The sequence below is a fragment of the Barbus barbus genome (assembly GCF_936440315.1).
Source record: "Barbus barbus genome assembly, chromosome: 1".
Classification (NCBI taxonomy): Eukaryota; Metazoa; Chordata; class Actinopteri; order Cypriniformes; family Cyprinidae; genus Barbus; species Barbus barbus.
The window spans coordinates 18,018,066-18,162,244 of record NC_136729.1 but is presented as its reverse complement, the minus strand read 5'-3'; the positions used below and the strand labels follow the sequence as shown (position 1 = coordinate 18,162,244).

Sequence of the window (144,179 nt, the reverse complement as noted above, 5' to 3'; positions counted from 1 at the left end):
GAAAAGACGTAATCTACAGACTCAACATGGATCACATAAACACGGACAAGCAGAGTGATAAAAGCTATTCATGGAATGTAAATATGTATGTAAATTAGGGCTGTCAACGTTAACGCATGCGATTCATCTAAAAATCTTAACGCGTTAATATTTTTTTTACTTAAATTAATTGTTTGATAAGGTTTGTCCCCAACTTCTTGCCTTCATCGCAGCGCGGAAGGTATCTATCATTCATTGGTCATCTATAATTGCCTGCGTCCCAATGTGCACACTATCCTAAATTCTATGTGATATTAGTAATTTTCAATAATATTTAGGGCAGATAGGGGGGATAGTATGCACATTGGGACACAGGAATTGTGTGATTATGAGGAGCTGGGCTAGACAAAAGTGAAGCGAACGAGGAGAGAGAGAGCGAGTGTGTCCGAGAGAGAGAGAGAGAGAGAGAGTGCGCAAGAGATATGTATACTCATATATGATAAGCGTACCAGTGTTGCCAGGGTCGCGGTTTTCCTGCACAATTGGGCTATTTTGAAAATACAGTCGCGGGAAAAATTACAGAGCCGTGGGTTGGCTACTTTTATAATGTACTGCGGCCGCACAATGTGTACACATGTGATCGCAAAAGGAAGTTATTACAAACACTCAATGGTGGTTTAAAGTGAGTTCTGAGTAAAAGTGTACTATTAATCTCATAAATTGTTTTATGTAGCATGATGCTAATGTTAGCTCTAATGCACCTGCAGAACAGGTCCAATTCGTCTTCATAATGCATTTTGTCATATTACTTCATGTAAGGCCGCAAGAAAATGTTCTGTTGTATTTATTTAGAAATACTTTTGATAATAGTTGGGTAAATGTATACTGGGATTGAAGCGATCGTGGCTTTGTAAACGTTTTATTGCCAGTATAAGACTGATAATGGCTGAAAAAAACAAAACAAGAATAATAAGGATTATATCTCATACCTAGCAAAGGTGTGAAAGGTTCTGTTTCCTTAAACTAGTTTGTCATGCATTTCTTTATTTCAACACATTTACAAGTAAATCCTAGTATTTTAAATTTGCGATTAATCATGATTAATCACAGTCCGTGACTGTGATTAACGCGATTAAAAATTTCAATTGATTCAATTCTCGTGTCTCTCAGTGAGCATCCCAACCCGATCTCTTCCTCAGTCACAGTAGGCTGTTCTAAATTATTGATCCGTGTTCTTTTGTCCCACATAATTTAGAAGCTATTTTGCATTTAAAGACAGATGAAGGAGTCGGCGGTTTGCTCTGAATAATTAATCACGGCCTCTGTTGAACAGTCCAGAGTTCTGGATCTCTCCTCAGAGAGCATTTTTCTTTCCTGAAAAAGCTGCTGTAATGGAACAAAAACTGGTGTGTGATGATACCAGACATTTTTTAAAATGGAAACTTGGTTCCATCCACTTAACATTCTGCAGTCAAAACATCCAGTTCCCCCTTGACATGAGGGTGGTGATGTGTTGATCCCAATTGGAGGCTGTCTTTGGAAGTGATACATGATTGATGCCACAGTTAAGCTCTGTGAGTTAGCTGAGACAGACACGACTACCCATACGTTCAAATATTCCTCTTTTATTTTTATATTCTTTCTCCTTCTCTCTCTTACACAAGCAGTCCATTTCTTTCCCACATACATCATCTGTCTTAGCTTCTCACATTTTTTCATCTTCTTCAACTCTCTGATGACCATTTGTAGTTTTATTACCTTAACACATCACTGTCAAATTAGCTTGGCACACACATCCCTAGTCCTACAAAAGGGAATTTCACTCTTTTCCAATAAACTCAGGCTATAAGCCAAGATTCCCCACACTTCTAACACAAAAGTGATTTTCTTTCTAGTTAGAAATACTCTATTTGTCTTGAGGGAATACTACAAAGTAAACCATTAGGGGTGGATAAAGTGGAACAGGAAGAGATTTGGCCATCAACCGAAGCTAATCAGCTGTTCCCAGATGAACCTGCGAGGATCTGCCAATATAAAACTGTTCTTCAAGTGAATTACAATACTGATCAACAGTTTGGGGTCTTCAGTGTTACATAATCCACTAAAAACATTCTAATATAGTGATTTGGTGCTCAAAAATCTTTCTTATTATTATAAATGTTGAAAACGGTTATGCTGCTTAATATTTTCGTAAAAACCATGATGTATTTTTCGCCGCTGTCTTTGATCAACAGAACGTCTTTGATGTCGTCTTTGATGTCGTCTTTGATCATCAGAAAGTTCAAAAGAACAGTTATAAATTTTTTTTCAATGTCAAAGTCTTTACTGTCGCTTTTGACCAATTTAACTCACCCTTGCTGAATAAAAAAAAATCTTACTGACCCCAAACTTTTGAATGGTAATGCACGAAAAATACATGATTTATTAAGCAATTTGTGCTAATGGTGTGAGAAACAAAAAGCGGCTGCATAAGCCATTTAATTGATTTGTATTCACACCTGGAAAATAAAATCCTATTTCGTCAGAAACTCTATTTCCACACTCATTCATTCTCAGCATGTGTACCATATGCTGCATAATGTATAAGATGATTCAGGGATGTCATGATCATAATAACACAGCTTCCTCTTTCAGTGATTGATCTTTATCAACCAAATAAATACTCCCAGCTAGGCAGGTGTGACATATTCCCCATTCCATCATTAGCTTTATGATCGGTCATCTGTAGCTTGGATTAGATGCCAGACAGGCTTTAAATTTCCCTGGCCATGAGCCCCATCTACATCCTTCACATCGATAATGAATTAACTTATGTGAACTGCAATGAGACCATTTCTAAATTTAGCTACTATACAGTCTCCTCACGTACGGGACGCCATCAGGCTGTCACTGTAGGGTTGCCCCTCTATCAAAATACTCATACACCTGTACAAATACACACACAGCCACATACAGCCACACTCTCTCTTGGTCGATGTTGCAATTACATGTCAACAGGAAAAAATTGCTCCAACAAAGGCAGTGGCAGTTGCCGAAGCTCAGGGGAGGAGAGGTTAATTACTCCACAAATGGCTAAAGCAAATGACTAAAGACTACATCAAGCACCTAGGCAGCCCTAAGAGAATAGAAAGAGTGGCCATCTGTATAAAAGCAATCATACGTACAGGTGTTGGTCTATCCTATTTAGGGGGGCTGCTGTCACCCGTCTTTAATCTTAGACCCTTTAATATCTTAAAAACCTGCAGTTTGTGTGGTCTCTTTTCATGTGTACTAAATGCAGCGGCTACAGTAAGCCATCTGAGGTCAATTCACTCTGAATCCTCTTTTTACCAGTCATACAAATGTTAATGTTCATTACATAAAGTATTATCTTTAGAAATATGTTGCTGCGCCACACAGCTGTTATAAATCTCTCTCATATGAACATTCTCCGTTTCAATGAAATCACAAAATGAAATGCAACCAAATACACCGTTACTGATACATTGCTTCCTTACAATTTATGAATTGGAATTTCAATTGAATTGAAGTTAAACTGGAAAATTAGAATTCGAATTGGAATGAAAGAAAGTTAAATTTACTGAAATTCAACACAGCTAATGCATTCTCTGTTCTTTAGACTGTAGAGAATTCTTTTGCTTCAAAACAAAAAAAATAAATAAATAATTGTGACTTTTTATCTCACAATTCTGACTTTTTCTTGCAATTCTGCATTTATCTTTCACAATTCTGACTTTTCCTCTCATAATTCTGAGAATTAAACTACATATAATTCTGAGAATTGTAAGAAAAGTCAAACTTGTGAGATTTTTTATATTTTTTTATTCCTTGGTGCAAACAATTTAACACAATTCTCTTAATGTTTCTCACTAGTTATATCTCACAATTCCAAGTTTCTATCTATCTATCTATCTATCTATCTATCTATCTATCTATCTATCTATCTATCTATCTATCTATCTATCTATCTATCTATCTATCTATCTATCTATCTATCTATCTAGACATCTATCTAGATATTTTTTTAAACTTTCACGGCTTTGGCAGGCCAACATTTTAAGCTTGTCTTAAAAACATTGCTTTTCTAGTTAAAAAATATATTCATACAATTTTTTTTCAGTTTTAAAGGGTTCACCCAAAAATGAAAATTCTGTCATTAATTACTCCCCCTCATGTCGTTCCAAACACGTAAGACCTTCGTTCATCTTCGGAACACAAATTAAGATAATTTTGATGAAATCCGAGAGCTCTCTGACTCTGTATAGACAGCAATGCAACTGAAATGTTCCTATATCCAGAAACATAGCAACAAAACAGTCCATGTGACATCAATGGCTCAACTTAAATTTGACATAGCTACAAGAATACTTTTTTGTGCGCAAAGAAAACAAAACCAAAAAAATTATTCAACCATTCTTCTCCTCGAGTTACCGTCTTCAACTATTTTTGAGAGTACCCCAGAACATAATCAACGCATGCATCAATAGCATGCATGCTATTATTGTTTTCTTTGCGAACAAAAAGTATACAAAAAGTAGCTTCGCAAAATTGAAGTTGAGCCACTGATGTCACATGGACTGTTTTTTGCTTTGTTTCTGGGTCTGGGAACATTTTAGTTGCATTGCTGTCTATGCAGGGTCAGAGAGCTCTCAGATTTCATCAAATATATCTTAATTTGTGTTCCGAAGATGAATGAAGGTCTTAAGGGTTTGGAACGACATGAGGGTGAGTAATTAATGACAGGTGAACTATCCCTTTAATTGTACTTCCTTATATTCAAATTCAAACAGCAAATCTGCATTCAAAATTAGAAACTGAAAAGACACTCAATTAAATTCTGAATGGAAAATCCTGCCTGGTACAGTGTTTGAGCTGGCGTGTGAATGTCTATATCTCTGGTGTAAGATAAAAAGTAATTTTGAGTCATAAATGTGATTTAAAACGTCTGTGTCACAGCTCTCATAAAACACTATATTACAGTGCATTAGTGGCACATTAGCATGACGTTGGATTTCCGAAACCGGCGGAATTGCTGCCAGAGAGACCTACCCTTCCCCCACACGGCTCTCTTTTGTGAGTGCACATGAGATGACCAGGGCCAGGCAAGCGGCTTTCAGCTCACCACAGATTCACGGGGATATCATGGTTTTTAGGGCTTGAATCAAGCGGCTTACCCGTTTAATTTGTGAGATTACTCTAATTTCTCACTAAAATAAACCACTCAGCTCCGACATATGGAATATTTTAAAGTTTTCTCCATGTGAAACCCCACTCAGATCGCATTAAACAATTGTGTTATGCTCTGGGTCACATGTACGACACTTTTACTGGCAGCTCATCTGTTAATGGTGTAGGATCTCGCACATCCACACACACATGCAAATACAGCATGTTCACAAACATATACACGCTGGCATATGCTTCTGGTGCTTAATAGCACCACTCCTCCACATCTCTGACGTCAGAGAGTTTTGCACATACTCACGTGACTCACACTTTTGCTTTGCACATCACATGATCAAAGAGGTAATCTGATATTATCTGGCAGTGGGGAATATGAATGGGGACAAGCCACCTACTGCGCTGCTGTCTGTCAGCCTGCGCTTCGGGGCTAAAGCATGTAAAAGAAAATCTGTCCAATGCATTTTTTCTCTGCTGCCTAATGAAATTTAAACAGCCTAATGTGATGCTCTGGGTCCTTGGGACTGTTAGTCTTGATGTCTGTAAACCCCACAGAATCATGATAATGTCTCTTCTAGTACAGGAAGATAAAGACGACAGCGAATGCACAAAAATCGACACCTAAATACATTTTACGTTATTTAGTACCACAATGCAGGGTTACAAATGAACTCTACTTCACTGAAGTGTTTATTGTTGTCTTGGATCAATAAGAAGGTCTTAAGGTAAACAGACTAATCGTTACTGATTGCTATGAACACAGTGATGGTCTAATGCTGAATAAAAGCTGTTAACTATTCATGGGTTTTGATGAAACACAGGCCTGATGGACTAGCACGAGATAGAGTCAGTGAGCTGTGGCCCGTTAATACTAGCGAGGTCAGTACGTTTATGTCCAGAAGCCATTTTCCCCACTGCTCCATTTAATATGGACATGCAGCCGTAAATTATAGAATGATGCAGTACTATGTTATGCTTTGAGTAAAAAATAGCTTGTTTTGATACAAGTGAACATCTCAAATTAAATAAAAAATTAGACTCTTGTCTGGAGGGAAGAAGAAGAAAGAATTTCCATCTACATCTATATTTAACAGCACCTTGGGACACGGAAACAGTGAGTACGCTGACAATGCAGTCACGATCAAACAGTTATTTTCAGGTTAAAATGGATTATTTTAAGATTACTTTAAAGAAACAGCTCACCCAAAAATAAATGTATTGTCATTATTTACTCACCCCAGTGTTGTTCCAAATAGAATGACTTTGTATTTTCCACACACAAAAGGAGAAATATATATATAAAACTGTCACTGAACTGAGGCTTTCAAACTTTAAAAAGGATGTAAAAGCATCATAAAAGAATTATAAAACGCACTACATTCAAAGTTTTCTGTCCAAGTCACATGACAGCTTTGTGTGAGGAATATTATTCACTGAATTCTAAACTGAAATTCATTTCTCTCTTTAGGATGTTCAGCAGCATTGTCTGGTACATAAAAAAAATCTTGTTTTTAAATTTCTTAACTTAAATTTCAGTCTGTATGTCACCCAAAGCTTATGAATGACGTCAGAATACTTAAAACATAGTGCACAAGTAATTTGGACCAATTATTTAATACTCTTATGATGCCTTTGCATACTTCAAAGGGGAAAACGGATGCAAAATTCACTTTTACATGGTGTTTGCATATAAATGTGTCTTAGTGTGTGAACACAACCACTCTACAATGATACAAATCCATTCACTAAATTTTTTTAAATTCCCCCCAAAAATAAACAGTCTCAATTATAGAGCCGTTTTGATTTTCTGAGTGGGATGACCCATGATCACTGATAGACTGCTCATGTTAGCATATTTCCACCCTCAGCTAGTTGTGCGCTATCCACCATTTTCTCTGCGCTCATTCAAGCAGCTGTAGCGACACAATGTCTCGTAAGCAATGCAGGTGTTTTGTAGTTAAATGTAAAAGTGAACATAAGAGTCTTCATTCTTTCCTGACATCAGAGCAACTGAGGACGCAGTAGATTAGTTTTGTTTTTGATGGTAATGCACCACCAAATACACAAAAAACAGAAGAGAGGGCTGGGGTGAGCAGCAGCTTATTAGCATTTAAAGAGACATGCACCGAAAACGGCTCGCTGTTATTGACAAGGTAAAAAGGTGTTGTTTAACATGACCATTGAGGAATTTTAACCAAGGTATGTTATAGACATTTCATGAAGACCCTAAAGAATCATCCGATGTAAAGTTTAAAGGTCTCAGTTCCAATCTTTGTAACTGCCTTTTAGATTTGGAATGACATAGGAGTGAGTAAATGATTGCAAAATGTTCATTTTTGGATGAAGTGCTACTTTAAGTGTCACTTTGCCACAATTTAAAAGAAATGCAGCGTTATGTCAAGACAGATTTGACACTGGTGACATTGGCATGCAGCAAAGGATGCATTTGATCTGCATCACAGTATCAGGATAACATAAACACAATAGAGAATAAAAAAACCACAGCTGTGATAGAGACATTTATATAGAGGTAACTGTAACTCATTTCTTCCCAATACAGTCAAGCTAAGCTGATAACTCTCTCAGCACATGCTCAAGAAGTGTTCTCACGCTGCCTGTGAAAAACAAGTGACTGAATGACATCATCTCTGCATGCACTGTATCGACTCACATTGCAGTCCAGTAGATCTATACTGTCCAGGCTCTTGCTTCTGTGGATGCGGCCCTTGATCCTGCGCAGTGACGGTTTGCCCTGACTTGCAGCCACAGCAGGTGGCGTCGCAGCAGAGGCAGCAGAGGCAGTGGGGGCATCTGAATCAGGTGGCACCCTGCAGTGGAGAGACATTAGCATATAATCATACGGCATGCTGGGATCCTTAATGTCCAGTCAGACCAGATGCTACCTTCATTTACACACTTTTATCCAAAGCTTCTGTTCAAGGTACTGTTCAAAAGTTTAGGGTATGCTGTTTTTAAATATTTTGAATTCAGTAAGGATGCATTCAAAACTGACAGTAAAGAAATGTATAATGTTACAAAAGATTTCTATTTAATATAAATGCTGTTCTTTTAAACGTTCAAATTATTTAAATAAAAAAAATCCGGCCAAAAATGTATCACAATTTCCACCAAAAACTTAAGCAGCACAACATTTCAACATTTCAGCCGTTTCTTTAAATCAGCATATTAGAATGATCAAGAGACACTGAAGTAATGGCTGCTGAAAATTCAGCTTAGTCATCACATGAATACATTACATAATAAACCACTAAAAATAGAAAACTCTACTTTTAAACTGCATTAATATTGCTCAATATTACTGTTTTTACTGTATTTATGATTACATAAATGCAGCCTTAATGTCAAATATTTTAGCAGAATGTATGTTTTATCGGTTCATACATCCTCAGGGAATCTAACCCAGGACAAATTTTTGAGCTACTGCAAGGAACACATACCTATATTAATTACAAGTTAAATGGTATAAAGTTAGTTTAATGCAAGCATTATTATATTCATAAGATTTCACAGGGTAAATTAGGGACATCTTCTGCAATTTACTTGATGGAGCAAGAAAAACACACATCAGAGTTTAGGTGTTGTCACTCATCCCTGATTACCCTAATCCAACTAAAATCCAAGCTTATCATAAAAGGGTCTTATGTAACTCTACACTCACCACTAGGATAGACTGACTGTTTTTTGTTAAGATTAGACTTTGTATAATGTGCCTGCATCAAAGATTCAAGAAACGTTTCTCTCACTTACACCCATATGGATCTCTCTTCTCTCAGAGGAGGTGTCTGCTAGCGTGACTTAGTGCAAGGAGCAATTAAACCCTCGGGATATATTGGCCATGATAGCTTTAATGCCCTCATAAAAATCGCTGTCTCCATAATTAGAAGTGCTTTCTAAGGCAAGCATCACTGTTACCATTGCTCACATTTACGGTAAGAGATTTAAACAACCCCTAACCCTAAGTAATTCATTTTGTTGCGTGAAAGTATCCAGCATGGTTTGTACTCAGGAGATGAACGATACCCCAAATCATGCACGAGGAGGAGTGGTAGAGACTGAGAGTACTAATTCTCTCTCCCACCTTTTCGCTGTTTGGGCCAAAATCCATAGGGCTATTGTAAGCAGGTGATCCCTATGGAAAAGCCAGAGAGATATTTGTTTTAGTCCTGTCACTGGGTGATTTATGTAACCCCAGTGGCCTTTAGGAATGAGTATCACCTTCCAGTTTGATTTTCCTGCTGCCGTCTCTTGTCAAACTGAAGAGACAAGAGAGTCTGAAGTGCACACCCACAGTGAGAACAGCAGAATCCCATTATGAAATCCTTAAAACCAAATAAGCTCCGAGTAAATCACTGAAGATCCATCTTGTACAGGAGTCTATAGGTACCTTGCAGTAAATTCAAATAAATAATTAAACAAAAAAATCAGATTTATGGGCAGCAGATTGACCAGATTTCCACTATTTGATGACACACTGAGTAAATATTTTTTTTAAAAATATAAAAAAATAAAAACCACAAAAAATTGGATAAATGAGCATTTGATTTACTTGCTTTTCAGATGATACATACATGAAAAAACGAAATAAGTAAAATAAAAATAACTCTTGGTCCTGTCAGAATCTTTTTAACACACATGACATATCACAGCAGTACAATATTACGTACTATATTGCGCCACCATTTAAAAAAAAAAAATCACCTCCCCCTAAACAGCATGTAAAAATAATATAAAATGCATCAGTGACTGAAGATGTGGGTCAGAACTTCTATTCCTGTTTAAGAGGGCATTTTTCTCTACAGAAAAAAGCTAAACCCAAGACTAAACCTGACCAAATAGGCCACTCCAATTGTGAATTTTCCGGGTTCATCTTCTCCATAGCCAGTTTCTGTTCCCAAAGGGCAGACAGGCTGAGTGACAGTGGCCCTTCTGTCCACTTCCTCTCATTTTTACATGGTGGTCAGGCTGATACACGTGCTCTTTCGCTCCCTGGCAGAACACACTCAACAATCCATTCCCCAAACCGGAGAGCAGTCTGGCCAAAGTGAGAGCCTTGGATCCCATTTGCTGCTGTGAATCCCTCTGATTGGCAGGCAGAGCACCAGAGCTGGGCTTCTCTCCTGTGACCTCCACACTGCCCACGATCTCTAGAGGATTTGCACTAAACCCAAGAGCACCGCATTCAATCTGGACCGGCTTCTGTTGCCACCAAGCTCATTCTCTCCCTTTTCTCATCTCTCTCTCTCTCACACACACACTGTAATGCACTGTCTGTTATTCTGGGGACTCATTCACACACTGTACTAAGCAGAAGCTTAAACCCTCTGCAGTACAAGAGTGGAAGAATTTAACTAAACTCAAAATGTATTCACATAACACAAGCATTTAGAAAACCAATCTAACAATTACCTCAAATATTTGTTATATTATATTTGTCAAATATTTGTCAAATGTTAAATCATTTATTTTAGACATATAAAAGCTAATCGTTTAATTTTGGAAATATGTTGTTTAAATAATACTTACTATTTTTCCACACATTATAAATTGGTCTGCAAAGGGGCTTCTTAATACTTGAGGGTCCCTGGCATAACAAATTTGAAATGCCCTGGCTTTCTAAAAACTCAGAATAACATGGAAAAGAAACCTTTCATCGCTTGTTGCTTGATCATGTCTGGTTAAGACAAAGTGTAAAGTAAAATAAGGCCAGAGAGCAGTTCCCCAAACAGGAGCAGAGATGGGTACAAAAAAGGGCACAGTAAAATGCTGACCATTTATCACACTCTTTGAGGCTCTAGCATTATTGTGCAGAGTGAAAAATGTCTAAGCTGCAGCTAATTTTAGGCCAGGAAAATATTACATGCTGAAGCGTCCTTTACTTGGCCCTTAAGAGTAATGCACTAAAATATTAAGCAGTCTGCCCTGTTTATCCACCCCTCTCAACTTCACAACAAACAAGAGCATTTCCTTCAACAGGAAAAACACTCCTCTAAGAGGTGATCTTCATGAATGTTACATGAAGTCTTGCCTAGAAATAGCAATTCTTCCAGCTCAGTGTGAGTGTTTTAAGAGGTCACTGGCACTGGGAGATCCTGCAAGCACTGATTACTGTACCACACACTTACACATTTAACAAGTCATTTAATTGAAGTGTTAATTTGATCAATTATTATTATTCCATATAAAATAATATAATAAATATGAATTTATAAAATTAACCTTTCAATTAAATAATTTGTTATTTAATAAATTGATATTACTTATAAAAATATATTATTAAATACTATATTAATGCATTTAATGTATAATGCATATTTAATATACTACTTTTGTACTATATTTATACTATACTATATACTTTGTATTATATATATTTAATATCATATATAAAAGTAAATAATCTTTTCTGTTTTAAATACGTAATAATATATGAATTTATATATAAGCTTCTAAACAGACAGTGGTGTTTTGTTACTGAATGAATCCATGTTTTGAAAAAAAAAAAGTACACCAATGATTCAGTGACCAATTCATATAGACAGTCACTTGATTTGCTTCTGAATGAATCAACCATTTGAACAAATCAGTTGAATGAATGACTGAAAGTCATTTCTTTGAAGTCCCCTCATGCTTCAAACGCTCCACCATCATCCCCATCCCAAAGAAACCCAAAATTACTGGACTTAATGACTACAGACCTGTGGCTCTAACGTCTGTGGCCATGAAATCATTTGAAAGACTGGTTTTGGCTTATCTGAAGGACATCACTGGCCCCTTACTGGACCCCCTGCAGTTTGCCTACAGAGCAAACAGGTCTGTGGATGATGCTGTCAACATGGGACTGCACTTCATCCTGCAGCATCTGGACAGACCAGGGACTAATGTGAGGATCCTGTTTGTGGCTTTTAACACCATCATCACGGACACCCTTCAGAATAAACTGTCTCAGCTCTCCGTCCCCACCTCCGTCTGTCAGTGGATCACCAGCTTCCTGACAGACAGACAGCAGTTAGTAAAGCTTGGTAAATCCACATCCAGCACTCGTACCATCAGCACTGGAGCTCCTCAGGGCTGCGTTCTCTCCCCACTGCTCTTCTCCCTCTATACCAACGACTGCACATCTAAAGACCCCTCTGTCAAGCTCCTGAAGTTTGCAGATGACACCACACTGATCGGCCTCATCCAGGACGGTGACGAGTCTGCTTACAGACAGGAGGTTAAGGAGTGTCTGGTGCAGTCTTAACAACCTGGAGCTTAACACGCTCAAAACTGTGGAGATGATCGTGGACTTCTGGAGAAACCCCCCCCAGCACTCCCCCCACTCACCATCATGAACAGCACTGTGACTGAAGTGGAGTCATTCAGATTCCTGGGCACCACCATCTCCCAGGACCTGAAGTGGGACAATCACATTGACTCTATTGTGAAAAAACCCCAGCAGAGGTTGTACTTCCTTCACCAGCTGAGGAAGTTCAACATGCCACAGGAGCTGCTGAAACAATTCTACTCTGCCATCATTGAATCCATCCTCTGCACTTCAATAACTGTCTGGTTCAGCTCAGCTACCAAATCTGACCTCACAAGACTACGGAGGGTGGTCCGGACTGCTGAGCGTATCATTGGTACAACCCTCCACACTTTCCAAGAACTGTACTTATCCAGAGTGAGCAAAAGGGCTGGTAAATCACTCTGGACCCCTCACATCCAGCACACTCCCTCTTTGAACTGTTACCGTCTGGTCAACGCTACAGAGCACTGAGCACCAGAACGACCAGACACAGGAACAGTTTCTTCCCTCAGTCAATACATCTCATGAACACTTGACAATAAAATGCGGAACACACAACTATATTATTTATTCACCACACTTGCTTACTTTATCTAATTTTTTTCATTTCAAATTTACACATATCAGACTTGTACACCATAATTGTCTATATTATATATATTTAAATAAAAGGAAAAGAAAACCATTCAGTCTTTCTGCAATGAACACAAAGTGCTTATATGATGAGGTGAAACTAAATCTGACTTCCTCATCATCAATAGCAATATACTGATCACATTTTTTGTCATTTGTGTATGTTAAAATAGCCCACTGCTGTTGACTGCTGCTGTTGTCCCGAGTTCGAATCCCGGCTCACAGACCTTTCCTGATAATATCCCCATCGCTCTCTCTCCCACTTGACTTCCTGTTCTCCTACTGTCTAATCTAAATAAAGGCATAAAATGCCAAAAATAAATCTTAAAAAAACAAAACAAAACAAAATAGCCCACTGCCAAGGATGTGTGATCACTCAGGCCATGCTCGGCATGCTCTAACAGAGGTGATGTGCTTGTGTGAGGGTTCAGCGTAAACAGATAGCCCAGCAAGGCCATGCCGTATGACATTGCATGGTCGGAGAAGCAGAGACCTTGTGCCGATGTAGATCCATTACTCAGTTCAGTGATTGTGACACTACCTTGTTATGATACATTCATTCAATAGGATGCCAAGGTGAGGGCAAGGAGCTTTGATGTATTCATATCAGTGATGTACACAGCACCTGATATGAGCAAAAATAAGACAGTGCTCGGGTGTGTGCTGTTTGCAAGCTGGGATAGTTTTAAGGCTAAACTGCATGACTAAGAGAAGAAAGTGTCCTGAGGATACTACCAGTCATCAAATCTTTCTCAGATGAAAGCGGACAAGTGAGACTCACTCTGAGGGATGTGCTTTGATCAAGACCAGTTTCAGGTCCAAACTGCATTATGTACAAAGAGCACTGATAAAAATGTTTCTCTAAATCCAATATGCAAATTATCATTAAATTACAGAGCCCCCATCACTTTTCAAGTCTCCATGGGGGTCTGGTTTAAAGACCCCTGTTACTGACTGATTTTTTATGCAATGACCCTGCATTCAAGCTCAGTAACAAGGTGTTTCCAAACAGTCTCATGTGACTTTATGCTCTATACCCATTCCTGGCACGAAGAGCTGGATGCTTTCTGCAGAGCAATCAAGTGCAACTTACCAAAGACATCAAGGGTCAAACTAAATCTGCAAATGCATCCAAATTCTTAAAACTCGACACCTCAGTCTTTGGTGAATCTCCTTTAATGACTTCAGGAAAAGAAACTCAAGTGGAGGAATCATCTGGGAACTTACGTACAGAGTTCATGATGTAAACACAGAGACAGAGATACAGACACAGACACAACACAAGGCTTTAGTCTAAGTAGCCCTTCTTTAATGATTCCTCCTCTTCACCCGTCTTTCAGAGGTTTATCTGGAACACTGATCCCTGAATACCATTAACACTGCACAGGCTCCTGCAACATGGACAAACAGGACATGATGTCTTTCACCCTTCTTTGTCTATCCCTCTGCTTTCCTAAGATGAATACCACCAAAGAGTTTAGAAAGTCACAAGACTACAAAGCAAGGAACATTACGGCAAGTATAAAACTTTAAGCATGAGAAAATCTGTGTGTTTGTGTTGGTGGTCACATTGATGGGATAACTGTAAATATTCTTAGCAGTGGACCTTTGACATGAGATGACCAGGAGCAGAACAAGAAGCGACATGCTGATTAGGTTGATTAGGGCCAGACAGCTTCGACAGATGGAGAGGGAGATTAGGGATATAGACGTGTATCAAACATGACAGTACAACGGTCACAGGCCCATGCTTAGTGTCTCCCACCGTTCACCCGTCCTGACTGCAAGAGCAGTACACAAACACGACCTGGCACACGCACCTAGAGCAAAACACAGGTCTAGCCACAAATTCGTATTAAACAAAGAAGGCAAAATCCTAGGGACAAACACCTCTGATATGGAGAAAATGTTTTAAATGTACCCAGATTTTAAAAACTTTGTGATACTGAAGACTGGAGTACTGACTACTGAAAATTCAGCTTTGCCATCACAAGAACAAATTAGTTTATGTATTTTAAATTAGAAAACAATATTACCATTTACTGTATTTTTAATCAAATAAGAGCCGCCTTAATGAACATAAGAGACTTGCATACATGCTGGACGCAGTATTTTAGTCTGATTTCACAAGATTCAGGTAAAATGAAAAGATATATTATTACTTTAGTCTGACTGAAATCAAATTTCAAAGTTCATTTAAATGTACTTAGTTTCTGTGGAACATCTTGCATGATAGAGTCCTGTAGAAGAGTGTTATAGAAACAGGACACTTTCTGCTGTAATGACTAAGCATTGCGTCACACCCTCAGGTTGCAGATTCAGCTTGGTGACCAACTGCATGTTGTTTTTATCCTGCAGGTCAATATGGTGAGTACTACGAGTCAGCCCGACTTGTCCAGGCCAGCCCACAAGGAGCAAAAACTCTGAGGATTTATATTATCATCCCTCCCTGTGGGCAGGTTTTTTAAAGGAGTCATGACTAAGAAGTTAAGGTACAGGTTTAAAAGTCATAAAGTGGGACACTTTTAGAGGACAGCGTTGTGCTGTAGAGTTTAACAGATTAAAATCCTGACTATAATCAAATGGCTAATAGAGAGAAAAATTGTGTTGCATTAGTTCACCCAAAAATAAATATAGACCTCGGTCAGGTTAAATGCTATATTGAATTTAATGCGGATGAAAATAAGGATGTAAAGGATTTACAGTCTTCACAATATCACACACTTCATAAAGGTCCTAGATAATATCATTTTTACAACTCTCAACTTTCATCAGCTGAACATTTGGCAGACTGTTAAACAACAGCACAATCCATTGAACGTACTGTACTTCTATTCCTCACAGCTTCGTTTTCATTCCTGTCCAAAAGTAAATAATATGGCGCTATGTGTCTATTGTAATATGTCTATTGAATATATTTCAGCAAATTTTCATTTTTTGGTGATATTCCTTTTACAAAATGATCATAACAACTGGGCACTTTATGTTTAACTTCATTTAATGTTTTTGTAAACAAAGATTGTATTAATCACTCTCTTCATCCAATTTCCCATCTCCACATTTCCCGCTCTTTTTTCCTGCTTTACCCAAGATTAATCCCAAATGTGATTACAGTGGCCACTAAACCAATTTACCGCCAACTTTAACCCTCCTTAAAAGACGTTCCACACGAGGAGGCTGTGGGGTGGCAGAGGAGCAAGAGCCATAACGCAGGGATGAGGCAGTGATGAGTCAGTAAACCCAGGTTAATCTGTCCCCCACAGTGCCATAAAGCTTCTGAAAGGAGATTATAATCTCACGGCAGAGTGGAAAACGTGTTTGTCAAAAACAAACAGAGAAACAGCTATTTATTACCCTGACCACACATCTCTGAGACAATGACAATGTTGAGGACATGGACAGCAATCAGTGTCAATCAGTGCTGAGATTTCCTCTCTGGTGCCTACTGGAGTAACTGAAGCTCAGTGTTGTCAGTTTTTACATTCTGAATCTCTTTTTAAGTGTTTGCGCACTTTAAAAGTTGTATTTCAGTCTGACATAATCAATAAAATGTACTCTACTGTCCGTCTTAGGTTTTTGTGATATCAGACTAGACCTCACATAATGTGATTGTAGCTCGCCTTCATCCAGCATGCACACTGTAAAAAAGTTATTTTTCGAAGTTTCTTGCCATTTCTTTGTAATTATTAGTGAAATATACTAGCTATTTCTGAGTGGAAATTATTTCACCAAATTTTCAGTGTATGTGTGAATCGGACTACAATATTTCACCACATTGCGTACTTGTTTCAAAAGACAAGTGACACATGACATATCACTTACTTAATTATACTGTTTGACTGAGTGTCCAAGAGGAAAAGATGTACTTTTGTAACACTGGATAGTATAGAGCTACATTGATTGTTTAATATAAAAGGGGCTCAGGTTCAAACGCTGACATTTTGTTACTTGGACAGTAAAATCTTGCTTTTGAGCTTCAAGTGACTTGAGGACCGGTAGATGATGGCTGAATCAAACTTAGAATGGCAGATTGGTGGTTTCTTGTTTTGGGTTTTCTTTTTGTACCTACAATAATCATGTATTTATTAAAGACAAAAATATCTTTTCTGGAAGTTGCAATTAAATTCCACTCTGCTCAACACTCAGTCTGGGGGTGAAATGCTTTTGGGTGAGTTCATGCATCATTAAGCAGGTGGAAGAACAATGGCTTGCAGGAGGCAACAGACAGACATCTGGGAGGGTGCAATTATACAACAGTCGCCTCCAACTGTCAACACATTTGGTTGCCGCGCTCACGGTATGAACAGGAACCAGCAGAGAGCCAAGAACTGCAGGATAGCTGGTTGGATGGATGCCTCCATCACGACAATAATGTAACGTAATTCTGATGAAAAACCCCCCTTATCAATGCACGTGACTGCTGTGCTTATGGGGAGGTGGTGGTGCCAACACACACCACACCCTTGTGAATCTTTTGAGATTGAGACCACAAGTGACAAGATAAAAGGTTTCTATATTATTTGGACAACAAGTGCTTAAAATGTATATATTACATACAAATCAATTTATTAATTTGACATTTTTTAATCTCTGGAACACTATAATAAAACTGTTTAAATACAGTAAGGGCAAGTAAGCTTTAAGTAAGCTTTTTATAACTAGGCTATTATCTTCTTCTCCAGATTCACCTCACTTCCTCAAACATTCATCAATGGAATTCATTTACACATTGCATTCCATAACAAATTAAATTTAAGCACCATTAAAATACTAAATGATAATGTGGCTTTGCATAATTCTGAGGACCAGATGTGAGCAATGACAACCCACTGGTTTGGGTGTCAGCAGGTGTTCGGATAGAACAGAAATGTTCTGATTGATCTTTGAAAATAATAAAAGCAAGTACAATTTAAAATAAGTAAAAGAAAATACAGAACTAGAGAGGTCTGTATTATTAACTACACGCTAACCAGCTTCAACCTCCACTCAACGAGCATACACAAATATCATTAAGATAACGAACACATGCCGCTGTAAAATCAGAGGATGTGGATAATTTTGTTCTTTCATTTGGAAGCAAATGCACTGAGAGGTAACTGTTAAATGGATTTGAGTGGCTGCACCCATGTGATTAATAAGCTGTCTGAGTGCATTCAGTGTGGAGGCACTGGAGAATGAAAATGAAAAAATAACCAAGTCAAATGCAAATATAAAATATGATAACAAAAAATATTAAATAAAATTTTGGAATGGTTTATTATCGCTAACTCAACTATTCAGGCTCAACAACATTATTTCTTGGTCCATATGATAGCTTTCATCAAACCAGGGAAGGACCAATTCAGTCTATCACTAGTGGATGAAGAGAGAGAATTATCATATCAAACATATCAAAGAGACAAAATTAAAAACATTCAAACAAAAACAAAAAATCAGACATTAGAGATGAAAAAAGGTGGGTTCAAAAGAAGAGCAAAAATTCAAACAAAAGTAAACATAACAGCTTTAATTGTGCTGTCCAAGATTAAAATGCAACAGTTTCTCCATCTATTCCTCTATCTGTCTCTTTTTTCTTCCCTTTTTGTGTTTGACAAAACCTCGGCGTACGTCACACTTCACTCTCCTCCCATTCCACACTCACTCGCACACTTCTCAAACTGTTCAGCTTCTACTCACCACAGCTGTCTCTTCGGAGGGATGCAGTCGTCTTTGTTGGAGGCTGTCACTCCCATGGCCATCTGCATCACTGTTATGTATTTCTGGTACTTCATATTGTCCACCACTACCACCACGAAACCAACATAGGTGATCTTGTGCGCGTCTATTCCCTGGCATCCGCCTGCGCCTGGTCCGCCTCGGTCACTTTCAGAGCGCCATTTCCAGTGCTGTGGGACTGACAAGGAAAACACTCCTCAAGAAGCACGACAAAAGGTACCATGCCGCTAGGACCCATGTCTGTTGTGACTCTGTAATCTCATTAGTGCTCTGAATAGCCAGCTAATCCTTTCAGTGTTGGTCAGGAGCGGCACATTGTTTCTGTGCGCTCCTCGCGAAGCACTTTCTGTTCTGAAAACAATCAGAGAGAAACTCTGACAGAAGCCAGCGGCAAGTGACAGCGGCTGAGCGTTTGTGTGTGAGGTAGGAGAGAGGAAAAGTGTGCATGTATATACACGCAAAAAAGAGAGACTAGGGAGAGGGAGGGAGAAAGAGAGAGAGAGAGAGAGAGAGAGAGACGCACATGCTCGGGAAGAGCAAGAGTGGGGGTGAGAAGCAAAGAGCGAGAGAGACAGACAGCGAGAGAGCATCTCTCAGATGGCACGGAAATAGATTTTAGAGTATCTAAACAATGTAAGATGTTTTAGAACTCGGTTCATCCAGCTCACAAAAACATCTCAATGCAAATCACATCAAAATTGAGCATTCTGTGATTTGAGCTCTGTGATTAGTGTTTACTAATGGCAGAGGGGGATGGGAGACATGCAGGAATAGGAGCGAGGGAGATGTGAAGAAGGGGAGAGAAGGCACAATGAATTTTTTAATCCCGAACACATGCACATTACCATCAGTGAATGAACTGGATACACAGATTAAGTATTGCAACCAAACGCATAGGGATGCAACAGTGCTATTTTAATCCATGTAAAGCATCATTCCATCCCAAGCAACAAACCTAAACAAGAGCCATTACAATGACTACCTGCTGACCTTCTTTTGGTCTCAATCTGCTTAAGTAACCCTCATCTGATACCACAGAGGTATAAAGGGCAGCCGTTGTTAGCCTGACCATTGGCTGCCTTAACCAAGTTAAAGCACTGGCTTAATTAGAAAGGGCACTTTGCCATTAGACAAAAGAACGTTATTAGTCATATGCTTTCAGGTAACCGGACATACAATAGGATCAATTGTAAGTGCCTTTGATTTCATAATTAAGCAATGTTTTTGTCATTCAACAGACACTTTTCAGGGGAAGTCGTGGCCTAATGGTTAGAGAGTTGGACTCGGTTGCGGGTTCGAGTTTCGGGCCGGCAGGGATTGTAGGTGGGGGGAGTGAATGTCCAGCGCTCTCTCCACCCTCAATACCACGACTGAGATGCCCTTGAGCAAGGCACCTAACCCCCAAATGCTCTCCGGGTGCCGCAGCATAAATGGCTGCCCACTGCTCCGGGTGTGTGTTCACGGTGTGTGTTCACTGCTGTGTGTGTGCACGTTGGATGGGTTAAATGCAGAGCACGAATTCCGAGTATGGGTCACCATACTTGGCAGTATGTCACTTCACTTCACTTTTTACTTGTACCTGCATTTGAGTGCTTTGTGTTGGATAGCAATCTCAGTAACCGTTATTCCTTCCTGGGTCCTCTCCACATGGGCCTGAAGGACGCCCAGATCCTTAACCTTTAGGCCTCTGAAGCACTAAATGAGATGGGGGACTGGGAGAGGGGGCTCTACACTTAAAAAGGCATGTGATTAAGAAATGGAAAGTGAATTGAGTGATTAGTGAGTCCACTGTAATTGTGTAGAAAGAGATTAATTGATTATTATAATGGACTTCTTTGGTGTGCGGAACAGCTATTTGTTGTGGTGTCAAACAATAAAGGGAATTTTGTGACTCACAAAGTCAGTAATTGATCTTCTATGTGTTATAATCTTGCAGGAAATACCTAACCACAAGCTATACGGAGTAAAAATGAAATGTGACCAGGCAGTGCTTTGAGAGCACACCAGTGCTTCGGTCCCACAAGAGAGCCCATTAACCTTTTTGGGTTAAGCATGACTAAGAGAGATGCACTTCAGTGAGGTCAAACACCAGGACACACACAGAAATATCACTGAGATTAGGTGGAGCCTGAGAGTATCACTATATGATGTGATTTTTTTTGCAGTACGTTTTATATTCAAGAAAATAAGCGCACTAATAACTTTGTCTCAACTCTCAACACATTTATTTTCTAATAGAGCTGAAAGTAATACGAGCACTCTACCCCCAGCAATTATGTGCATCTAAGCTATTGAGCTGAGCCTCACTAATGAATCATATCAAGCCATACTAAATATAGCAACTACAATACCATATGAGTCATAATGAAAGAGGTTTTAAGTACATCGGATAGATATTTTAAAGGAAAGAAGTTATTTAACAGGAATTATCTCTCTCTAATTTATAAGGAATAGTAATTTAAAACGGTATTTAAAATTTAAATAAATTCAAATTCAAATTTTATTTGTCACATACATATACATACATAGTACGACATGTAGTGAAATGTATTGTACGACTGTCCAACAAAATTAAGAAAAACCTCAAGTTTACAAAAATACAAAAAAAAAAAGTACAGTAAACATATATACAGAAATAAACTAGCAATAAAATAAAATAACAAATAGATATGAAGAATAAAAATAGAATATGATTCTATATAGATTCTATAAAAAGTAAAGTGTATGTCAGTGATAAAGTGTCCGTGTGCTGTGCAGTGCAGTAAAGTGTATAAGTGAGTAAAAGGAATACTAAAGACAAAGACAAATGGTATGTAAGTCCCACTCATTTATCCTTACGTAACCTTCTACAAATTAGTACAGATTGTAATTGAAAAATGTGCAAAGTGGAAGTGTGGGGTGATGTGCTTAGAGTGGAGAGTGGTTAAGACTCCGAATGGCCTGCGGGAAGAAGCTCCTCCTCATTCTCTCTGTGTTCGCCTTCATGGAGCGGAAGCGTCTCCCTGAACACAGCAGAGAAAAGAGTCCATTGTTGGGATGGCTGAGGTCCTTCACTATCTTCCTGGCCCTGGTCAGGCACCGCTTGCTGTAGATCTCCTGCAGGTCAGGGAGCTCGGTGTGGATGGTACGTTCCGCTGAACGCACCACCCTCTGGAGGGCTCGTCTGTCCTGCATAGTGCAGTTCCCGAACCAGGAAGTGATGCTGCCCGTCAGGACGCTCTCGATGGTGCAGGTGTAAAAAGTCTTAAGCACCCGAGAGGGAAGTCTAAAGTCCTTTAAGCGTCTCAGATGGTACAGACGCTGCCTGGCCTTCTTCACCAGGGTGCTGGTATGACAGGACCAAGTCAAGTCCTGCGTGATGTGAACACCCAGGTATCTGAAGCTGTCCACTCTCTCCACTGGAGTCCCGTTGATCGTGATCGGCTGGTATGACCGCTCCTGCTTCGTACTGAAGTCCACTATCAGCTCCTTAGTTTTGCTGATGTTCAGGTGTAGACTATTCACCTGGCACCAACTCTCCAGGTTCTTAATCTCCTGTATGTAGGCCGTCTCGTCGTTGTCTGAGATCAGGCCCAACACAACAGTGTCATCAGCAAACTTGATGATGGTGGTGGAGTTGGAAGTGGCCACACAGTCATAAGTGTACAGTGAGTACAGCAGGGGGCTCAGAACACAACCTTGAGGGGCACCAGTACTTAGGGTGATGGAGGATGAGGTGTGTTTACCCATCCGTACGGCTTGCTGTCTGTCCTTCAGGAAGCTGGAGATCCATTGGCACAAGTATGTGCTGAGACCAAGGACCTCCAACTTGGAGGTGAGTGTGGAGGGAATTATGGTGTTAAACGCTGAACTGTAGTCCACAAACAGCGTTTTTACATAATTCCCTTTTCTGCAGTCCAGGTGACTTGTTGTGGTGTGGAGGAGGTGTGAGATTGCATCCTCCGTGGAGCGGTTATGCCTGTATGCAAACTGTAGTGGATCCAGTGTGTCTGGTAGTGATGCAATGATGAAGTCTCTGACCAGTCTCTCAAAGCACTTCATCACCACTGATGTGAGGGCTACAGGGCGATAGTCGTTTAGGCAGGTGGGCTGCGGTTTCTTGGGGACAGGAACAATGGTGGACTGCTTAAAGCATGAGGGGACTATGGACTGTTCCAGGGAGAGGTTGAAGATCTCGGTGAACACCGGTGCTAGCTGGTCAGCGCAGGCCTTCAGAACCCGACCTGTGATGCCATCTGGTCCTGCTGCCTTCCTGATGTTCACTCTCCTGAATGCCCTCCTCACATCATGCTCCGTGATGGTGAACACGTTGTCCTCACCGGCTTCCTCAGCGTGCATGCAGTTAGCACTGCTAGCGCTGCTAGCGTGATTAGCTGCAGCCTCGAAGCGAGCATAAAAAGTGTTCAGCTCGTCAGCCAGAGAAGCGTCCGCATTCCCCGATCTGGAGGGTGGTGTTTTATAGTCCGTGATGGTTCTAAGTCCCTGCCACAGGCTCCTAGAGCCGCCATGTTGGAATTGCGACTCTAGTTTCCTCCCGTAGCGCTGCTTCGCCTCCTTCACCAATCTGCGCACGCTGTAAGATGCAGCCTTGTAGTCATCCATGTTCCCGGTGATGAGCCCTGTGTTGTAGGCAGCGGAGCGGGATCTCAGGGCGTCGCGGATGGTTTTATCCACCCACGGCTTCTGGTTGGGAAACGTCCTGATGATGGTTTTCTGCACCGTATCATCCATTAGTTTCTCTATAAATCCCACAACCGCTTCCGTAAACAAGCTGACGTCATCAGAGCTGCGCCGGAACATGTCCCAGTCTGCGTCATCTAGCGCGTCCTGCAGAGCGGCCACCGATTGGTCCGTCCAGCGTTGGACCTCCCTCTGCACCGGGGCTTCCTGTTTCAGCCTCTGTTTGTAAACAGGCATGAGGAAGATGGCGGCGTGGTCCGATTTTCCAAACGGTGGTTGTGACTGTGCCTTGTAGCTGTTCTTTTATGGGGTGTAACAGTGATCTAATGTCCTTTCGCCCCTGGTGGGGCAGCTGATGTGCTGATGGAAGTTCGGCAGTGCACGCTTGAGGTTGGCACTGTTGAAATCTCCCAAAACAATGAATGCGGCATCCCGGTGCTGTGTCTGGTGAAGGTGTAGTGTTTCATGTAAATCCCATATCGCAGTGTCCGTGTCCGCTTGAGGTGGAATATAAACGGCACTGACGATGACCGAGCTAAATTCCAGAGGGAGATAAAAAGGGCGACATTTGATGGTCAGAAGTTCAAGATTCGGTGTGCAGGAGCGTGAGAGGGGAACAATGCTCGCGCTGTCGCACCAGTGTTTGTTCACCATCAGACATACTCCACCTCCCCTAGTCTTCCCCGAGTCCAGCGTTCTGTCCATGCGGTAAACCGAGAAGAACTCAGCCGGCTGGATGGCGTGGTCTGGTACCGCTGGGTTCAGCCATGTCTCGGTGAAGCAGAGAAGGTTGCAGTCCCGAATGTCCCTCTGGAACCTGACTCTTGCCCTGAGGTCATCGAGTTTGTTATCCAGCGACTGGTCATTGGCGAGCAGGACACTTGGTAGGGGAGCGCGGTGTGCGCGTGCCCTCAGCCTGTTCCTGACGCCGGCTCGTTTCCCTCGAGGACGCCAGTACGGGTCGCGTCCTTTGTTCCTCCTCAGGATCTCGCTTGGCCAGGATGGGTCCGGGTTCAAAAACGGCGAAAGGTTAGTGCATTGTGCACCAATAGAAATAAGAGTGGCCCTGTCGTATGTAAGAATGGCCATCTTACAAAAAGAAACCGGTGTTTATAGTTAACAATACGAAAAAATAACAAAAGAAGACAAGGTTTGGTCGGAGCAGTCGTGACGGCAGCCGATCTCACCGGCGCCATCTTAGTCCCTTAAATACCGATATAATTTATTATATCGATGTAATTTAAAGCGATATAAGTATCGCTTTTGATTTTTCCTATTTCCTACAACTTGTTTCACTTCTGTTTCAGTTTATATAATCATTTCTTACTGTGTAAGTAAGTTGTTGTTGTTGTTTTAAAACATGTGTGCTTGGCTCAGTGTTGATGTCTGTATAGGTTGTTTATTCAGTTTTAGTTTTATTTAATTTTAGTTATTTTAGTACTTCATACTATCTCGCGCGTGCAGTTGCCGTGCTGTATTAAGGCTTTAATTAGGATTAAACGGTATATTAAAAGCTAACAGAAGCAGTAACACTTACAAATAACAGCGTATCTAAAAGTATGAACCAACAAAAAACAAAAAAAAATATACCATTAAGAGCCGTGCTTGCACAGGTTCCGCGCGATCCTCTTCACTAATATTCTCTGCGTCTCAACCAGGTGCAAATTGATAAGCAATATAGACGACGCCATTGTTTACAATACAACCGGAGCACATGCCGCTGAGCTTTAGACGCGCACTAGAGGCGGTTTAGCCAATCACAACACACTGGACCAGCTAACCAATCTGAGCCCATCACATATTTCTGAGGGAGGGGCTTCATAAAACCAGGAAATAATCGAGGCGTTTATCAGAGAAGGGACAGAGCGGTGTAGAATATGGGTAAATTATGTGAAAAATAATGTTTAAAAAAAAAACGAAGCATGAACACATGTTTGACTGCACCCCATAAACACAATCAAGCCTAGAAAAAAAACAGTCAACCACCCCTTTAAAAAATTTCCTGGTTCTTTCAAGCTTTATAATAGAAGTGAATGGCTGTCGAAATTCAGCAGTCCAAAAGAAGTCCAATAAAGTGCATCCATCCATCATAAGTAAGTGCTCCATATGGCTCCCGGGGGTTTATAAAGGCCTCTTGAACCAAATCGATGCATTTTTGTAAGAAAAATATCCATATTTAAAACTTTATAAACTGTAACCTCTAGCTTCCGCAGACTGTTGAGAAAGTGGCATTCCAGCGGAATGCCACTTTCATCCTCAAGACCTTACGCTACGCGTAAAGGTCGTTGCGCACTGAGTCTGAAATTTTTGCATGCGTTTTTCCATTTTTTGCATATTCCCCATCCTTTCCTATCAAAATGCATGCTACAGATGCGAAAACACAGAAAATCGAACCTGATCCAAATTCTTTTTGACGGACGAAAGTTTCGGAGGCAGTGTGCAAATGTGATTGACACAACGTGAGGTCGTATTTATTTTTTAACATGCGAAAATTTCGGACTCTGTGTGCAGTGACCTTAATATACCTCCGATTGTATTCGTCTGAAAGAAGAAAGTCATATACACCTAGATGGCTTGAGGATGAGTAAATCATGGGGTAATTTTCATTATTGGGTGAATTATCCCTTTAAATAAAAATGAGAAATGTTGCCATGGCAAATGAAATAATTTATATAAAATGTTCAGTTCAAAATATCACACATACTATAATAATAATAATAATAATAATAATAACAATATAGAGAGAGGTATATAATAATTTAATATTTTACAATAAAAAAGGATATAAAAGGATAGTGGGAAGTCAGAGGATAACTGCACAGAATATTTTATAAAATTAAATTTCTTTGATGATGTGACAGCAGAAACAAAACAAAAACAAGTGCATTAAAGGCATGTAGGAATCACATGACCCAAAAGCAAGTTTCTCTTGTTAGAATGTCCATCCTGGTCAGAGAGCATGAAGGTCATATAGAAAGTGGTGTGTCAGCAACTCGCATGCCCTGAGGTCTCTAATAAAAGAAAGAAAATAGACTTTTCTATCTCTTTTATTCCGTCAATACTTGTTTCTCGACAGGTCCTTGAGTCACTTCAAATCAAGGCTTTAAAAATGAAGAACTGGATCTTAGCTGTCTTACTCATGAGCTATGCAGATGAGTAAAACAGTATGCATTTAAACAAACACTATTCATATTTATGCATCTAAATGCACACAGAAAGAAATTCAGATGAGTGTTCAAAGTTGTAGGACACATTTCATTTACTAAACTTAGAAACGAAGTACTGAAAATGCATGTTATGCTCATCATCATCAGTTCAGTCTGTCTAATCCGTTCTAATTACAATGATAAACACTGCATAATTCATGTTGCACTGGCCTTTTTGCAATACATAATTTATATATGTTTAATAAATTTGAACACAGAGCTGACACTTGTGTCCCAGCCAATTATCATTCTTGCTAAAAGTGTGCGGGAGTCTCTAAAGAACTACTTATACTTTATAATGTCATTTAATAAAAGGTCAAACAATCTAAGTGACATCGTCTCATCCAGCATACCACATTTTTGGTGTTTCCTATCTCATTTACTCATCACATTAAATGTGTTTTAATGTGTTTCAGGACGGTCTCTCACCAGCAAGCAGGAGTCTGGGCAGAAGAGGTGGTTGGTACACTCACACTTGCACAACAGCAGACAGCCACAGCAGGTTTTCCTATTAAAACCTCACACCTTTCAGTCACAGGTGACGATGAGGTGCTTAACTGAGGAGACGGTGACTAGCATGCTGAGCAGAGGACACACATTGATTAAAACTGGCATTTAAAAACTACTTGTCGTATTTGTCCCTGCTTTGAGGAGCACCGGATGGGTTTAAGATGGAGATTTCCCCCGGGGACACGGCGCACGTGAACGTGCTGATTATCCTCGGCCATGAGTTACACCCTCAACTGGCCCGCGGACACAATTAATCACATGACCCACCGCGGCGAGATTAATTCTGAAGCCTTGGACTACAGCCCCTTCCATTCAATCACGAATGGAAATCTAACAGACAGCCAATAATACGAGCTCACACAGAGACTAATGAGAAGATGAATGCTGCTACATAGGGAGAGAAAATCAAACAAACAAATAAACAAACAGATGCCCTTATTAGGCTGATTCGGGTGAAGTCAGGCAATAGAGACAGACTGTGCCGTCCACCAGCTGCAAGTTGTCACACCAGTAACTGCAGTAAAGGACCACTGTAACTCAATCCACTCATAATCCGCATGACAAAATGACGCCCGGTCATCACCATGACCCGCTCCCTTGGGGCATGAAAACTGTAGACTGAGACATTTAATACTAACATGCATGAGCATAATACATGCATATACAAAAAAAAAAATCTATACTTAAGCATGGGAATCTTTCCACAAAGAAATCTTAATTAAAAAATCTTAATTTATGCCATTTTGTCAGCTGGCACATTTCAAATATGAAATATGCACAAAGTAATCTAAAATGCATGTAAACGAGCTTCCATTGGAATACACCACGTCCTGTTCTTCTTCCTCCTTTCGCTTCGGTTAATCTCTGACGCTACAGTTTCCCACGCATGAGCCCATACCTCCAGAGGCAACAGGAAGTTTTCGGATTACGGAGAGGTTAGATGAGGTCGAGACCCTCTAGTTCCTGTCATAGCCCTTCTAGTCAACTCTAAAAGCAGGTTGAGGGGGTCAACGGATCACTGCTGGTCACTGCTGTTAGAGCAGGAAGTGGCCACACACTGAGACTGATTACTGCAAAGCAATATTAGAAAACGTTTACTAAAATTGAAATTCATATTCGCAGTGCTGTCTGCTCATATACATCACATCACATACCGAGGGTGTGGTTTGGCACAAGGGAAAACAAAAACCAGTTCCTGTTGTTACCTATTCATTTCAGAGCGGAAAATAATAATAATAAAAAAACATACAGATTTGGATATTTTTAGAAACAAACAAAAGAGCCAAGAAACAATTATGCAGAAAAGTTTTTTTCCCCCAACTTCAAATAAATGAGAAAAAACTATTTCAGTATTTTTCTCTTGTCAAACATTTGTATGTTTACAACCGATTTTCATGTTCTTATGAAGTCTCTTATGCTCACCGAGGCTTCATTTATTTGTTTAAAAATACAATAAAAACTGTATATTGTGAAAAGTTATTAAAATTTAAATGGTTTTCTGTTTTAATATATTTTATTTAAGATGTAATTTATTCCTTTGTCAAAGCTGAATTTTTCAACAGCCATCTTCAGTGTCACATGATCCTTCCAAAATCATTTTAATTTGTTGATTTGTTCCTTAAGAAACAGTTCATCAATGTTTTAAAAACATTCACTAATGCTTTTAACATTAATGTTAAAAAATAGTTGTGTTGCTTGTTTTTGTAAAAGCCATGATACATTTATTTTTCAGGAACTGTGATAAAGAGAAGTTCAAAAGAATTCAATAATTACCTTGTCAATTTTGAACAATTGAATGCATCCTTATTAAATTGAAGTATCAATTTCTTTAACAAAATTATACTGAACAGTAGTGTGTAGTGTGTGTATTTTATATACAGTATATATATATATATATATATATATATATATATATATAAATAAAATGTATAATGTATAACATATGTACTTAATAATAATCTAACAGCAGTTGACTACAGTAGAATGTGAAGGTCAGATTCTAAATATCACTTGAAATATAATTTGTTTTTACTTGCAATATTGACATTCCTGTCCAGTCCTGTTTTTCAGAATTCCAGGAAGTGCTTTCTAAGACCTATTTTTTCCTGGGCCCCTCTGGACACTTTGGTATAATTCAAACACTGGCCTCATGTATGCAGGAGGGACTCACTGTCACCCAGGGCTAAAAGAAGTAAACAGGGGTCGAGGTCTTGGGCTAAGAGCTCAGTACAAGTCGAGCCACGAGGCAGGACTGGAGAAGTGATTTATGACAGTTGTTCAGAGGGCAGGGAAAAAGGCAGAGGACAGCCAAAGCAGGTGAGGGGGAAGTGCCAGACAGGAAGGGCAGAGTGCTGTGGCATTTCATAGCGGGCAGAGACAGAAGGGCAGTGAGGCATGAGGCCGCAGCAGTCCCACTCTGCCTCTGTCACCTGCCTCCTACATCTCTCACTCACTTGCTCTTTCATCATCTCTCCTGTCGCCTCTTCTCTTTAGTCATTAGTGCCCCACACTGAGAAAAGTGCTGACGGCTCCTGGAGTCTTACAGGTCTAGAAGAATCTCAAACATCTCAGCAACTGAACTTTCTGTACCAGATTGAGCTCTAGCCCACACCCTAACTAAATTAAACAGCCACTAGTAACTGGACAGATGGACAGACACAGGGAAGGTGAACAATAAAAATCTGAAATTGTTCTTAAAATATAATACAATAAAAAAAACACACATTTTGTGATTAAACTATTATGTAACATCATATCTTTTATATAAATTATATTTTTTATAATATTTAAGTTTTTTTTTTTATTAATCAGTGTGACTTTTCTGAGAATAAAGTCGTAAAATGAACTTGTTAAGATATTACAGTACATGTATACACTAAAGAAAGAAGTGTGCACTAACACATTCTTCAGCGTATACAGGTCGGAATAGTGCCTTCGCCTTAAGGGGGTGTCAGAATCTGACAGTGTTTCCATGGTGATGGGGCTAATGGATTTTCAGCTCTTCTGGTGGAAATTCTCTTTGGAAAGCTAATTTTCCTTATTCAAAATGAGTAGATGAGATACAGAAATCGACATAAATATAGGACAATGCGCTGTGATTATGTCAGTTGCAAATTTTTAGTCTACTGTGTGTGTGGTGCGTACGTGCGTACATATGAGTCCATTAGAATTCAAGCATGTGCACACTTAGTCAATTTCAATCATTGAATAAATGATGGTCTGAGAACTAAATGGAGAGATGGTTCTACTAATGTGCTATTGAAAAAAGACTTTCCAGGGTCCTGTTGTTGCCATGGCATCAGGACACTATAGCTGAAGGCAAAAAATAACAAAATCAAGTATTTAAATAATACATAATCTTAACAGTTTTACATGAGATAAAAAAAGCATCATATACAGGTACATCTAAAAAAATTTGAATATCATGAAAAAGGTTAATATTTTTTGTCACTCATTTCAGAAAGTGAAACCCATATATTATATAGATTCATTACACATAGAGTGAAATATTTCAATATATTATATTATATATAATATATATACAAATATTTCTTGAAATTTTGATGATTATGGCTTACAGATAATGAAAACCCAAAATTCAGTGTCTCGGAAAATTAGAATATTACATAAGATCAATAAAAAAAGGATATTTTAAACAGAAATGTCAGGCTTCTGAAAAGTATGTTGATTTCTATGCACTCAATACTTGGTTGGGCCTCCTTTTGCATGAATGAATGAATGAATGAATGAATGATGCATTTATATAGCGCATTTATTGTGTATTGCCGTACACCCAAAGCGCTTTACAATCATGTGGGGGTCTCTCCTCAACCACCACCAGTGTGCAGCATCCACTTGGATGATGCGACGGCAGCCACAGGACAACGGCGCCAGTGCGCTCACCACACACCAGCTACAGGTGGAGAGGAGAGAGTGATAGAGCCAATCAAGTGGATGGGGATTATAGGGAGGCCATGATTGATAAGGGCCAGTGGAGGGAATTTGGCCAGGACACCGGGGTTACACCCCTACTCTTTACGAGAAGTGTCATGGGATTTTTAGTGACCACAGAGAGTCAGGACCTCGGTTTAACGTCTCATCTGAAAGACGGTGCTTTTTACAGTATAGTGTCCCCGTCACTATACCGGGGTGTTAGGACCCACACAGACCACAGGGTGAGCACCCCCTGCTGGCCTCACTAACACCTCTTCCAACAGCAACCTAGTTTTCCCAGGAGGTCTCACATCCAGGTACTGACCAGGCTCAACCCTGCTTAGCTTCAGTGGGCAACCTGTCTTGGGCTGCAGGGTGATATGGCTGTGGCATGAATTACTGCATCAATGCGGCCTGGCATGGAGGCAATCAGCCTGTGGCACTGCTCAGGTGTATTGGAAGCCCAGGTTGCTTTGATAGCGGCCTTCAGGTCATCTGCATTGTTGGGTCTGGTGTCTCTCATCTTCCTCTCAGGTCAGGCGAGTTTGTTGGCCAATCAAGCACAGTAACACCATGGTCATTGAACCAGCTTTTGGTACCTTTGACAGTGTGGGCAGGTGCCAAGTCCTGCTGCAAAATGAAATTAGCATCTCCATAAAGCTTGTCAGCAGAAGGAACAAGAGATACCTGGAATTTCTACTGTAGGGATGGTCATTTATTGAAGCTCAAATGTAAATATTCTAATATTTTGAGAAACTGATTTTTGACTTTCATGAGCTGTAAGCTCTAATCATCAAAATTAAAACAAAAAAAACTTTTGAAATGTTTTACTTTACATGTAATGAATCTTAAAATATATGAAAGTTTCACTTTTTGAAATAAGTTACAAGAAAAAATGAACTTTTTCATGATATTATAATTTTTTGAGATGTACCTGTAAGTATCTCTCTCTAACACATTTTTATTTTGCCAAATTTTACTTAAAGGAATAGTTTACCCAAAAATGTATGACTTTCTTTCTTTGGTGGAACACAATAGAAGCTATTCTGAAGAATATTGGTAACCAAACAGTTTTGGTGACCATAGTCTTTCTCAAAATATCTATGTAAATGATGACAAAGTTTTCATTTTTGGATGAACTATTTCTTTTACAGCATCAGACTAACCAACCTGAACTTAGTTGCAGGGATGAACTCACTATCATATACTTTCACTATCCTCATGAGGTGACAGTACAAGTTGTAAATCTTAGAGTAAAACTAAGGATTTACAAGGGGAAAACATCATTTTGAGGTAAATAATCTTTCACACAATTTCATTTATGATGAATTTTGTTAAATGACAGAACTGCGATTATCAACCGATTCTCACACAAGCTTTTAATTTAAAGTAAATTGAATTATTACAATAAATGAATGCACAAAATTGCAAACTTTTTAAATATAAAAAAATAAATAAACTTTTGAGTTGAAAAAACAGCACACTTTGTACTTGATATTAATTGAAACAGCTGAAGGATAGAGACAGGTTTCTAAATTATATTAATATGTAACAGATATTTGAGAACATTATGTCAAAGTTAGATATGATGTCAAAAAATAAATATATAAATTTAGACTTATTGGTTAGAGTTGTGCCAGTACTGTCTAGGACAACTTTATAAATGTTAGAGAGGGAGATAGAGAGAGAGAAGTAAGAGCACAGGTACAGTTTTCCACTCTTATATTTTGGCAAACACGTTTGTTTAAAATCTAGCTCACTTTTCATACACATCAGACAGCTTCCTTTTTCCATTATGCAAGGCCAAGCTATTTAAATTTATGTAATTAAATTTACGTTCTTCAGGAGCTTCCTTTGTTTGAAACCTGATGCTGAGCAATGCCCCTTGTGTGTGCGCTTTTCACTGTGATTAATTTAGCATCCTCTCTTTGTTTATTTTAGCTGTTTACAGCATCAGGCCTGGTTCTGAATGAATGCCAATGCCAGGAGCGGGAAGGAGGGGGTATATTTCTGCTGCACCAGCCACTTCTGTATTGGCTCATCAAGGTCAGCCAATAAGCTGAGAGCCAGAGCCTGTGGAGGAAGAAACCTGAACCAGCACAGCATCACAGCACGGCCCACACAAATCATGGCAAGCCAGCTTGGTCCAAAACTACAGGAGATAGGAGACAGTGTCCTGTTTCAGAACTAAATTCCCAACTTTTTGACTCATTTTGAAGCAGGGTCTTTCTGACTGATGTTTAACTTCTTTACAGCGTTGTTTTAAATAGACTACTTTTGAAATATCATCTCCATCTTAAGCTAAACTTAAAGGATAAGTCCACCTCCAGAATAAAGATTTCCTGATTTACTCACCTCCATGTCATCCAATGTCAAAGAAATAAAGTTTTTTGACGAAAACATTCCAAGCTTTTTCTTCATATAGTGGATTTCAATGGTGGCCAATGATTTGAAGGTCCAAAATGCAGTTTCAGTGCAGCTTCAAAGGGCTCTACAAGATCTCAGCCGAGGAATAAGGGCCTAATCTAGTGAAACGATCGGTCATTTTCTTTTAAAAAAAATTATAATATTTTTACACTTTTTAACACTAAATGCTCGGCTAGCATTAGTTCTCTGATGCACATGCACGTCTTTATTAGATGATATTGGAAAGATCACACGTGACGTAGGCGGAAGTTCCGACCCATTGTTTACAAAGCGAACATGCAAAAAAAGTCAAATGCCCTTTCTAAAAAAGGTAAAACAACGATGTCAGATGATTTCAAAGTTGGAGGAGAAAATGACTGATTGTTTCGTTATGTAAGACCCTTATTCCTCGGCTGGGATAGAGCCCTTTGAAGCAGCATTGAAACTATAATTTGGAACTTCAACCCACTGGCCACCATTGAAGTCCACTATATGGAGAAAAGTCCTGGAATGTTTTCCTCAAAAACCTATTTCTTTACGATTGAAGAAAGAAAGAAATGAACATCTTGGATGACATACAGGTGAGTAAATTATCAGGAAATGTTTATTCTGGAAGTGGACTTATCCTTTAAAGTCATGATGAAAAGGAAGTAGCGACAGATATTTTCTTTAGTGTTGTGACGTACATCCAAGTGTAACAGATTATTGAAAATAAATGAAGGGCGGGGACATGGTTCTACACTGTAAAAAAAAAAAAAGTTGAGCCAACTTAAAATTTTAAGGCAACCAGCTTCAGCAGATTTTTGAGTTCTCTCAACTTATTTGACTTGAAACTTAAAACAACAAGTTGAGAAAACTAAAAAATCTGCTGAAGCTGGTTGCCTTAAAATTTAAAGTTGGCTCAGCTTTTCTTTTTTTTTTTACAGTGTATGCAGAGGTTGTTGATTGGATTTTGAGATGTGGGCGTGGCACTCAAACATCAGGGCCTGCAGCGGTGAGGCTTAAAGTATTACTTCGCTTTCAGAATAAAAATTTCCTAATAATTTACTAACCCCCCATGTCATATACAGTTGTGGTCAGAATTATTGGAACCCTTGGTAAATATGATCAAAGAAGACTGTGAAAATTAACCTGCTTTGTTAATCCTTTTGATCTTTTATTTAAAAAATTCACAAAAAGCTAACCTTTCATTGGATAATAAGAATTTAAAATGGGGGGAAATATCATTATGAAATAAATGTTTTTCTCAAACACACGTTGGACACAATTATTGGCACCCCTAGAAATTCTTAAGAGTAAAATATCTCTGAAGTATACTCCCATTCATATTCACAATTTTGAGCACTCCAGGGTGATTATGAACATGAAATTATCCAGCCATGGCTTCCTGTTTCACAGAAATATAAATAGGAGGGAAAACAAAGCCCAAATTCCCTTAATCATCCATCACAATGAGAAAAAACAAAGAATATATTTCTGATGTGCAGCAAAAGATAATTGAGCTTCACAAATTAGTGAAGTGGCTTTAAGAAAAGAGCTAGAGCAGTGAAAATTCCCATTTCCACCATCAGGGCAATAATTAAGAATTTCCAATCAACAGAAAATGTAATGAAACTGCCTGGAAGAGGACGTGTGTCTATATCGTCCTAATGCACGGTGAGAAGGAGAGTTTGAGTGGCTAAAGACTCTTCAAGGATCACAGCTGGAGAATTGCAGAAAATAGTTGAGTCTCGGGGTCAGAAAACCTTAAAAAAAAATTGTCAAACAGCCCCTACATCACCACATGTTGTTTGGGAGGATTTCAAGAAAAATTCTCCTAGCTCATCCAAAAACAAACTCCAGCATATTCAGTTATCAGACAGGACTGGCACTTCAAATGGGACTGGCTTCTATGGTCAGATGAAACTAAAAAATTTGCTTTTTAGCAGCAAACACTCAAGATGGGTTTGGTGAACACAGGGATAAAAAGTACCCCATGCGTACAATGAAATATACTGCTGTATTTGTGATGTTGTGGTCCTATATTTCTGCTGGAGGTCCTGGACATCTTGTTTAGACACATGGCATCATGGATTCTATCAAATACCAACAGATAAAAAAATCAATAAGTGACTGATTCTATTAGAAATCTTATAATGGGCCATGTTTGGATCTTCCAACCGTACAATAATCCAAACACAAACCTCAAAAACAACACAAAAATGCGTCACTGAGCACAAAACCAAGCTTCTGCTGGCCATTCCAGTCCTCTGACCTGAACCCTGTAGAAAATGAGTGAGGTGAACTGAAGAGAAGAAGCACCAACATGGAGCTTTGAATCTAAAGGATCTGGAGTGATTCTGGATGAAGGAATGGTCTCTGATCTCTTGTCAGGTGTTCTCTAACCTCATCAGGGATTATAGGAGAAGATTTAGAGCTGTTAAACTGACAAATGGAGGTTTCAAAAAGTATTGAATAAAAAGGTGCCAATAATTGTGTCCAACGTGTGTTTGAGAAAAACATTTATTTCATAATGATATTTCCCCCATTTTAAATTCTTATTATCCAATGAAAGGTTAGCTTTTTGTGAATTTTTTTAAATAAAAGATCAAAAGGATTAACAAAGCAGGTTAATTTTCACAGCCTTCTTTGATCATATTTACCAAGGGTTCCAATAATTCTGACCACAACTGTAAGATGTTCATGTCTTTCTTTCTTCAGTCACAAAGAAATTAAGGTTTTTGAGGAAAACATTCCAGGATTTTTCTCCATATAGTGGACTTCAATGGTGGCCAGTGGGTTGAAGTTCAAAATTGCAGTTTCAATGCAGCTTCAAAGGGCTGGCTCTATCCCTACAATTCAGATCAGTGGAACCACTGGATGACTTGCTTTTTAGTCCGCCATTTTTGAATGCACTTTCTGAGCTCTCCTATGGCAATGCATTTAGTTAAACAATCCACAATATCTTACATTACTCAATAATTTCATAACATCTCTGTGGTCTTTTCTGAAATGGCCCATTAAAGTATGCACTCTCTAATGTTTGCCTATGTGGTTGGATCGATAAGGCTGATTAAAGCCCAAGCCACATCAATGCACATATGAGACCTATCAATAATCTCACTTCAACCAGTCAGGCAGAACTCCTACAGAAAGGAAAGCACTCTGAAATTTCAAGCTTAAGGGAGCTGGAATGAAATGATACGGGGCCCTAATCCATCACAGCCTACTCTTGATTTGACCTAGCCAGAACGTTATCAAATTACACTTTTTTTTAAGTGATAGAACTAAATCCCAGGCTGAAACAAAAGACTAAAAAAAGAAGAGCACAAAGGCATTTGAAGTATATTCAACTAAATATATGGTAATATTAAGGATGCACAATAAATAATAGCAAGGATGTCACTAGCAGGGAGAAAGGTGGTGACAATTCTGGGGACCCCATCTGTGTGTGGGGTGCATGGACCAGATTATTTCAACCAAGGGGGAAGAAACACAATTTCTCCCAGGTCCAACAGCAACAACCTGCACAGGGACCCCCGTACATGCTAGCTATGGTCCTGCATAACAGTACTATATCAGTTATCAGTCGATGTTAGACTTTTATTGGTACTGATAAACTAGATGATATTGGATATGTAATTGTAAAAATAGAGGAATTGAACATCTAAAGTTTATATTTAAAAACACTAATAATTAAAACAAATAAACTTCTAAATATAACCATTCTTCATATTATACAGTATAACGTTGTGGCGTCTGAACAAATGCCTTTAAAATTAGCCAACAATTTTAGTTTTTAGTGTTTATTTTAAAACAGTAAAAGTTTAATATTGTCAGTTATCTGCATCAGCCAGATTTTCAACATCGGAGCATGTTTAGGTATTTAGTTTATTCATTAGAGTGCCATAGCATCGAACTAAAAAAAAAGTTTGGAATGATAAATCAATTTCTCCCAAGAAGTCATTACATAAGATGTTCAACTGACTTCACATGTAAAGTGAAACTTTAAAGATTTAAGATGGATGAAACAAGCTGGATCCTTGAAAAACTCTCTAGCAGCAAGGTTTGAGGGGACAGACCAATATATATATACAGTTGGGCAAAAAAGTATTTAGTCAGCCACCAATTGTGCAAGTTCTCCCACTTAAAAAGATGAGAGAGGCCTGTAATTTTCATCATAGGTACACTTCAACTATGAGAGACAGAATGGGGGGAAATAATCCAGGAAATCACATTGTAGGATTTTTAATTAATTAATTGGTAAATTCCTCTGTAAAATAAGTATTTGGTCACCTACAAACAAGCAAGATTTCTGGCTCTCACAGACCTGTAACTTCTTTAAGAGGCTCCTCTGTCCTCCACTCGTTACCTGTATTAATGGCACCTGTTTGAACTCGTTATCAGTATAAAAGACACCTGTCCACAACCTCAAACAGTCACACTCCAAACTCCACTATGGCCAAGACCAAAGAGCTGTCGAAGGACACCAGAAACAAAATTGTAAACCTGCACCAGGCTGGGAAGACTGAATCTGCAATAGGCAAGCAGCTTGGTGTGAAGAAATCAACTGTGGGAGCAATTATTAGAAAATGGAAGACATACAAGACCACTGATAATCTCCCTCGATCTTGGGCTCCACGCAAGATCTCACCCCGTGGGGTCAAAATGATCACAAGAACGGTGAGCAAAAATCCCAGAACCACACGGAGGGACCTAGTGAATGACCTGCAGAGAGCTGGGACCAAAGTAACAAAGGCTACCATCAGTAACACACTATGCCGCCAGGGACTCAAATCCTGCAGTGCCAGACGTGTCCCCCTGCTTAAAGCCCGGCTCACACTGTGCGATTTTGGCCACGATTTGGTCGTCTGAGACAAATTTTGAAGATCCTAAAATATTCTTATAATCCTAGGCTAAAATTGGTTGTCTAGATCGCTGGTTTGACATGTTCACCGACAGCCGATTAATGGCCGTTGCGATCAATTTTTTCCTCCGATTAAATTCTGGCAGTGTCAGAAGATTTCAGACACTTTCCTCAAGTTTCCTGCAGTGTGACATCTCCTACGACGACCGTCAAACCAAGAACCAATAGGAGCACTGAACTTGATGACGCAATTAGCGCGACAACTTCAAACTTCAACTTCGTTATTTGTAAAAACAATATATGTACAAAGTAAAGTTTACTTAAAGTTTATTTATTAAGGGGCAGGATGTTTAAACTCGAATAACAAAATTACCTCAAGTTCGCTCTGTAGAACTGGAAGTCCATAAAGTCCTCTTTTGCCCAGCCATGACTTGCTCCACACACGTCGTCTTTTTCGTTTTTTTTAATTTATTTATTTATTTTTTTAACATCAAGGCATGTAATTAATAAAACTAACGCTACACGTTGCTGTTGTTTGCTAGCTACCATTATAGCGAGAGAACGCGGGTCACGTATTGATGACGTAAAACTCCGGACAAGTCTTCTTGAGTACGTCCGTTTTTATCGCGTCTTGACTGTCGTACAGTCTGATATTAAGACAACTGAGATCCTACAGTCTGACATGGGGGTCATGTTCGTACAGTGTGACAAGCAGCAATCGCAAAAGACTATTAAAAATCGCACAGTGTGAGCCCGGCTTAAGCCAGTACATGTCCGGGCCCGTCTGAAGTTTGCTAGAGAGCATTTGGATGATCCAGAAGAGGATTGGGAGAATGTCATATGGTCAGATGAAACCAAAATATAACTTTTTGGTAAAAACTCAACTCGTCGTGTTTGGAGGAGAAAGAATGCTGAGTTGCATCCAAAGAACACCATACCTACTGTGAAGCATGGGGGTGGAAACATCATGCTTTAGGGCTGTTTTTCTGCAAAGGGACCAGGACGACTGATCCGTGTAAAGGAAAGAATGAATGGGGCCATGTATCGTGAGATTTTGAGTGAAAACCTCCTTCCATCAGCAAGGGCATTGAAGATGAAACGTGGCTGGGTCTTTCAGCATGACAATGATCCCAAACACACCGCCCGGGCAACGAAGGAGTGGCTTCAAGGTCCTGGAGTGGCCTAGCCAGTCTCCAGATCTCAACCCCATAGAAAATCTTTGGAGGGAGTTGAAAGTCCGTGTTTCCCAGCGACAGACCCAAAACATCTCTGCTCTAGAGGAGATCTGCATGCAGGAATGGGCCAAAATACCAGCAACAGTGTGTGAAAACCTTGTGAAGACTTACAGAAAACGTTTGGCCTCTGTCATTGACAACAAAGGGTATATAACAAAGTATTGAGATGAACTTTTTGTTATTGACCAAATACTTATTTTCCAACATAATTTGCAAATAAATTCTTTAAAAATCCTACACTGTGATTTCCTGGATTCTTTCCCCCCATTCTGTCTCTCATAGTTGAAGTGTACCTATGATGAAAATTACAGGCCTCTCTCATCTTTTTAAGTGGGAGAACTTGCACAATTGGTGGCTGACTAAATACTTTTTTTCCCAACTGTATATATATTTGTCACCCACCTCTCTCTTTTGTACTTACTCACTTAAGTTTAATATAAAATCTGGCAGCAGCACTGGCCCAAGTGAGCTCACACAGCAAATATACAGCAACAGACTTCCTGGCAGTCTATTCAAGGACATCCCATTAACAAATGTAAGGGGCTGACTGACAAGTTGTTGATCCAATCGCAAATGTCCCCAGGAGTCTCTGGCGGTTTTCCTCGCGGTCACTGAGTCACTTGCACATTTCACAAACATGGCCTCTCAGCCAGCATCAGTCAGGAACTATTTAGTGGCGCTCTGAAAAACTCTCATTGGTTTGTCCCCTAACGGCCAGGAGAGGAAAGGCTAACCTAATGCAGGCTGACAGTCCTCTTCTCACCATCCATACTTTTTCCTCCTTTTTCTTTCTTTCTTTCTTAGTCTAAGGTGCTTTACACTAGAGCTTTTGAAGTGGTTTGTAGTCAGTTTTGATGACAGGGTTTAGTTTGTTCAGTTACTGTGAAAGCTTTCTCTTTGCACCAGTGACTTACTGTGGTTCAGACACAAATACTACAATGGCTGCATCTTAATTTGCATTATACAGAATTAGGATTAGTGTCTCTCAAATCATAATGCATTGAAAATTATACTCAAAAGGTGCCTAGATACTACATTATTTCTAGTGAATTTTCAAAGTGTGCATCTGTGCATGCTGTATGGACTAATATCACAGCTGTTAATCTTAATTGTTTATAAATTTATGAATTTAAAAGAATTATGAATTTCAAGTTAAAGGGATAGTTCACCCAAAAATGAAAATTCTGTCATCATTTACTCACCCTCAAGTAGCTCCAAACCTGTATGAATGTCTTCATACAAACGAAGATATTTTGAAGAATGTTTGTAACCAGGCTGTTTTGGGGCACCATTGACTTCCATAGTAGGAAAAAAAAACTATGGAAGTCAATGGTGCCCCAGAACTGCTTTATTTCCCACATTCTTCCTTTGTGTTCAGCAGAACAAAGACATTCATACAGGTTTGGAGCTACTTGAGGGTGAGTAAATGATGACAGAATTTTCATTTTTGGGTGAACTATCCCTTTAACTTGAAATTCATAATTCTTTTAAATTCATAAGTTTATAACTCTTACGATTAATACGTTTTTAAATCTACTACAACTTCAGCTGTGATATTAGTCCATACAGCATGCACAGATGCACACTTTGAAAATTCACCAGAAATAATGTAGTATCTAGGCACCTTTTGAATATAATTTTCAATGCATTATGATTTGAGAGACACTAATCCTAATTCTGCATAATGCAAATTAAGATGCAGCCATTGTAGTATTTGTGTCTGAACCACAGTAAGTCACTGGTGCAATCAGTAAGTCACTGGTGATCCTTTAATGAGATCAACTTTAGTGCTTACCTACAAACGCAAACAGTACACAAGGTTCTTTGCTATCAAGATGCCATTATATGATGCTGTATTTCTCGATACTGGTGAAGCAACACCATAATCAAAAATATGTACTGTCCTATCATGAGCAAAGTACATTATTTAGAGGTGTGGGAATTGGGATGCAGCCAATGTGAAAACAAACCAGGGGGCAGAAGTAAGAGGGGTGGAATCAAACTCAAAGCCAAACAACTGAATGAAATGTGGAAATTGCCAAATTGTGTAAATCAAATGTACCGAGTAAAAGAATCAAGTGCTTTCAATGTAGCTTGTCACTAAGTTCCAAAAAACTCAGTGTCTCATATGTCGATGTTCCTTGGCCTTGTCAATATAAAAGTCCAGTTTCTGTTACGTACCGGCCAGGAAAGATTATCGGCCAATACTGATCATTAACAAAAATAAATACAATACAAAACAATATAATAAGCCTGTATATAATCACATATTGGTATCTTTCTACAGCTACTGTCAATTTGTCAGGAAAATATCCTAAAAATGTGTCTCTAAACTAACGCAGAAGTCAACAGTCAACCTGGACAGATTATCATAATGAGAGATTCTTTTCTATGCAATGTTTTGTACAACGAATTTAGGGCAGGTAAATTAATTATGCAAGTATCACAAAGACTAAATTATGCACCTTCTTGTACTCCTGGATCTAAAGTATGCTCTAAACCCAAACACTGGGAACAAACATGTGTCTATGTAAACAGAGATACTGAATAAATGGAGAACTCAGTCTGAGAAAAGTCTTTAGACTGCCAAGTTAGAACTGGAGTCTTAAACTGTAAAACTGTTGAAGGGATGATGTGAGATCAAAGCACTGGAACACAGAGCACCATATACAGTAAGAACCAGATTAAAGGAACAACATGAATTTAGCAGAAGAGCGTTTGGTGTATGTTTGGACAAGACTGCAGCTGTTTAGTGAGGCCAAAATAAAACAGACCCTACACTTGAGCACGAACTGAGAGAAAGCAGATAGTGATAAACAATCTGACAGAGCATTAGTTGCCTGGAAGACGAGGATTTGGATAATGGCAAAATAGTCTAATATTGTAAATGTAATATCATACATGGCCTTTATTCTTTTCAGATTTATTCAGTCAGTGTTCGAGAGCAATAGCAAAAGTTTTTTTTTTTTTTACATCGGAGCATAAAATATCTTTTTGCTAATAGCTCTGTTTTGTTAATGCAGGTTGCAGCTATCAGATTTGCTCAATACACAAACGTACCTGATTTGAAAAGGTATAATGCTTTGTGATCGCAAAATTGCAGTTACCTCATTTGCTTGATGGCTGAAGACGTAATGGCCAAACGGTCCCTCTCACTCACCAAACCAGCTGGCCAGAGGTCCTCCCACCATCTGCACCAGACCTGACAAGGGCTCTCAGATCCTCAGGTGCAATAACTACTGTAGCAAGTAACAGGACATGTTGCTGCAAATTGTACCCGGCAGCTACCCGTTTACATTTCGGTTTTCCTCCTAAATGGTCAGAATACAACACACAACATTTTATGCTGTGGAAATTACAGTAAAATTCATAAAAATAGTAAAACCAATGCGCTCTTGTTCAAAGGTATTTTCACAAAGTGTGATTCTGAATTATTATTTTTTTACTGTAAGAGTATTTCACAATTTTACTGTATTTTTCTATCTTTTTTTATTAAATAAATGCAGTGTTGTTCAGCATTAGAGACTTAAACTATTTAAAAAGAAATCTGTCACATTATTCTTATTTACAGAAAATTGGTCTTTAACTATTGTTGATTTAAATGCCTCAGATTTTAAGCACAGATATGTTATTTAGATGACAAAACTTCTTTTTAAATACACTGGCACAACATCTGTGAACTGGTAGTAAAATGATCATATCAGCTGCTTGCTTTTCACTGACCTAGTGTTCACCAAATGCTACGAACTGAGAATGTTTTAGAATTACACTCATCTTCACACTCTAATTAAGGCTTTTAAAAGAACCTTTATTTCAGTACTTCTACTGAGAGAGTTGGATACAAGCAAAATTACACTGAAAGAGAGGGCAGGTGATGACACTTCAAAAGAGAAGCTGAGGGGGGAAAAAAACAAGAACAATCCTGCAATTGCCTTAATCCAGAGACACCTGCCATGAAAAGGAGCCCTTTGAAGTCATTAGCCGAGCCGGACAAGACATTGCATTTACATTTGAACCAAAGAGGCTGATTGGCTGTCAGTCTACTCATATAAAGAGCCACTGAACACGCTAAACAAAACAGAACAATAATGTCAACTTTAAAACACAAAACAAACAATAAAATCCACACTTGGGGGTGGTTGTGCCATTTGCAAATTGACACCAAGCTCTGGCCACGAACTAACAAAGTGCAATGTGACAGGCCGTGTGATGAAAGCAACATGGCAAAGTTAAATCTGAAGCTGCTCACAGCTGCTTTAAAAAAGCATGGTAGTGGATCACAGCACTGAACAGTCACAGTGCAGCAGGGTCTGGTGCTTCAGAACTAAACTGGCCTAATTAGAGCTCACAGGACATCCGCATACTAATCCCCCACACTCCCCATCATCCTCTCGGCTTTCATCTGTCCATGTGGACGGCTCCGCCAATCCAATAAGCATGTGTGGGCTATATTATGAACAGTAATGTAATGCACAGTAGTAACACGTAATGTGATCATACACAATTTGGCAGGCATTAGAGGAAATTTAATTAATGCACTACTGTATGGCTATAAGTTTGTAATAAATAAATATTGCATTGCAATATTCATTTATTTATTTACTTAAAATGGAAATTATTAATTATTATTGTCTAATATTGGTTATTAGACAATATTGTTTTCATTTATTATATAAATGTTTATATATATATATATATATATATATTTTTTTTTTTTTTTTTTTTTTTTTTTTTTCCAGAATTTATTTAATTCATCATAATACACACATAATCTAATCATATCTCCAGCAGGTGCAGGACCAATACAGAAAACATTCAATTAAACAAGTAAAAACCTGCACACTGTTTAAATATACCCTTTATTTTCTATATAAAACACAAATAGCAATGTTGCTTTTTGGTTGAACGGTGTATTGGAGTTTTTTGTTTGTTTTTTTGTTCAGTGTATCATAATCAGCCATTATTAGATATTTATCAGCCAATATTGGATATTAAAATGTGTCTGCCAATTTTTTAAGGAATGATTCACCAAAAAATGAAAATGTACTCACCCTCAGGACATCCAAGATGCAGATGAGTTCAAATATTTCGAGGAATTTAGCATTTTATCACTTTCTCTGCAATGGATCGTCTGCAGTGAATGGGTGCCGTCAGAATGAGAGTCCAAACAGCTGATAAAAATAATAATCCACAAGTAATCTATACAACTCTAGTCCATCAATTAATGTACTTTGAAGCTGCGTGTTTGTAATAAATTCATCTTTAATACATGTTAATCATCCAGCAAGTACGAGTCCTCTACCCATAGTTTTCCTTTCTGTTAGTACATTTTCAGCAAACTATTCCTTTAAAATACAGATAGATAATTCTATCTATTTACATTTAAATAGATAATGTTTTAAGACCACTATTTCTATCTCTCTTCCTTGTAAGCATGCATGCAACAATATTTCAATGTAATTTTCTAACAAAACAGTACAGATTTATTATATCAGTTCTTTATCAATTAACAACCATAACATGAAAATACTTATTGTCTTATAGTGTTGGCCAGAATTTCACCCCTAGTTGATGCCAAGAAAGCCATTTTAATGCTAGATATCCCAAACAAAAACGTATGTATTAATTCTGACAAATTCTGTTTTACTTTTACTTTTTGAACCTATTGTAAGTAGCATGATGTGCAGTATAGCACATTATAATGATGACTTGCATTAGCAAAACAACAAATCAGAAGAATGAGATGAGATCACTACATTCATAACAACATTTGTTATTCCCGAATCTTCAACTATTCATCTCTCCATATAAACAGAACGAGGAGAAACATAGCTGCCATATCCTGCAAGCTGAATTCTGTTTAAATTCAGCGCATCTGTAAATCTCTCTGTCTGTCCCGTTGTATATGCTTGTAATGTTTTATGCATAGCCTCAGCAAAATGTTCTTTGTACCTCCTGCAAAAGTTTGTTTCCTGTTCCAAACCCCATAGCTTCTCCAAAGCTAAAAATTAAAGTGTACCAGGGTTATGAAGTTATGTTTTAGTAGATGTGATTCTTTTTTTATCATCCTCACTCTAATTTTAGATTTTGCTGTCAGGTTTATGTCAGTCAATGAAAAGAAAAGAAAGTAGTTCTGCTTTAAAGTCTTTGTCTTCTCTGATGGGTGTACTTCAGTTTACCCCAAGAATAGCCAAGAATAGATTTGCAAATCTAAGTAATGGCTTTCTAGATTATGCCTTATTAAGTTAAAAGCTGCTACATTAAACTATAATGTTATGCCACTATAATAAAAAGTACATGCTAAGTATGAAGAAAAATTATACTGTCTGCACTTTCTGGCAGAAAAAAATGCAAAAGACGATGATGCTGATGGCCTGTCTCTTAAAATAATGCAGAATGTGGAAATATTATCACAAAAAACATGAACACTGAACCATAAAATGCAGATATAATTGGGATAGTTTGTCCTTTGCCAGATTTAATCTAACACATTCACAAAATATGCAGAGTATTTGTAATTGCTGTCACTATAGTGAGGCAAATCAGTTTTAAATCTTATGCCATCTTCAGCTGCTCACTGATTATAAGCCTTTTACATTTGTTTATGATGCTTTTTTAGATAATGAATGAAAACACAGATTTTTATAGTTTGAGAGATTTAAATAGCATCTTAGTATCATTGTATAGCAATCTATAGATGTGTTCTCCTAATTTGGAGGCCTTCTTCATAAACTGTAAGCCGTTCTATTCACCCCGAGAGTTTTCCTCCTTCATTCTCGTGAATGTGTACGTGCCTCCGGACGCGTGCGTGAGCGCCGCAATGCAACAGCTGGCTGAACAAATATCTGAAACAGAGCAAAGGTACCCGGACTCTTTTTTAATCATTCTTGGAGATTTTAATAAAGCAAATCTCTCCCGCGAACTGCCAAAATACAGACAGCACGTTACATGTCCCACCAGAGACAGTAATATATTGGATCATTGTTGCACAATAATTAAAGATGCATATCACTCTGTCCCACGGGCAGCTCTGGGGCTCTCTGATCACTGTTTGGTTCATCTCATACCGACCTATAGGCAAAAACTCAAATCTTCTAAGCCTGTATTAAGAACTGTTAAGAGATGGACTAATGAAGCAGAGCAAGATTTAAAAGCTTGTTTTGACCTCACTGATTGGAGTGTTTTTGAAGCCGCTGCCACCGATCTGGATGAACTCACAGAGACTGTAACATCATATATCAGTTTCTGTGAGGATATATGCATCCCCACCAGGACATTCTTATCATTCAATAATGATAAACCGTGGTTTACTGGAAACTCAAACAGCTTCGTCAGGCCAAAGAGGACGCTTACAGAAGTGGGGATAAAATCTTGTATAACCAGGCCAGGAACAGACTAACAAAGGAGATCAGAGTGGCTAAAAAGAACTACTCTGAGAAGTTGAAAAAAGAACTTTCAGCCAACGATCCGGCGTCGGTATGGACTGGTCTGAGGAACATCACCATGTACAAGACACCACCCCCACAGTCTGTGGAGAATCAACAACTGGCTGACGATCTCAATGTGTTTTACTGCAGATTTGAAAAGGCCAGACTGACACCCAGCACCCGCTCTGATCTGCACTTCACACATTCACCTTCCCCCCCTGCAACCCCCCTTACTCCCTCCCCCACATTCTACCTGCGTTTAAAGTCTGTGTAGAGGATGTGAACCGGGTCTTCAGAAAACAGAAATCTAGGAAAGCTTCAGGACCAGACGGTATTTCACCTGCCTGTCTAAAAGTCTGTGCTGACCAATTGGCCCTCATCTTTACACAAATCTTCAACAGATCTCTGGAGCTGTGTGAAGTTCCCTGCTGCTTCAAACGCTCCACCATCATTCCCGTCCCCAAAAAGCCCAAAATCACTGGACTTAATGACTACAGACCTGTCGCACTCACGTCTGTGGTCATGAAGTCACTTGAGAGACTGGTCCTGGCCTACCTGAAGGACATCACTAGACCCTTGCTGGATCCTCTTCAGTTTGCCTATAGAGCAAACAGGTCTGTGGATGACGCTGTCAATATGGGACTGCATTACATCCTGCAACACCTCAACAAACCTGGGAATTATGCAAGGATCTTATTTGTGGACTTCAGCTCGGCCTTCAATACCATCATACCTGACCTTCTCTCAGACAAACTGAGACAGCTCTCTGTGCCCTCCTCCATCTGTCAGTGGATCACCAGCTTCCTGGCAGACAGGCAGCAGCTAGTGAGGCTGGGCAAACTCACATCCAGGACTCTCACCATCAGCACTGGCGCCCCTCAGGGTTGCGTTCTCTCCCCACTGCTCTTCTCCCTCTACACGAATGACTGCACATCAAAGGACCCCTCTGTCAAGCTCCTGAAGTTTGCGGACGACACTACAGTCATAGGCCTCATCAAGGACGGTGACGAGTCTGCTTACAGACAGGAAGTTGAGCAGCTGGCTGTCTGGTGCAGTCTTAACAACCTGGAGCTGAACACGCTCAAAACTGTGGAGATGATAGTGGACTTCAGGAGAAACCCCCCTGCTCTCCCCCCACTCACCATCATGAACAGCACTGTGACTTCAGTAGAGTCATTCAGATTCCTGGGAACCACCATCTCCCAGGACCTGAAGTGGGACAATCACATTGACTCTATTGCGAAAAAGGCCCAGCAGAGGCTGTATTTCCTCCGCCAGCTAAGGAAGTTCAACCTGCCTCAGGAGCTGCTGAAACAGTTCTACTCTGCAATCATCGAGTCTGTCCTATGTTCTTCTATAACTGTTTGGTTTGGTTCAGCTACCAAAACAGACATCAGAAGACTACAACGGACAGTTAGGACTGCTGAGAGAATTATCGGTGCCCCTCTGCCCAGCCTCCAAGAACTTTACACCTCCAGAGTGAGGAAAAGGGCTAAGAAAGTCACTCTGGACCCCTCACACCCAGCTCACTCTCTCTTTGTACTGTTGCCCTCTGGCCGGCGCTACAGATCACTGAGCACCAGAACAGCCAGACACAAGAACAGTTTTTCCCCCCCAAGTCGTATCCCACCTTAACAACACATAACAAACCCCGGTACTGTACATTTGTAAATAACTCATCAAACCTTCATCTGTACATAGGACACATGCACATTCACAGTTCTGTCTATGGTCATGTCTCTTTTCTGTATATTTTTATTTTTATTATTATTGTTATTCTTAATTATTGTATATTCTCTTCATTAGTGTTCTTTATCACCTTAATTATATGTTGTCTGCACTATGTTTGTACTTTCTGTACTGGAAGCTCATAACACCAAGACAAATTCCTTGTGTGTGCAAACACACTTGGCAATAAAGCTCTTTCTGATTCTGATTCTGATCAGGATTAAATACTATTAATATTATATGTAATTTGATCCTTAGATAAAATACTGCATACATAAGTTTAGGATCAGTAATATAGGAACAAATTAATAGTTCTATTCAGCAAGAATGCATTAAATTGACAGTAGAGACTTCAACATAGAGTTGTTACAAAATATATACGTTTCAAACAAATGTTGTTGTTTTAAACTTTGAAAGAATGACTTTATTCAACAATTTCTTCTCTACTGTGTCAGTCACGAGAGTGGCGAAACGCATTTATGTGTACATTTAAAACGATTTTATTTGTGGTGAACCTATTGTAAGCTTTGTGACAGAAGGATCTCAACTCAGCAGGAATCCACAATTACACAGAAGATCATTTACAACAATTTCCAACTACTGTGTACAGTTGTCTTTTTCTAATGGTCTTCTGGAAACATAAAACACAAGACTACATGACAATTTAGCTTTAGTGTGCCAACAGTAGCCAACTCCAAATGACTGATCTGTGCACCGCAAACTTCATGTTGATATAAGCATATAATGACACACACTTCCACAACCTCTTCAACAAAAGCAAGATTAGCATAACTGTAATCCTAATGTTGTGTTTTTGAAAACATGACACAAAAACCAATAAAACCACTTTCTGAAAAAGTTTGTTTTCAATGAAAGTGATGGTGATTAATGCAGTCTTGAGGTGAAGTTTCATTTTTGTACTGCTTTTGATTTATGTTGCAACATCACCACATTTTTACAAATATAGTCTTCACAAGGTCAGATACCATCTTTCTCTCTGAGCTGTGGATACAAAAGGAGATAAAGAGGCCACTTTGGCTTTGTAGCCTATACTTTAGCCATGTCATAAAGTGACAGTGTGAAAAAACTAGCTGTCAAGATAACAGAATAAATGTTTAACTTTAGTAAAATCACGTGTGCCAACATAAACTGTCAGCCACTGTCAATGACAGACACATGGGAAATAAGCCCAAAGAACCTCAGCTTACCTAAATCATACCTGACATGTACGTGAATTAAGTACTAAACCGCACAGCCAAACACGATGAATAACAAACGCAACTTCATCAACAGTTGTACCTATTAGGCTGAATCAGCTCCTTCCATCAGCGGCCTGACTACAGACTCCTGTCTCTAAACTCACGCCGTTCTGGCATCATCTAGTGGGCAGAGGCATGTATTACACTATTTTATTCTTCATTTGTGACACACAAAAGCAAAAATAATGAAGAAGACTTTTTTCTATTTGTCGGATTTCAATATGACGTCTCAAAACTCTAAGGAACAATTTATCCCTGATGAAAAAAAACAGCATATGTTAAGTATAAGTATGTATAAGTATGCAACATTTCACTTCAAATGCTCCAATAATCTGCTCACTCGGATGGAGTAGTTTCTCGGTTCGCGAGTTGTTTACTCAACTGAATCGGAGCGAATCGTTCAGACCGGTTTGTGAGTAGGTTTAACAGATTCAGTGAAAAGATTCGACTCCGAATAACGATTCATTTAAGAATCGGACCTTGCTCGTTCAGGCCTGAGGCGATGTGTGAGCTATGTAGAATATACCTGTATAGAGTTATGCTTGTTTGTTATAGCGTCAAAACGTTATCATTTTTCCGTGTTCATTTTCCTAACTTTTCTCCGTTACTATCCATGTGTTTGTTTCCGGAATTCTTTTATGATTTATGTCTTGAATAACAGTGAGAACTGTTAAGTTATGAACAGCTCAAAAAAATAAAATAAAAATAAGTAGCTAACGCTGTCAACGTTTGGTGTGTCCTCGCCTTTGCTGAAGAAGGATAATTGCAGCATCGAGGCATTCAAATAGTTTCTGTACAAACTGAAGTGTCAAACACCTTAGTATAAGCATGTTTAAAGGCAAAACGGCATGGTTCTCCGACAGTGTTGGAAAGGGGGTAACCATCTTCTGGGGTGAGATGATGACTATTTGGCTATATGCTACTAATACAACTCACGTAAAGTGATAAAGACACTGTTAATTAATATTTGGGAATATGTCATCTTATTTCTGTTTATATATTATATTGCTGATTTATATTTATAGTTTCAGAAGGGGGAGCTCTTTCTTCCTGGAAAACTTTTGCCACAAAGGTTCACCTAATTTCTTTTTATGTTTTAGGATGTATGAAAGTGAGGCTTATGTAAAAAACAGGGCAACGGTTTTCCACAGCAACTTCCTGTCAGCATGTAAACCCCGCCAGAGTTTAACATCTGTGCCTATTGGCCACTATGTTCTGCCCCCCGACTCTGTCCAGAATGGTGAACCATAAACATGTCATTATTTTTAGTGACATGTTCCAATGTAAAGAATCAGTAGTTTTTACATTTAATAATAGTGAATGCCTAATTACTGTTCCAATTCTTCTCTTTAGAAATGAGAGCGCTAATCAGAAAGTTCATTTGGGAAACCGATGAACAGGTAGGAGAACACGTCGTCTCTTAATCCAGTGTCCATTATTCCTCTCTGTCGTTTGTTAGCTTCTCAATCTATTAAAGGTGATGTGTGAAGATCAGATATATGCTGAAGTGTCTGATGAGACTGAACATCAACCAGTGAGAGAGAAGAACAGGTATGCATTAACTCATTTTTTTAAATTATGTCTTAATTCTTTATAGTTATTGGCAGAATGCATACATTTATTGTAGCGAATTTTCATTTTTAAACACATTAATCTTTAATATTGCTCTGTTTACTATACAAATGAGGTCTAAATATTATTTTCATTACCACAGCACTTTATCTTCATAAAAGCATGGTTTAATCTCATGTTATCTTCATGTTCATGTTATCTATTAGCCAGGACAATTACGAGACTGTTGCATCACCGAACAAAGTGTGTTCTTGTAGTGAGATGTGGAGATATCCTGTAAACAACATGATCTCTGGTATTTGATTAAGCAACAAAACTGATACCATAGTACTTTGACCCATAATTCATATGTTCTCAAATTTAGAATCCGTGTATTGTTCTTTCTCTTTTGCAGGATATGTTCATATTGACCAAATGAAGAAGTATTCAGGGGAACTTTATGATTTTCATCCCTCCCTCCATGGCCATAACGTGTCAAGATCTAATGACGTGACACCTCATCATTGTCACAAAGAAATGTAATATGCTTCACGTAAGAAGTGGATTGTCTTAGTTTATACGTTTCTTTGACAAACATATTTATTTTCAGTTCCTCATATGAATCTTCCTCAGCATATCAGACTTTTCCCAGCAATATAAAATCCAGTCCCTGTATGTGATCAAAGGTGATATGTCAGGTAGTAATATCATTAAAGTGACATACTTCAAAACAAAACTGTGTCCCTCTTTATTTTCTGTTGATGGTTAATTACCTTCCAATGAGGTGGTCTGTCCATTAAAGGATTTTCTCTGAGGTCAAGTTTTATAAGTATGCTGAAACCGGGGATCAAGTAATCTTCCAGTGATCTGATGCTGTTAAATTTAACAGACAGGATCTGCAGATTTGCCATATCTGGAAATAGGTATGATAACAAAAATAACAGAACACAAAACATCACACATGAGCACCAACGGGAAACAACAGGGATTTATACCTAATAACCATTAGAATATTTAAAGACAGTGAAAGAGTAACTATTAGTCCTATAAAGAGCAAAGTGACAGATCAAAGGTACAGCGAGCTGTCGCCAGTTGTTCTTTTGAAACGGTTTTCACATATATTCATGCCATAAATAGTCATTTAATTCATTGGAAAGTTTCTAACCTGTCAGTGCTGTAGGGATGTGTGTAAAACAGTTCTTGTCCAGGTTCATGAAAACCAGTGACTCTAAGTGATTAACATCTTCTGGGACGTCTTGAAGTTTATTATCAGCCAGGTTTAGCCATTGCAAATTGCTGAGGCCCCCAAATTGTGATGGCAGGTGTGTAATTTTGTTATTATGGAGCCCAAGTTTCTCTAACCTTCCAAGTTTACCAATAGATGATGGTATAGAGACAAGACCGCATCCTACAGCCCAGAGCTCTCTCAGTTGACTCAGGTCACCTATTGCTTCTGGGAGAACAGGTAATGGGTTGTGGTTTACACCCAGGTAAGTCAGGTGTTTCAGTGATCCAATGTTGCAGGGAAGCATAGTAAGCTGGTTTCTATCCAGTATCAGTTCTTCAAGCTTTTCCAGATGCAGAATCTTACAGGGAATGCAAAACACTGTTTTAGACATGATTTCTGCTTACAGTAAATAATAATGTTAGACATTATTATATATGATGTGTGCAAAAAAATCATTCAATTTGTGTTTTTTGAGTATCAACTTTGTAAAACACAGTATGTTTGAGGACATGGCTTACCTCGTCTGGTGGTAAAATGAGCTGATTGTTGTTCAGAAAGAGTTTTTTCAACGTAACAAGTCTCGAAACACCAGGTGGCAAAACAACTAGACCCCGATGACTCATGTTCAGACTTTCCTGCTGTTTGTTAAGACATTCCAGTACCATATCATCCCCGTTCATTTTATTTCATTGAATAAAACACGATATATCAGAAATACAGGTGGTATTGAATGGAGAAACTAGACTCGTCATCGTCACCATGGTTACATACAACTTCCGGCATGGTGAGATATTCATAGGTCTTTAGCGCAAGAAAATTCGAAAGGTTAGAAGCGAAGATATTTTACTGTAATTTTTGTTTGTTTATTCTTTAAGGACAATGTTAAACTGCAGAAAGTAGTTTTTTTCTAGCCAGCCCCTATTGCAGTTATATAGCATGCACAGAGCGCAGTGTTGATGTTCTTGAGTAACCTACTGGAGAACAGGAAGAAGTGGGATGGCCGTGAGGGACATCAGTGCATATGTGAGCCAAAGCGGGCATGATCCTGAGTACATAGGTTTGCTGGAGTTTGGTCTGTACGTGTAAAAGTGAATAAAATGGATAAAGACAACCTCACCGTGGTCCTGCACTCTAAAGGAGATCTTAGATTGGTATGACATTTTATGTATTTTGGGTGAAGATTTTGCAACCCTTGAACTCTCACTTGCGATTTATAATAGCAGTTTTTCTGCATTTCAACAGGAACAGCGTCCCATTCCAGAACCAGGACCAAATGGTATAGATTTGTTTCTAAGTAATATTTCCAAACGCATGGCAATGATGATTAATAGTTTAATATTCATATTTATTCATTATTTTTTTGAAGAGGTGTTACTTCAGATGCACTCTGTGGGCATCTGTGGATCAGACGTGCACTATTGGCAGAACGGCCGCATTGGGGACTTTGTGGTGAAACAGCCCATGGTTTTGGGACATGAAGCCTCTGGTCGTGTGGTGAAAGTGGGCTCTGCTGTGACACACCTCAAAGAAGGTTAGTTCTCTCTGGATTTGGCTTAGTTTTTAATACTATGTCAGTTAAATTCAGGTTAAGTCAGTTTTTCTTTCATTTTTTGTATTCAACAGGGGACAGAGTTGCCATTGAGCCTGGAGTTCCACGAGAAATAGATGAGTTCTTTAAATCTGGACACTACAATCTGTCTCCCAGCATATTCTTCTGTGCCACTCCTCCAGATGATGGAAACCTCTGCAGATACTACAAACACAGTGCAAACTTCTGCTACAAGTCAGATCACTATTACTGGATGATATATATAATGAGAGCGAGTCCATAGCACTTTAATATTTTTGCATAATAATCATGTATATGGCTGTGTGTTTGCAGGCTTCCCGATAATGTGACCTATGAGGAGGGAGCCTTGATCGAACCCCTGTCAGTGGGCATTCATGCCTGCAGGAGGGCAGGAGTCACTCTTGGAAGCTCAGTGTTTGTCTGCGGTGCAGGTCAGTTTTTCTAATGATTGATATTTATGCAACTGTTACACATTAATTACCCAATCAGTGTAATGACCTCTGACTTCTTGGCCAGTGCCACTTTACTATAGCATGTCAGGACTCCTCAAGAGTTGTTGCTTATTCAGCTAATATCACATATGTATAACATGACTTTTGGGATGTGTGACTGGTTATAGCAAAAAAATAGACAATGTATATGTGTTTGTTTTTATTAACATAGGACCAATTGGACTGGTGTCTTTGTTGGCGGCCAAAGCCATGGGTGCTTCACCAGTAATAATGAGCGGTAATGTATATATGTATAAAAGAGAATTTTATATGTATAAACTTCATATATAAAGTCTGTCTTTTTAATCTTTATTTGTAGATTTGTCTTCTGATCGGCTTGCCAAGGCTAAAGAGATCGGGGCAGACTTCCTGCTTCATGTGAAGAAAGAGGATGAACCAAAGAACATGGCCAAAAAAGTGGAGGGAATGCTGGGTTGCATGCCTCAAATCAGCATCGAATGCACTGGAGTGCAGAGCAGCATTCAAACAGCCATCTATGTAAGTTTAAGACAAAAATAAAGTCATACTGCTAGCTTTATTTTGTGCTGATGATGGTGGTTTTGTCTAGGCTACTCGTTCTGGAGGAGTGGTGGTGCTGGTTGGGCTTGGTACCGAGATGACCACCATACCTCTTCTCAATGCAGCACTCAGAGAAGTTGACATCAGAGGTGTATTCCGCTACTGTAATACGTAAGTAGGATCACTTGGGCTTGGGATTTACATATGACTGCTTCAGGAGTTTGAATATAATGTAGATAAAAAAAGATTTATTGTAGTATGTAGATTCCAAATTAAGATTTTTTTTTTCCTTTGCACACTTTTATTCATGTTCCCGTTTTTTTTTTTTTTTTTTCAGCTGGCCGGTGGCCATTTCTATGTTGGCATCTAAGAAGCTGAATGTCAAACCACTGGTCACCCACCGTTTCTCACTGGAGCAGGCTGTGGAGGCCTTTGAAACCTCCCGCCAGGGACTAGGGGTTAAAGTCATGTTAAAATGTGACAAGAATGACCAAAACCCATGAGATCAACTCTTAGACCCACACCCGATTACTGCCTAGATACAGTGGCTTGAATAAATTTGTTTGATCCAGCTAATTTTGCAAGTAACCTCAGGTACAACAGTCGTAGGAATTAAATGATACTTCTTCACAGTGGATCTAATTATTTGTAATTCCAGTTGCATTATAATTTAATGAATATGTAGCATTTTACATTAGTAAAGTGTTTAGAAACAATCTTTTGTTATTATATAATCATGAAGAGTATTAAAATGCAATTTTTTGGAACATTGTCAGAGTGCAGTTTTTAATATAATGCTATAATAATAGCTGGTCATTTTTACAATTTACATACCTTAAACTTGTTTACAAACAATGAAGCTATACAATAGAAGTTTTGCTTATATTTTTAATCATTTTCATTATGTATATTTTTCCTGTATTTGCTAACTATGTAAATTGAACCAAAATAAGTAGAACTCGGAAGCAGTTGTATCCATTATATCCTTTTACCAGCTCAGACTGGTATGATTTTTCATGAATTTTAGCTGAAGAGTTGAACTCTTGATTGCAGTTGCAGTTTATAATTGCAGTCTTTTCTTTCATTTTAATAGGAACAGCGTTCCATTCCGGAACCAGGACCAAATTGTATAGATTGGTCACTATATATTTCTGAATACAGTGTAATGCTGAGCATTTAAACATTCGTGTTAATTTATTAATATTTGCTGGATCTTTATTAAAGAGGTGTTACTTCAGATGTATTCTGTGGGCATCTGTGGATCAGACGTGCACTATTGGCAGAACGGCCGCATTGGGGACTTGGTTTTGGGACATGAAGCCTCTGGTCATGTGGTGAAAGTGGGCTCTGCTGTGACACACCTCAAAGGTTAGTTCTCTCTGTTGCATAAACAATTATGCTGAGAATAACCGTACAAAATGTACTTTTTTTGCTTTCTTTTTTGTATTCAACAGGGGACAGATCTTGCCGTTGAGCCTGGAGTTGCACGAGAAATAGAGGAGTTTTTTAAATCTGCACACTACAATCTGTCTCCCAGCGTTTTCTTCTGTTCTTGTCCTCCAGACGATGGAACCCTCTGCAGATACTACAAACACAGTGCAAACTTCTGCTACAAGTCAGATCACTATTACTGGATAAATGATATAATGAGAGAGTCCATTGGACTTTAATTCTATACATTTTAATCATATCTGTAACTGTGTGTTTGCAGGCTTCCTGATAACTTGACCTATAAGGAGGGAGCTCTGATCGAACCCTTGTCAGTGGGCATTCATGCTTGCAGGAGGGCAGGAGACACTCTTGAAAGCTCAGTGTTTGTCTGCGGTGCAGGTTAGTGGTCTATAATGATTACACATGTTTGTCCAACTGTTACACATTAACTAGCCAATCAGTGTGATAATGGCTGCAATGGCCATGAAGTCAGAGATCATTCAAGATTCAAGAGTTTTATTTGTCACATACACAATTATACAGAGTATAACCAGCAGTGAAATGTAGGTCAGGTCCGCTCCAAGGACAATGCAATTATAAAGTATACAAATATTAAGAGAAGAAAAGTAGAAAAAATAAAATAAAATAAAAGAATAAAATAAAAAGATAAGATAAAAAATATAAATATAAATGTGCAGGTCAGTATGTTGTTGACTTAAATAGTACTAAGAGGAATGTGCAAACTAATGTGCAAAAATGTTGTACAGGGTATATAATAGCAGCAATATGAGGTAGAGAAAAATTATGAATAGCTTATTGATATGGTGATATTTACATGGAGTCAAGTGATGTTATGACACAGAGTTAAGAGTTTAGGAGCCTGATGGCCTGGGGGAAGAAGCTCCTCCTAAGTCTCTCAGTTTTTGCCATCAGGCTATGGAAGCGCTTACCAGATGGAAGCAAAGTGAATAGACGGTTACCAGGGTGATTTGAGTCCTTGATTATTTTGACAGCTCTATTTTTGCAGCGTTTGAGGTAGATGTCCTGCAGAGAGGGGAGAGCAGACCCTGAGATGCGCTCAGCTAAGCGCACAACTCTCTGTAGTGCTTTGCAGTCCTGATTGGAGCTGTTTCCATACCACACTGAGATGCACTGAGTCAATACACTTTCTATGGTCCCTGAATAGAAAGTTTTCAGGATTGCTGGTGAGACCCTGAATTTCCTCAGCTGTCGCAGATGGTACAGTCTTTGCCTGGCTTTCTTAACCTGTGTTTGGATGTGTGTAGTCCAAGTCAGGTTCTCGGAGATGTTCACACCGAGGTACTTGAAGCTGCTCACCCTCTCCACAGGGGTCCCACTGATCATAAGAGGAGTGTAGGGCTGCTGCTGTCTCTTCCTAAAGTCCATGATCAGCTCTTTAGTTTTGCTCACATTCAGAGAGAGACAGTTGTCCTGGCACCATGATGTGAGTCTCTCTCTACCTCATCCAAGTATGCGGTCTCATCGTTGTTGGAGATGAGGCCCAGAACCACAGTATCATCAGCGAATTTGACAATAGATGTGGAGCTGTGAGAGGACACGCAGTCGTGCGTGTAGAGAGAGTAGAGCAGGGGACTCAGGACACAGCCCTGTGGGGCTCCTATGTTCAGAGTGATGGAGTTTGAGGTGAACTGGCCAACTTTCACCACTTGAGGTCTGCCGGTGAGGAAGTCTTGAATCCAGTCACAGAGTGAGGAGTTTAGGCCGAGGTCTGTGAGTTTAGATGCCAGCTTGATGGGGACTATAGTGTTGAAAGCTGAGCTATAGTCAATGAATAGCAGCCTTACATAATTTCCATTGTTGCTATCCAAGTGTGTGAGGGAAGAGTGGAGAACGTGAGAAATGGCATCGTCCGTGGATCTGTTTGGGCGATAGGCAAACTGAAGAGGGTCCAGAGTATCAGGGATGGAGGAGCAAATGTGGCTCTTTACAAGTCTCTCAAAAACCTTCATGACTATAGATGTGAGGGCAACTGGGCGATAGTCATTCAGGCAAGAGGGTTTATTGTTCTTTGGCACAGGGATAATGATGGATTTTTTGAATGAGGTGGGAACCACGGCGGTAGCAAGGGACTCATTAAAGATAGAAGTGAGCAAACCAGCGAGCTGATCGGCGCAGGACCTCAGAACACGGCCGGTTATCCCATCAGGTCCGGCTGCTTTCCTGACGTTCACTTTCTTTAGCGCCCTCCGAACCTCATCCTCCGACACGGTGATTACAGGATCATCGCTGCTCTGCCTGTTGCTTCCTGACGCGCTGGTCGGCAGAAACGCGCTGGTCGGCAGAAACGCACCGCCGCCGTTGCCATCGAAGCGGCCGTAGAAGATGTTTAACTCGTCGGCCAGCAACGGATCTGCTCTCACCTCCGCAGAGGATTTGTTTCCGAAGTCACAGATGGTCCTCAGTCCCTGCCACATCCGTCGAGAGTCGTTGAGCTGGAAATGAGACTCAATTCTCTCTCTGTATCTGTGTTTGGCGGCTCTTACTGCGCGTCGGAGAGCATAGCACGATGCTTTGTACTCGCTCGTATTCCCAGACAGAAGAGCCTCATTGTAAGCGGCGGTGCGTGTGTTACCCGCGGCACGGATTGTTCTGTCCACCCACGGTTTCTGATTGGAGAATGTCCTTATCGTTATTGTTTCTGTAGCTTGCTCGGTTAGCGTGTTTACGAAGCTTAATGCTACATCCGTGAACTCGCTGACGTCAGAAGAACTCGCCCGGAACATGTCCCAGTCGACGTCATCAAGCGCCGCCTGCAGCATAGTCTCTGAGTGGGAGGACCAGCGCGTCACTACTCTCTGCACCGGAGGTTCCTGAACGAGCCTTTGTTTGTATCTCGGTGTTAGAAAGATGGCGGCATGGTCCGATTTGCCAAAAGCCGGTAGTGAGCGGGCTTTGTAGGCATCCTTGAACTGAGTGTAGCAATGATCCAGTGTGTTTGGTCCTCTAGTTGGACAGGATACATGTTGGTAAAAGTTCGGCATGACCTGCTTGAGGTTGGCTTTGTTAAAATCCCCCGCGATGATGAAGGCAGCGTCAGGATGTTTGTTAATGTAGCCGCTGAGCACATCGTGAAGCTTAGACAAAGCCAAGCCAGTGTCCGCCTGTGGTGGAATGTACACGGCAGTAACAATGATCGATGAAAACTCCCGGGGCAGATAAAATGGGCGGCAGATAATGGAAAGATGTTCCAGATGAGGTGAGCAGGAACGTGACAGAATGGAGATATTCCTGGGATCACACCATTTCTTGTTGATCATGAAACATACTCCTCCACCCCTGGATTTACCGGCCTCTGCTGTTCTGTCCGTCCGAAAGACAGAGAAGTTATCACTCGGCATTACAGCAGTGTCCGGGACCGAGGACGAAAGCCACGTTTCTGACAAACAAAGGATGTTACAGTCCCTTATGTCCCATTGGAAACTAATCCTGGCTCTAAGATCGTCCATCTTATTCTCCAAGGATTGGACATTAGCGAGGAGAATGCTTGGGAGAGGAGGACTGTGAGCCCTTTTCCTGAGTCTGACTCGAATTCCAGCGCGCTTCCCGCGGTGTTTCTTGATCCGTCGCCTCGGGGGGGGGGGGGGGGTGTTGTTTATCTCCGCGTTCCGAAGAATCTCCAGAGGCCACGCAGGATTCGTGGATAAAGTGTCCTGAAACAGGTTGGTGTAGCGGTTTCCAATGTCCAAAAGTGTTTCTATGTTGTAGGTGATCAGTGCCGACGTGAGATGTGTAAAAAGAGAAAGTAAAACTAAGTAAAAAAGAAAGTTGAAGCAAAATCTCAGTGGAGCGACCCTAACGGCGTCCGAACACAGCGGCGCCATCTTGGATCCTTATCCAAGTAGCCATTACACTGATTGGCTACTTACAAGTAATTATAAGCGGTAAGTCATGCATCCAGTGTTATGTGAAAGGGAATTATAAATGTATAAAGTGGACTTATAATGTATTTATCTATTTATTTTAGATCTATCCTCTGATCAGCTTGCCAAGGCTAAAGAGATCGGGGCAGACTTCCTGCTTACTGTGAAGAAAGAGAACGAACCAAAGGACATGGCCAAAAAAGTGGAGGAAATGCTGGGTTGCATGCCTCAAATCAGCATCGAGTGCAGAGCAGTATTCAAACAGCCATCTATGCAAGTTTATTTACATTTAATTTTATTCATTATATTGGAAAAGGTAATTATACCTTTAAATGTAGTAACACAGATTGTACTTTATTCTGTTTTTACCTTTTAAACCTTTGTTTATGCAGAGTACTGAGATGTATTGAAATCTGATACTCAAGACCTTGTTTTTGTGCTGATGATGATGGTTTTGTCTAGGCTACTCGTTCTGGAGGAGTGGTGGCGCCGGTTGGGTTTGGTGCTGAGATGACCACCATATCTCTTCTCAATGCAGCACTCAGAGAAGTTGACATCAGAGGTGTATTCCGCTACTGTAACATGTAAGTCTGGGAATTCACATACTACTGATCTGAGTAGATTAAAATTATATGTATGCATATTTTTATTTTTACACTTTTGCCCATGATCCCTCATGGGTACTCCAGCTGGCTGGTGGCCATTTCTATGTTGGCGTCTAAGAAGGTGAACGTTAAAGTCACTCACTGTTTCCCGCTGGAGCAGGCTGTGCAGGCCTTTGAGATGTCACGCCAAGGGCTTGGGGTTAAGGTCATATTAAAATGTCAGTGTCTCAGAAATACAACAATTCTGTTTACAATGGATGAAATTTAGCATCTTAGAATTTTACATGATTAACATATTTGGTTGTAGTGGTTGTAACATAAGGTTGTAGTGTATTTTAATAACCTCTAGGGGGAGCAGTGACCTTCAGAATTGGAGAATGATTGTTGATCTCACACATACTCATAATGAATAGCCTCTCTTGCTATAAAGCTTGGCAATGTCCCTCTATTCTCTGCTAAGATCAGATAAAGGAGTTTCATTATTGGGTGTTTTTTTTTTTTTTTTCCATGACTATGTCAGTGTCTGAGAAATGTGAGCTGGCTGAACTGATTTCCAACTGTGAGACACAAATCTGTGCTTATTAGGTCCATAATATGCGGCGAGGGAGCTATTTTAAAGTTTTGGAAGCTGGCCACTGTTAGAAGCGGTTGGCATGGATTTTGACTCAAGCTTCCAGGTTGTATGACCCAGTCAGGCTTCAAGCTATTCTTTAGTTCCCAAATAAACCAACCAAAATCACCAGGGAATCAAAGGTAAAACAACATGAAGGGCTTATATTACACTTTATTGTTATTTTGCCATAGTGTCATTTTAAGATGCATGCAGACAGGTATTCATGTTCATGTATTATTAGCTGTTTCATGTCAGTTTTTTTATTACAATTTTCAAAAGCTTTCTTACGCAGCGGTAAGGCTTTTGGTCACAGTGTCTTATTTTCCCAAGGCCAAAGCCTCACAAAGATACAATGGGACCAACAGTGATTCCTACATGGACACAGTACTAAACAAGGTAAACGTTTATGTACAGACATTCTAATACTGCTTAAGGAAGTGGACGCACTATTAACAACACTATTACATTCACCACTGACTCGAATGAGTTGCAGCTGGGCATACACAAAAAAGCACACGTAAAAAATAAACTTTTGTGTTTGAAACAAACTTCATTTACAGCATGGGAAGAGAATGTTTTGATTATTACAGCATGGGAGAAGTCCAGAAATTGTTTACATATGGCATTTTACAAAAGATTTGCTTGCTTGTATGTAAAAAACTACTCTCAAAATTTGTTCCGTCTTTAATGTCCACTAATGAAGGCCGGCGATGTGAAACGATTTTCCTTTGTTGATAAAGTCCCTGCTGATACTAGTCAGTCTTGCAAAGTTTACTGTGCTATGAGTACGTATTATGTATGTAGTTATTGAGCATATTTAAAAAGTGTCATGCCACATAATTATTTGCTGCAGTAAGTTCAGTTATTTTTATGTAAGGGACATGTACTGATTCAATGTGCAATTGATTTGAATAAATGTAAAATTCAATGACAACTGGATCAAGTATAATATCCAATATATTACATTTATAAAAAAAAAAAAGTTATAACAGAAACAAACATTCTGGAATGGTCACTTGATGTTTTGGGCTTCTCCTGTCTGGGCTTCTCACTCTGGCTTTTCCATTCCTTTCTGATATTAATAAAACGATTGCATATTTACAAAACAAACTTGCATCTCTCCAACAATGTCCACATGTATGTAATTGTAAATAAATTAAAGAAAGAGTAGCATCAAAATCAAATATACAAAGCCCCCCTTTCATTACATAGAAAGGACTAGAGATGCATCGACTCCATTTTCATCTGACTATGCACACACCCAAGAGCAGACGTGACAAATCAAAGAGAATCCACACTATGCAGTAATGACACCATATCTCTTAAGTAATGTTAGCAGACAGCAAAAGTGAGTTATTTTTGGTGAAGATAAAAGGAGAAAGGTGACTGCTGCATTCAGACATTTCCCAGTGCCCAGAGTTGTGTATCTCAGCTGAAGTCCACCTCAGATCATATATACATAGGAGTCTCCTGACCAGTTAAGAGTCTAAACATGGCAGCTGGCATAGTCTTCATGTGGATCTGTTACAAAACAAAGTCAGTAGGATCTTTTAATACTTTTATTTAGCTAGGATGCAATAAATTGATCCAAAGTTGCAGTAAAGACTTTCATAATGGGTAACACTTTAGTATAGGGGCCAATTCTAATTATTAAATAGTTGCTTATTACCATGCCTATTATTAACATATTGACTATTTATTAGTACTTATAAGGCACATATTCTGAATGACCATATTCTACATCCATAATCCTACCCAATACCTAAACCTAACAACTACCTTACTAACTATTAATAAGCAGCATATAAGACCTCAATGTTACTAAACAAATTTGATTTTGAATAAAAAGAATTGTTCTGTTGAATTTTCTACTCATCAAAGAATCCCAAATCACGGTTTCAACAAGTATTAAGTAGGACAACTGTTTTCAACATTTATAATAATAATATATGTTTTTAAAAAAAACACAAAATCAGCACATTAAAATTATTTCTGAAGGATCATGTTACACTCAAGACTGGAGTAATGGTGTTAAAAAAAAAATCAACTTTGCCATTACAAGAATAAATTACATTTTTAAATAATATATATATTTAAATATACAGTGGTGTGAAAAAGTGTTTTTTTTTTGCATGTTTGTCACACTTTAATGTTTCAGATCATCAAACTAATTTAAATATTAATCAAAGATAACACAAGTAAACACAACATTAAGTTTTTTATTATGAAGGGAAAACAAAATCCAAACCCACATGGCCCTGTGTGAAAAAGTGCTTGCCCCCTAAACCTAATAACTGGGTGGGCCACCCTTAGCAGCAACAACTGCAATCAAGCGTTTGCGATAACTTGCAATGAGTCTGTTACAGCGCTGTGGAGGAATTTTGGCCCACTCATCTTGGCAGAATTGTTGTAATTCAGCCACATTGGAGGGTTTTCGAGCATGAACCACCTTTTTAAGGTCATTCCACAGCATCTCATAGGATTCAGGTCAGGACTTTGACTAGGCCACTCCAAAGTCTTCATTTTGTTTTTGTTCAGCATTTCAGAGGTGGATTTGCTGGTGTGTTTTGGATCATTGTCCTGCTGCAGAACCCAAGTTTGCTCCAGCTTGAACTTTTTCACACAGGGCCATGTGGGTTTGGATTTTGTTTTCCCTTCACAAAAAAAAACCCTTCATTTTAAAAACTGCATGTTGTGTAAATAAAATAAAAATCAGGAACCATTTTCACACCACTGTATTTATATAATAAATATATTAAAATAGAAAACAGATATATAAATTTGAATAATTTATAATATTACTATATCTACTGTAGATTTTTTAAATAATGCACCCATATAAAGGCCAATTCACACCGCACAGACAAATGCCAACAAACTCCAACAAACAAGTTGGCCGTTGGATTTAGAATCTGATGAAAAATAACTCTCATGCTCACACTGCACCAACTCTCACTGACTGGGGAGAAAATGGATGATGCTATATCTATAAGCATGTTCAGTTGGGTGAAAACAAACTCCAACCAACACCAACAGGGGTAACACACTGATCCAACAAACTCCAACAGACTAGTTTGTTGGCGTTTGTCTGTGCGGTGTGAATTGGCCTTAAAGGTGCCATAGAATGAAAAACTGTCTTTACCCTGGCATATTTAAATAATAACAGTTCTGTACATGGAAATGACATACAGTGAGCCTCAAACACCATAGTTTCCTCCTTCATATGAAAATCTCGTGATTAAAAAAGACCACTGAAAAACAGGCGAATCAGAACATAACACCGACTGTGACGCAACAGTCGGGATCACTACGCCCCCAACATTTGCATAAACCCGCCCTTGTTCTAAGCCGGCCGAACCATCAGAAGCTCTGCAGGTATTGTAAATAAACAAGCGCGGACAACAGCGAAAATAACAAAATAAATTTTATGTTCCAGGCCGTGCAGGGGGTGTGAAGTGCAGGGATGGGTTGGTGTCTGTATTCAGAAAGGCACAGAAAGCAAATAACGCGAGCCACTAAAGGGACATGGTTAGCTCCTTGCTAGCGGTAGCCTGTTACAGTACATAAGATTTCACTCTCAGTAAGGAGAGATGAGGATGATGGCGAATGACTTACAGATCCTGAGCACCACTGACAAGCATCTGATCTTGTGAAATGTGTGGTAAGTACTGTTGCTCCATAATGTAATCATAGTTTGTGTGATCGTGTCTCTTGAACGTGAAACTAGAACGCGATCGATGGATCGTTCAAAAGCAGTTTCAATGCCTCGCATATTAATAACGGCTCCCTGATGCCCACGTTTTATATACAGTATAATTACCCGACGATATAACTGCGAGAGAAAGTATTTAAATATATATTTTCCTCCCTGTGCTTCCTTCTTGCTGATGAGCCGTACTGTGAAACAGCCAATCAGAGCAGAGCTCAACATTGAGCAGCACTGTGAAACAGCCAATCAGAGCAGAGCTCATTATTATTCATGACCCTGCCAAATAAGCCAATAACAGACCGTTTCATTCTAGGGAGAAATCCTAGGGTTGTAAATGGACATGTAAAATCGCCCTTACCTAAGCCACATACCTTCTGTGTAGATATCAGAGAACAATTTAAAATACTGTATCAATGCATTCTATGGCACCTTTAAGACTTCTTTCATAAACTTAAAAAAAGGTCAAGCTCTCGAATGGTAGAGTATACTGTATTATATAGGGCTTACCTCGCCTACAGAATTGGAGAGAGCCTGGACGATTTTCTCATGTGCTGTGGCCACAACACTTTGGCCGTTTATCTCAATAATACGATGACCAACCCGCACACCTCCTCTCTCTGCGATCCCTCCTCGCATTAGACTACAGATCTGAGGAGCACAAAACAAAAGTTGGACTGAATAGTAACAATTACATTTCAATATTTATCTCAGACTTCCTGTTTCTACATACTCACAATGCCATTCTGCACACTAAAACCCAGCTGGTATTTGAGGTCTGGTCTCTTAATGAGAACTGTGGTTACAGGAGGGCAGCTCACGATGTTTAGCTTCACCTGCACCTGATTTTTCAGGCCCTGATGGAGATATACAAAACATACGTGGGATTATATTACTCAATGCGATCACACCTGCACTGTATTATTACATTGGGATCATAACAATAGGAAATCAAGACTGTATTGCTTTTGCAAGCACTTTATTGATTGCCCTGTGGTGGCTTAGCAGCCCTAAACCACAGACCCTTAATAACCAGCTACTCAGAATAACACAGATGGATTCATGGCCGAGCCAAGATTCAGCCCACTGCGCACCGTGACAGCCCAACCCCTCTGCACACCTTGATGATTCCCTGACAGGTGGCGAGAGGAAGCCCCACCAAGCTGGTGTTGTTGATTGACATGATCTGGTCACCGATGCTGAGCTTCCCAGAACGGGCGGCAGGGCCTCCATTCATCATGTTGGCTAGGATGACGGTGGGCAGAATGGAGCCCCAGCCAGACTCCACAATAACTATGCCCAGAATCTCCCCCTTCTGCTTCTCCAGCTGCAACTGTGGGAGGAGAGAGATATAGAGAGAGTCAGACAGAGGCATAGGCAAGGGATTGGGGTTGATTGCCAATAAAAGGCCATAAAAGAACAAAACAATCAAGGAAACAATTATACTCAGTTGATAACATGAGACTGACAGCATGGGGGTTCAAAATAGCACAGTCTTCACCTTAAGTGTACAGTTTCTAGAGATTCAAAATTCTGTTATTTGGTGCACTGGTCCCTTGGACACAGATTAAAATATGGCAGTGACAATGGTTATTGTTCAAATAATCTATATAATATAAATAATAATCATTTACTTCCATGTAAAACTTTGGGCTTAGTAAGATTTTTTTTAAATATTTTAATATTTAAGTCACTTATGCTCACTCCTTCATTTGTTTAATCAAAAATACAGCGAAAACAGAAATGTTGTAAAACATTATTATAACAGTTTTCTTTTTTCAACAGTCATTACTCCAGTCTTCAGTGTCACATGATCCTTCAGAAATCATTCTAATATGCTGATTTGGTGCTCAAGAAACATTTCTTCTTATTATTGAAAACTTGTGTGCTGCTTAATGGTGATACATTTTTAAGGAGAAAGAAAGAAAGAAAATATATATCCCAAACTTTTAAATGGTAGCGTATATTTTCTTGAAGGATTTTCTTGAAGTTCAACGTATTTTACTATCCTGCTGCTCATCATTTAGTTTGATTAATCTGTGTGCACATCATTTTGTGTTGTGCTCTGCTGGGAATCCTTGAGCACTATTTGCATTAGAGAAGCATTTAGTGATTTATTGCACATTGGTATTTAAATCACTGTGATTGTGTCCCATCTGGAAGACCGGCTTCTTAATATGACAATTGGGTGAGCTCTCAAATGGGCGGGACTTTGCAACAAACTGTCAATAATTAAAACTGTCATTTACGGGACTGACAGCATTTGAGTTCAGAGAGAAATTATCACTTTGTTTTGGAGCATTAATTTACCATTTTGCATACTGGACCATTTCGTTTAAATGTTTGCATTTTCAACATTGTAGATAGACACCTAAAATGATCCGAGTACACATTTTTCTATTAAGTGACATCTGTGCGTTCACACTTCCGAAAAGCACCAGAATCCACTGACTATAAACACAACACTATGTTAAATCCTTTTAAATAAATTTAAAGGGATAGTTGAAAATTCTGTCATCATTTACTCACCTTCATGTTGTTTCCAACTTGTATGAGTTTCTGTCTTCTGTTTAACATAAGTAAAGATATTTTGAAGAATGGAAATAATCAAACATTTACTGTTCCCTATTCTTTATAGTATGAAAAAAAAAAAAAAAAAGAAAAAGTCAAAAGCGGACCAGCAACTGTTTGGTTACAAACATTTTTCAAAATATCTTCTTTTGTGTTCAGCAAAAGAAAGAAATTCATACAGGTTTGGAAAGTGAATAAATGATGACAATTTTAATTTTTGGGCACCTAAGTTCAACGGATGCTTTAGAAACCAGCTAAAATATTACCAATGATTTTATTTTATTGGAAGGTTTTATTTTATTTTTATTTTTTTTCAAAAACGAAAGTGCTGCTGTCTGTCATCACTGTCCACTGCTTTCTAGTAATCCCACTTGTATTGAGCAGAAAAGCATCGGTGTGCTGGGTGAGCTGTGTTCTAACACAAAGAGAACTCTTAATAGAGAAGAAAGAGTCTGGCTGCTGACCTCTTTGCAGTTGTCAGAGTTTGAGAAGTGGATGAGGTCATCATTGTACATCTCCTGTGTGTTGATGATGTCGCTGTACTCTTTCTGGCTCAGGTCCTCTGGGTTGATTCCATTGGCTCTGAGGAATTCCTGGTAGGCCACGCTGAATGCCTGACCAATGGACTGTGCTATGAGCTGGGCCTGCATATGTTGGAGAAGAAAAACATGTGAAACAACTGCAAAAATCAATTCATGTATACATTTGCCATTAATTATAAATAGGTTACATGCTAGAGATAAACAGAACTAAATTATTACACATATCTTTAATTATGAGCCTTTTAAAGACAAAAGCAAGTTGTCACATTTATCTTTATGCAATATAGATTGTTTTAAAACAGCTTCAAAGTAATACAGAAAATAGCAGTGTCAATGCTGCAAAATTCATCAGTTATGAAACCTCTTCAGTTTCATCCATAAAGAAGCTCTAAAGAAGACAATAGTGCCATTAGCTCAAGTCAGTTCAATGTTGTTAACTGTTAATTTTGCAAAGTTCATCTGTTATGAAACAAATTCGATAAAGCAGCTCTAAAGAATTCAAAATTGCCATTATTCAGCCCAGTTTAGTTCAATGTGGATTTACTTTCGTTCAATAACAATGTCAATGTTGCAAAATTCATCAGCAAACTCAATACAACTATTAAGCAGCTTTAAAGAAGACAACAATGTCATTATTCAGCTCAAGTTCAATATTGACTCAATTCAGTTCAATAACAGTTTTGATGTTGCAAAGTTAATAAATTATGAAACAAATTCAATTCCGCTGTAAAGCAGCTCTAAAGAAGAGTTATTATCAGCTTAATTTAGTCCAAGTTTTGTTCTCAACCAATAGTGTCAGTGCAGTCAAATCAATAATATTTGAAGCCCAACTGAGCAAGGCAACAATGGCAAGGAACCAAAACTCCAACAGGTGAAAAAAAACCTAGGGAGAAACCAGGCTCAGTCAGAGGCCCAGCTCTCCTCTGGCCTAGAAGCACATTAGTTGTTCTGCATAAAAGCTTCTGTGCTTTTGGCAATACCTGAAAAACATTTATATACCGCAAATCAATGCAGCAGATGAACACTGTGTCATTTTTTCACTTCATTGATTTGATATTTTTTGAAGCTGCTCATTCATAATGTATTATTGTCCATTGATTTCTCACTCTAGAACAGATTTACGTTTTGGAACGGTTTCCATAACCGCCAGCTGTTGTTTTTGAAGACACTGTGATGCTGGTGCTACAGTAGTGCTCACTGTGAAATGTGAATACACTGGCCTATTTCAAGCACTGCAACCTTATTCAAATCTTAGTGAATAATCTTCCATGGAAGTAAGTTGCTGGATTAAGGCTATTATATCAGACTGCTAGAATGCTAAAGAGGTGCAAGTGGAAAAGAGGTTCACTCCCTTCGCTAATGATTGTGGCTGTTTTCTGATTAAACAGTACCCCTCAGGCGACATGCGCAGGTAGGGGGTCATACCATTAATAATCTAACATCCCAACATGTGTGCTGGCTTTGATTTTCACAGGAAACACGGCTGCTTCAGGAATATTCAGGGAGTTGAGCATCTAAATCAGTCACAAAGAAAAAACACACCAGCACTGATCAGACTGCCGGAGAACCGACTGATTTATATGGGCCCCAAAGGAGAAACAAAGCAAAGTTCTCAAAATTTAGAATGATAACAACTTATATGACATGATGAATTGTGTGACACTGCTAAGTAGATAACTGAGATGTGATATGAAAAATAAGGTTTAGGAAAAATAAAGATGTTCAAGGCTCTATAAATGACTCATTTGTGGGCGCACACACAGACATGCACACACTCATTGGCTGAAACATCAAAGAGTGTAATTAGACAGCATGAGTGAGGAACAACTGCAATGCAGAGGAGAGTGTTGTAGAGGAGAGAAGTTGGTCCATTAGAACAGGATTATGTAAAGCTGCAGCCAGGGTTACTTTTGAGGCTATTCTATGAACCTCAGGTGAATCTGAATCTGAGCTTCAGCTGAATGAATAATGGCTCGCATTCTATATATACACTACTGTTCAAAAGTTTAAGGTCAGTCATTTTTAAAGAAATTCATACTTTAATTCAGCAAGAATGTGGCAAATTAATGAAAACAGTAGAGACATCTGTAATGGTACAAATGATTTCTATTTGAAATAAATGCTGTTCATGTGAACTTTCTATTCTTCAAATAATCCTGAAAGAAAGAAATGTATTTCAGTATCCACAAGAATATTAAAGCAGTTTTAAACGTTAATAATAAGAAGAAATTTTACATGAGCACCAAATCGGCATATTAAAATGATTTCTGAAGGATCATGTGACACTGAGACTAGAGTACTGGCTGTTACCATCACAGGAAAAAAAGACATAATTATTAATTACATAATTAAATTACAAAACAGTTATTATAAATTGTAATAATATTTCACAATAGTAGTTTTTTTTTTTACTGTATTTTGATCGAATAAATGCAGCCTTGGTGAGCACAAGAAACAACTTAAAAAAAATATTTTTGAAAAATGACTGAAACCAAACGTTTTAACAGTAGTGTATATATACAAATCAAATATTTGGACAGTTTTACATATAAGAATAACAGTTAAAGGGATAGTTCACCCGAATGAAAATGATGTCATTAATTACTCACCCTCATGTCGTTCCAAACATGTAAGATCTTCTTTTGTCTTTGGAACACAAATTAAGATATTTTTGATGAAATCCAAGAGCTTTCTGAACCTGCATATACGGCAATGCAACTGAAACGTTCAAGGCCCAGAAACGTAGTAAGGACATTGTTAAAATAGTCCATATGAAATCAGTGGTTCAATCTGAATTTTATGAGGCTATGCCAATACTTTTTGTACACAAAGAAAACTAAATTATGTCACATGGACTATTTTAACCATGTCCCAACTAGTTTCTGGTCCTTGAAAGTGGTAGGACCCTTGCTGTCTATGGAGGGTCAGAAACCTCTCGGATTTCATCAAAATACCTTAATTAGTGTTCCCAAAGATGAACGAAGGTCTTATGGGTTTGGAACAACATGAGTGTGAGTAATTAATGACAGAATTTTCATTTTTGGGTGAACTACCTCTAAGTTATTCAAAGAGTTCCCATGTATACTGATCACACGTACTCTGTTTTTCTTTAACCATCTGTTCCAACTTGCCCATGGAAAATAAATAAATAAATGAATAAATAACAAATTAAAAAAGTTTACAGGGGTGGTTGATTGCGATTTCACTTTTTTATCATTAGTTAGTGTGTAATGTTGCTGTTTGAGCATAAGCAATATCTGCAAAGTTACTACGCTGAAAGTTCAATGCAAACGTCTTTTAAAATTCTGGTAGTTTAATGCCTACAAAAACGGCTTGTAGGGACTACAATGAGTTACTTCCCTGGTTTGTGATGTCACAAACCCCAAAATTTACATAAACCCCGTCCCCGGGAACATGCAACAAAGGAGGTGAGGCCATGTGCTGATTTTTTGAAGAAGAAGAGTTGTTGCCATGCCATCAAAACTAAAGGTGCATGAAAAAATCTATTTATATATGAATCGTGATTCTGTCTTCTAACGATTCTAATAGATTCACAAGTTTCAAAATCAATGTTCTAAAGCAGCAGTTATTAATCCTGTTCCTCGCGCATGGTTGCCGTGCTGTATTAAAGCTTTAATCAGGATAAAACCGTATTAAAAGCTAACAGAAGCAGTAGCATTTACAAATAACAGCGTATCTAAAAGTATGAGACAACACAAAAAAAAAAACCATACCATTAAGAGCTGTGCTTGCACAGGTTCCACGCGATCCTCTTCACTAATATTCTCTGCATCTCAATCAGGCTCAAATTGATAAGCAATATTGACGATGTCATAGTTTACAATCCAACCGGAGCACATGCCGCTGAGGTGAGGGGCTGAACGTTTAGACGCACTGGTGTTTAGCTAATCACAACACACTGAGTCAGCTAACCAATCTGAGCCCATTTCTGAGGGAGGGGCTTCATAAAAACAGGAACTCATCAGAGCGTTCAAATGAGCAGGGACAGAGAATAAAGGTAAGTTATGTGAAAAATAATGTGTTTTTTTTAAACGAAGCATTAACACATGTTAGACTACACCCCATAAACACAATCAAGCCTAGAAAAAAAAACAGTCAACCACCCCTTTAAATTTATTCTATTCAAGCATTGGTCTCAAACTCAATTTCTGGAGGGCCACAGCTCTGCACAGTTTTTGCTCCAACCCTAATCAAACACACCTGATTCAGCTAATCACGCTCTTCAGGATCAATAGAAACTTCCAAGCAGGTGTGATTTGGAGCTGGTTGGTGCGAAACTTTGCAGAGCTGTGGCCCTCCAGGAACTGAGTTTGAGACCACTGTATTAAAGTAAGTCATATTTGCACACAATTTATTCAGTGGGCACAATTTATTTGTGTCCAAACTTTGGACTGGTATGCGTATAGATTATAAAAAGGAAACAAAATGATTCACACTTACATCCTCGGACTCAAATACGTGGCATATCATTTTGTACTGCTTCTTGGCCTCGGGGGCTCCAGGGGTCGTCTCGATGCAGTCCTGTGAGGCAGTGCGTGGCATGCGGCGTCTTGCCATCAGAACCACAATGTTCCCGATGTCAGCTATGTATGAGATGGTACGCAAAGCGTTATCCATCATCGTCTCCTATAAAACAACCAAGAGAGTAACCCCAATTACTTCTTAGCCTTCTGTGGCAACACCTCTCTACACATTACACCAGACTAGAGTTAAGGCTGTGTTTTAATCCCATTGAGCAGCTTAGTTATCATTTCACAGACTTTCTTATCCAAATGGGCTTACATTATATTTTCTTAGGGACAGCCTCCAGACCTGGGGTTAAGAATGCACAATGGGTTTCTGGAACGCTCCTACTCATGAATCTCCTTCAGGAAGATCTGTTTCAAGCTACAAGTTTACAGCCTTGGGTTAATACAGATCTTTAAACAGTAAAGTTAAAGCCATCCTTGCTTAGTAAAGGGAAGATGACCTTGAAATTGCATTCACTAAGATAACTTAGATGCTGTTCTGATTGTACTATTCAATATTCCATGAGTCTGAGTGAGCAGCACAAGAAACAGCATGTACGGCATGCACTCTATTTCATATATATATATATATATATATATATATATATATATATATATACAAAAAAAGAGTAATAAATCAGAGAGCTGAAAGAATTAATGATCCAGAGCACAGGAAATTCATGCAGCATTTCGATTCAATGCACACAAAGGTCATGTGTGGGATTTTCATTTTTCATTTTGCTGCAGCTCTTCTTTAAATTATAGGAGCATAATGTGTGATATGTTTACTTCAAAGACCCCATGAAGCTCAATCTATCAGTTCCAGGATCATTTTTTATAAATAACCCTTTCTTTCAACTTAATGCATATATTTGATATACAACTTCAAGATACGCAGAGCTGAAAAAGCTTCCTCTGCTATTCAATAATAACACCCAGGTTACATAACGAAGTGAAAAGAACAGTGTTTAAGGTAAGGTTATGTTTTAGGCTTTTACTTTGTGTTATTAAAATGCTGCATCCGAGATGCTTTGTCATTGTCATGACACAAAGAATCCGTTTTGTTTTCAGTTGGCAGTGCACCAGAATCCACACATAGTCATTAGTTATATTTACATGCGGCCAAGTAATCCATTACCAGCCTAGTAATCAATGTAAAGGTGATATGGTTAAACAGAAGCAAGAAAGAAAAGATTAATCATAATTTAATATGCAAAAATATGCAATAAAAAATACTGCAATTCATTACGCAAATCTTACAATGATGGCATCACTATGTGTTATATTTTGAATGCTGAATATTCTATCATTGTAAGTTATTATGAAACTTTAATAGTACATTTGAATAAGTAAAGTTTTAATGGATTCTGTGTGCCAAGCAGATTGGGCTGAATTAAATCTAGAAGTTTCAGTCTTACAGGGTACTTTGAATGTCTGAGGAATATCAATACAACCTTGAAGGCACTGTAATGAATCTGTAACAGCCAATACAGACTCACAGTGAGATGTGACAGGCAGGGTGAGGACTGACACTGCATTGCAGCACATAACGAAATGTCCGTGCCAGGTTGCCCACTCACTGCTGTTCACTCAGAACTCACACACATAATTGCAGAAACACACACAGTGAGGATACTGAGTACCAGCGTAATAAATGTACCATTAAAACAGCATGTAGCTCTTCCTACCCTACGCTTACAGTAACATTGTTGACTGTACAGCATGTGCAAAATGTGCAGCTGGAGATTAAGCACAAAGCCTATAACCATCAAGCTCTCCATCACTAGCAACTGTCTACATGCCTGATCATATGCATATCTCTTCTCTCTACACACACATTACGTGTTTTATGTCAGTTATGTAACAAAAGGTTATGTAATATATCATATCTGAGCTTTCTCTGTGCATAAATATTTCACCAATCCAAATGTTATCTTCTTTTCTCCAAACATGATTTATAATTTATAATGTATACTCCACGTCTAATTCTCTAAGAGAATTCAGATTTTATATATATATGAAGAATTAAGATCTCACCTCGTGGAGTTTTAATTATCATGAGAACGGTGAGGAATCAGCCCAGAACTACACAGGAGGATCTTGTCAATGATCTCAAGGTAGCTGGGACCATAGTCACCAAGAAAACAATTGGTAACACACTACACCGTGAAGGACGGAAATCCTGCAGCATATGCTAGGTCCCCCTGCTCAAGAAAGCATATGTACAGGCCCATCTGAAGTCTGCCAATGATTCAGAGGAGAACTGGGTGAAAGTGTTGTGGTCAGATGAGGGTACAATCGAGCTCTTTGGCATCAACTGCCTAACCCCAAGAACACCATCCCCACCGTCAAACATGGAGGTGGAAACCTTATGCTTTGGGGGTGTTTTTCTAATAAAGGGACATGACAACTGCACCGCATCAAAGAGATGATGGACAGGGCCATGTACCGTCAGGGCCAGGGCACTGAAGCCAACCAGGGCATTGAAAATGGGTCGTGGATGGGTATTCCAGCATGACAATGACCCAAAACATACGGCCAAGGCAACAAAGGAGTGGCTCAAGAAGAAGCACATTAAGGTCCTGGAGTGTCTCCAGACACTCACAAATCTGTGGAGGGAGCTGAAGGTTTGAGTTGCCAAACGTCAGCCTCGAAACCTTAATGACTTGGAGAGGATCTGCAAAGAGGAGTGGGACAAAATCCCTTCTGAGATGTGTGCAAACCTGGTGGCCAACTACAAGAAACGTCTGTCCTCTGTGATTGCCAACAAGGGTTTTGCCACCAAGTACTAAATCATGTTTTGCGAAAGGGTCAATTACTTATTTGACTCATTAAAATGCAAATCAACTTTTTTGAAATGCGTTTTTCTGGATTCTGGATTCTGTTCAAATAAACATACCATTAAAATTATAGACTGATAATTTTTTTGTCAGGGGGTAAACTTACAAAATCAGCAGGTGATAATTTTTTTTTCCCCACTGTATATACAGTGCCCTCCAAAAGTATTGGAACAGTAAAGACAAAATTGCTCTGTTGGCTGTGGAGTCAAGACATTTACAAATATGATTAAAAGATGAATATGAGACAAAACTACAGAATGTCACATTTTATAATTGGGTGATTCAACACATAGATGTTTTACCAGATAAGAAGTTCAGCACTTTTAGAGTTTCATCCCTCTATCTGATGTGAGCAGAAGTATTGGAACAGTTGCCTCACAGGTCTTTCTAAGTGATCAGCTGTGTCCTGTTGCATTAATTCTTCAGATATTAAATGCAGGGAATGTGTCGTATCAGTTATATCCATTACTTCTGTATTCTGAATCTTGCATTCGATGATGACACACACAAACCAGGATGAAGATGAGGGAGCTGACTTTGAGAGAAAAGCAAGCAATTTGGATGCTAAAAGAAAAGAGGAAGTCAGTTAGAGCTCTAGCAAAAACAAAGCGCATGGAGAAATCAAGAGTTTGGAAACCACCAGCAACCAACAATGACCTGATCGGCTAAGAAAACAACAGTAGTTGATGACAGACAAATCATAAAAGCTGTGAAAATGAATCCTAAAAGACATGTCTGTAAAATCTCCAACAACTTCCAGAAAGCTGGGGTGATGCTCTGACAATCTACTGTCCTCAGGAGACTTTGACACAGAATTACAGATGCTACACAGCAAGATGCAAACCTCTGACCAGCACCAAAAATAGAAAGGCAAGATTAGAGTTTGCAAAAAAGCACAAAGGTGAGCCAGAAGAGTTTTGGAACTTTGTTTATGGACCGATGAGACAAAGATGAAGCTTTATCTAAGTGATGGGAAAGCAAAAATGTGGAGAAAAAAAGGGAACTGCAATGATCCCAAGCATACAGCCTCATCTGTAAAGCATGGTGGAGGTGGTGTCATGGCATGGGCATGCATGGCTTCCTCTGGAACAGGCCCTCTCAACTTTACTGATGACTTAATGTATGATGACAGTAGCAGAATGAATTTGGAAGGGTACAAAACCATCTTGCCTACCAATATTCAAGAAAATGCCATCAGATTCATTGGGAAGTGCTTCATATTGCATCAGGGCAATGACCCAAAACACCCTGCCAGTTCAGTCAAGGAATTTATAAGGGCAAAGAAATGGAAAGTCTTAGATTGCCCAAGTCAATATCCAGATTTAAATTTGATTGAACATGAATTTCACCAGCTGAAGAGGAGAGTAAAGGCAGAAACTCCCCGAAACAAGCAACACTGGAATTGGCTGCATTAAAGGCTGGGAAAAGCATTTCAAAGAATGAGACCAAGAGTCTGGTGATGTCTATGGGTCACAGACTCACTGCTGTGATTGTGCGCAAGGGATCTGCAACTAAATAATAGCTTTTAATCTTTTATATCTGCCTTATGTTCAACTGTCCCAATACTTATGCTCACATCAATGAGTGGGATGAACTCTAAAAGTGCTGTTCTTTTTATTTGGTAAAACATGTATGTGTTGAAACGGCTAATAATAAAATGTGACATTCTGTAGTTTTGTCTCATATTCATCTTTTAATCATATCTGCAAATGTCTTGACTCCACAGCCAACTGAGCAATTTTGTCCTCACTGTTCCAATACTTATGGAGGGCACTGTATACACACACACACACACACACACACACACACATAAATGTATATATATATATATATATATATATATATATATATATATATATATATATATATATATGAAGAGTTCATTTCATATATATATGAAGAGCTGACTAAAAGTGATCGAGGATGGATAATTTCAACGAACTTGATGAACCCGTGTTGTCTTCTTCAGGGCGAAAAAGGATTTTCATGAATCCTTGCGAAAGCAGCGCGTTACAATGGTGAGGGAAAAGCTCTGTGTATTGTGTGTAATCACATCGATAATCTATGATCATAACAACAACGTTTGTCAGGCATCGACATTGTCATATGAGGAGATTACAAAGATTAAACGAGTGTTTTTTTTTTAACTCTAAAACATGAAATGTGAACTTACAACTATTTGAAAATCTGGAATCTGAGGGTGCAAAAAATCGCTTTTGAAGTTGTCCAAATGAAGTTCTTAGCAATACATATTACTAATCAAAAATTAAGTTTTGATATATTTACAGTGGGAAATTTACAAAATATCTTCATGGAACATGATCTTTACTTAAAGGTGCAATAGGTGATTGTCTTCAGAAACATTTTTTATTATTCTGCGTGAAAGTCCTGATAGCAATCATCAAGTGTATTTTAATAAAAAAGAAAAAGAAAACAAGTAGATACTACTTGTTTTCTTTTTCTTTTTTATTAAATAAAAGTCCTTGCTACATGTACTGCGATAGACTAACCGAGACTTGTCATAGCACTTACATATTATTGCTCTTTTGTTGGTTAAGATTGCTTCTATTGTCCTCATTTGTAAAACGTCTGCTAAATGACTAAATGTGTATATATATATATATATATATAAAGAAAGAAAACAAGCAGCAGGGATATTAAACCAGTATATGCTACATTTTGCTTTGGGGCTTATTTGTTCATATTTTATCTGCTTATGCGTATTTGGTCAACTTCTTAAGAAAATCATTCAAATGTAACCATTAGTTCAGGTGACAGGTAATGGCTTACACTAATGTGCTTCCATTTACTCTTACTTTTTTTCTTTTCTTTTCTTTGTCTTTTGGTTGATCTTTTCAGATTTTATTTTGAAACCTGTATCACTAGGCAGCCGCATGAACTCACCTGGGTGTCTGCATTGAGCACTTTGATCCTTTGAGTTGAGATGAAAAGATCCACCTCCGTCAAAGTCTGAACATCTCCCTCTGGACTCTGCTGACAAAAAAAGAAAAAAACAAGAACAAAAATATGAAAAACTACCCCCGACCTCCAAGAGGTCACAATGCCATAACTCACAATGGCTCATGAGAAGACCTGAAGAAAAGGCACAACCTCTCAAACCCCTAATGAAAGCATTTTAAATGCTTATTCATAAATCATGCACTAGCAGAAGCTTGTCCACATGGGAGGGCTATGCTTAACCTCTGTAAATTGCATCATTAATAGCCCAAATGGAAAACAATATGGTATGCTCAGGTGCAAAGAACATATGGATTGGAAATATGGATTGGAAATTATCGACAGCCTGTCCAATTAATAATTGATTACTGCTGGGCAATGGTGACTAAGTGCGTTGCACAATCAAAACGGTACAAAACATTTTTCAAAAAACTTGAAAGCCTATAACTGAGAAGCACAGTGAGGTAATCAGGCCAAGAGACAAATAATCACTGGGTATACAGCCCCCTGTGATAAGCAGAAGCCATGCAGAGGTTTGAAGTAATGAGATGATTGACACTAGAGAGCGAGTGAAAGAGAAAAAAGAGCGAAACCCATTCGGTGCAGTGAGGTGGAGCGCAGGGTGATGCAAAGACAGACAAGTAAGTAAAATGACACAATGGCAACACTTAACCAGCTGTCAGGCTGTCTCAGAGTGCCAATCATTTACCTGTCAGTACATTTCTGCTCATATTCATGCTTTTGTTTTGTGTTACTGCAATAAGAAATGGTAGTACACACGAATGACTTTGAAATTTTGACTTCATATCTTCAAAGGTGTATGTGACTCAGTTGCAGCCCAGAAGTGGCTGGTTTGCCAATAGTTAGAATTTAAGAGGCCCTCACAGATCCCAGACAGCCGGATCTAAAGCTTCACTTCACACGGTATGAACCAAAACTTAGGAAAGTTACACAGATGATGAGCACAGACATGGAGTAGATGGTTAAAAAAGGCATGTTCTTCTTCTATCTCTCTTTTTTTTTTTTACACACCGCCTTTTTCTTGATTTCGGCTGCCTTCTGTACCCTCTGGAAGACGTTCAGGACAGTACAGGGGTCGTCACACACAGGAGCAGCAAAAAGGCATGAAAGTAAAAAAAATACATTAAAAACAGGCAAAAACATATAAACAACCAAACACAAAGCCTGCATGCCATGTATGGCATGTGTGTTCTTTGTACACAAACACAAACAAACCCAGAATGCAGCAACATCTCCCCCTGCACACACATACAAACGGATAGCAAATCATAGGACATGCAGATATGGGTTTAATAACTATTACTGTACATTGAAAGCCGTAAAAAGAAAATTACTTATTTTATGCATTGACATTTCCCAAAAGGATAAGAAAAATGTCTATTTGTGTCCAATCAGATATCTTAGTCCTTTTTCAACATAAGCAGTCAATACTTTCAACAAATGTCATATTGTTATAGTTGTGTGATTCATCCCTGACACTAGATTCATTGTCAGAATCTCACAACAAATGCAGCCTAACATCTCAGTTTATCAACCTGCCATATTATGACTGCAGGGAGAACAACAGCTGTCATAGTGGACTGACTGAATACCGTACAATGTTTTCTACTGTACAACATTGTTAATCTCGTCAACAAAATCGGTAACATTTTATTTTAGGGTCTCTTAATTAGTTGTTTATTAGCATGCATATTACTAGAATATTAGCCATTTATTAGTAGTAATTAAGCACATATTAACAGTGTTGGGGGTAACGTATTACAAGTAACGCGAGTTATGTAATAATATTAGTTTTTTCAAGTAACTAGTAAAGTAACGCATTACTTTTTAATTTACAAGAAAAAGTAACGGCAGTTACTTTTTTCCCATTTATTGACTGACAGTGGGCTGTGTTTACATGCTGTTACTGTAGTTCTAGACTAAATTTGAATGTGCATTAATTCATCCCACTCACAAAAAACTGATTTAGTATTCATCAAAATGAATTAAAACAGTGAAATACAAACTCAGAATATGACGCAAACCTGCAATAATTAAATAATGTTAAATAACACAAATGTATCTAATCCCATTTTATTAACCAATGTCTTTGCTGCTGACCTTTGATGATCTAGTTCAACCATACTAATAAACAAAAATGACTTTAGATAAACTAACAATTGTGCTCCATTGTTTTTTAATTGCTGAAGAGTGTTGAACCCTCTTCTCCTGCGTTCTACTTTACAGACATGAATTTACTTTTCCTTCGGCCTGAGGTTTATTCATTACACTTTTTGGTGTGAAAGGGCTTTTACATTTGCTATAATAAGAACTTATTGTATTAAAAACAATCAAGCCCTGCTCATATTTAAAAAGTAACGCAAAAGTAACGTAATGCATTACTTTCCATAAAAAATAGCTAAGTAACGTAATTAGTTACTTTTTTAAGGAGTAACGCAATATTGTAATGCATTACTTTTAAAAGCATCTTTCCCCAACACTGAATATTAATGCCTTATTCTACATGACTTTATTCTACATCTCTAATCCTACCCAATACCTAAACTTAACAACTACCTTACTAACTATTAATAAGCAGCAAATAAGGAATTTATAGAGGGAAAAGTCGTAGTTAATAGTGTATAAGGTTTCCCTATTCTAAAGTGTTACCACAAAAGCATACTGTCAGGGTTGAGGGGAGAAGGGATGAGGCGAGGACTCAGTACTGCAGAGAATGGGCTTTTATTAATAATAAAAATAAACAAAACCAACCAAAACTACCCCGTAGGGGAAAAACAGGACAGCTGGCAGGCTTGGCAAGGCAGGACAAGGCAGCTTGGTAGGCAGCAAGGGTGGGCCCAGCAGGACAGGAAGCCAGGGTGGAGCAAGGAGCTTGGGCGGCGCCGGCAGGGCCAGGAGCTTGAGCTTGGGCGGAGTCTGCAGGGCAAGGAGCTTGGGCGGTGCTGGCAGGGCAAGGAGCTTGAGCGCAGATGGCAGAGCCAGGAGCTTGGGTGGCGCCGGCATCAGGGCAAGGAGCTTGGGCGGCGCCGGCATCAGGGCAAGGAGCTCGGGCGGCGCCGGCATCAGGGCAAGGAGCTCGGGCGGCGCCGGCATCAGGGCAAGGAGCTCGGGCGGCGCCGGCATCAGGGCAAGGAGCTCGGGCGGCGCCGACATCAAGGGCAAGCAGCTTGGGCGACGCCGGCATCAGGGCAGGCAGCTTGGGCGGAGCCGGCATCAGGGCAAGCAGCTTGGGCGGAGCCGGCATCAGGGCAAGCAGCTTGGGTGGAGCCGGCATCAGGGCAAGCAGCTTGGGTGGAGCCGGCAGGTCAAGCAGCTTGGGTGGAGCCGGCAGGTCAAGCAGCTTGGGTGGAGCCGGCAGGGCAAGCAGCCTGGGTGGAGCTGGCATCAAGGCAAGCAGCTTGGGTGGAGCCGGCATCAGGGCAAGCAGCTTGGGTGGAGCCGGCAGGGCAAGCAGCTTGGGTGGCTCAGAGACGGCCTCCTGGCCAGCAGAGGGCTCTGGAACGGCCTCCAGGCCTTGAAGGGTGGAAGAAGCCTTCCTCCTGTTCCTCCTCCTCCGTCTCCGAGAGTGGGGCACTGCAGCATCGTCAGCCACCACTGGGGGCGCTGCAGCTCCGTCGGTTGATGCTGGGGGCTCCGCAGCTTCATCAGCCGCCACTGGGGGTGCTGCAGCTCCGTCGGTCGACGCTGGGGGCACTGTAGCTTCATCGGCCACCACTGGGGGAGCTGCAGCTTCGTCGGCCACCACCTGAGGCACACCAGCCTCCCTAGCCGGGGAACACGCCAGGAACTCCCCATACGTCAGGTGGTCCAGCCCCCTCATCCTCCACCAGTTGAGGGGCTCGTCAAGGGCACTATTGAAAAGATCCTTGAGGGCCGGATCATTGAACCCCAACCCCTCTGCAGCACCACTGAACTCCAGGGCAAACCTCCTGACATCGGTGGCCTTCTGACGGAGGGAGCTCAGGGCCTTGAACTGGAGGATGCGTTGGTAGAGGGGGCTAAGAGAGTGGAGGGTGGTGGACGGCGCGAGCCCTTCCTCCGCTGAGTCCTCATACTTGTCCAGTTCGTACTGTCAGGGTTGTGGGGAGCAGGGATGAGGCGAGGACTCAGTACTGCAGAGAATGGGCTTTTATTAATAATAAAAATAAACAAAACCAACCAAAACTACCCTGTAGGGGAAAAACAGGACAGCTGACAGGCTTGGCAAGGCAGAACAGGGCACGACAAGGCAAGGCAGGATCAGCACACGACAGGGGAACATACGACGACGAACTGGCCCAGGACTGAAAACACAAGGAGATTATAAAAGGGAGCAAATGAGGAGGGTAATGAGGTAACAGGTGGGGCAAATTAACCAATAATCAGGAAACAAGGTGGGTGGGGTCAAGACAATTGACGAGAGCACATGGCACATAGAACTAAACAAGACCAGCCATGTGCTGAAACAAAACAAAAACACAAGCACATGGCCAGCAAAACAAATCACTAGCCATGTGCAAAACAGGACACGAACACGCAGCTAATGAGAAGACTCATAAGCCGCGTGTTCACAAAAAACAAACATGAAAGCACACAGCCAGTGAAAAAACACCAGCTGCGTGCAACACGGAGCAAAACAAAATGAGAAAGCACGCGGCCGAAGCCGAACCGCGTGCCGAACAAAACACACACACGCAAACACACACAGAGGACAGAGGAGCGCACGGCCCGAGCGAACTCGATATCGCATGCTCCCCAGCAAGAACAACCCTGGAGCGTGAGTGTCGTGAGTGTCCGAACCCCGACACGAAACCAGAACAGAGTCTGAACAAGACAGGAGTGCCGGGATCCGAACACCACACCCCAACATGAAACAGAGCATGCAGACAAGAGAGCGCAAAGCTCGAGCACACTCGAAGCCGTGCGCTCACCAGAAAACAAGACAAGAAGGGAGTGTCAGGGCTCCGTCACAAAACCATTAATAAACTAGACCGAAGTGACAGAACCCTGACACATACAGGAAAATGTTAGAAATAAAAGGGTATTCTGACTTCCTCAACAACAACATATCATGAAAATGGCAAGATATTAACAATGCAATAACAATGTTTTTTGAGGAAGAAAAATATATAATGAATATGATTGTTTTAAATAATATTATTTAATTTTGCAGTAAAATTATATTTTCATAGACTTCTAGTACAGTATTTATAAATATTTTGAATTACCTTGATCTATTTTTATCATTTTAATTTTAGTGTTATGGGCTATCTGCTTCTATCATTTTCATTCGTTTTTAAATATTCTATTAAGGTTTTATCTAATATTTATAAAAGACTGCATAAACAATATGAACATACAATATAAACAGAGATAAAGAAGTGAGAAGGTTAGAAAGAGGAAAAATATCTCTATCAATAGACACTCATAAGTCAAGTCAAGTCAAGTCTGCTTTATTGTCAATTCTTCCACATGTACGGCACATACATACAGAGAATTGAAATTGCTTTACTCTCAGACCCTTGGTGCATACAGTTACCATTTAAGACACTGACAGTAGACGTTCAAATACAGATAAATACAGTTTAAACATATGTACATACAACTATACAGATATACAATGAGGACATTGTAGAAAAATAAAAAGAGATAGATAAAGTGGCATAAGGCACATGGCAGATAGAGTGCAAACCAGTTAAATAAAACAAAACTGTGCAGATATATGTGTATATGCATAGAGTGTATATATATATATATATATAGTGCAAGAGGAGCTTATCAGTCTGAGGACATTGTAGAAAAATAAAAATAGATAAATAAAGTGGCATAAGGCACATGGCAGAATAGATAGAGTGCAAACCAGTTAAATAAAACAAAACTGTGCAGATATATGTGTAGTGCAAGAAGAGCTTATCAGTCTGTTAAAGTGACAAAAGAATAGTCTTTTCAAAGTTCAAAGTTAGTATCAAAGTTCAGTGTTGCATGGGGTAAAAGAGGGGAGGGGGGACAGGGACGGGAGAGAGTTCAGCTTCCTGACAGCCTGATGTATGAAGCTGTCCTTCAGTCAGAAGCTGTGTGTCGGGTGGGTGGGATCACCTGCAATGCGGAGGGCTTTGCGGGTGAGACGGGTGCTGTAGATGTCCTGGAGGGAGGGGAGAGAGACACCAACGATCTTCTCAGCTGCTCTCACATGCGTTGAAGTGACTTGCGGCAGGATGCATTGCAAGCGCCATACCACAGAGTGATGCAGCTAGTTAGGATGCTCTCGATGGTGCTTCTGTAGAAGGTGCACATGATGGGGGCCGGGGCTCTGGCTCTTCTCAGTTTGCGGAGGAAGTAGAGATGCTGCTGTGCTTTCTTGGTCAGTGCTACAGTGTTGTTAGTCCAGGAGAGGTCCTCTGTGATGTGCACACCCAGGAACTTGGTGCTGCTCACTCTCTCCACAGTCGCACCGTTGATGGTCAGAGGGGCATGCTGAGTGTGTACTCTCCTGAAGTCAACAACAATCTCCTTCGTCTTCTCCACATTCAGAGAGAGATTGTTGTCACTGAACCACCCAGCCAGGTGGCTCACCTCGCTCCTGTAGTTTGTCTCATCTCTGTTGCTAATGAGACCCACCACAGTCGTGTCAGCCGCAAACTTAATGAAAAGGTTGAAGTTGTGTGACGGTGTGCAGTCGTGGGTCAGCAGAGTGAAGAGGAGGGGGCTCAGCACACATCCTTGGGGGGCCCCAGTGTTCAGTGTGATGGTGCTGGATGTGTTAATGCCGACCCGTACTGCCTGAGGTCTCCCGGTCAGGAAGTCCAACAGCCAGTTGCACAGAGAGGTGTTGAGCCCCAGCTGGACCAGTTTGTGAGTGAGCTGTTGAGGGATGATTGTGTTGAATGCTGAACTGAAGTCTATGAACAGCATCCTGACATATGTGTCTTTTTTGTCCAGATGTGTGAGGGCTGGGTGGAGGGCAGTGGCGATGGCATCTTTGGTCGAGCGGTTGGACCTATATGCAAACTGGAAAGGGTCCAGGGAGGGGGGGAAGACAGACTTGATGTGGTGCATGACTAGCCGTTCAAAGCACTTCATGAGAATTGGAGTAAGTGCGACTGGACGGTAGTCATTGAAGCAGGATGGAGATGACTTCTTTGGGACTGGAATGATGGTGGTAGCTTTGAAGCATGTGGGGACAACGGCCTGATTTAGCGAGATGTTGAAGATGTCTGTGAAGACATCAGTGAGTTCCACTGCACAGTCTCTCAGTACACGCCCAGGAATGTTGTCAGGACCCGGAGCTTTGCGTGCATTGATCCTGCTGAGGGATCTCATTACAATGTCCGGGGACAGCGTCATCACCTGGTCGCCGGGAGGAGGTGGAGTCTTCTGTGCAGTGGTGCTGTTTTGTGCCTCAAAGCGAGCAAAGAAGGCATTCAGCTCATTCAGCAGGGGGATGGTGCTGTCACAGGTCTGTGGTGGGGGCTTGTAGTCCATAATGGTCTGTATCCCCTGCCACAGGCTCCGAGTGTCTCTGCTGTCGCTGAAACGATGGGCTATCCTCCTGGAGTACTGTCTCTTGGCCTCTCTGATGCCGCGGTAAAAGGTTGGCCCTAGCTGTCTTCAGGCCCTCCTCATCTCCAGCTCTAAAGGCAGCATTCCGAGCCTTCAGAAGTCTGTAGACCTCCCCTGTCATCCACGGCTTCCCTGACAGTGATGGGCTTTGTGACCGTTACATCATCAATGCACTTGGTGATGTAGGCAGTGACAGTCTCTGAGTAAGATTCCACTCATTATGAGTCTGATAGTGTGTGAGCATTCTGATCCCATTCAGCTCCCTCTGTCTCTCTCTCTCTCTCTCTCTCTCTCTCTCTCTCTCTACCTTCTTCCACCTGACTGGGGCATGATCCTTTGAACTGCTCTCATCTCTTTCTGGCTGAGCATCATGAGCACAACTACACCTGTACTGTAATTTCTGCTGCCAACATGCCTCATCCTCAACTGGCAGAGGAGAGAGGGAAAAGAGGAGATAAATCAACAGCACGAGAGAGAAAGAGCTTGAAAGTCAAGGGGAAATGAGACAGTGAAAGTGTGGGCGATTAATGTTGCATAAATACTGCATCAATCTGGAGGCTACAGGGATACACCAATAAAACATTAGGCTTTTTCCTATGTTTCTTGCCTAAAACAAAAGAAATGGCTACATCTTGCTTTCTTGGCCAGCATGCAAAAGAATGTGCTGCAATTTTGTTGGCTTAGGTACTGCACTTGTTATTCAGAGGAGGCGTAAGATGCTGGTGCCAGACTGAGGTATGGCCAGTGTTTCTCAACCCTTTTGTCTTCTGTACCTCCATCAGTATGGACAAAGCACCCCTTCATTGACACAAAAATCAGAAATGTGCTCTTTTTAACTCATACAAACAAGCATGAAATATCACACGAGTGAACTCAAACGTTAGTGAGAACTTCCACAGTGGCAAAACACTGTGGGCTTTTAAGAACTGCATTGTGTTCAGTGTTTGCATATCCTGCGTGTTATGATCTTGATTCAGTAGCATATTTGGAAACCAGTGGTATCATTGTGTTTCTTTGGCTCAAATCATGCAAACAACAACAGTAACAGGCTGGTCCACTTAAAGGAATAGTTCATCCCAAAACTGAAAATTTGCTGAAAATGTACTACCCTCAGGATATCCAAATGTAGATGTACGTGTTTTCTTCCTCGGAATAGATTTGGAGAAATTTAGCATAGCATCACTTGCTCACTAACGGATCCTCTGCAGTGAATGGGTGCCGTCAGAATGAGAGTCCAAACAGCTGATAAAATCATCACAATAATCCACACGACTCCAATCTATCAACTAATGTCTGAAAGCTGAAGTGAAAAGCTGTTTGTTACATTTTTAATTTTAAACCTTTGCTTCCAGCTAAAATATGAGTCCTCTATACATAATATTACTTCCTCCAGTTAAAAATATGTTTCATCTGAATCAGGAGAAAAATATGTACAGGTTGAGCACCGTTGACAAGCGAAAACCAAAACAGTCCTAAACAAATATGTCTGTGGATTTTGATGTGAGAGGAAAACAGTGGATGGACTCGTACTATGGCCAGAAATTACAGCAAAAAGTTAAAATGATGTGATGCTTTTATTAGCTGTTCATTCTGACGGCACCCATTCACTGTAGAGGATCATTTGGTAAGAAAGTGATGTAATTCTACATTTCTGCAAAATCATTCTGATGAAAAAGACAAATTCATCAACATTTTGGGCAGCCTTAAGTTATTTTCAGGAAATTTTCATTTTTGGGTGAACTATCCCTTTAATGGTTTCACATTCAAGAGTAAACAAACAAAAACAATAGGCTCCTTCAACTCTAGGTGGAACCTAAAGCTACCATATTGAGCATCACAATTTCTCCCATTCAATTTTATATGAGTGAACCGTCTCCTCCCCTCTGGGTGTGCGTACACCTAGCTGGAAATCACTGCTTTAGAAGTGCGGCGAGAAAAACATTGTCCTCAAGCTCTGTGCTGACATACTGCTCACTCAGCTGTGGACAGACACATTATCATCTGCAGAGTGGAAGAGCAGATGTGTGGGTGCATGAATGTCAGAGTTGTGTGTGAGTTAGATACGGTAAGGATGGAGGAGAAAGAGAGGAAAAGAGAGAAAGAAGGGAGGATTGTGCAACTCATCTCAACTTTTAAAAATCTAGACACATAATAATAGCAGGGATAGAGAGGATAAGGAAAGAGTGTGTTGCCATGGTTTCATTTTGAACGGCTTTTAAAGGTGGCAGGCAAGAAAAATGACCGGATTGGCCCTCGGCAAAGGGAACAGAAGGTGGTCTTGAACACTAGAAGCTGGGGTGGAAGCTGAAGCTGCGTTCTGATTCAGAAGGTCTCTATACAGTGTTCACTCAGCAGGGAATATCTGTCGAAGTTCAGTTCACCAAACTAAATTTGTTCATGTGGAATGCTCTATAGGGCCTAGGAACACAACCTATAATGTAAAATTATTACATTAATGACTTTATATATATTTAAATTTCTTTTATATGTGTAGCTTTAAAACAATGCTCAATTGGTACTAAGTGGCCCAAAGTGCGCCAAGAAAATATCCCCCACACCATTACACCACCAACAGCAGCCTGAACCATTGATACACAGCAGGATGTTCCATACTTTCATGTTGTTTACAACAAATTCTGACCCTACCATCTGAATGTCACGGCAGAAATAGAGACGAGGCAACCTTTTTTCAGTTTTTCTATTGTCCAATTTTGGTATGCCCTTGTGAATTGTACACCAGAGCATTTAAAAGCAGTATTCAAGTAAGAAATGTCTTCTTATTAAAGCTATAGAAGTTATTTAGTCCAGAACAGTGAGTGATTTTCTGCTTTTATTTAATTGTTTTGGTAAACAGCGTAGACAGCAGTACAGATACTGTACATTACGCCGCTGTCACTTAATACACAGATTTATATAAACATGCTGTTTACCTTCACAGACATGTGTTTTTGTACTGTGTTTTTGTAACTTGTATGTGTAACATAAACTTGTGCGTATTTGATATTTTAAGTGCAATAAGACATGAAAGAGAACTTAATTTAGTACTCGCATGCAGTGTGACAGCCGCTTTCTGTGCGTGTGCTTTGGATGTGTATCAGAAGTTTGAACTGATATGGATTTCTGATATCACATGATTTCAGTGTGATAGACATGACAATCAAAACCAAACAGATGTTTTTTGGCAGAGATTTGAGGTAAAAGCAGCAAAGCCCTATTCTGGAAAAGGGGGAGAGGGAACAGCAGGTCATTTGCATCTAAAGAGACATGCATGAGAACAACGTGTTTCTGCTTCCACTCAAAATAGGCATGATATAATAAAATGATATAATAAATAATCTGTGAAGTATTTTGAGCTGAAACTTCACAGACAAATTTTGGGGCCCCTGAGACTTATATTACATCTTCGAAAAAGAGCCATAATAGGTCCCCTTTAAGATCGCCTAATACCTTGTAAAGTCCACGCCACAGAAATCTACTGTCCAATTGGAACATGCCCTGAAAATTTTCCTTTTAAAATCTGAGAGAGACACTGAGCAGACAGGTGTACAGTATGTAGCTGTGTGAGAGTGAACGACAGAGAGGCCTCTAATGAACTATTTACAGCACCTCTGTATTACACTGATACAAGTGAGTACTCCTGCCGTCCTGAAGCACATTCCCAATCCTTCAAACCCACCATTAGTCTATGTGCACCTAGCTGACAAATTGTGTGCTTGCTGTAGGTATGTGTGCTTGTCCTTGCCACAGGTATGTGTTTCTAAATGTGGAGCAGCTTAGTGGGCCACTGTGGAGTATCTCATGTAAAATTAACTACCAGCTGTTGACCAGGAGGACCGCAATGAAGCATCACTGCAGTTACAACAACTGTCTTTTCTTAAAATAGCATTCAATACAATTGATAGTTTTCACATGACGTCACACCCTTATAGGAACGCCCACCTGGCGGGCAAAACAAAGCTTTCCTCCACTGACCGCCAGCTATTTTAACGCATATTGAATCAAGTAATAATGTAGTAAAACGCAGATATTAAAAGGCGAGATTCAGTGGACACCTTATTGATGATGTATATTTTGCACAGGCAAGAAGATGAAGCCAGAATATAAACGCAATATGCAAAGTTTCACATTAAATGGCTTCCCATAGAAAACCATTAGAAGGAAAACACTGAACCGTTAAGCGGACTGCGTTCATATTACGGCCTCATCTGCTTGCCTATGTAAACTATGCATCATTAATATGGTGATTACTGAATTTGATCTTTTAATATTACTATTTTAAATATATTAAGGCACTTTAAGTGTTTTTACAACGTTTTGTCGCACTATTTATGATTGAAATACTGCTGCATAATATGGATTGCAAATGGCCAAAACTTGCATTTTGTTCAGAAATACCTTTGTTTTATTCTTTTGAGAGGTGATCTAAATATTTGCGGCTGGGAAACAGATGAAAAATTGACATGCTTGTGCAGCAGTTATGGATGTTTTGCCCTCCAAGTCTTCGAGCTGGTCACGTGACTGAAAACTATCAATAGGGAACAATGTAAACTAATGCTAAAAAAACTTTTGCCTTGTAAGGATAAGGATTACAATATTTAAAATGTATTTCTGTCTTTCTGTTCAAAATTTTATGCCTCACCACACACAAAAAAAAGTAATACTATGGTACTAGTTTTTGGACATATGCATGGCAAAAACAATGGTATTTTTTGTACCATGGAACATGAATATTCTAATCATCTGATACCATCAAAGTATCCACAGGACCAGACAGCAGTAATTATAAACTTCACAGATGCTGCTGTCAAGAATAAACAATCTTACTTAGCCAAAAGTTGCATATTCCTGAAGCATTCAAATTTTAAGGCTCTACAATATGTTTCCATTTCTTATATTCAGATGCACTACTCTGGAACTGCTTCTGTCCTGAAAATTGAAGTATATCAAGCATGAGTGGAGACAGGCAGTCTGAAACTGATTGAGACACATCGTGCACAGCATATTTAAGTTAGGACAGCAGCTTCTCACATGGCCTGTGTGGATTCCCATTGCTGAGTGCATAAAGGCATAAAACATCTAATAAAGGACTGACAACTCATTCATTACCTCCTGCCCCAATGGACTGCCAACTACGGCCAATAATTAAAGGAAAATTTCACAGAAAATTAACATTTTGTAATAATTTACGCTCCCTCGTGTCATTCCAAACCTCTATGAGTTTTTTTCTTATGTTGAACATAATAAGAAGATATTTTGAAGAAAGCTGGTAGTCAAACAGTTGATGGTCCCCATTGACTTCCATAGTAAAACCTGAATTCCGGAAATGTTGGGACATTTTTTAAATTTGAATAAAATGAAAACTAAAAGACTTTCAAATCACATGAGCCAATATTTTATTCACAATAGAACACAGAGAACATAACAAATGTTTAAACGGAAAATTTTACACTTTTATCCACTAAATGAGCTCATTTAAAATTATATTTTTTTGTTATTTATTGTAGAACAAAACCAGAATACACAGCTTAAAATAATTATATAAAAGCCAGGGTGAACATTAAAGTTGGCACGGGGGCAAGAAAGTGTTGAAAAAGCAAGACATTTTGAAAAGATTCAGCTGGGAGAACATCTAGCAACTACTTAAGTTAATTGACATTAGGTCTGTAACATGATTAGCAATAAAAGGAATGTCTTGGAGAGGCAGAGTCTCTCAGAAGTAAAGATGGGCAGAGGCTCTCCAATCTGTGAAACGAGTGCGTAAAAAGATTGTGGAATACTTTAAAAACAACGTTCCTCAGCATCACATTGCAAAGGCTTTGCAAATCTCATCATCTACAGTGCATAACATCAACAAAAGATTCAGAGAAACTGGAGAAATCTCTGTGCGTAAGGCACCCTTGTCGGATGCCCGTGGTCTTCGGGCCCTCAGACGACATTGCATCACTCATCGGCATGATTCTGTCATTGATGTAGGATATCAGAGACCGATTCAGACAAATTTAAGATTCGATCAGAACATAGAAACATGAGGAGCTGAAATTCCACAGAGGCCCAAGAAAACAGGACGTCATAAATCTGTCCAGATTCTGGCGCCACTAGCCTGAAGCAAGCGAACCAACCAACTCTTTCACAAAACAGCTTGCAACATTAAAACAAAAGAATACTTATTGATAATTCCAACCAGGAAGGAGATCGTCAAATTTGGAGGCAAGTAATCAAGACTGATGTTCAAAGAGATGGCTGTCACATGTAAATCTGTGATAGAAATCACGAGCTACAGACTTTCTTGGGCGGGTCTCCCCCCATACAAGACAAAGACTTAGACTGAAATTCCCTTGTCCAAAGAACATGTCTTCATGTTCTCCATAGAACTACACAGAGACTTTCTTTTTCATATGCACCTAAAATCATCCTAAAAGGACATATCTATGCACAACCCCATATTATGTATGTAACCCACACATTAGACTATCATGTTTTAAGCACATATTATGTATGTCTTTTTAATAACTATTGAATGACTTTAAGGGTGATTCGTGTTTGGTATGTATGAGTTTGACAATTCTAGCTTGAAACATTTCTTCCAATTGATTCTTTGTCAAATGTATCATATTTCTGGTTATAGAAATCACATCCAAAATATACTTTGCAAGAGTGTGTAAAATTCGGACCATGTGACTGATAACATGCTGATTTATGATGGAAGGAACACCCCTAGCTAAGATAATAGCCTATCTAATTGGTCAAGACACCAGATGGGATTTGTCCAGAAGCCGAGTTTAAAAACTCAGGACACCATCAAACCTTCTTTTTTTCTCTCTCTTTTTTTTTTGCTTCAACTTTTGCCACCGCGTTTTTGACACTGCTCTCTGAGCGTGCTCTGACCTACATGCCAGCAGCTACTTAACACCACGATGAGAAGAAAACCCACCTAGTCTCGTTACATCCTTTTATTCTTTCATTTTAGTTTCTTTTCTTTCCGTTGAGTTTCATGTTCAAAAGTTAAGTTTGCCGCAAAGGTACTATGAATGCTGAAAGGTATATAAAGGTTTTAGAGCAAAATATGCTCCCCTCCAGACGACGTCTATTTCAGTGAAGGCCTTGTGTATTTCAGCAGGACAATGCAAAACCACATACTGCAGCTATTACAACAGCATTGCTTCGTAGTAGAAGAGTCCGGTTGCTGAATTGGCCTGCCTGCAGTCCAGATCTTTCACCTATAGAGAAGATTTGGTGCATCATTAAACGAAAAATACGTCAAAGACGACCACAAACTCTTCAGCAGCTGGAAACCTATATCAGGCAAGAATGGGACCAAAACTCCAGAAACTCATAACCTCGATGACCCGATGTCTTCAAACTGTTTTGAAAAGAAGATATGCTACACCATGGTAAACATGTCCCCGTCCCAACTATTTTGAGACCTGTTGCAGGCATCAAATTTGAAACAAGCTCATTTTGTGCATGAAATTGTAAAATTTCTCAGTTTAAACATTTGTTGTGTTATCTATGTTCTATTGTGAATAAAATATTGGCTCATGTGATTTGAAATTCTTTTAGCTTTCATTTTATTCAAATTTAAAAAACGTCCCAACATTTCCGGAATTTGGGTTGTATTTCTTTCCCTACTATGGAAGTCAACAGATATCAACAACTGTTTGATTCTTCAAAATTCTTCAAAATATCTTCTTTTGGTCACACTTTATTTTAAAATCCAATTCTCGCTATTAACAAACCATTAACTATGACTTTTGCCTCAATAAAATCCTAATTTGCTGCTTATTAAAAGTTAGTAAGGTAGTTGTTAAGTTTAGGTATTAGGTAGGATTAGGGATGTAGAATATGGTCATGCAGAATATGTGTTTTATAATCACTAATAAACAGCCACTATGTTAGTAATAAGCATGCTAATAAGCAACTAGTTAACAATGAGAACTGGTCCCTATACTGAAGTGTTACTCTTCTTTTTTTTGTTCAACATACAAAAAAAACATACACAGGTTTGGAACGAGATGAAGGTGAGTAAATGATGACACAATTTTAATCTTTGGGTGAACTATTCCTTTAATAGCACAATGAATAGATGTGTGTAGCCCATATAGCCCATCCTGGTAATATAAATCGCCTTCTGCTATAAAAAAAACCAACAACCACAATTCAGAGTAACTGCTAATTAGGGGTGTGCGATTTTGAAAACTATATCTAAAACTTTTTTGGATTTTAATTAACTTTAATTAGACAATACATTTGCTGAGGGTGTTTTTGTGTTGGTTCCTTGGCTAGATTATGCCTGTTGTGGACAGCTGACTTTTAAGATTCTTCATACTCAGTGCAGTGGTTAGTTGACAAAAGTGGCAGAAATTAGCCACCTAAATTAATTTCCAGGGGCATTTTTAACCTTATTAAATATGTGTCATTTTTTATCTCCAATTCTTACATTTAACCAATGAATTCAATTAGAATAAGATACTATAGGGCTCTTAGCATTCAAATGAAACCAGTATAAACATAATCAATTTGGTCCGCAGAGGTGGCATAGATGCTGCATCTAAAGTGGCATATTTACACAGACTATTTAATGCATCTTAGACAACCACATGCCCTCTTAAAACACAATAAATTCACATGAATTTTCCATGTAACATGGCAACAGGAGGCCTTTCTGCATTAACCAATTGGGAGGAAGAGGGATTACACTTCTACACCACGGAAAATAATCCTATAACTACTGATTAGTCAACAAGTCCCGGGGTGTAAACAAGCAAATCTCATCTCATCTAATTTTCCACAGAGAAATCTGCATCCGCTTCGTCCAAACATCTCGCTTGAGAGCCACACCAAAATAAAATGGAAATACAGAGGTTCTAGGGTTCTGTACCTTGACCCGGCTCACTGCCTCCTGGGCTTGCATCATCCTGATGTTTTTGGATGGATTTCTCTCCGACAGGAGCTGAGTTGAGCCGAGGTAGTTGGCGGCGAAGATAATCCCATCAATGAGGTCCTCAGGTTCACAGGGACCCGGCACTGTTAAAGGGGAAGCGTTGAGAATTCATTATTAAAGCTATTTGTTGTGTTGCCATCTCCTCTGTAGACCACCTCACAGTGACTGATAAGGTATGTGAGTGTGAGCTTATCAGGGAGAAAAGTTCCATGCAGATGTCATGTGTATGAATATGTGTATGTTCTCAATTCCATTCTACTGTGAGGGCTGATAAAACCACAGACACTGAAAAGAGGGAAAGAAGGTGGCCACATGAGGAAAAGCAGGGTGTTCTGGGAGTATTCTGCTTGTGTGATATGGAAATGTGGACGTCATGACACCCACCAAGGGACACATTATGCTGCCATCATTCAGGCACAAGGTTTAAATGTGACAGAACTCTATGCTTTAATAGAAAGCAGATTTTGTTCCCAAAAGCAAGGCGTGACAACAGCAATACATTTTCAGGCTGCCATAAACCAAAAATAAGCTAGTGGTCAATCGATTGTCCTGCTTTTCCAGAACTCTCCTTCACATCCTGCTATAGTTTGTGAGCATTTCTCTAGCTAAGCATCCACTAATGTGCCCTTATATTAGCAAACATGACTCCTCTAATTATTGTCTCACCACTGCAACCCATTAAAACAGCTTACAAATTCTGCTCGCATTTCAGCATGTAAATCCACTGAGACATAATGCTTTCTTCTGCGCGGCTCTCTAATCTCCTCACTCTGAGTTGGTTTGGTGAATTTGATTTGTTTTTGACTTGATTTAATTGAAATAGAATAAAACTTTTCGGGGCAGATTATCAAATGCAAAAAAAATAAAAGAGATGCTCGCTTACCATCCACAAAGCTGGGAAATGAGGCCGTCTTCTTTGTTGGCTAAGAAACAGAGAAACATTGTTTGATGTACTGTATGAAAGAAGATGAGTGATGCTCATATCATGCAGCATGCTAAAGTATTTACCTTTTACGAACTAAAAAGAAAACAACAACCATTAACTTCATGAATGAAAAATATAAACAATATAATAAAAACATTCAAATATACATTTATTATACACAAAATTATAAAACTGTTTCAGTTCTTGAACAAGTGACTGCCTTTATAAGCGAGTCATTGAATCATTCCCTCATTTTGTTTAAAAGCACTGATTTATTCAAATAAGCAGTTGATTTCATAGCATAACGTACAATAGAGTAAGAGCAGTATGCTATTCCAAATTCAGGACCTGTGTTTTATGAGTGAGTCACTGAATCTGATTCATTGCAATGACACCAGTATTGTTCAAGAACAATTTTGCACATGGATTTGTTTCCCTATATTTTAGCTGGCTGAGCCAAAACAGACAAAGTATCCAATAATATTTTGTGTAATATGTATAGTTTGCTGAATATTAACTTCTTGTTTTTCATGCTTTTTGGTCTACATATTAGTTTGTCTAGCACTAGGACATATTTGGAACATGACTGTGTGATATTGCTTAATTCTAAATCATAACTTTAATATTGTAATGTTATCACAAAAACATTGCCAAACAGACTGAGAATAGTAAATGAGCACTGGAAATGTAATTGTAAAACACCTGTGCTTTTTTTTCTTTCTTTTTTTTTAAAAATCGAACAAAATATATAACCTAACACTCAATTGGAAACCATCCAGATGACTCTGGATGTGGCTCATTGTATCATTATACAAAATCCTGTCAGTCATTCTGAAGTGACTCTTTGCAGGACTGTGCCGAGAGCTGTGGGACATAGACACATCGTCAGATGGAGTAATAGCCATAATTTTACAACAGAGCCATCCAAATGGAGGTTATTCTTTGAGAGACCTTCATTAAATGCAATCTAAGGACTCAAAAGCTCCCTCAGCCAAGGTAATTAAATATGTTCAGAGGTAGTAAGGCAAGACTGAATACTGCTTTACATGACATAAGGAGGGACTGTACAGCAAGGGATGTGTACAAACAGAATTCCTCTGGGTGAATACTTTGTGGGTTATTACCATCATGTTTGGACTTATTGTGCAAGTGTTACCTAAGTTGCAGAATTACATATTTATCAGAAAATAAAGAAGAAAAAAACTTGAAATGGCTTTTTAACAATTATGGCTGTGAACATTTTAAGAAGGTTTAACAATAAAAATTATTGATACTCATGACCCTAATTCACAAATTTTCATGTCTCACTACCTCCTACAGTACATGTGAAACATTCATAAGGCAATAATACAAAAAAAAAATTATAATCCAAAAGCTTGTGTTGAGAATGATCTAAAAATGACCCTGGCAAATGCTTTGTAGCTCTATAAAACATTTTGAACACCTATTTGGCAATTTTGAGTAACTGGCCAGACGAGGTCCCATATTTTATGGCTCTTACATTCAGGCTGTGACGCTCTTATGGAGGTTACATTCATGCATAAAGAATGTGTAGAGAAGCAGTAGAACAGGCAGCTCGAGGCTGAACTCCCTTCTTTCTATGTAAATACAGCAGAGCCAGGGCAGAAAAGGGCAAAGCCAATTATTTTACTATATCAACACATGGGCGAAGATGGAGGCAAGCTAGATTTGCAGAGAAAAAACAATGATAAATTGTCTAAGAAAGCCAGAGAAATGTGGCATAAATAAGACGACAGGCTGACACTGACTAGAACAGCTCTGATGGAAACCTGCAGTGATTATGTGGGGTGCATACTGTCAGATATTGATTAGTTAATGTGTTGTATGATTACAGGCTCACCTCAGGGACATTGTTGTTCTCCAGTGGTCCATTGAGATCAGAACGCTGCTGCTTCCTTGGCTGTTCTGCACTATTAGACACCTAGAAAGAATTTAAATTGGGAGAAATGAGTGACAAATGAGTGGAGAGTGAGATCTGACATGTACAGAGGACAAAAAAAGACACAGATGATGGGTTGCAGGTCACTTTATGAACAGCATTAACAATTTGATGCATATCAGAATCAAAATGCCAAAGCAATATTTTATGCAGCATAACGAACATTTTTAAAACAATGTATTGAAACACTTTAGTAAAAATGAACAGATGTTGTCTTTAACTGGAAATGCACAGTGCTAAAAAAGACACTTTTACTCTTTGTCTATCTGCAGGGGACTTAAAGTCTCAAATGAGCACTCTGTCTACTGCACATAAGGAAATTATTACTTGATGAAATTCATTTGTTGCCTGACAGGATAAAATGTAATCTCCTCATTGCCCAAAGGCAATAAAGAAGCAGGAGGGTAATAGAACTTCATAAGACATTCACTGGACCACTGAGGCAATCAGACTAAATCTCACCCCTTCACCTAATTCCCCCTTGGAAAGATTTAATTTCCTATTCTATTTTGAAAATGCAAAGTAATGTATTTCAAAGGAAATATCTAAGAAAACCTAATTTTTCAAACTCAATTAGAAAGTCAACACCTCCTCTCATTTTTCAGCAAACCAGACTATTGGCATGATGCATGGATATCAGTGTGTTTGTCTTCATTACTTGCTTAGTGACTTTAGGCAGCGGTTTATAGAAATGAGCCAGTTTTCATTTTTGGGCTGTTCAAGCCAAAAAAACACCTACACAATGTACCTGAGTGAGAATAATGGGACGGACTCTAAAAAGCTTCTCAAGGTAATGTATTCTAGCTGGGTGGAAATTTGTTTATTCCTGAGCATTAACAAATGGCTGCACAAATCATTAGTAATGAAATTCATATTTGGGGATTTCAAGAAATTGCTTTTGATTAGGGTCCCCTTCATGTCTAGTTTACAATGAGACGGTTCCAATTTCTGCCAGATTACTTTCTTTCATCCTTTTCAACTTGCCGCTGAGCACTTTCCCCTTGAAACGAGTGAGTAAATGATAATAACGGCATATTCTCTATAATTGTCCTTGGCATGGATCGCGGAACGAACCAAAAGAAGGGGGGGCCCGGGGGGAGGTGGGAGGTGTAGGTGCAGAACTAATACATAATACATACATAGTTCATAAACATACATAACATAACATATTGGCTATAAACAGTACTAATGGTTTTAGTTAGATGCCAGATATGTTAGTCTATGTATTTTTATGCCATGATTCTCCCGCGATTCTGAAAACAAACATTAGACAACCAAACAGTGTCTATGTTGTATTTAATGTTATAAATGAGACTATTTATAAATGTCTAAAATGTTATAAATGAATCTAGTGACTTGTGAAGAGTCTGTCGTTTTTGAACGAATCTCTTGAATGATTCAGGCATCAAATACATTTAACAGTCAATGTTTGCTACAGAGCCCCTTAGAGGTCATGGTGGTGGAAAGATTTCGGGGTGGGTGAAAAAAATTTGGGGTGGGAGGAAAAAATATTTTTCAAATCTTTTGCGTTCTCTCGCAAAACTTTTGCGTTCCCTCGCAAAACTTTGCGTTCTCTCGCAAAACTTTGCGTTCTCTCGCATTTTATGCAAGAGAACGCAAAGTTTTGCAAGAGAACGCAAAGTTTTGCAAGAGAACACAAAGTTTTGCAAGCGAACGCAAAAGTTTTGCGAGAGAATGCAGTTTGTAGTTTCACCCAGCCCGAAATCTTTCCACCACCATGAGCTCTAAGGGGCTCTGTAGTTTGCCACCTACAGGCGTAATTTTTTTTTGTTTTGAAGCGTATCATTAGTTCCAAAGGTTAATTACTAGTTTTGATCGCGGCTGCTGCAAAGTTGAGTCTATATCAGGATTTAAAACTTTCATCCCCATACTTTAGTTATTATTTAATGTTTTGCAACACAGAAATGTAGCCTACTGTGTAAGTAGACTGTTTGTGAAGCTGTTTCAAACATAAAGCATATCATGAGCGCTGCTCTCTTCGGATCAGCGGATGTCTGCGACCCAAAATTATGTAAAAATACATTTACATCACATTAAAGAAAACATTCTATGCTATTTCCAAATATCAAATTTTAACCATAAGCATAATATTTTTATTCAGCAAAAATGCATTAAATTTAACAAAAATGTATTTAAAAAAGATTTCTGATTCGAATAAATGTGGTTCTTTTAAACTTTCTATTCAGAATCCTGAAAAAGAGTTTATTGGTTTCTACAAAATACAAAAAGCAACGACTGATAAAAACAGCTTTGTCATGACAAGAATAAATTATATTTAAAAATATATAAAGTGTTATTATAAATTGTAAAAAATCATTTTACAATATTACTGTTTTCACTGTATTTTTGACCAAACAAATGCATCTTTGGTAGGATATTTTTTTTTTAAATCTTACCAGCCCCAAACTTTTGAACACAAGAGTATATTCATCACAGACCAGATAGCTACACTTACAGTAACCCATTACATTCACAGATGCTAGAGAACTCATAGCCAAAAAAAAGATATATTTACTCCATCTTCTCCTTTTACAGAATATTACTACAAAATACACTGATAAATAAATCTAACACAAATGTCTTATATATTTAGTTGATCCTACTGCTTTTATTTCATATTTCCTGAGCTGATTTATTCTGTTTTCACTGAACCGTGTATTTGCCCTTTGTAAGCTGCTACCGATACAGATCCATTTACAGCTTGCTATGCAAATCCGCCTACCTGCTCTCTCACCTGGTCCTGCGTCCATCTCTGTCTCTCATCTGGTGTGTGAGGTCGTACCTTAAAGTTCCTCTGGAGCTCAGGATTGTGTCTGGAGGGGGGGATGTTGAGGGATTTGGGTCTGCCATCATGACGGTGAGGCTGAGGGTACGGGGCAGGAGCAGGGGCAGGTTCGGGTTTGGAGCGTGTCTCTGGCTGGTACCCGCTCGGTGCTGGATCGGGCGCCAGTTCCTCTGGACTCTGATCAGTGCCACTGCTAAGACTGCCCATACTCATGCTCATCTTAATCTCAGCTACAATCTGATCAATATCCTCCTCTGCCTCTTCTCCCATCTCTCCGTCTGTGCCCTTATGCCCCCTGTACGGTGACGCACGCACAGAGTTTCCATTGTTTTCCGTGGCATAGTAGTCACCTGCATAACCATCTCTGTCTTGCCCCACCTGTGGCTCTTCCTCCTGATCAGGGCAGTAGCCCTCACTTCCTTCAACTTCCTGCACTTCTTCATCTTCAGCACGAGGTGGAATCTGTTCCTGATGGGGATCTGGATAGTGTTGTTGGTGGTGGTGATCGAGGACAGGTTCGGGTCTGCCATCGTACAGCTGCTGGTCAGAGTCCTGCTCGAGAACTTCGCAACGCACTTCTCCATCACCACCATGTGTATTGTCTTCTCCCTCCACCCATTCCTCCACAGCTTCCTGGCACTCATCCGTGTCCGGAGGTGGCTCCATGCGACCATCCGGATGTCCGTATTCTGGCTCATTGTCCATTCCCTCCAGGTAGCTGTCATCCTCAGGACAATAGCGGATATAGTACGTCACACCTTCATCCTCCTCTGGTAGCCCTTCATCGAAATCGTCCTCTTCTTCATCAGATGTATTGTTGATGTAGTCAGAGCTAGAGTCTCCATCCAGACTGTCCGGGTGGCTGTGGTAGTCTCTGTGGGGGTGGTCTGGAGTTGTGGGTGTGGCTGGTCGGCTGTCTGTCAAGTCTGCCTCCTCTTGGTTGTGGTAGGAGTGTTGGGACACCTCAGGGTCCCGGCGCTCTTCATACTCCTCCTCAGGTTGCTCAGGCTCGGGGTACGGGGCTGGGCATGAGCATGGAGCTGAAGCGTGAGGCTCTGTGGCCATGCTGCTGTTGGTCCCTGGCCTCTTCCTCTGAGCCATTGTGAACCGCTCACAGGCCGATCATCACTGGAAACCTCAATCCTGCCAAACAAAAACACATTCATAAGTATGGCAACATTCATAAACACTTATATAAAAACAGTCAATTTAATAAATGAAGGTTAACAACAAAACCCTGACAAATAAAACAAGCACACGCAGGTGGAAATTCCCTTGTTTTGAGCAATTAACTTCTTTACAATGTATGTGACCAACCGACATGAGTATATACATAAAGGACGTGTTCTTTTAGATAGTATAGCATAGCAATAACAATCCCAAGGTTGTGGGTTCAATTCCCAAGGAACACACTCATACTGTGTAGGAAAAAAAACACTTTCAAACAATGCTTGTGCCAAATGCATACACTACCACACTGTAAAAAAACAAAACGTTGAGCCAACTTCAAATTTTAAGGCAACCAGCTTCAGCAGATTTTTGAGTTCTCTCAACTTATTTATGTAGGAGATTCTCAACTTTTTGTTGTATAAACTTAAAACAACAAGTTGAGAAAACTCAAAAATCTGCGGAAGCTGGTTGCCTTAAAATTTGAAGTTGGCTCAACTTTTTGTTTTTACAGTGCATTCAAATGTTAGGAGTTAGTTATAATCAATAAATACTTTTATTTAGTAAGGATGTATTAAATTTACTGAAAGTTTCAAATATATTTTATTTATAAATAAAACTTTTATTATTTACATTATAAAAGTCTTTACGGTTTCAAATAAATGCTGCAAAGAAAAAAAAAATCTATCATGGCTTTCACAAATGTAATAAGCAGCACAACTGTTTTCAGTAGATCATAATAATAAATAGGCCTACTTCTTGAGCCCCATATCTGAAAATTAGAATGATTTCTGAAGGATCATGTGACACTAAAGACTAGAGTAATGGCTGCTGAAAGTGGCTGTAGAATTTCACAATTTTACGGAATTTCTGATCAAATAAATGCAGCCTTGGTGAGTGTAAGAGACTTCTTTTAAATGGTAGTGTGTATGTAGGTATAATTACAGTTTAGCACCAAGCATTTGGCCATAAGAGCCGTGCTATACTGTCTGTGTCATTTACAATCTGATTAAAACAGAACACCATGTTTCCAATGAAGTCCTCAGAGCTGTGCAACAGTCTAAAGAGAACATGCACAGGTCTCAAAGTGTGAGACTGAACAGCTGAGCTGTAACACATCCACATATTCAAGCACTGTTGGGTGTATTGATCCTTGAGTCGAGGCACCATCTCTTCTCAGCTCTCAGTACCTGATCAGTTTCAGTCATCCAGTCTGACTGATGTTCATTCCACATCTCCAGCAGCATCATTGAACCGCTCCAGCTGAGATGACGTGAAGAACAACACCTGTTTTCTCAGACTTGACTTTCAAAATGTCCAAAGCAGCCTAATTAAGTCATCAGCATAATGGCAATTCAAATATTTGGATCATTACTCTGGCATACACATTTGTTTGTCTTGGCTAAACTAAAATAGGAGTCGATAAATTAAGTAATTATGATTACTTTTATTCATAAATATATTATTACTATATTTTGTAAAGAATATTTTGTATTTTTTTATTAATAAATAAATTTATGATAAATACAATTATTATTTCCACCAAATATGAAAAAATTGAATAAAGGTTCAATAAGATTTGTACATGTTCTTGAAAGATGTCTCTTATGCTCACTGAGGCAGAATTCTATTTGAATATACATTTTAAAATGTAATTTATTCCTGTGATTTTAGCAGCCATTACTGCAGTCTTCAATGTCACATGATCTTTCACAAATCATTTTAATATGCTGATTTGTCGCTCAGTTCTACTGATAAGCATTTAGATTTTTAGCATTATTTGGTGAATATAAAGTTAAAAAGAACAGCAATTATTTGACAGAAATGTATGTCATTTTTGATAAATGTAATGCGTCTTTGCCGAATAAAAATATGAATTTCTTTCAAATAATAATAATAAAATAAAAAATAAATCTTACTGACTCCAAATTTTGAATGGTAGTGTATAAAAAATAAAGATGATTTTATGGATGGAGCAGGGGAAATAGTCGGCCAGCCAAAAAGAAAACCCTTATTATTAAGCACTGAACATACGATCAATAAATGTAATGTCTTTTGTAGAAAAATCTCTTTTTGCCGACTCTTGAACATTAAGATCTTGGCATCATAGGACCCACGGAAATGCTGGGATATATATCACATGCCTAAACTGCAGTTTGAAAAGATGTGAACATGACAGAAAGAGTGTTTGAAGTTTTCTGTCAGAAGCTTGTAAGAGTGGGCAAGACAAATTTTGCTTACATAAAAAAGCAATTAGATGTCAGTGTTCAGAGATAAATCATGACAATAGCGGCTGCACAGAGGCTGCATAATCCTACACAGAATGTAAAACTCAAATCAAACGTGTAATGCTGTCGGTGTAAATCTTGTTCACCCTCTCCCAGACACACACACGCACACAATGCCATGTTGCTGTCTCCGTCAGATGCCTGCAACAACAGCTTACGGAGAGACTTTTATTGCTGCTTTTCCTTTTGTTCATCCTTTCTCCCTGCCTTTAATTACGCCTTCCATCACCAGTCATTACAACAACTAATTATCATTGTGCTTCTGCTCCTCCAATCTTACAGCGCTCTGAGCGTGTGTGTGACACTACATGAGTTTGTTGACTTATAGAACCTTTTACTGTCTACACACACATACAGCAGCTTTTAATGAAGCTTTGATTTTTTTGTGCCTTCACACGCTATAGCACATTTTACCCTTATTAAACTCATCATCATAGTTAAACCCTATCCGACTTATCATTTTACACCACTTTGAAGAAATCGCTGTTTTCTCTCCACCTGTTATCGAGGAGCATATAGTACAACAAGTATTTTATGAGCCCTCCCCCAACTTCTGTCAGTCAATCCCAACCAACGCTCTGGTAACTAAGGGCAACAGTCTCCCAAGGGCACCCCTGACCTTTCACCTCATTTTTCAGTCATAAACCACACCCAGGAATAATGTCTGGAGTGTGGTTAACTGAATTTATTGCACACACACACACATAGCGTACATACAGTATCATTTCCATTTACTGAAGCTGAATACATTACCATGCCAATGACCAAACTGTCAAGAAAGATGCACAAGAAATCAATCTCATCTGCCCAGAACAATTGGGATCGCTTTCATTTATGCACATCATTTTTAATATGAAACATAAGGGCATTAAAGCAGCACAGCAGACAATATATTAAAATGAACAACCAAACTGTAAGCTTATTTGGTTTTTAAATATAAATCCTAAAAATACTTTAAATCCCTGAACTAAAAATGTTACTAAATAAAATAGCTGAGACAGTCGTTTAAAAACATAGTTCACCCAAAAATAAAAAATTGTGTCTTTCACCCTTTTGTGGCTTTCTTTCTTCTGTGAAACACAAAAGAATGTCTCGGTGCTTTTTTTTCTTTCTTTTGAAAGTCAATGAGGTCCAAAACAGTGAGATTCATTATATGAAAAACGGATTAACAATAAATGATTTTACTAAATAATATCACTATATATACAGTATATTACAAAGAATTGTGTGCTTTGTTGGCCAGAGCTGTGCAGCACCCATGGCACATATTGAAGCTGCGCAATACCACACACTTGGCAGTTCATGGCTCAGGCTTCATTTAGCATGGGAACAAAAACCCTGCAAATTACCCAGAACCGTTTTGTTAATTTGCCACAGAACTTTTTAATTGAAAATTGGCATTAAACTGCTGTGGACCCTTGCAGAGAACTTTACAACCTCTGACTAGATCAGACACAACAAATGGCTGTAAAATACCTTTTTACTCACATGGAGTAAACTTAAAAAGATTAAATGCAAAAGTATTTTTACATAAAATGCATAAACAAATTAGCCAATTACCAAATAGAACAGCATTATGAGGTCATGTGACTATAACATAAATATTGTTGTATATTAGGGGTGTAACGGTACACAAATATGACGGTTCGGTACGTACCTCGGTTTTTACTGGTTTAATGAATAAGTTGCTCTTTCTTTAAATACATTCAGTTATAGTTTAAATTTTCTTAGTGATAAAAATCGACCTCAGGTAAGCTTAAAACTATAGGGAGCCCTTTTAGATTATAAGGTTATAATTAGGCCTAACAACTTAACCCAAACTTAAATTGAATTACTATTTATTTTTAAATAGATGATCAACACTCAACTTTAGAAAAACATTGTATGCAAAGATGTAAATTGCACATAATGCAGTTTTTAAATTAACTTTTTTAGGCTATTTGTTAAAATATATTCAATTACACACTGGCTGTCATAGCATGTTTCATAACAGATTAATTTAAACATACATTAAATAATTAAGACTAACAGGTTTAGTAAAATATAATGAATAAATGGTGTAATATTTTGCGAAATGCTCCTCTCTAGACTTCATTTCTCTAGTGAACTAACGAGCTGTGGACACTAATGACCTGCTGAGGTAAATGAAATGCTACGCGACATGTCTTTCCGCGGTTGAAACACTGATTGAGCAATTACATAAGCCATAAGATGTTTAGTCATGTTTATTCGCCTTAAAACTAGTAGTACAGGGGAAGGAATGATCGCGTTCACTCCGCTCTGCACAAGTCTGCGGTGCGTCACGGCTCAGACACGAGAACCGGAGATGATCCCGGCCGCTCGAGTCAATGCCTGTGTTGGGTTTATACGAGCATGTTTCTGAACCATCCCAGAAGCGGCTCTCCAAGGCGTTTATACAGCGATCTGTCATGTCACATCAAAGACTGTCAAAACGGCATTTATTATTTGAATTTCCTGAAAAAAAGAAAAAGAAATACTGTATTTGTTCGGTACACATGCGTACCGTACCGAAATGGTTCGGTACGAAAACGTGTTATACCCCTACTGTATTTATATACTGTGCAGTATACTCAAATTCATTTTCTGCTCTCTATGGCATTTTGAATGCTCTTCACAGAGGTCACTGCTTAGACTCAATGAATAAATCTCATCCCACAGTTCATCCTTTCAGTAAAAATCTATCGTTATTATATAGTTGAACATTGCTCTAATACATTCCATTGTAGTTGTGTAAGCTAATATAAAAATATGAAGATACTGGAATTTTAGTTTGGACTCCGAAGGACAGAATTCACAAAAATTATTCTAATTCAAGAAACGTCATTTAAACCAAAAACACTGTTACAAATATAAACCCACTGCTAGAGAAATCAAGCATCTATGCAATCAGACTTTTTATTCAGAACTTTAAAGTTTCTGAGATTGTGACAAATAGTCCTGGTGTGCCTTGCGCTAAATTACATCACATGACCCAAACAAGGTTTCATTAGGCATTACAATGATTAAAACCTTGAAATAACTACAGAAAGCCTAGAATCAATATGTGAAGATTGCTTGTCTGAGGTGTTTTGGGAAGATACATTCATTTATTGGTTTTCCCGGAAGCTAGTGACCTACTGCTGCATCAGTATGATGCATGATTTCAATTTAACAACCACCGAAGCCATATATTTTCTGTAGGGGAAAAAGCCTTACAGCACAAGCATCCTTTCATGCTCAAAATACCAGTCAAAAGTTTGAGTTACACTGCAAAGTTCCTCCCAGTATGAATGTTTTTAACAATCCATATTAAGTAAATCATTCTGTTGTTTTTTTATTAGTGTTCTGAGATTTTTCATAATGGTTATACAGTGTCATAAATAAGTTTTGAAACATTGAGCGGTGCCTCAAAATGCATGCAACTTAGACTCAAATAAGGGATTTGTGCCAAGCAAAACAGCCAAAAACCAGATTTGCAGACTAGCAACATTCTGTTTTATTTCCAATGAGCAGCAGTAAAGACCAGATACATTTGGTTACAAAATAGGAGGGGGTTAAACAAGCCTACACACTGTGCTAATTATTTCCTGGAGACTTCCCAAACATCCACAGCTTTAACTGAACTAATGTGACTGTTAGTCGGGTTTATGTGCTGCTGTACTGACCTACACACACTGGAGGATAATTGCGTGGATTCAGCTGACACGCTGACAATGTGAAAATTGGGTTTCACAGCTGGACACATATGATTGTATAACAAGACAGATATCCCATAAGAGTTCCAATAAATAAACCATTTGCATTTTATCGTATTTTGCATGGAATAAACCCTGTTGGAGACACATTAACAATGAGCGTTTAGCTTGTTTTCTGAAGCATTTGTAATAAACCTGATGATGCAACACAATGGTAAAAACAAAGGTGCTCTAGTAATTCTAAAACATGATTTTCTGGATTTCTTTGCTAATGACAGTGTAGAAGAGAATGTTACTGACGACAGGGGTCCTCATTACTCAAATCATAGAAGCAGAGGGAACTCTGGGTAGAAGTCCAAAGGGGCGAGCACAGACAAACATTAATCTGTTCTTGTCCTTGGCGATGTGAGCTACAGAATTGAATTTCATGGACTAAAGGGTTTAAGCAAGCGAAGAGAGTTACAGTGATGCTTTGATATTGAGGAGTGTCCAGTGTGCACTCAAGAGTGGGAGACAGGATCACCTATTTGTGCCCAATTTGGTTAAGACAAGTTTAATCAAAATTAAATTTAAAAATACAAAATAAGCATATTTAATTTGGGGATGATTTTTGAGAGTGCATACTACTGTCCAAAATGTTTATTGTTGCATAATTTATACTGTTTCACATAGTAGGGATTATACAGTATATAATGTGTAGTATGTAGTATGCAATACTAATTTTTTTCTTCTATTGCTTGACTTTCCAGCTTTAACTGCTTTATTTTGGACATGCACAGATGCACAGATATAAAAGAATATTCCATTCCATACTGTATATATGGAATATTATTTTATATCTGGAATTCTTTTATATAAGGAAAAATATTTATATTACCATTCCAAATGTGGGGGTTGGTAAGACCTTTAAATGTTTTGGAAAATTTCTTATTTATAATTCCATTGATTAAAATAACAGTAATATTGTGAAACGTTATTATTAAAAGTAATTTTTTTTAAATTTAAAATTTTACATTTCTGTAAAAGCTGAATTTTCAGCAGCTATCACTTCCATCTCCTATTGCTATTTGTATCTAATATGTGACCCTGAATCACAAAACCAGTCTCAAGTCGCTGGGGTATATTTGTAGCAGTAGCCAAAAAATACATTGTATGGGTCAAAATTATCCATTTTTCTTTTATGCCAAAAATCATTAAGATATTAAGCAGAGGTCATGTTCTATGAAGATATTTTGTAAATTTCCTACCGTAAATATATCAAAACTTAAATTTTGATTATTAATATGCATTGCTAAGAACTTCATTTGGACAACTTTAAAGGCAATTTTCTCAATATTTAGATTGTTTTGCACCCTTAGATTCCAGATTTTTAAACAGTTGTATCTCGGCCAAACATATATATAAATTTCGATAATTTTCGAAAAATTGACACTTAAAACTGGTTTTGTGGTCCAGGGTCACATATTTTTTGTGGAAACTGTAATACATTTTTAGGATTCTTTAATAAATAGACTGTTCAAAAGATCAGCATTTATTTGACACAGAAATCTTTTTAAGCAAAATTCAATTCCTACACCAACACATTCATCTGAATTAGGGATACTACAAGTCAAAGATCCACTGCTATCGTTTCACTTTCTTTACAGCCGTTTCTTCACACCATCAGAAAAAAAGGAATAGGACACAAGCTACATATCCGTGAGCACAGGACAGACTGTGAAAGAGTCCATTTGAAACTCGTGATGAGAACTGAGATGAGTTCAATTCCCACAGTGCAATTCTTCATCCTCCAGTTCCTCCTGCAAGTCTGGGCATTTTGCAAGCGCTTCACTTCCAGGGGTGTATTCCAGTGAGAGAACGGAGGAGTGATGCCTGGCACAGCCATAGTGTTGTGCTGCCTCCTGTAAACAGGCTTATTTATTTCTGAAATGAGCTACAGCTTTAACTCACTGTGGGACACTTTTCTTGTTCCTTGACAAATGTCTCTACTCTTTCACTTAACGGAGATGAGCGAGGAGACGAGAGAATTGGATTTCTCCTTGCCATCCTTACGATGGAGAGATATGAGGCTATGCAACACTCCCTGCTTCCCTGTTTCCTTCACTGCTGTCTTTAAGACAAAACAACGGTTGTTCCTTATGTATAAAACACGGTAATTGTTTATCTGGTGCTGAGACAGCAGATACAGCTAGAGCATCACAGTTTAACACATCTCACTAGCTATCTGCTGTATACAAAGCTCACACATTAACTGCTTATCATTGAGAAAAGATTAAGAAATGCAACAAAATGTGTTTGTAAGCATCTCCTCAAGAAAGTTGAGCATAAACAGCAGTGAATCCAGCATCAGTGAGGCCTAATCCTCTTTACTCTTTTGGTTCTCTGGTTAGCCAATGGGATGCTTATGCCTTTTAATGACTTGCTTTATCAAGCATGGCTTAGTCATTAAAGATGTGAAAGAAAGTCAGCCAGAAAAATTAGACTTGCGCTGAATAAATTCATGCTACACTTCCCTTCTGAAGACTCTGTTCAGGGAATGAGTCGAAGAGCCACACTATTTGGCATGCCATCACATGAACAAAAAAGACAGTACTATTGGAATAGCATGTATTTCCGTATGTATGCCACAGTATGGGATTTTCAAACTTTATGCAAACCAAAATAAGCAATACAAATATTATTTAAACAAAATTCCAATGTTGTCTGCCTTTGTTTTAGCAGTGTTCCTAATCCCTAGTTTGAAATCCCCAGGCAAGTTACATATTACAATGCCATAGTAAAACCATCTAGGGCTGGATAAATGAAACATTCTTAAGAATTAAAGGGGTCATCGGATGCCCATTTTGCACAAGTTGATATGATTCTTTAGGGTCTTAATTAAAAGTCTATAACATACTTTGGTTAAAATTTCTCAATGGTAGTGTAAAAAACACCTTTTTTACCATGTCAGAATCAGCTCTGTCTTCAGCAAGCTATTTTTAGTCCATGTTGCTTTAAATGCAAATGAGCTCTCCTGACCCCGCCCCTCTCTTCCATGGGGTGATGAGCAGTACTTTTTACTTTAGCCACAAAACTGGCTAACTAGTATATTATTAGGAAAGGCGATTTGCAAATATTCATAAAAACCCCCAAAAATACTCACTTCTTCTGTAGGTGAGGCTGGATCACGAATGATTCGCGCGAACATAGATGCATTTAGGCAGATCAGGATCGCCGCATTCAAAGCGAAAGTAGGCCTAATGTTAATGAATAAATGATGACTGCTATATTCATAATTACATCCAACAACAAAACACCTCAATCGCTTAATGATATCTTGTCTTCTCCTGCACCGGAGTCGACACAATGGACTGTTTACGGAGTCGGACTGTTTACAGCTCACTCGGTTCACTCAGCTCATTCAGGGCGGGTCAAAGGTAAGACGGTCTTGTCAATCAACTATCGTAGGAGCGGTCTGTGCAGATCTACGTCATTCTGACAGGAATCTCAGAATAGCCTGATTTGAGAAAGGGGATTTTAAAATAGGGATTAAAAAAAAAAACACTGGGTGGATTTTTATAATAATAGGATGGATGTGTACACACATTTCCAACACACATTTATGTTCAAACAACTTGACGTCACTTGCAGTCTTTTTTATTTTTTATTTTGTTCTATTTATTGATTTTTTTTTTCGTTTGAATCGCTCAACATTTTACACCAGTAGCCAGGTGGTGAAACAAGAAAAAATAAACTAAAGTACAATTGCGCTTGCACTCTCCGCTACCTGTGACGTCACTTGCATTCAACACGAATCATGTGCGCTGCCAATGGAGACGAGACACTGTGGTGTTTAAACGATTAAAACTAATTTAGTACAATAACGAACAGGCTCCTGCAAGTTATCTGTAGGAGAATCTTGCAGGACCCTGTTCGTTATTGTACTAAATTAGTTTTAATCGTTTAAGCACCAAAGCGTCTCGTCTCCATTGGCAACGCACACGATTCGTGTCGAATACAAGTGACGTCGCAGGTAGCGGAAAGTGCAAGCACGATTGCAAGTAACATTGTAATTTAGTTTCTTTTTTCTTGTCTTCACCACCTGGCTACTGTTGAAAAATGTTGAACGAAGTGACGTCACTCGCGGAAGCGCAAGTGTCTGAGAGTGCAAGTGCAAGTCTGCAGCCAGACCCTATTGCAAAAAAAACAGCCTTTGAAGTATTTTTTTGATCAGCAAGTCTTAGACAAGAAACGCCATATAATCTGATAACACCAAAGCCTGCTTTTATGAACTCATGAACTTCATGAGTTCATAAAAGCTTCGTTTTTTTTGGTTTACAAAATGGCGCCGCTGATGGCAGCTATTGTGCGTTGCTCCTCCGTGTTTGTATTGTTTTTGTTTGTTTTTCCTGTTTTTTGTTTTTCAAATAAGATCAGCTTTACCAGGGATGATCTGCTGAACATTCGGCAGAACACACCACAAAATCTTCTACCGGTTTTTGATTTTTCGGACGTTTTGCTGGACATTGTAGTTGGCGGAGCCATAGCTCTGGTCAAACGCTACAGGAGGCGCAGACGGGGAAAGAGAGCCGGCGCGCTCGTGAAACTTCGTCAGCGCGGATTTAGAACGGCGTTGCCTAGCATCCATCTGGCGAATCTCCGCTCTCTACCCAACAAAACGGACGAACTCCTTCTGCTCTCCCGGACAAACAAGGACTTTTGTAACTCTGCTGCTCTATGTTTCACGGAAACCTGGTTGAATGGCGACATACCGGACAGCGCGATCCATCTGCCTAATTACCAGCTGATAAGAGCAGATCGGGACACAGAATCAACGGGGAAATCGCGCGGCGGCGGGACATGCTTTTACATCAATGAGAGGTGGTGTACAGATGTAACTTTGTTAAAGAAGATGTGCTGTTCAGATCTAGAAACGCTCTTCATTAACTGCAAGCCGTTCTATTCGCCGCGGGAGTTCTGTTCGTTCATTCTCGTGAGTGTTTACATTCCACCGCAAGCGCACGTGAGCACAGCTCTACAGAAACTCGCTGATATGATCACAGAGAGTGAGCAACAACACCCGGACTCTGTTTTAATCATTCTCGGGGACTTTAATAAAGCAAATCTCTCCCGTGAACTGCCAAAATACAGACAGCATGTTACATGTCCCACCAGAGACAGTAATATATTGGATCACTGTTACACAACAATAAAGGACGCATATCACTCGGTTCCACGAGCAGCTTTAGGACTCTCTGATCACTGTTTGGTTCATCTTATTCCATCCTACAGGCAGAAACTTAAGTCTGCGAAGCCTGTATTAAGATCTGTTAAAAGATGGACTAACGAAACAGAGCGGGATTTACAAGCCTGTTTCGACCTGACTGATTGGACTGTTTTTGAAGCTGCGGCAAATGACCTGGACGAGCTCACAGAGACTGTAACATCTTATATCAGTTTCTGTGAGGACATGTGCATTCCTACCAGGACTCATCTATTCTACAACAATGACAAACCATGGTTCACTGCCAAACTCAGACAGCTCCGTCAGGCCAAAGAAGATGCTCACAGAAAGGGGGATAAAGTCTTGTACAAACAGGCCAAATACACACTGGAAAAGGAGATCAGAGTGGCAAAGAGGAATTATTCTGACAAGCTCAGGAACAAATTCTCTTCCAGCGATCCGGCTTCAGTGTGGCTAGGATTAAAGGACATCACCAGCTACAAAACACCACCCCCCAGCACTCTGGAGAATCAACACCTGGCAGACGACTTAAACGAGTTCTTTTGTCGTTTTGAACGATCACCCCACACCCGCCCAGAACACCCCTCCACACAACCATTCACACCTCCAGCAACCCCTCTCTCCCCCACACCTACAATTCAAATCAGCGAAGACGATGTGTGCCAGGTCTTCAGGAAAAACAAAAGAAGGAAAGCACCTGGTCCAGATGGTGTGTCACCAGCCTGCCTAAAAATCTGTGCTGAGCAGCTGGCCCCCATCTTCACACAGATCTTCAATAGATCACTGGAGCTGTGTGAAGTCCCCTCATGCTTCAAACGCTCCACCATCATCCCCGTCCCAAAGAAACACAAAATTACTGGACTTAATGACTACAGACCTGTGGCACTAACGTCTGTAGCCATGAAATCATTCGAAAGACTGGTTCTGGCTCATCTGAAGGACATCACTGGACCCTTACTGGACCCCCTGCAGTTTGCCTACAGAGCAAACAGGTCTGTGGATGATGCAGTCAACATGGGACTGCACTTCATCCTGCAGCATCTGGACAGACCAGGGACTTATGTGAGGATCCTGTTTGTGGACTTCAGCTCTGCTTTTAACACCATTATCCCGGAAACCCTTCAAAATAAACTAACTCAGCTCTCCGTCCCCACCTCCGTCTGCCAGTGGATCAACAGCTTCCTGACAGACAGACAGCAGTTAGTAAAGCTTGGCAAATTCACATCCAGCACTCGAACCATCAGCACTGGAGCTCCTCAGGGCTGCGTACTCTCCCCACTGCTCTTCTCCCTCTACACCAACGACTGCACATCTAAAGACCCCTCTGTCAAGCTCCTGAAGTTCGCAGACGACACCACACTGATCGGCCTCATCCAGGACGGTGACGAGTCTGCTTACAGACAGGAGGTTAAGGAGCTGGCTGTCTGGTGCAGTCTCAACAACCTGGAGCTTAACACACTCAAAACGGTGGAGATGATCGTGGACTTCAGGAGAAACCCCCCTGCTCTCCCCCCTCTCACCATCATGAACAGCACCGTGACTGCAGTGGAGTCATTCAGATTCCTGGGCACCACCATCTCTCAGGACCTGAAGTGGGATATTCACATTGACTCCATTGTCAGGAAGGCCCAGCAGAGGTTGTACTTTCTTCGCCAGCTGAGGAAGTTCAACCTGCCACAGGACTTACTGAAACAGTTCTACTCTGCCATCATTGAATCCATCCTCTGCACCTCAATAACTGTCTGGTTCAGCTCAGCTACCAAATCTGACCTCAGAAGACTACGGAGGGTAGTCCGGACTGCTGAGCGAATCATTGGTACAACCCTCCCCACTCTCCAAGAACTGTACTCATCCAGAGTGAGCAAAAAGGCTGGTAAAATCACTCTGGACCCCTCACATCCAGCACACAACCTCTTTGAACTTTTACCATCTGGTCGACGCTACAGAGCTCTGAGCACCAGAACGACCAGACACAGGAACAGTTTCTTCCCTCAGTCAATACATCTCATGAACACTCAATAAATAAACGTAAAACACACAACTAATACATTATCCATTCACCACACTCACTTATTTTATTTTCTCATTTCTAATTTGCACATACTTGACCTGTACATACATAGTCGCCTATATTATATATTATATATTGTGTATTTCTTATTTTTTTTTGCTGCTTGTACATTGGTCATTGGCTATTTCCTGTTATTTTGTTTCATTACCTGTGTCCTGTCCTGTTACTGTCCTTCTGTTGCACTGTGGAGCTTCTGTCACTACAACAAATTCCTTGTATGTGTAAACATACTTGGCCAATAAAGCTCATTCTGATTCTGATTCTGAATTCTGATTCTGATTCTGATTCATAAGAATTTCTCAACTTAAGAACATTTTTAAAAACTCTTAGAATTTCTCTTATGAAATTTATTTTCTTTTTGTGAATCCAGCCCCAGTGATGTTGCCCAAGTAGGCTACTTCTCTGTCAGAGAAAGATATTAGTGTAATAAGGGTGAACTTATCTAATCATTTTATATAAGAATACATCTTTTTGCAAGAAAAAATGAAAGATAATAGCGTAACTGTAACGGGACGGACAAGACGTAAGACGTGCGGATCCATGTGCAAGCTTTATTCAAAGGCGTGGTCATAAACAGGCATAGTTCAAACAGCAAACAGGTATGGCAGGGGTAAGACACGGAGTAATCCTTAGGGCAAGCGTGGGTCTTAGATCGGCGAACGATATCCAGAGGGCTTGAGAAGAGGGTGAAACCGTTCTCTCATTGACATTCTAGGTGTGTGCTTGTCTGTCTCTCGCTCACTGTAGGGAGGGGAGAGCTTATTTCCTGGACTAACGGTACCCCAAACCTTCTCCAAGGCCAGACCACCAGACCAGCCTCCTCTCCAAATCACCACGGCAACACTCTTTTGTTGGAGAGCACCGCCAGCATTCATAGCCCTGAATAATAGCTAACTGGTGGGCATCATGGTGGTGGATCAAAACAAGGTCCAAATGCATTTCAACAGTGTGCAGTGTGAGAAAGACAATGCAAGAACACAGTATTCCTAAATCATGTGCTTGATGTTTTAGAATTTTAAAGGAATAGATCGCTAAACAATAAAAACTGTCGGTTTTTCATCCTCATGTTGTTCTAAACCTGTATGTTTTTGGGAGAACTATCCGTTTAAGTTAAATGAACAGTTTAATAGCTCAGAATCAGAAAATAACAAGGATTTCAATATTCTGTTATTGCATGCATAGAACATGCATCAACAGAAGAATGTGTGGAAGGATGATTCAAGCTGAAATGCGCTAGTGTGATTAAATTGTTTTAGAATTTATTTCCTTTTTTAGAATTTTCTTTAATGGGATATTTTGTTCCTTTAAAAAACATTAAAAATAGCTAAATAGTTCATAATTATGAACATTACATGATTTCAGTCTTCTATTATTCTAAATAAAAACAAAAACATAATAATACACACATGAACAGGAATAACACGTTTAAGGAAGATTCAGGCAGAAATGGGTTAGCGTGTTATAGTTATAATTAAGCCCCCCAAGGGTAATGTGTTAATGAAATAGCTGTGTGAATGGGTTCAGCTAAACCACACTCACTTTCATGCCCTCTCTCTTGCCTCTTTATCTCTCTCGATCCCTCTGTATCTGTCCTCCCTGAAAGCCCACAAGCAAATCACCTGCTAATAATTGTCCTTACACATGCCTGCTGGTGCTGGCAGCAATAACTGTCTAAATATTCACACCAAGAAGTCACACCAACTGGATGAAAATACAGACAACTGTATAAAGCATACTTAAGCATACTTACGCATACTTAAGCATACTTAAGCATACTTAGCGAAGTCGTGGCCTAATGGTTAGAGAGTTGGACTCGTAATCCCAAGGTTGCGGGTTCGAGTCTCGGGCCGGCAGGGATTGTAGGTGGGGGGAGTGAATGTCCAGCGCTCTCTCCACCCTCAATACCACGACTGAGGTGCCCTTGAGCAAGGCACCAAAAGCCCAACTGCTCCCCGGGCACCGCAGCATAAATGGCTGCCCACTGCTCCGGGTGTGTGTTCACGGTGTGTGTGTGTTCACTGCTGTGTGTGTGCACGTTGGATGGGTTAAATGCAGAGCATGAATTCTGAGTATGGGTCACCATACGTATGTCACTTCACTTAATGTATGTCACTTCACTTAAACTGTTGAAGAAATTAAGAAAACATTTTTTAACCTAAATAAACAAATTATTAATGACGATCTTCAAGAATTTAAAAAGATGTGCACTTAAAAACAATTCTCTGATATGAGAAGCAAGTAAGAGAGATCCTGAGAAAGAAAATCAGACTACTCAGATTAAATGTAAGCATGGAGACACATCCAGGCAGAAGCCTCATTACATGACAGACCCAGGCAGCTCATTCAGCCTTCATCATTTTACATTTTCTTCCAAATTATATAGCTAAGATAATCGCACCCCTAAGAAAACACAGAAAACCACATAACTCTCTCTATGGTGATTATGTTAGCTTCTGCTGCCTTACACACCTGTATGTACTCTCTGTTCTTTTTACTTTACATTTGAAACTAGAAAAACATCAAAGTCATTTAATTGTAATGTTTTGTGTACTAGTTCAATTAATAGCTCGCCTAAATAACATTTACTCACCCTCCTGTTGTTCCAAACCTGTATGACTTTTTTTTCTTCTGTGGAAGTCGTTAAAAAAGAAAGGTTTTCCCCCCGCCCCACAATGAGTCAGTGGGGTACAAGATTGTTTAGACCCCTTTGAGTTTGAAAATATCATCTTCTGCATTCAGCAGTAGAAAGAAAGTCATGCAGGTTTGGAGCGACATGAGGATCAGAAAATGATGACAGCATTTTCGGTTTTGGGTGAACCTTTCATGTCAGCAGGAGAGCACATAACAGCTGTTTACATGGCAAACATTTAACACTGTGTCAAGTTCACACAGGAGGGAGAAAAATATGCAGAACTGAAACATGCATTTGAAAATAAAGATATTCCGTATGCAAACCATATCGTACCATATCAAATGGTCCATCCAATTATTCCACATACTATATAGAGATTCCAGGTAAACATGTTTACATGGTTGTAATTTCCAACATACAAGTGAATTCTTTCTGTTTCCAATATAACAGCTCCCTATTTCTTGCATGCAAGTGAAAACCTGCCCACACAATTCAGACTTTTAGCACTTGGTGTGAGGAGTGGATCATAATCCACCAACCACCCAGAACCCCTTAAAGCTACACAGAATCATTCTAAAAACCCTCAAAACACATGGGCAACAGCCTAGCAACCACTTACAACATGAACAAGGCAAGAAGTTTTGACAGCAGTGATTCAGCTCATAAACACAGACACACAGACACAAACATGTTCTCTTCCCCTAAAACACAGACAAGCAGCACATCTCACAGATGGTATGGGAAACATTGGATACTAAGTTGTGTGTTTCTCTCTGTGAACACCTGCTGAGGATCTGGCTCAGTCAATCACCAGTAAAACTGAACAGCGGGCAACAATACCTGCCGGTCCAGCACTGTCCACACTACCTTCAGTGCCATGCCTTCGAGCACCGCACAGGGGGAAGCCACAGATGGCCTCAAATATGACGCGAGAGAGAGCACATGAAAAGAGGAAAAGAGTGGAAGGACATCTTGGCAGGGAATGGTAGTGCTGCTTGAGTTGATTTGAATATGTGAGTGAGTCAGTCAGTGAGTGAACTGGGACGTTTCACTGTTTGTATCACTCTGCTTGCCTGTGTTCACAGCATTAATAGACTATTGTAGTTTTGTATTTGTTTACTAAGTTAAACATTAGACTGCTAGCAGATGTTAGCAATAGCAGTGAATTAATTACTGCAAAATTACCAAAAGGACATAATTACTATTGTAAAGAGTAGGAATTTAACAGACAAATATTCACATCATAAATAGGTTTAGAGGGAGCTAAGGCAGACAACAACACAACGAAAATTAACATGGTTACTATAGTTAAACCATGGTATTTGTAGTAAAACTCTGGTTATACAATTGGCAAATCAGTCTGCCCCCCCCCCCCCCCCAAAAAAAAAAACCCCCCATGGTTACTTTTACCATAGGCCTAATAATACCATAGCTACTTTTCCTTATAGGACAAAACATGACCCATGATAATGCAAAAACATGTTCAGTATTAAGATTTTTTCTATAAGGATATATTCAGGATGTAGCTATTATTGTACAAATTTTGACATTTAGGTAAGATAAAACAATAAGATATGGTCCTAATGTAACACTTAATTTTTTCTAAAATAAAAGTATACTATGTGCAAATTATATAAAATAATACTAATTATAATGATGTGTTTGTTTTGCAATAAGGTGGAGATGTGTTGATGAAAAAATAGTGAAAAAAATAAACACACATAAGGGACAGAGAGATGTCAGGGAAAATGGAAGTTCAAGTGATAACCTTGAATTATTTTGCATGGCCTCAGCCTAGGGATTTAAAATGTTTATGTGATGATGATGATTCCACAATTAACGGCACCCTTTTATTCAATACTTTTTGAAACCTCCATTTGCCAGTTTAACAGCTCTAATTTTCTCCTGTAATGCCTGATGAGGTTAGAGAACACCTGACAAGAGATCAGAGACCATTCTTTCATAATCACTCCAGATCCTTCAGATTCACAGCTCCATGACGGTGCTTCTTCTCTTCAGTTCATCTCACTTATTTTCTATAAGGTTCAGGTCAGAGGACTGGAATGGCCATAGCAGAAGATTGGTTTTGTGCTAATTGATGCATTTTTGTGTTGTTTTTTAGGTTTGCATTTGGATTATTGTACGGTTGGAAGATCCAAACATGGCCCATTATAAGATTTCTAACAGAGTCAGTCACTTGTTGATTTTTTATCTGTTGGTATTTGATAGAATCCATGATGCCATGCGTCTAAACAAGATGTCCAGGACCTCCAGCAGAAATATAGGCCCACAACATCAAAAATACAGCAGCATATTTCATTGTATACATGGGGTACTTTTTATCCCTGTGTTCACCAAACCTGTCTTGAGTGTTTGCTGCTAAAATGATCATTTTTTAGTTTCATCTGACCATAGAAGCCAGCCCCATTTGAAGTTCCAGTTGTGTCTGATAACTGAATATGCTGGACTTTGTTTTTAGATGAGCTAGGAGAATTTTTCTTGAAACCCTCTCAAACAACATGTGGTGATGTAGGTGCTGTTTGACCATTTTTTTAAGGTCTTCTGACCCCGAGACTCAACTATGTTCTGCAATTCTCCAGCTGTAGTCCTTGGAGACTCTTTAGCCACTCAAACTCTCCTTCTCACCGTGCATTAGGACGAAATAGACACACGTCCTCTTTCAGGCAGTTTCGTAACATTTTCTGTTGATTGGAAATTCTTAATTATTGCCCTGATGGTGGAAATGGGAATTTTCTCTGCTCTAGCTCTTTTCTTAAAGCCCCTTCACTAATTTGTGAAGCTCAATTATCTTTTGCTGCACATCAGAAATATATTCTTTGGTTTTTCTCATTGTGATGGATGATTAAGGGAATTTGGGCTGATTAAGGGATATTTTTGGCCATGACTGTATATACATATACTATATGTATATAATTATTATATACATGCAAAAATATAAATTTATTGCAAAAATATAATTTTTGCAGATTAACGAGTTAAAATTATTTAACGGGGTGGAGCCTAGGATTGGCCACCCCACTCATAACTGCTGTGTCTGTCTGTTTTTTCTTGACAAGAAGTCCATTTATTCAGTCGCAGAACGTCTTTACGATCAGATCAATCCGGAGACGTTTCAGATGCGTACTCCAGCTTCACTTCAGCGGCAGGCGCGAGTCAAACAAGCGCGGAAACCGGTGTGCGCTGTAGCCTGTATCGATTCATATCACAGCGCGAAATAAACTACGTGCATGCAATGTCGTGTCGTGTCATGTCGTGGTCAGTAAAGGCATGAAGTTACCAAAAAGGCGATTAAAACTACATGCCTTAAAACTGTGCGTGTGCATTACATATGTTATATATGAGTTACATTAAGAACATGTCTCTGAAATGGTTTTCAAAACTGTCCTGGAACAGCACAGCACAGCACTGTCTCCCTCATCTAACACACCCGATTCAACTCGTCAGCTCATTAGTAGAGACTGAAAAGGGTCAGAAAAGGTGATGAGAGTTTAAAGAAAATAAGATAACACATCTGCACAATTCAGCAGTAGCAGCTCTTAAAGAAATAGCAGCCAAATCAACCTAATAACCAGCTGCCGTGATGTCTGTTCATCAAGAATAAAAGAAAAATTAGGAAATCAATAAGTTCTATATAGCTGTAAGTATTTATCTGTATTTAGTTTAGAATTTAGTGTTTGATAACTTTATTCAATTTCTGTATATTTCTGCTGAGGGGCATAAGTAGCCTAGCTAAATATAACATTTATTATAATGGGTTTATGTGAAGATTGTTTTAAGTTAAATTAGAAGTTATTTTTAAAGTCTAATAAATGTTAAAATTGATAGCTCTTAATTATAATGTAATGTTTCATGGTCAATGGTTAAATATTAGGGGAATTTTTTTTTTATATAGGGAAATCAGTATTACTTGGTATCAGTGATACTGGCCTTCAGTCATAAAAAAGATGCCAAATATTAAAAATATGTTGTTTGTACATTATTTTGAAGATTGAATGTTAAATTATTGCAATATAAAAGCATATTTAAAAACTTTAATGTTAGGTGGGATTAATCGCGATTAATTTCAGGAAAAATGTGTGATTAATTAGTAAAAAGTTTTTAATCGATTGACAGTACTAATATATATATATAGATTTATACTATACACATATATAATTATTAAATACAAATTAATAAATAAAATATAAATTTATTGCACAAATATTGTTATAAGTATCATTTTATTGTTTTTATTATATTTAATTAAAACATATAAATGTAAATCAGCCCATATTTAAAATAGATTTTAACAGCAACCACTCTTTTCTTTCTCTTCTTCACTCACAACACACACAGGACAAAGCCGCCACTGCAGTAGACGGCTTGCCTCCTGTCAGCCATCTGGGCTGTGGCAGCTGGGAGCAGACCCTTCAGTGCCTCCAGAGAGAAAAGGAGAGAGACGGGGTTGACAACAAGAAGAGGGAAAAGTGGAAGGAGCCAGAGAGGGGGAGAGAAGTGGAAATGCAAAATTGGAGCTAGTGTGTGGAGCGGCAAATCAAGCCCACCGAGTTTAACTTTCAAACAGCCACAGGCACTCTGATCCATCTTATTTGCTCTTCCCTAATATTCCTTATTTGCTGCGTTTATGCAATCAAAACACAAGCGAAAGCACAAAATTAAGCATATATCACCATTAGCAGCAGCGCTATGACATGAACCCTATTTTGGATGCAACAATATATATTTAGTCTTTATGAATCTGCCTTTTATGAGCCCCTAACATTAGTTTTATTATTAGTACAGCACTAGGATACAGAACGCAATAAGACTACAATAAAACTAGACGTCTGAGAGAAGATGTAGATGCACTGAAATAATGAGAAGCAGAACTTGCTGAGGGAAACCATCTAGCTTCACTGGCTATTACAGGTTAAGTTGGACTGCTTTGCCTGGGAGAATTAATCAATCCCACCCAATAACATTCCCATGGTGTACTCCACATGCCCTCATATAAATGATGGCCATGACCTTTGCTAGACATATGATGTATGAGTCATTATGGCACCTGTGCTTGCTGCTGAATACAGATTTCTAAAGCAGGGTAACATTACAGCGCACCCTCATTATGGCAGCATCTCTAATATATCAGCAGTAATGAAAGATTCTTTGATGAATATACTTATCGAGCAGCAATGCCCATAACAAATTGCCGCAAATGAACATTTTATAACACAAAAAGCCTATTGTATTCTTGCTGGCCAGCAACCACTACAGCATGGGTATTTGTGGGCCAATAATGATCAATAATTCTTCATTATAAAGTAATGTCATTATACTAGAAGAAAAACGGAGAGCATACCAACCAAATCACCTTTTGTGGAACTGCCTTCAGATAAAACACATCCATGATAGATTTGTAAGAGTTTTCTGCTTTTTTAACAAAAAATGAACTTTTCATTTGCCAAAAGGAAGTTGATTAAAAGTCGACAAGGTTGGGGGAATCGGTCGACGCTCAGGGTGATGAGGTGGTTGATAAATGAACGCTGAGGAAGAAATGATCAATACCGGGAAGGTTAAACTCAGAGATAATGCAGCGCTGAGGCAGAGAAACATAGAAAAGCTCCACCCACTGACAGCCTCATCTCATTAAAAATTCACTGCTGCAAATGACACAAAGACATCAACCGGGGTGCACTGGGAGCAAAGAGTGTGTAGGCAGATTTTTGCACACGTCCTCCAAGTTATTTCTAGGAGAGCTACACATATGAGGATTGAGTATAAGCAGAGTCATTCTGTTTTTTGAAGAGCTTATTATTATCTGCTTGTTAAGTCTGACATCACACATCAACCATTTCCGAGTTCAAAAGCTCTATCAGATGTCCAAAGAAAACAACAAACAGGGTTAAAACATGGTGTGCTGTAATACTACTGAAAAATCACGATCCTATCATAACACAGGGTTATTACAGTAATTAAAACTAAAACTAAACTAAACCACCTTTTTTGTTACTTGAAATAAAATAAATGCTAACTGAAATAAAATAAATATGAATACTAAAATATTAATCAACTTGAGCTTATTTAATTTTAGCTAGATTCTGAGGCAACAATTATCATTTTCATTTAATTTAATATAATGCACTAAAATAACTACAACTAAAAACTGACATGAAATAGTATTAAAAATACTAAAAATGACAACACAACAAAATTACAAAAATTGCAACTAAAATTTTAATCAAACAAGAAAATATCAAAATAAAATCTAATTCACAATATTAACTAAAACTCTAATAAAATAAAATAAACCTGCCAGGACGCTGTAAGCCTATGGCCACAGTTAGTTTTTAAAATGCATAACTTAAATGTGTGATACACAGTAAATAATACTCATAAATGGCTGATAAGACATTATTCTCATTTAAAACATGTAAAAGCTTGGATCCAGATACAGTTTTGCTTGCATCATGACTTAACAACTGAATTACTGTATATCATATTTATCCTGCACTACAATGCAGATGTTTCTTCAGCACTCTTTCATTACTACCATCCAGTAACGTGCCGTGCAGCTGTATGAAAGTGAGGTTAAAGCCCTATTCTCTTCTCAGAGGTTGTGGAGGTCTGACCAGCCCCAGGGGACCCCGCAGGACAGATAAAAAGAGAGAAAGGATTCAGGCAAGAGGGCCAAAATCACCCGGTGCATCAAAATGCTACCATCGGCACACTCTCCGTGTCTAAAACCCAGCGGAACAGCGAGTCCCAAAGCACAGAGGAACAGAGTGTTCCTCCTCATATTTCTCACCACTGGGATACCACAGCAACATAAGTCAATTCAAAAATAAACACTATAGCCAAGAAATGAGTTCAGAAACCGAGGGTCTGTTGAAGAACTGAGTGTGTGAGAGCACACATAAACATGCAATACACAGTCTGACAGGCCTTGTGCGCGCAGTACGAATAATGCATGATTCAGAGCTATTTTAAGACGGTGTTTTCAGCACACTCTGAGTTGCATGCTACCTTCTGCCCACGTTATCTGTATGGATAAGAGAATTCAGTGTAGTTTGGCTTAAAAATTAATAGAATTACATTTAAAATTAAAATTAAATACATGTCAAACATGTTTTAGAAAAGCACTTTTCCTCAAAAAAAAAAAAAAGAGGTTTTATAACTAAACTGCCTCTAGTTTTCTTTTTTGACCGAAATATGCTTGGTTTTGTCAGATATCCTAAGAATGAGCTTCATGTCTTTTAAATTAAATGACTTTATTCAAGTTATTTCATGTGACAGAATCAATCTAGCTACATTTAGGGATGGGAAGATTCCCTGATTCGCTTGGCGCATCGGCATTAAAAGTTAACAATGCGCTGCATCGGTTTAAAAAGTGTGTATCGGTTGCAAGTTGGCATTTATATCACGATGCATTGTTTCTAACATGTTTTCATCAGTAAATTCTAGCCCTGCTAACATGCTTTTCATCGGTAGAATTTCTGCAGACAGCAGCGGTAACGAGCACTAAACAGACAAAGCGCAATCAAATAGGTGCGCAATAATTCTGAGTAAAATATACATTTTGCTAAAATATTTGTTGTTGGACATCAAATGTGTCTTTTGTAGAATTTTAGACCTACATATAAGTGTATTTTTATGATAGCAGTCACTGTAAAGTGGAATAGGTATTGTAATAGGTAAATCAAATGTACTAATCTAGTAGCTCTAATTACTAAGCTCAAATGAGTTAATGTTTGTTTCTTATAGCAGTTAAAATATAGTCATTTTCTTTGTTTATTTTCATTTTTAATTCAGTGATTTTGACTTTTAATTTAGTTATTTTAATGCTTTAAAGAGCAATTTTAGATTGTAATGTTCTAATGTTCTGCTAAAACCAGAGAGAAAGGCTGCATGACTAGTAAAAAAAAGTCAAATAATAGTATGTGAGAGAGTCAGTAGTAATATCATTGTTTTCCTATTGGTCAGTGTTAGAGGAGCTCAGCTTAGCCTGACAGTAAGCCTGCTTTAGACTAGGTTAGTTTCCCAGCATAAGTTGCCACAGTCACTACGCCTGATCTAGGCCTATGTTAAATTTGCTTTATGAAACCAAATCATTTGACAATGAGTCAGACTAACTGAAATAAGCCTGGCTTATTTGGTTAACTTGTTTTATGAAACAGGCCTCGAGGCATTAAAAATGATCATATTTTCTGCATTGCATCGTACTGCATCGAATCGCATTGTGTTGAATCGAATCAAATTGAAATCGGATCGCACTGCATCGTAATAGAGGTGAAACATATCGCATCGGTAGCTGCTTCATATGTATCTTTAATGTATCGTATCGTTGGCTATACATCGAGATGTGTATCGTATCGGCCTGAGTCATGAGATACACATCCCTGGCTACATTAGGTTATAGCACTGAAAGTAATTTTAAGGTTCATATTAGGTACTCATTTTCACATGTGACTATGTGAGGAGATATCGTATCTGCAAAGGATGATGGGTCAGATTGTCAGCGCTGTGCTTCCATGTTGCCTCTCAACACTTATTTCGGACTGAACTCTGGCAGGTTCAAGATGAAAAGAGCATATTTTTTTCAGATTGTGTCTGCTTTCTGTATAATTTATTATTTTAAAGCCCAGAATGCCTTAGGGTTGAAAAGCAGATCAGGCTAGTTGAGTCATATCAGTCTTTGGGGAAAAGCAGGTCAGAGCCAAATAAATAGGGGAAGGGGGAAGGGGAAGTGGTGTGTGGCCAAGTATGGTGACCCATACTTGGAATTTGTGCTCTGCATTTAACCCATCCAAGTGTACACACAGTAGTGAACATACACCCCGAGCAGTAGGGCGACCATCACCACGAATCTTCAGTCATCAAACGGTGTAACAGTATCTTACTGCTTAAAAAACAAAACAAAACAATAAAACATACTACAAGGTACTTTCTGACATGTAGTGTGATCTGCATAGACAGAGACTGTTGTAAAATGGGTTCTCACAGAAGAAGCAGTGTTCTCTTATCTACTTAAGCAGGCTGTTTCGCCCATCATCTTTTAGGTTTTGGATTACCATGACAGGCTGACATCACAAAGTGCCTCAGCAGCTTTCTGTCTGAGTTTTGAGACTAAAGCTGTAATAGGATACTGAGAGCAGTCCTCAGAGGTCTTCAAAACTGCTACATGAAGACTCACTGTCCTCCAAAGTTTAGTTCCATTCCATCCTGAACACTCCTTTGTGTAATTTTCAGGAGACCCTGCAGATCTTGACTGCAGAATAATTGGTCTCCAGAGCTGTATCCAAAAATTTAGACAGCTGACTTGTTTCATTAATTAATTTATTAAATAGGCCTACGTTTCATGTAATTTGAAATAAAATGACCTTCAGTTTGCACTTTAGAGTACTCAAAATTGACAATTTGCAATAAGAATCATTATTAATAAAGATAAAAGTGATAGTAAACATTATTAATTATCTAACATTATCAATAATAGCCAGAAAAAAATATACCATCATCTTCATAATGTTCAATAGTTCAGTGAGAATATAAAACGCCAATCATTTAAATTCAGGAAACAACATGTCTTTACACAACAATATTATACTTTAGGAAGGGATAATCGTATTTCGGGGGATTTGGCATGAACAAATTTGATAAAGGGGAAAATGATTCGATTTCGTAGCCAAAATATCAAAGTATAGTATTATATTGTTTGCTCGAGTACACTCGATGGACTGGATTCATTTGGAGCAACATTTCTGAATGAAACCAAAAAGAAACCATTATATCAAAAAGAATATGACAGTCAAAACACATACTGTATATACTTGTAAACACACACCCACATACAAATAGCACTTGATCACAACACGAATCGCATCTAAATCCAGCACACAGAGAGATCATCTGATTAGTTCAAGCATAGCAACACCGAAACGTTCAGCATCTAAGGATGCTGTTTTAAGGTACATTATCTTTCACTATAACAAAATGACAAATCAAGCAGGCAGCTGAGGGTATGTTTCTCTTTAAGGCATCAGTAATAAGCCATTCTACAGCCTGTGAATTGAATCTGTATGCATATGAAAGCATGTGTGACGGCAAAGCGACAGAAACTTCCTGTTCTCTCCACATTCAGACTGACTGCTCTGCACCAAATGCAACGGATTAAGAGTCTATCATCACTGCGGGGAGCGTATCATCAGTTTACACTTAGGCTTTTCATGGCTCCTGTTCATTAAATAGCCAGATCTGCTTTTTTACATCCTTTCTGAGCCTTTTAAGGACTTTTTTTATGAGAACTCATACCGTCACTGCAGGCTGGTGATGGTTGAGGTCCAACATGGCTGCTGCCCTCCTGGGTGCTCTGTCAGTTTGATGCTGATGGATTGAAAGTATCTGAAGAAGATTATGAGCCTCGGTTTAGATCTGAGGGTGAATCACAACACTGTCTTACTCTTTCACTGCATTCGGCAGGACGGCTAACTGCCATAAGCGAAGCAAGCGCAGTTTGAATTGAATCCCTTCTCTCTGCATCCGCTAATCCTCTTTTGCACTTGATCAATCATGAGCTTGCCTAAACCCAATCACACAACACACTGCAAAGAAACTGAAAAGAGAGAGTAAAAATGTGTCTGTCCAAGCAAAATCCCCCTTGAGGATATTTCAGTCACAACCAGTTTGCACCGGTTATAATAGGACATGTTGAACAGATGTTTCATAAGGATAGGAAGATGTTTTCATTTCATTTATTAGGTTAATATAATGTAATCTAATAACAACAGCAGCATATTTAGGTGTAATATTAACTCACACCATCAATAGTTTTTTTATTTACAAAGGATAATGCAAGCATTATCTATCCAAACACGCAGCCTAAATAGACCTGACAAAGGACCAGGGAAACATGAAGGATAAAGACACAAGGGCTAATGCGATATCAAGAGAATAGATCAACAGAACCAACTGGTGCATTCAGTCATATTGGAAGGACTGTATTTAGGAGATGAGCACACATCACCTGAAGCCACAATTACCAGTGGGAAAATCAATACTTTCTTTAAACTCAGACTGACCTTAGCTACAGTTACCATACACCATTTCCTCAGACTTCTACTGGAAAAGCAATGCAGGATCTGTATGTTTGGACAAATTTAATATGCAATTTTATGGAAATTATCCAAAATGCACTAAGACATTTGCTGCTGAGTCACTGGTGACTCAAGGTATCAAGAGAAGAAGGTATAAACAGTATTTTTCTTTTCAAAATCTTCAAATAAATGTTTAGAAGTTGAAAAGTCAAAGTCGCCACAGTGTTCCATCAAGCTACTATGTAATTTAACATTTTCTTTACAGAAAAATGGCATATAAAATGCTTTGCAATGCCTACATTTATCCCAGGCAGCATAAGAATGATATCTAATCATATTTTACCACTTTAATGAGATTTTTCAGAAAATCACACAGCTCATACAAATTTCCAGTTCATTCCAATGGGATGTACTGTAAACCTTGTCTGATTTAGGTGAAGAATAGCAATAAAGCTTGCCAAAAAATACTAAACAACATTTCCTCCTCCATTCTCTGAGGCAGCTTGAGAATGATAAAATACACAGAGCACATCATTTGCTCTTCATTATTTTGCATTAGCACTAAAAAGCTTCCTGTCTTTGTGAAAAAGCGAAAGAAAAACATGAAATTGTCCAGCGAGTCAATTTTATTCCAACCAAAATCAGTTGAATGAACACCATGTCATTATTATGATAGATTTCCAAACTCATAACTTTCCAGGAGAGCTTGAACGCAGCCCATCACTAAACTAGACACTCCTGAGAACAACAACTTAGTCGAGACAAGAAAATGGAAACAGAATTTCAATACACAAAACCATTTCATTACACATATTCCCTTCCCAAACTGAAGGCAAAAAAAACACTTCATTTTCAATGAAAGTCTTTGGAGGAGGGTAGTCTGCATGCCTCCATTTCCAATTTCCATCCATCAAAAAAAAATATGCTAGAAAGGGCACGGGGCAGCACAGCAGGAAACGCCAGCACGTTTTGCATTTTTGTCTTCATCTGTATGCAAATGCTTCCATTACTGCTTGATTTGTAAGACCAAGGGCAGCAACACATTTCATCAAATGCTACATTTCCCCACTTACTGATGCTGTGCTCTGAATAAAGCACAAGGCCAGAGAAACACAGCGGAGAGCAACAGAATCAGTGTTCTGCAAAACAATGACACTGATTTACAATCAACAAGAACCAATAACATTTTAGGATACATACAAAGTCATAAGGACATGTGTAACCGGTTCTACTTCGCCTCGCTCCGAACAGGATTCGAACCGCGGTCTCCGGCGCAGGAGGCGGGCGCTCTAACGAGGAGGCTAAAGGCCACAGCCTCTAGCATCAGTCGCCAGAGCGCCTCTTTTTGAGATCGGGGGAGTGAGGTTTACACGCACCAGCACTTACTTGCCTACGTCTGTTACACATGCAGTATAAGAGAAATAAAGAAACATACTTAGATTTTGGCCTGCGATGTGCCCCTTGTGAGAAGTAACAGGCATGCATAGCAATAATACATCTAAAAATCTGAAAAACTTGTGAGTGTCCATATGCGGTTTCATTAAATATCAGAGTGCACACCAGTGTTTCTGTGATGTCCAACTCCAAAAATGACTCTTATGAGATGGCTCATTTTAATGAGTCAGTCTAAAAGATTCACAAAGCAGTCGCAAATGGTTTGAATCAGACTCAGAGGAAAAGTTCACAACTGCTACTGTTCACAATCAACTCCCTTACTGATGAATTTTTCAGTTATTCCGTATTAAAATTAACCAGGAACTTTACTGTGATGTATACTTCACATTTGTGAGACTTAGGATTTGGGAACCATACCCAACACATTTTTCTGTTTTTGCTCTAAACATGCGTAAATAATGGTACAAAACTAAACCAATACTTAGATGGCACAAATACAATCAGAATCGGTAATGTGACAACGACAAATCTGAACATAATTATACTAAAAACATCAATAAGTAATATCATAGTGTGTACTAAAATTTCCCTTAACTACAACAATATTTAGATAATTAAAATTCTAGTCACATTTCTTTCTAAATGCACGTCTCTGCGCCCCTCCCCGTCCCATCCAACAAGACTGTGATATTTCTTTGCTCAGAAATCAAGATAGAGCCTTCAAGATTAGAAAGAAAAGTCAGTTGATACCCGTGTTGATAGACAACAGAAGACTGCTTCCACAAAGATCCTCTTCAGTCTGACCCCGCCCTACGCTGCCTCCAGTAAACCACTACAGGTCTCCATCTCTGCCCTTTTCTTACACCACTCAAACAGTCCTTTCAAAAAAACACAATGCTAAAAGAACGTATTTTCCCTGCACATATCCTTATCAAATATTTGTGTAAGTAATGACGATGAATACATAATGAGGAGCGAGGTGTTTGGGCAGCTGTGCCGCTCTGTGATCCTTCCTCCAACTCATCGCATCTTCAAAGACATTTCCCACGATACTGCACCCCTCCACCAGCCCCACCACTAACACAGAGCCTCTGAGCACAGATTAGCATGTCGCCCTTCCCCCACAGCTCTTATTGCATCCGCACACCTTATTATATGGCACAAGGCCAGGCATGTCACTTTTAAAAGACACTTTTGTCATGAATACAGAGAGCTGCTAAAAACAGAAAACAGTGTTATCCAGGGTTGTATGTTATTCAGAACTGAACTGAGAATATTTTTTTATGTTCCAATTCAGTAGCTCAGTTTGAATTGAGGTAGCAAACTGAATGTAGAATTGCAATTTAAATTTAAGGAAGTAGAATTAACAAGCACTGAAATTCAAAGAAATTCATATCATTTCAACAAGTGTAATTTATAACCAGGAAAGAGGATTGTCAAGATGAATTTTGAATGACTGCTCGACAAAGTCTCATTTGAAGTTTGACATAAAGATAAAAACTGGTTTTAAACGTCACCTATAGAAATTTGCATTCAATTTATACTGCTGTTCAACCATTTACTAATTCATGTATTTTTAATGAAATTGAAACAGGGATACATTCAGTTTATCAAAAGTGACTATCAAAGGTATAGTAAATCAAATATATGCTGTTTTTTTAAACTTTCAATTCACCAAAGAATTCTGGGGGGGGGGGGGGGGGGGGGGGGGTGTCACGGGGTCCAAAAAATATTAAGCAGCACAACTTTTTCAACATTGATAATAAGAAGAAATGTTTCTTGAGCACCAAATCAGCATACTAGAATGATTTCTTAAAGAAAGACTAAAGCTGAAAAAGAAATAATTACATTTAAAAAAAAAAAAATTTGTAAAAAATATTTCACAATATCACTGTTTTTACTGCATTTTTGATACAATAAACACAGCTTTGGTGAGCATGCAAAACTAAAACAAAGCAAAAAAATACCTACCCCAAATTTTTTATGCCATGAGTATATATATATAGGGGTGGTGATGGCGCAGTGGAAAAGACACATGCCTTTGATGTGAGAGACCCGGGTTCGAATCCACTGTGAGACACCAATGTGTCCCTGAGCAAGACACTTAACCCCTAGTTGCTCCAGAGGCGTGCGACCTCTGACATATATAGCAATTGTAAGTCGCTTTGGATAAAAGCGTCAGCTAAATGAATAAATGTAAATGTATATAAATTAATGCAATATGTGCTTTTCTATACGTGACATACTAATTTTCACATAACTGTCAAGAATGCCATTCTGTTGAATTTCTCTCAAATCAGTTGGTTACACCTCCTGTAATTCAAATTAAAATGAACTTAAATTCTGATTGAAACTTCTTGTGAGCTGTTTCCAATTCTGAATTTTGCCCAACCCAGTTTATCAGTTTGAGAATATACGAAGACAACTCAAACCAAATCTGCACAATATTTTATATTAAGCACTGCAAATTTCCACAGACATTCAGACATTTCTCCTACCATATCATTTTATTATGCTTAAAACCATTTCCTCTAAATCAGTGCAGCAAAAGCTAAAAACAGTTTGGCCTGAATATGACGCACAAAACAAGGGAGACATCCATCTGGTGTGATTATTGTTTGTGCAGAGAGCATTCTCACACTTACCGATTGTTGTGGGGTGAAGAAGATCTCTCAGGCACAAAACTAGAAGAGAAAAACAAAGAGATGAAGAATAACATCACGACACATACAGAATCTGTCCTCACCTGCTAAAGAACGCGTAACACTTTGTTGATCAAATCTATGATTAATATTGTGTCTAATGGGAGAACCTCAACTTCAGTGATCTTATTAAGGCAAATGACAACACATACACACTCTACTAGCAGGGTAATCTATGATTATTAGTAAAGCCACATCAATGAGTGATAAAAAACGAGTTATGAGTTTGATTGACATATGTCTATGACATCTAGCGTTTAAAGGAAAACAAGAAGCTAGTTGTCTTCGGCATGTCTCACACTTTGACTCTGTTTGGAGCCGAGAGTTGATTTGCGTGCCATGATTACTGAGCACCAGCTCACAAAGAGGCTGATTCAATCAACAGTGCCACTGCTCTGGCACAGTCTAAGGAGGGAGGAGGAGAAACAGGGACGTCCCAGCCAAGACAAGTGATGCAGAGCAGTCTCTCTGTCTTTCCTCTCCTCCTGACAGTGTCACTTGTCCTCCTGTGGGAGTGCTTCTACACGAGCAGATGTTTGCCATTAGATAAGACTGATAACAACACCACACATATCCGCCACAGACTTGGGTGACTTTGGCAGTAATTTGTACACCTAATTGTAGAAGTGTCCTATAAATTTGTCCATTTCCTAAGGGACATGTGTCTTCCAGATGGGCCGAGACAAACAAAAATCAAATCTGATGTGAAGTGACACCGTCACACCTTATTTTCTGCACCTGCCTCGAACACAAAAAGGAGAAAATTCCCATCAGTTATAATTGACTGAGAAAGACGACAACATCTTTATTTAACCAGGAGAGAGCTCCCAAGGAACTAAAGGCTTTGAGGCTTATGAATAATGATTAATATAGCATCAACTGTTCAGGGAAATAGGAAAATTAATGACGTGGACGTTGTTTGCACAGTTGCACATCTTTTTGACATCTTGCTGGCAGATGTTGCTCTTTCAAATGCAGTTCAACAGCAACTGGTAAATCCACAGTGATAAGTCGAGTAAGAGGATTCAGCTCTATGGACAGATGGAAAGACTGAGAGGAAGAGAGGAAATATGTGCACTCTTTCTCTGCATTTTGAAGGAATACTTTACCCGAAATCAAAGTTCTGTCATTATTTTCTCAACATCATGTTTTTTCTTCTGAAGAACACAAAAGAAACTGCAGACTGTTGATGCTGCTTATTTCTATACCATGAAGGAGACCCCGGCTGTACAATATGGCACATTAAATACAGACTTTTAATACATATACATATATACACACACACACACATATATATATATATATATATATATATATATATATATATATATATATATATATATATATATATATATATATATATACATATATATACACATATACATATATATACACATATATATATATATATATATATATATATATATATATATATATATATATATATACAGTGCTCTCCATAAGTATTGGAACAGTAAAGACAAAATTGCTCTGTTGGCTGTGGAGTCAAGACATTTGCAGATATGATTAAAAGATGAATATGAGACAAAACTACAGAATGTCACATTTTATTATTAGCCGTTTCAATACATATATGTTTTACCAAATAAAAACAACAGCACTTTTAGAGTTCATCCCACTCATTGATGTGAGCATAAGTATTGGGACAGTTGAACATAAGGTAGATATAAAAGATTAAAAGCTATTATTTAGTTGCAGATCCCTTGCGCACAATCACAGCAGTGAGTCTGTGACCCATAGACATCACCAGACTCTTGGTCTCATCCTTTGAAATGCTTTTCCCAGCCTTTAATGCAGCCAATTCCAATTGTTGCTTGTTTTGGGGAGTTTCTGCCTTTACTCTCCTCTCCAGCTGGTGAAATTCATGTTCAATCGGATTTAAATCTGGAGATTGATTTGGGCAATCTAAGACTTTCCATTTCTTTGCTCTTATAAATTCCTTGACTGAACTGGCAGGGTGTTTTGGATCATTGTCCTGATGCAATATGAAGCACTTCCCAATGAATCTGGTGGCATTTTCTTGAATACTGGTAGGCAAGATAGTTTTGTACCCTTCCAAATTCATTCTGCTACTGTCATTATACATTAAGTCATCAGTAAAGTTGAGAGGGCCTGTTCTAGAGGCAGCCATGCATGCCCATGCCACGACACCACCTCCACCATGCTTTACACTGTATATATACACTCACCTAAAGGATTATTAGGAACACCTGTTCAATCTCTCATTAATGCAATTATCTAATCATCCAATCACATGGCAGTTGCTTCAATGCATTTAGGGGTGTGGTCCTGGTCAAGACAATCTCCTGAACTCCAAACTGAATGTCAGAATGGGAAAGAAAGGTGCATTTAAGCAATTTTGAGCGTGGCATGGTTGTTGGTGCCAGACGGGCCGGTCTGAGTATTTCACAATCTACAATTTGCACGAGCTCACCAAAATTGGACGGTTGAAGACTGGAAAAATGTTGCCTGGTCTGATGAGTCTCGATTTCTGTTGAGACATTCAGATGGTAGAGTCAGAATTTGGCGTAAACAGAATGAGAACATGGATCCATCATGCCTTGTTACCACTGTGCAGGCTGGTGGTGGTGGTGTAATGGTGTGGGGGATGTTTTCTTGGCACACTTTAGGCCCCATAGTGCCAATTGGGCATCGTTTAAATGCCACGGCCTACCTGAGCATTGTTTCTGACCATGTCCATCCCTTTATGACCACCATGTACCCATCCTCTGATGGCTACTTCCAGCAGGATAATGCACCATGTCACAAAGCTCGAATTATTTCAAATTGGTTTCTTGAACATGACAATGAGTTCACTGTACTAAAATGGCCCCCATAGTCACCAGATCTCAACCCAATAGAGCATCTTTGGGATGTGGTGGAACGGGAGCTTCGTGCCCTGGATGTGCATCCCACAAATCTCCATCAACTGCAAGATGCTATCCTATCAATATGGGCCAACATTTCTAAAGAATGCTTTCAGCACCTTGTTGAATCAATGCCACGTAGAATTAAGGCAGTTCTGAAGGCGAAAAGGGGTCAAACACAGTATTAGTATGGTGTTCCTAATAATCCTTTAGGTGAGTGTATATATATATATATATATATATATATATATATATATATATATATATATACTGTATGCTTGGGATTATTTGTAGTTCCCTTTTTTTCTCCACATTTTTGCTTTCCCATCACTTAGATAACGGTTCATCTTTGTCTCATCGGTCCATAAACACAGTTCCAAAACTCTTCTGGCTCACCTTTGTGCTTTTTTGCAAAATCTAATCTTGCCTTTCTATTTTTGGTGCTGGTCAGAGGTTTGCATCTTGCTGTGTAGCATCTGTAATTCTGTGTCAAAGTCTCCTGAGGACAGTAGATTGTCAGAGCATCACCCCAGCTTTCTGGACGTTGTTGGTGATTTTACAGACATGTCTTTTAGGATTCATTTCACAGATTTTATGATTTGTCTGTCATCAGCTACTGTTGTTTTCTCAGCCGATCAGGTCGTTGTTGGTTGCTGGTGTCGCTGGTGTTTCCAAACTCTTGATTTCTCCATGCGCTTTGTTTTTGCTAGAGCTCTAACTGACTTCCTCTTTTCTTTTAGCATCCAAATTGCTTGCTTTTCTCTCAAAGTCAGCTCGCTCATCTTCATCCTGGTTTGTGTGTGCCATCATCGAATGCAAGATTCAGAATACAGAAGTAATGGATATAACTGATACGACACATTCCCTGCATTTAATATCTGAAGAATTAATGCAACAGGACACAGCTGATCACTTAGAAAGATCTGTGAGGCAACTGTTCCAATACTTATGCTCACATCAGAAACTATAAAAGTGCTGAACTTCTTAGCTGGTAAAACATCTATGTGTTGAATCACCCAATAATAAAATGTGACATTCTGTAGTTTTGTCTCATATTCATCTATTAATCATATTTGTAAATGACTTGACTCCACAGCCAACAGAGCAATTTTGTCTTTACTGTTCCAATACTTTTGGAGGGCACTGTGTGTGTGTATATATATATATATATATATATATATATATACATACATACATACAGTGCCTTGCGAAAGTATTCTATTTAAATTATTTTTTTTTCAAGTTTTGTTATGTTGCAGCTTTATGTTAAACTGCTTTAAATTACTTTTTTTCCACATCAATCTACACTCCATACACCATAATGACAAAGAAAATAACATCTTTGTTAACATCTTTGCAAATTTATTAAAGATAAAAAACTTAAATGATTCCACTGCATAAGTATTCATATGCTTATCTGGGACAGCTGAAAATGCATATTAGAGCAAAGCCCTGAGGTAAAATAAAACTGCCTGTAGAGCTCAGAGACAGGATTGCATCAACCCACACATCTGGGGAAGAGTTCAGAAAAAAATCTGCTGCATTGAAGGTTCACAGAAGCATTATCCACAATGGAAGACATTTTGAACAACCAGGACTCTTCCTAGGGCTGGCCTCCTGGCCAAACTGAGCAATTGATGGAGAATGGCTTTGGTTAGAGTGGTGACCAAGAAGCTGGTGGTCACTCTAGTTGAGCTCCATGATCATATGTGGAGATAGGAGAAACCTACAGAAGGACAAACATCGCTGCAACACTCCACCAATCTGTGCTTTATGCCAGTTTGGCCAGACTCAATCCTCTCCTCAGTGAAGACACATGAAAACACACTTGGAATTTGCAAAAAAGCACCTAAAGGATCCTCAGACTGTGAGAAATAATATTATCTGGTCTGATGGACCTCAATTCCAAGCATCATGTTTGAAGGGAACCAGCTCTGCTCATCACCTGCAGAGTCTTTCCATCCCAAAAGTAAAGTGTGCTGGTAGCAGCCTCATGCTATGGGGCTGTTTTTCAGTGACAGGGACTGAGGGACTCGTCAGAGTAGAAGAAAAGCTCAATGCACCAAAATATTGAGACAGCCTTAATGAAAACCCAGTCCAGAGCATTCTGAACCTCAGACGGGCAGAAGGTTCACCTTCCAACAGGACAATGAACCTAAACAAACAGCAATAGTGACTTATAGACAACTCTGTGAATGTCCTTGAGTAGCCCAGCCACAGCCTGGGATTGAACTCAATCAAATATTTCTGGAGATACCTGAAAATGTGTATCTGCCCCATCCAACCTGACAGACCTGACAGAGCTTGAGAAGAGGTGAGAAAAATGTCAGATAATTGCCAAATGCTGATGAGAAAAGCTTGTCGCATCAAACAAAAAAAGACTTGAGGCTGTAAAGGTGCTTCAGCTAAATATTTAGTTTAAAAAAATAAGGGGTTTGAATACTTTCGCAAGATACTGAATATATATATATATATATACATACACACACACACACAGACATATTATTAAGAGAGAGACTACACTCTTAATAATAAAGGTGCTTCACGATGCCATAGAAGAAGCTTTTTTGTCTAAATGGTTCCATGATGAACCTTTAACATCTGAAGAACCCTTCTGTTTCAGATTTTAAAAAGCTAAGAAAGAGATGGTTCTTTAAAGAACCTTCGACTGAATGGTCCTTTGTAGAACCGAAAATGGTTCTTCTATGGCATCGCTGTGAAGCACCTTTATTTTTAAGGGTGTATTAGATTATTAACCGTTATAATCTAATAGTCTCTCTCTTAATAATGTGTCATAATAATGTATATATATATATATATATAGTGCCTTGCGAAAGTATTCAAACCCCTTAATTTTTTCACGTTTTGCTGGTGCAGCCTTATATTAAACTGCTTTAAATTACTTTTTTTCTAGAATAATAACCGTTATAACATTATTTCTGTCACTTTTGATAAACTTGAGTAAAAGTATTAAGTTCTTAAAAAAATACTGTCTTAGTACCCAAAAGTACCCAACCTTCTGAAAGGTGATGTATATTTAAAATATATTATTAAATATCAAAAACATTTATATATAATATAGATATTAAAAAAATATATATATGGAGCTTTAATCATCACACAATTATGTTTAGAATGACAATGAGGGTGAGCAAATGAAGAATCAAAAATGTTCACTTTTGAGTAAACTGTTCCTTTAATACTTGCAGACTTTTTATAGACTTCCGTCATCTTTTTCTGTCTGTCTCTTAGAAAGCTCTACCCTCAAAGCCATTTTGATAAAAGCTGCCATCTGGGGCGGAAGCAGGGTCTAATTTTCCAGCCAAATCCTGTCAAATGGCAGTGTCCGCACTGCATGCCGACAGAGCAGTGTGGCTAAAATCCTCTCTCCACCCCTGCAGACCTGCTGCTCACTGCCCTCTCCACTATTATGAACACAGAAGGACAGAATGTTATGCCTATTATGCAAAAATCACTTTTATAAGGTGTTTGAACACAGTTGTGTGGCTGCAGTGTGTGAAAACAACCAGCCTATAATGTTAAAAATCCACCAATTAATTTTTTTATAAAACCAATGTATCATAAACAGTCTCTGTTTCGTCTCTATTTATCTGTGGGGTATATTGAGCTAAAACTTCACATACACGCTCTGGGGACATCAGAGACTTATTTTACATCTTGTAAAGAGGGGCATAATAGGTCCCCTTTAATAGCCCAGCTGTACTGTTACTGTAAATAGCAAAAGCTGGCAGCAATAAAATGCCTTTCTTTACCACAGTGTTGCTGCCTGTGCCTGTTTTTATGTTTAATTTTAATTTTTATTTTTTTTGATGCCCTGATCAGTTCAATCCAACTGGTTCAAAGGTTTGTGGTCGGTAAGATTTAAAAAAAAATTTTTTTGATTGAAGTCTCTTGTGCTTACCAAGACAGCATTTATTTGATAAAAGCATATGTGATATCATTAATATTTAAAATAACTTCCTTTTTTTGTTTTCTATTTATATATATATTTATAATAAATATTTTATAATTTAATTTATTCCTGTGATGGCAAGCTGAAATTTCAGCAGTCCTCAGCGTCATGATTCTTCAAAAATTGCCCCGATGTGTTGATTTTAAATTTTTATCTTATTGTTTTCAATGTTGAAAACAGTTGTGGTGCTGAATATTTTTGTGGAAACTGCAAACCATTTAATCTAAATTCTTAACATTACAAATGTGTTTACTGTCACCTTTGATCAATTTAATGTATCCTTGCTGAGTAAAAGTATTAATTTCTTGGAACCATGACAGCAAACATGATTTAATACAACACAATTAATCTGATTACATTAGGTTACACAAACAAATGCCAACAAATGCCAAGTCAAATGAGGAAGAAATAGATCCATAAAGTAACATTTCCATGTTAACTCTTTTGACAGTGAAGTTCTGTGAAATCCTCAACTTTCGAACATATCAAAACTCATCATGTCTCTAAAGCTAATTGAATTTTAACAGCTAGCACCATAGATCACTGTGCACCAACTCAGTGGTGCAGATGGAGGTAAACACAGCCTATTTTTGTCTTCAAAAGAGTGCTGCGCTTGGAGTGAAGAGTGACTACTGCCTGACTCAGGCTCCCATGGGAGAAGATAGTTTTTCAAGGAGAGGAGGAAAACAAGCTGTGCTCCCTGACAAAGGCTAGTAGTGAAACCAGACAACAGACATACCTTTCTTCATAATATAGGCATTACAAGGTTTATTTTATAACATGCAGCCTTCAGAAACTAACAATGAGGCTGCTGCTGTAGATTAGATGCATCAATTCATATATTACAAGCCCTTTGTTATCTGTTCATCAAACTCATATTATATCATAAAAGTATCATATTTGGCAGCGGCTATTTGCACTAAGTGTAAATAGCGATAGATGCTATTTACACTAAGTTCAAATAGCTATAGATTCTATTTACACCATGTTAAAATAGCACGATTTTCTGCTATTTATACTACGTATTGCAAATAGTGGCAATTATCTGCACCTCAGTATTGCAGTACATTATAAAACAGTATGCAATAATAACGTATTGAGTGATACTTTATTTTCAACTTTTTGATTATTTCCTTAAAATAAATGCCTTTCTGATGCAATATGAGATTTGAAAAGGGAGAAAGAATGTTTGGCAAAAGGTGGGTTCGAACTCGGTTCGATCGCGTCAAAAGGCATGCGTCTTACCATCTACGCCACTAAAACTGATGCTGAATTTGCCTCCTTTTTTAGTCTTGACCAATTCAATCACATGTTAGTGGGTGGAGTTCGTGTAAATAGCCTTTGCCAACAAGACTATTTGCACTTAGTGTATATAGACCAGCCGATCATATTTTACCTTGTGGAAAACACTTTTTCCAAAACTGACAGACTCTACGATCTTTGTTCTTCTTGTTCGTCTTTTAGTTTCAAAACCTGCTGTTTCCTTGATAACAGATTCTTGCTAGTGAATATTAAACGTTATTCACAGTGGACTGTCTATCAAAAACCAGTTGCAAAGCTCTCTTTGCATTGCATGTTAAAGAAAGGAAATGAATAGGTGCATAACAGAAAATAGAAAATAGTTTTCAGTGTCATCAATAATCTCCCTAAAACTCCAGGTGAATTCCGCTGAAATTAAGAAACCTTGTTTGAATTAATATGATGATTATTCAGGAATGTCAGGGATATGTCATTCTTATGGAACACAGCGAGAGGATTTGCTGCTGTCTGTGGTGCTGAAACACCTTCAGATCACAGGAACAGAATTTGATGGAGATCCCACAAAAACAACATCTGACTAGTGTCATGTTACACACTATCAGTGTTGAGAGTAACGCGTTACAAAAGTAATGCATTACAGTAACGGATTACTTTTTGCTGTAACGCAGTAGTGTAAGGCATTACTAATCAATTTTCAGTAATATTTAACTCGGTACATGTTCAGTAATGCTTGAGTTACAACACACTTTTAGCCCAATTTATTTATTTTTTTATTTAAAGTCGGGCTCCGACTTTTTTATGTCCCTCGGCCCGGGCTTCGGGCCAATATTCACATCATAGTTCAGACACGGGCCTGTTTTAGGCTTCTCCTTATCTTTATATTTTAGACATCCATCAATTATTGATGAAACAAAAATTGCCGCACTGGTGGAAATAACATGAGTCCGTGCTTCCGCGACTGTCAAGAGCGGCTCGACGGTGTTTAGCCGTCAGCACAGCTGAAGAGTTCTGCTTCAAATACACACAATAAAGCAAAATCCACAGCAAAAGTAATTACCATGAATGTGTCATCTCCTCGTTAGACACGCCTTTAGAGAGAAGTTTATCTTCACGGATAACGATTATATTAAATAATTTTTGTTTTCGTTTTTATTTATTTCGTTAAGTATTAATTTAAAGCTTTCTATAGATATATTTATCATGTCTGTGAGGCATGTATTCGCTGACTTTCGGTTCATTTTTGTGAATTTAATTTTTTGAACTCCTGTTCAAGATAAAAGCACAACGTTTTGTTGACATTGTGAGTGCACACAAATAAAAGTAGACCCTTTACAGTTCCGAATGATGTATTACTCTTACTTTTATGAGCAAAAATTACGGTTTAAGTTGTTTCCACTGAAAAAATATTGCAACTGATTGCGCTGGTGCCTCCATGTCCACTCTCCGCACAAACTGGATGCAACGCATATTTATCTAGGTTTAACGTTTAAACATTGTTATATGCTTGAACTGTTTTAGTATATCTCTAGATTTTATTTTAGGCAAGTCGTGATGATTTGAGAAGGCTAAATTGATCAAATGATCAGCCTGCCGGTCTGCCGCTGGCCGCTTGGTCGTTACTTTAAGAAAGAAAAAACTTATTTAAGGAACAAAAAATGCTCCAAATGTTTTTTCTAAATGAACTTAATAAAAAGCCGGAACGAAATATAAACACTTTGCCATTAGGGCAGGGCTCTAGTACATTTTGTCATTTTAGAATGTTAAGTTCTACTTCTGTAGATATTTTGGTGAAAGTAACTCAAAAGTAATACAGGAGTCATGTAACGCATTACAATTCTGAGACAGTAATATTGTAATGTAGGGGATTACTTTTAAATAACAGTAATAAGTAATCTGTAATGCATTACAGTTTGGAAGTAACTTGCACAACACTGCACACTATACATATTCTGGAATGTATATTCACCAGTTGTGATAAACTGTCCACATCATACCAGTGGTATGAATGGTATTTGATAATGAAAAGTCTATAACATACTTTGGTTAAAATTTCTAAATGGTAGTGTAAAAAACACCTTCTTTACCCTGTCAAAATCAGCTCTGTTTTTAGCACGCTGTTCTAGTCCATGTTTCTTTAAATCCTAGTGAGCTCTGCTGACCCTGCCCCTCTCTTCCGTGGAGTGACGAGCAGACCATAGATATGTGTAGATCCCTATTCGACCGCTCCAGATACGTTGACGCGTCAGCCATCTCGCATTCACCATAATAATCAATGAATATTCAAAGATATACAAGCATATAACTTGCTGATGTAGTCGCACACAGTCAATGCACTCAAAGATTCACAGACCGTTCCAAAAATGGCGGATGGCTTACGTATTGCGGCCCATAGAAAAAGTCAATAATGAGGCATCTAGGTATATATATATATATATATATATATATATATATATATCTATGGAGCATACTAAACTTCAGCCACAAAACTGGCTAACTAGCACATTA

The 144,179-nt window shown here is 38.9% G+C and overlaps 5 protein-coding genes and 1 pseudogene across 8 annotated transcripts in view; 3 read left to right on the top strand and 3 right to left on the bottom strand.

Annotated features, from left to right (window-relative positions):
• The window catches only part of LOC306871446 (tight junction protein 1-like), a 121,482-nt pseudogene extending 113,500 nt beyond the window's left edge, over window positions 1–7,982 (bottom strand). The window contains exon 1 of the transcript XR_013785777.1: window positions 7,832–7,982. The product of XR_013785777.1 is annotated as a tight junction protein 1-like (transcript). The remainder of the gene's footprint in view (window positions 1–7,831) is intronic.
• A 42,558-nt stretch (window positions 7,983–50,540) lies between these two features.
• Window positions 50,541–52,322, top strand: LOC306869593 (telomere repeats-binding bouquet formation protein 2-like). Its single transcript, XM_079416384.1, has 5 exons — window positions 50,541–50,936; window positions 51,398–51,444; window positions 51,522–51,595; window positions 51,823–51,911; window positions 52,011–52,322. The coding sequence occupies exons 1-5, from the start codon at window positions 50,873–50,875 to the stop codon at window positions 52,136–52,138; spliced, it is 402 nt and encodes a 133-aa protein (XP_079272510.1). The 5' UTR covers window positions 50,541–50,872; the 3' UTR covers window positions 52,139–52,322.
• On the bottom strand, window positions 51,398–53,594 carry LOC306869508 (uncharacterized protein). The gene is made up of 4 exons (XM_079416270.1): window positions 53,342–53,594; window positions 52,761–53,181; window positions 52,369–52,508; window positions 51,398–52,265 (listed from the first exon to the last, which is right to left on the bottom strand). Exons 1-4 carry the CDS (start codon window positions 53,501–53,503, stop codon window positions 52,233–52,235), a joined length of 756 nt encoding a protein of 251 aa, XP_079272396.1. The 5' UTR covers window positions 53,504–53,594; the 3' UTR covers window positions 51,398–52,232.
• Window positions 53,595–53,601: 7 nt separating this feature from the next.
• LOC306869356 (sorbitol dehydrogenase-like) lies at window positions 53,602–70,506 on the top strand. 2 transcript variants are annotated; one of them, XM_079416098.1, is made up of 15 exons: window positions 53,619–53,974; window positions 54,066–54,099; window positions 54,190–54,354; window positions 54,447–54,606; window positions 54,706–54,824; window positions 55,057–55,122; window positions 55,204–55,382; window positions 55,453–55,574; window positions 55,741–56,771; window positions 56,858–57,018; window positions 57,115–57,233; window positions 60,841–61,009; window positions 61,199–61,320; window positions 62,285–62,350; window positions 70,248–70,505. In XM_079416098.1, exons 1-9 carry the CDS (start codon window positions 53,921–53,923, stop codon window positions 55,904–55,906), a joined length of 1,065 nt encoding a protein of 354 aa, XP_079272224.1. In that variant the 5' UTR covers window positions 53,619–53,920; the 3' UTR covers window positions 55,907–56,771; window positions 56,858–57,018; window positions 57,115–57,233; window positions 60,841–61,009; window positions 61,199–61,320; window positions 62,285–62,350; window positions 70,248–70,505. The 2 variants fall into 2 exon arrangements, with proteins under 2 accessions (XP_079272223.1, XP_079272224.1); XM_079416097.1 differs by lacking the exon at window positions 62,285–62,350 and having other exon boundaries at window positions 53,602–53,974; window positions 70,248–70,506.
• LOC306870011 (sorbitol dehydrogenase-like) lies at window positions 56,642–61,702 on the top strand (the record flags this gene model as incomplete). Its single annotated transcript, XM_079417030.1, has 7 exons — window positions 56,642–56,771; window positions 56,967–57,018; window positions 57,115–57,233; window positions 60,841–60,989; window positions 61,199–61,320; window positions 61,426–61,546; window positions 61,691–61,702. 7 exons carry the CDS (start codon window positions 56,642–56,644, stop codon window positions 61,700–61,702), a joined length of 705 nt encoding a protein of 234 aa, XP_079273156.1.
• Window positions 61,347–102,393, bottom strand: LOC306869145 (amyloid-beta A4 precursor protein-binding family A member 2-like; the record flags this gene model as incomplete). 2 transcript variants are annotated; one of them, XM_079415771.1, is made up of 12 exons in its annotated part: window positions 61,347–63,475; window positions 66,171–66,311; window positions 66,398–66,517; window positions 66,781–66,993; window positions 68,696–68,875; window positions 73,235–73,420; window positions 79,047–79,136; window positions 80,133–80,168; window positions 95,539–95,684; window positions 96,485–96,524; window positions 98,388–98,468; window positions 101,230–102,393. In XM_079415771.1, 12 exons carry the CDS (start codon window positions 102,391–102,393, stop codon window positions 63,404–63,406), a joined length of 2,469 nt encoding a protein of 822 aa, XP_079271897.1. In that variant the 3' UTR covers window positions 61,347–63,403. The 2 variants fall into 2 exon arrangements, with proteins under 2 accessions (XP_079271897.1, XP_079271898.1); XM_079415772.1 differs by having other exon boundaries at window positions 79,047–79,133.
• Between the last annotated feature and the right edge of the window lie 41,786 nt (window positions 102,394–144,179).

Bases quoted from the DNA above. Each gene is read 5' to 3' on its own strand.
- LOC306869508 (XM_079416270.1), bottom strand. From the start codon at position 53,503: ATGAACGGGGATGATATGGTACTGGAATGTCTTAACAAACAGCAGGAA. The intron at 52,509-52,760 runs GTTAGAAACTTT...ACCTATTTCCAG, and splicing joins CATCCCTACAGCACTGACAG to ATATGGCAAATCTGCAGATC. The intron at 52,266-52,368 runs GTAATTAACCAT...GATCACATACAG, and splicing joins ACAGACCACCTCATTGGAAG to GGACTGGATTTTATATTGCT.
- LOC306869356 (XM_079416097.1), top strand. From the start codon at position 53,921: ATGGATAAAGACAACCTCACCGTGGTCCTGCACTCTAAAGGAGATCTT. The intron at 54,825-55,056 runs GTCAGTTTTTCT...TTATTAACATAG, and splicing joins AGTGTTTGTCTGCGGTGCAG to GACCAATTGGACTGGTGTCT. The intron at 55,383-55,452 runs GTAAGTTTAAGA...GGTTTTGTCTAG, and splicing joins GCATTCAAACAGCCATCTAT to GCTACTCGTTCTGGAGGAGT.
- LOC306869593 (XM_079416384.1), top strand. From the start codon at position 50,873: ATGTTTAAAGGCAAAACGGCATGGTTCTCCGACAGTGTTGGAAAGGGG. The intron at 51,596-51,822 runs GTATGCATTAAC...GTTATCTATTAG, and splicing joins CCAGTGAGAGAGAAGAACAG to CCAGGACAATTACGAGACTG. The intron at 51,912-52,010 runs GTATTTGATTAA...TCTCTTTTGCAG, and splicing joins TGTAAACAACATGATCTCTG to GATATGTTCATATTGACCAA.